This window comes from Falco punctatus, assembly GCF_963210335.1.
Source record: "Falco punctatus genome assembly, chromosome: 13".
In the NCBI taxonomy this organism is placed as follows: domain Eukaryota; kingdom Metazoa; phylum Chordata; class Aves; order Falconiformes; family Falconidae; genus Falco; species Falco punctatus.
This window is the reverse complement of record NC_137593.1, coordinates 21,805,634-21,928,989: the sequence shown is the minus strand read 5'-3', so window position 1 is coordinate 21,928,989 and position 123,356 is coordinate 21,805,634. Positions and strand designations below refer to the sequence as shown.

At 40.8% G+C, this 123,356-nt stretch overlaps 1 protein-coding gene across 10 annotated transcripts; it reads left to right on the top strand.

The window, feature by feature from the left end:
* The first annotated feature begins 49,941 nt into the window (after positions 1–49,941).
* PXYLP1 (2-phosphoxylose phosphatase 1) lies at positions 49,942–114,360 on the top strand. Of its 10 annotated transcripts, none has more exons than XM_080410330.1 (8): positions 49,956–55,604; positions 57,069–57,231; positions 69,819–69,956; positions 72,767–72,898; positions 96,716–96,877; positions 97,764–97,890; positions 109,530–109,669; positions 112,019–114,360. In XM_080410330.1, the coding sequence occupies exons 4-8, from the start codon at positions 72,820–72,822 to the stop codon at positions 112,948–112,950; spliced, it is 1,440 nt and encodes a 479-aa protein (XP_080266456.1). In that variant the 5' UTR covers positions 49,956–55,604; positions 57,069–57,231; positions 69,819–69,956; positions 72,767–72,819; the 3' UTR covers positions 112,951–114,360. The 10 variants fall into 10 exon arrangements, with proteins under 10 accessions (XP_080266459.1, XP_080266456.1, XP_080266455.1 ...); XM_080410328.1 differs by lacking the exon at positions 69,819–69,956 and adding an exon at positions 56,674–56,714 and having other exon boundaries at positions 50,247–55,604; XM_080410329.1 differs by lacking the exon at positions 69,819–69,956 and having other exon boundaries at positions 57,069–57,219.
* Positions 114,361–123,356: the final 8,996 nt, after the last annotated feature.

The window sequence follows — 123,356 nt, the reverse complement described above, 5'->3', positions numbered from 1 at the left end:
CATTGAACTGAGATAAGTAAAAATAGGACAATGATTTTGTTGGTGGTGTTCTGCGCTGCTACTCCATACAGCGTGTAGTTGAAGTTAGTGAGCAAATGAGAGAGAATTGTTCCAAAATAGAAAGACAGGCGAGACTTTCAGAAGCTTGGAGCATATGTACACAAGGCATGTTAAACTCAACATTCAGAAAGTGAGAAAGGATCCTGTGCAGCCTGGCACAGGATGTCACACAGGAAAGAGTAAATATATCCAGGTTAGCTAAGAGATAAACTATTTTGAGAGTACTGAAAAAACAGTGATTTTATTAAATGCTGCATGAAAGATAGTAGTATGCCAAATGCTTAGTTTGAGGTCATGAGTCCAATTTTCTTCCAATTCCTTCAGTAGCTTAAGAGGGAACAGAAGATGGGTTTTCTGCAGGCCATGTGATGCCATCCAGTGAACACATGTCCCGGTAAAGTCAAAAGAAGATTAAATAGCAGACAAAGACTCTGCTTTATTTTGCCTCTGTATAGGTGAACTCCTAATCTGGGAGCTATTAACTTCAGCTGGCACTTTTGGCTTGCGCTGTGACAAATGAAAAAATGTAATGTGGTAATTTTTGTGAATGCTTATTAAACAATAAGAATAGGTAGAGCTGTTGAAACACTTTATTCATGTTATTAGATGCTTTCTAATTAAAATATATGGGTTTTTAAATAGAAATTTAGATATTCCAGTGAAACATTTAAAAGGCGTGAACTAAAATATTTTCAATCTTTATTAGGAGTCTGAAGCACTCTGCAAAATTATTTTGCAGCATTTCTTGGGAGCTGTCTTTAACATTTTCTTCTACTGTCCTTGCTAGGCTGAGCTTTCTGGCTGAACTGCATATCCCATGATGTTTGATGGATATGGATTCTTACAGTGCATTTCCCCTTTCATCCATCAGGAAGAGGTAAGTGGGGAGATGAAATGCCATGTGGGATCATACTTAAGAGCCCAGAACGTAAACAAAAGCATCCAAATTTCATGAGGTCCCATTTTCACAAGATCTTATAAACCCAAGTCTTTGTAACAATCTATTTTTATTCTGTAATTTTATTGCAAGACCTGGGTAACTCTTCTACAGAATCCTCTGTCATTTTTACTTCTTGATTCTTTAGAAATAATAATAATAATAAATGTTCTGTTGTGTTTTGGACTTACTTTTCCTATCTGCTTGGTGTGGCTAAGGTGTGTAATAGGATTTGACAAAGTTGCAATAAGGAGAAAAATGCTTGACAAAAAAAATAACCCTTGTTTCTGTATTTTCTAGCTGTGAATTCTTCTTAGGGATACCATCCACATCGCATGTGCTGCACTTTTCATCTTCTAGTATTTTAACAGAAAACACCTTTTCTTAAATTTCATCAATGGCTTTCTGTGTAAAAAAGGAGCAACAGTAAAACTTTGCTACCTTTCCTCATACAGCTATTTTTTTCCTGCTCTTTTATGGCAGCTAAGATGGGTTAATGTATTTCTCCAATGCATTTTTCCATTAGGTCTCTGAAAATTGTATTTGTCTTTCTACTCAAAGTTACTGTGCTGGATTCTTGCTCTTATTGTTATACTTATAATGACCCTCTATTTTATAATGTTTATATGACCACATTACACAAGTTTAAAATATACAAGAAATGAGATCAAAACTCCACATTTGAAACACACATTTTGGGTAGTGATGGCTTTGTTTACCCTATAGTGTTCTTTAAACAAGCACTTGCTATCTTTTGCCAGTGCCAGGGTTAACCCTTATAAAACAATAGCAAACAACCCCCCTGTGAAATAATACTTGTACTAAGCAACCTATTTTGAAATATTTAACATTCTTAGATGCTCTGTTTATCCAAGTGACACGTCAGGCCTTTCCTGACCAAGCTCACAGAAATATATTTTCAAGAAACGTGAAAACAAGGTTTATTGTTAGATTCTGAACCATTTTAATCCACTTCTTTGTCCTTCTATGAAATTCTCCTGCTGTGGGATTAAATTACTTATTGATATCATGCTGTCATGGATGTATATATTACATGCTCATGCGGAGAGAGGGAAATTTGTATCCCCAGGGGACTCAAAAAATACGTAGGATCCTTCAGTCTGACAAATTCCTCAAGTTGATGTGAATGAAAAAAATCCAACCAAAACCAACACAAAAACCAAAATCCCTTTCATGTTGATGAATGGAGAAATGAGGTTGAGGAACAGAAGACAGTGACACAGAGCTCACCTAAGGCCCCAGCTCAGGGAATATTATGTGAATAAAGCATGCTGTGTATGGCCTGTGGTGCTCCTGGGGTCTGGAGGCAGAAGCCAGCCACACTTTCAAGGCCTCATGAAACACAACATATTTTTTCAACTTGCCAGCCCTTAGAAGCTGAAGAGTGAGATGGGAAAAACTAACTCCCTTGACTGAGGCAATCTACAGAAGTTGCTCAACGGACAGTAAGAGTCATAGTTGTTGTATGCTGCTTTTCTTCTTCCTAGGAACTACCGTTTCTAATCTCCTTATGCCTTCTTCAAATGACCATCCCATCTACCGTGCTCTGTTTCTCTCCAGTCATCAGGAAAAGCTGGAGATGTCTTAAGGCATTCCATTTAAATGCATGTATCCAGGAATGATAAATTAAATTTTATTCTTTATTAAAAAATCAAAAATATAAAGATTAAGAATACTCAGAATTCAGGCCTATGAAGTTAAGGTTTTATTTGCTTCCTTTTGTCTTTCTAATACTTCAAGATCATATAGAAGAATGAATGAATGTAGAGTATTCACAAATTTATCGCCACCAACTTTATGTTCTCGTTTTCAAGTATTTATTTCTAGAAACTCAACCCATATGATCTGAGAACGGTCAGAGCACATTTCTATTTGGTAGAATACAGCATATTTTCTTTAAATTCACAAAGTAATACTTTTTGTAAACGCACTTGGTGTGGGCTGTCCTCAGCATGCATGAGGCTTTCCTTTATTTCTTTCAGAAGGAATAAAGCACAGTGTATGGTGCACTTCATAGGGAGCGAGTTCAGAGTAGAGAAGGAAGTATGCTTGCTGGAAGACACAGTACGCTGAAACCCATAGCTACTCTGTTGCAGAGCCAGGGTTTGTACAGAGTTACAAAGTCTGTATGCCTGAAGAGCTATCACAGACAGTGGGTTTGGGGTTTCCTGGGAATTAAGTATTGGGAAGATATCCCATTAGGGAATCCCAGCATTTGAACTTTCGCCATGTTCCCTTCTCATAAATGTCATTACAGAAGGAAGCTGTGGCTGAAGTTTCCACTGCTTTCAGCAGCAACGTTATTAGGAATGTTATTTCTGATGTGTTTGTTCTTCATCTAAATACCACAGATTTTAATTTGTCCGTCATATATAACATTTCTGGGCCAGGGGTTATTCTCCTTCCTTTCACTATAAAATATATGGTACAGAACAGGCATGTCCAAAAGGTATTCCCTAGCACCTTTCTTAGCTACTTGCCTCCTCTTGACTACTCTTTAAATCAGCTAGGCAAAGTAAAATGCCTGCATCTTGTAGGGTAAGAATATGTACCAGGAGGAACTAAGATGGGCTTGAAGGTTCATGTATGTTCAAGTCACTGCCTGTGGTGAAAATAACAGAGAACTTGTCTTCTTGCACAGACTTTGTTCAAAGTTAAGAACAGATTTTTCCATCTGCTCAGTTTCCAGTGGTCCCTTGAGCTGATGGAGTCCCTCTGTGTTTATCACCTGCATGTTTAACAGTAGCTTTCTGCTGTAGTGTCAGTTCATTTGCAGTGAATAGTAGTCAGCTGTGAAGAATTGCAAAGCACAAGGTAAGAATTACAAGCTAGGTTATTTATAAGAAGATGAAAAATAAGAATTACATCCAAGAGTTTTCCATTGAGTTTTTTTTTTGAGCAGTAGGCATGTTTTCATCAATTTCTACAAAAGATTTACCAATCTTGTATCAAAACTTAAATACTGAGTAGTTCCTTTGTGGAGCAAGGGGACCACCCTAAGCTAATTGTAAATTTGGAGCTGTAGAGTGCCAGAGTCCTAGATCAAGAAGAGGGAGATGTAGGAGATGGTTTAACAGGTGTCAGAGGCTGTAGATGGTTCTGTGTGGTAAAATACTAAACAGCAGAAGTTACTTAAGAGCCTAATGCGGAAACTGGTAGGAGAAACAGAAGTGGGAATGGCTAAAGGTAGCTGGTACTGCAGGGTCAGCTGCAGCTCAGATGAGGCCTTGTTACAAGTATGCTAAGCAAGATAAAGCCCAAGGACTTGGCAGCAACAAAATGTGAGTAGGGTGTTAGTTCAAGGGGGAAAACTGTGAGCTGCTCCCACGAGGAAGTCAGAAATGAGGTTTTAAATTACAGCTTTTGTGCTTTGGAAAAGGAATAGTGGGTGACTATTTTCATATTCTTTTCTATGTTCTACAAAGTGCTTTTTTAAAAGTCATTTGATTCATCATTTGTGAATGGATGAAGTACAGCTTGTTAAACAGCCGGCATTAATTTCCTTGTATGTCTGGCTGAGAAATGAGACTTGACCTAGTGTTTATTAATGACACTGAGAAATTGAACTGTTTCATTGCTGCTAATGAAGACCTGGCAGAAAGGTTAAATTTAGATGTAAAGTAAGCCTTTGGGAAGAAACTGGATGGGTTTCTTTAGTATGTGGTATATGAGATAAAGATAATTTGTTTTGATTTTTTGCTTTTAAATACCATTTGCCTCATGTTTTATCTAGTTTGTTTCCATAAACTGTTCAAAATGGGGGGAGATGATGGTTATGCTTTCACATACAGTGTTCTTTTTCTCGCTGCGAATATTATCAGAGAGCTTTTAAACGAAGGTTTTAAACAAAAGAATGTTAGACATATAAACCCCAAAATCTCAAGACTGCCCTATAAATAATGTGTTTTCTGACTTGTGTGACTCAGGCTTGAGTGATAAATACCATCAGCATAAATGATGAGGTTATGCTTTTTGTTGCCAGGAGTTGACCATGTTGAAAGTTGTGGATCTGGAATCATCGCAAGACATTATAAGGTAGTCTTTTTAGCTCATAAAGTATACTGGAAGTAAATAAAATGAGTGGGGTTTTGCTGCTCTTTTGAAACGGTAGAAATGAATTTGAGTAATGGTGTAAAGTACAATAGTTGGAGGACCTCTACTCCATCCTAGCAAAAGCTGACCACTTAACTCAGAAATTAAAAAAGTGCTGTGATTTTATTAATACTCTTCTATCAATCTGTATATGGATAAATTTTTAACTTTCACAAATAATGAAGCAGAATGAGACAAGTCAGTTGTTTAACTGAAGCCATTAGACAGATCACTGATGGATTTAGAAATAGCCTTTTGACCAATACAGTCAGCAGGGAGACTGTGGTAAACAACTTTCTCTATACTTTGTGTAGGTTGCCTTTTTCTTGAGAATGGAGCGGTCTTTGTACCTTGAGGACACATACATTTTTATGTCTGTTGCTCAGTGGCTTGTTTGTCTGAAGTTTATAGCTTACAAAATCACGTTGGAAATATCCAGAAGGTAAAGCAGAAGACGACAGGGAAAAAGGATAATATGTAGGGAAAGAAGAAGAGAGGAGCTGCTGATCTTCTTTAAAAACAAGGTGGGGAATATCAATAGCATGAAAATGAGGACGGGGAGAGTGGTATAGGTAAGACTGAGAAAAACAGAAGGCAGGATGATTTGCAAACAAAGAGTGAAGGACAGGTCATATCAGTACCTGGAGGTTGTTGGGGAGGGTATAAGCCCTATGTGTTGAAAATGGGATTTTAGAATTGGGAACATCCAGATCTGGAGAGACAAGGAAGCAGTTAATTCTATCGTGTGTGACCCTTGTGAGAGCCGAGGAAAACATTTTGCAGGACTTAGGCTGTCAGTTTTCAAGACAGGTGTATTAAAACGGAATCAGGTGTACAGAAGAGCCATTCAGGTTATCTGGGAAATGGATGGCTTATCACATCAGAGAACACTTAAAAGATTTGGTTTGTTTAGTCTGGGTAAATAAAGGCTAAGACAAGGTATGATTGCTGTCTATAAATACATCAAGGGAATAAACTACAGGGACCAGAAAAAGTAAAACACCGCATAAGCTAAAGGTCAATGTTAGCAGAGTTACCAGAGGTCATGAGTAAATTCAAGTTGAGAAAAAGTGAGTGTCACGTGTTTTTTCACAGCACCTGGAGTCTATAATGGAAGATTTAAAGTACTGTATGCACGTTATGCTCAGATGAGTCTCAAATTGTGAGAATATGGGTAGGTTACTCTACCAAGGCATTCCTCTCTTGAAAGAGGCAAATCCATCATGCGATTGTGTTTCAGCCCATCTCTAAAGCACAGGCTTCTGTCCTTAGCTTGCTTTGAGTGTGGTGCGTAAACAATATCCCATGGATCGGAAATTAGTTTCCTGGTGTGAAAATTTTGAGAGATTTGAGGAATTCAGTCCTAAATAGAATGAAGCAGAACTTCTGCAGTTTTTAATCAAAAGCCAGAAGGAAGAGCAGCTCATTTAGAAAAGGTGCATTGTCCCTGCCTGTGGCAGGGGGGTTGAACTAGATGATCTTTAAGCTCCATTTGAACCCAAACCATTCTATGATTCTATTGTTCTGTGACTGCATAGGTTTTGTACAACTGGAGTAAAAAACAGGGAGCTTAGTAGTAGTGTGGTTAGTAATGGTACCTCACTGTTGTGTTTATTGGAAGAGGCTGGGTGTAAGTGGAGAGGAGGGATCACAGCAGTACATTTGGTCTCTGTGGTCTGTTGGCCTGTAGGGTTTAATGTAAACAGCCTGATTTGGGCAACTGAGCAAATCCAACCATTTTAGATGAGCATGAAGGCTATAGAAGTGTTTTCAGGCCACTAGCAGTTGCCTAGGGAGTCAGCCACTCTGCTGCTTTCACTTGACAAATGTGGCTTAATAATTAATTTCCGTCTAGAGGAGATGTTACTGCTTTAGCTTGTCTAGGCCTGGACAAGGAATTTGCTGACTGAGGTGTAAATTAGGGAGCTAAGCTTCATTATTGTTAATGAACCAATGATGGAAGTATTGCAAGGAGGCTTTGATTTTTCAGGAGATAATGCATCTGAAGCTTTGGTACGTAGCTGTACAATATAGTTTTTATTTCCTGGGTTGCACCCTGGATATCATGCATATGACACACAGCTCTGTTAAAACCTCAATTTTCAAGTGTAGCCACCATAATTAAAATAAAAACTGATCAGCTGCTGCTACAAATGGAGAATGTTAAAGTGTTGTTAATAGGTTGTTTATCTTAACAAGGCAAATGTTGCTTCAAATATTATTTTCAATTTATGAAGTCTTTGTTATTTTTTGTAGGCTATAGAAATGCCTTGTCATGTTTCAGATTGTTCTGGCAGTATCCTCTTTTACTTTCAGAAACTGGGGGGAACGGACAGATGGACGGAAGGATAGGGGACAAAGTTTGTTTTTTTTAAAAAGGGTGTTAGGTTATCAGGTTGTAGTTGATCTTCTGCCCCTGAACAACCTGTGGGAGTGATTCCTTTGCCTAGAAAAGGTACTTATAAGGAATGGAAAGAACCTGCTTGTAGTGTAAGCAATCCCAGTTTAAAAGTTGTTTAACAGTGTCAAAAAGGAAACTTACAAGTTGATCAATTTTATTCAAGATTTTGAGGAATAGAGATTTACTTGACCTTTGAAAACATCTTAACAAGATTATGATGAGCAATTAATGGTAGCTCTGGAAGAGGGCGTCAGATCAAACATGAAATCCTTACTTGTTCGGGAGTTTATATAGCACACGTAGGATCCTTCAAGTTTGGGAGATACATTGCGTCCCTCCCTTTCTCAGAGCTGTTATTTCCTCTAGAGCACAAACTCACTTTTTTAAACCTGTTTTCTAATCAAACACAACCCAATCAAATGAGTTGTATTCCCCTAGTTCTTTGAAGATACTCTGGAAAATTATTTGCACATTTTTTGTAAGTTTAGACAGAATGAACCTCAAGTAGTTGCATTCATATGCTTTAAGTCCCTAAGCCTTGGTGAAATTGCAGCTTCGATGAATTTGGTATTATCAGCCTTGTGGAAATAGCAGTGGGCTTAGCGATGTGTTACCAGTGAGACCCGATGGAGATGGTTTTGACAAATTTATCTTTCAAGCCTTGACTGGGTTGGGAGTTAGGTTGTTAGTAACTGTGGTGGGAAGAAATACATTTTTATCTGTGACAAATTAATGAGGGGATTTTATTGATTGTCTTGATTTCATGATAAAACATATGTCTAACTGGATGTATTTCTTCCCACAATTGAAATGGAAATTCTGTATTACCCAGCATGATTGGTGACCTACATTTCAAAACTCCTGGTTTTAATCATACTGTGAAATTTTACATCTGTCTTTTTAAAAAGACTCTTTTGAATTTTCATTTCTCAGAAGGCAAGAATTTCTGGCTAAGAATATACTCTTTATTCTTTTCCACAGTGTTCTTCCAGTTATATTTGACTCTTATCTTAGTTTTAGTTTGCCATGTGAGCAAAGCAGCAGTCTATTATGTGTCCACAAAGCCCAGTCTGTGTGTGATTATGTAATACACATGTGCTTCAAGTATCTCTAAACAGAATTCAAATGTTCCTAAATCCAGCTGGGTGGTACAGTACTGCCTTTGTTTCCTGTTGCCCTTCAGGTTCTGAGGATAGATCAGTTGAAGTTTGATTCCTTGTCTGTGACACTGTTTTATCCAGACTAGTGCACAAGGTTGAAGTTCTGAGATATTTGGCCACATTTTTACATGAAGTGGAGTCTGATGGGAGGTTTGCTGTCTAACTGGAGGCTTATGTCTGTTTTCCATTAAAGTACATGGTTTGAATTGTATTTTTTAGAATTTACTAATAGTTACTATAAATCAAGCTCTAGTTCCTAACAACCACCTCTCATTGCAAGGAAAGGAAGAGAGAGCCCTACTGCAATAATGGTACAGACTTAATTAAGAGACTGGGTGAGAGGAGCCTCTGTATTGCAACTTTATTTTCTTTGGAGGTGGAAAAGAACATCAGAGAAAAAAGGCTGAATTTTGGGGAACCCACTATGAGTCTGAATTTTCAGCAGTGGGTCCTAGAAGAGATGGCATGGATCCAGCTATGGGGCATACCCACTGCCTACCCAAGGGTCCTAAAGCCTTATCTAACCAGAGACCCGGGCCTTCAACCCTGGCCTAAGCTATATCACAGAGGTTGTACCTGTTCCCAGTTCTGTTCAGGAATTATTGTTTGTATTTCCCAGTTTGACCTTGGGTCTCACTTGTTGCCTTGCTTTTGTCTGATGGTCACTGGACTGTTGAGAGGATCTGTTGTCATCAGTCACCTTGGGTGCTGCGGGACTGTGCCCTGTGGGGGAGCTCGCTGCCCAGCCAGTGTTGTGGCCACCCTTGGCTCCCCTCTAGCCTTCCTTTAGGGAGCACCCTAGCTCTTACTGCTCCACCCCAGTGTCCTTAACAGCCTTTTACTGATTTTTATGGTCTCAATAGTAACGGTACTTAAATGATGAAACTCATAATTCTTGATGTTAGAATCATTCTCAGGGTAATTGGTCCTCCCAGGATGGATGTGGTCCATTCTGATATATAAAGAAGGGTGGATGGGGGAAGCATGCAACTTTTTTCAAGTAACTGTCAAATTTATATGTAGACCCCTGCATCTGTGGGATGGCGGTGGAGATATTAACAGTGGATTCTTATTTTGGCTTTTTCCTGAGATAAATGTTAATAATAGAATGGCAGCTTGTATTTTAGTGAAGTGTGAAGATGTCTTTTGAAGGGCTTTGTCTTCTAGTGTGAATGACAATACTTGGGTAGTTGGCTTCCTCCTTACAAAACTGAATTCGTAGTGTTTAGAGGCAAAAGTTACTGCCCATTCTGTAACAATTATTTCCAGATCAGTAAGCTAATGGTGAGCTGAATCTAAGACTGATATCTGCTGCTTCCTTCAGGTAAACATACCCTTAATTTAAGAATGTACCATTCTCAGAGCTTGGCAAGTAACAAGGATTTATCATGGTAAGAACAGTGATTGCCTGTTTAAATAAACCCTACAAAATAAACCCTCTGGGTTATAATCCAACTCCAGGCTGAGACATAAAAGCATTATTGATGGAATATGTCCAAACTGCCAATGAAATATGTGTGAAAAGCAGTTCAAAGTATACTGGCGAGCACTACAAGAAGAAAGATATGTGGCATTTACAGGAAACAGTCATTCCATATTATGCAAGAGAGTTACTGAAACCAATTGCAGTGATATATTTAATTTGCTTGGGGGGGGGGTGGGGGGAGTGGAGGGCGGAAATCCTGGGATCTCAACATATGTTAAATGTTAGAAGTGAGACTTTCAAACTTAAATTTAGTATGAACAGATGGGATTTTTGTTTCCTAATTCTGTGAGTTGCCTTTAAGAATTCCATCCTAGAGTGGATCTAAGAAACTTCCCCCCCCCCCCCCCCCCCCCCCGATTTAGTCACATATTAGAAAGCACTGGAGATCTGAGGATACACTGATACTTTTATCTTCCTTTAAGAATTTCATAGAACAGCAAATAAATTGTGCTATACATATGCAACTTGCTTCTATAAAAATAATGAAAACCTATAGAAAATAAATCATGAAAACTGTCGGATTGCCAGTGAATGAAGATAATAGACTTACTCTGTTTCTTTTAAAAGACAGCATATAGAGGAACTAACAAAGGCTTGCTGATACATCATGGCAAATATTAACATATGCTTATTGAAAACTGTTCTGCACTTTTTGCATTCTCCTGCTTGTAGTTATTAATGAGATTTTCTAAAAGGAGGAACTGTGTTTTCAAAATCATAGGACAAATATGTCCTGAAACCTTTAAATATGACAAATTTCCCAGCACTGCTAGCTGCCGATGTAATTTCAGAAACTTAGTTTTACTTTTGGTGTCGTAATGGGTTGCTGTGGAAGTTAATATTCAGTCTCAGCCTAGTTCTAGAAAGAAATAGATAAAAGGATAATTTAGAAATATAGATCCAATTTTTTCCATATTTTTGTCACTGTTTAGAAGAAAAATAATTATTGCTTAAGCAGTATGTTGCTCATATATATTTAAACAACACTGATGCTGATGATGTGATAAATGCTGTAAAGGAGCATGTACCATGATGTCAACAATATGCAAGCAGGCAAGCAGTCTGTAAAAAACCCCAACTGAACAGCTACTAGGTGATCAGAAGACAGGCTTATGTTTCACCGGGTCAGATAAGCATATCTGCTATTTTGACTACAGTTCTGAGAATTTCAGTAGCTGGAATTTGGGTTGCAATGTCAATAGAAGCTTGACTTCATTGACTTTAATGATCTTTGGCCCAGCACTAAACACCAAACAGATATTTTTTTTTGGTTATACCAAGTGACTTCTCACAGTGAACTGGAGGTGATGCAACTGTGTGTGAAGTACTTCAGTATGAATAAAACTGAGCAATCCTCAAACAATGTGACACTTCCAGTTCCTCAGACTCTACATAGAACCTAATTCACACTGAATGTAACCAGTTACAGTTCAACATTGGCTAATCTTCAACTGAAATCAATAAATCAGCCTAGACAGGGAGAGATTAGGCAAGTCAGAAACATGTACTGTGATGTTTGCTTTTGTAGTCTTTTTGAGAGGTCAGATAATGGAGACATCAATTAAAAGCAGGATAAATATCAGGTTTCTTCCAGTGCTGTAGCCTTTTCCTTTCTTAAATGGGAGTGTGAATTTAGCTTCAGAACAAGCTGAGAAATTATTGGTTATGTTTATATCCAATATATCACAGATTTGGCCAGTGAAAACTTCAGTGTTCAAGCCTGCTTTACAGAAAGCAGTGGGTTTTTTCAACCTCATTCACTTTGCAGTGTTTGTTCCAATTATATCCGAATGAATTCAACATTCAGAGTGAAAGTTGGTTATGATACATGTGTGTGTGAAGGAAGTACTTCAATTTGAATAAAACTGAGCAAACCTCAAACAATGTGTCCCTTCCAGTTCCTCAGGCTCTAAGTAGAACCTAAGTGTACTATCTCCTAAGTGTCTTTGTCAACAATGATAATTTCTTCTGTGGGGTGAAACTACAATATTTATCCGTTGACTTATCATCCAGGCTTTTTCAAGTAGACATCCTTTTTTCCTCCACTGCCTTGTAATCCAACAGGCTTGGTAAATACCATGGTTTCATCTTCCTCAGATGCGATTTTGTTGTTTGTATCTTTTTTTTCAGGCCAGTCTTGTTTCATAGGCCCTAAACAATGATGCTTTAGAGGTGCCATCACTGAGTTAAAGTATATGGCTGAATCAGAATGTCTGCTGAGAAGTGGTTTGGCAGTGAGCTTGTCCTCAAAGCTAGAAAGTAGGCTGGCTGTTCTGATTTTAAGGGCCAGTAGTCTTGGGCTTGCAGAAGAGAGAGAAGTTCATGAGGGGCTTTATGGAGTTGCGTTCTGCTCCACAACAGATGTAGTCGTTTGTCTGTAGCTCAGAAAATTTACAGGCATCTTATTAGAAAAGCGAGCCAAAATGCAACAGTCTCTGGTAGTTGATGGTGATTTCTTACATTGTTTTTGATACTGCATAGTTATTATGCAAGAAGGCATAGCCAGCTGTGAGACAGATGGAGCCACATATGTTTCCATACCCAAGAGGGAGGTTTGTGTGCAGAGCTACAGTCAGGAATAAGGCTGAGTGAATGATACCAAAGGTTATTTGTGCAGAGATGTCTGGATCTGTAGATAAATTCACTTGGATTGTATGGGTGATTGGTTGTTTTTGTGTTAACTCTGACTATAATAGAATTTTTCTTGCATCAAAGCCTATAAAGTGCTAAATAGTGAAGAGGTACTTGGAGATTATTCTGGTCAGCATTCTGAATTCAAGAATATTGTGTCACTTGTGCATGTGGTCTCTTTCCCAAACTGGGGTGGCTGTGCCACCTTCCTCCTTTTTCCCATAACCAATGGCACCTTACCACCACCACCTAGAAATGTCTAGTGTAAAAAGAGATGTCAGTTTCTTTTCCTCTCTCACTCGATGCAGCACTGAAAAGCTCTGCAAAACAAAATGAGAGTTGCTGCTGTGCTGAGCCTTCAGGATCAGCTGAATGTGAAGATCAAGCTCTTTGTTTATTTGTGGGGTTGTCTTTTCTCTCCTAAATCAATCAGAGCACAGAAGAGTTGCAAAGGCAGGAAAGCAGAGAACAGTCACCAGCCAGGTTTCTGCTTGCTCGCTGTAACTTCAAGTAGAGGGAAGAAAGTTTATTCAACAGTGCTCTGATTCCAGTCAGCAGCGCCCCTGGACACTGGTCACGGCTGTAAGCAGGCAGATCAGGGGGTGCCAGTATTACCCAGGACAGCTAGAGTATGTGCCATCTCATAGCCAACATGTATAAAAGGAGTGCTATCTTTTAGTGTGAGGTAAAGTTGTTAGGTTTTTTTGTTTGTTTGTTTTTTTTGTTTTTTTTTTTTTTACAGTAAGTGTTCAGATTGTTATTCTCTGTTATAACTTCCTTCTTTAATCTTTTGCCTTTTTGGAGACAATGGGGCTGAAAAGATTTGTCCATGTTTCAGCCTTATGAACAGCTTCTTATGCTAACACAAAATTAGAACAGTGCTGTGGAGAACTGAGATCCCAGAGTGCATACAGCTAGGAGCTGTCGAGGGCTGAGCGAATGCACCAAAAATAATTTGCAGATAGGTATCTGGATCTTCCTAACAAATCTCCCTCCCCTGTTACAGTCAGTCTAAGGTACCAGACTGCCATTTCTTCCTTTTGTAAGGAGAAAAAAAATAAATCATTGCTGGGATTAAAGCAAGTACAGAGAATTTCAGATGAGAGAGAAAGCCAAATGTCAGTAATCATAACAGTAAAGCTTCCATTCCTAGGCTATTCAGTGATTTCCAAAATGACTTTAAAAAAAGAATATAACATTTGAGAACAGATGTTTTATATCTTTTGTAATTTATCCCAGAAAAAATCACATACATATGATCTGTAATTTGTTTTTATTTCTCTACTATTTACCACACAAACTTCCTTGAAGAGATGTTAGTCTCTAGAAATACTGAGCATATCTTCAATTCAAGCTGAAATCAGAGAACTGCAGACAACTGGCACTGCTAAAAAGCAGGCTGTGTTGTCTTGACTAAGACTAGTCTGCAAGGGGTAGATTTTAATGCTCTCAACAAAAGTAATTCTTGAAAGCAGGGACCCTACAGGCTGAGGGATTCTTGTAAAACATCTTCAAGAAAACTTCCTGGCCAAATAAGATGTTGAAAATGATTTGAGGTGGGCTGTAAATATTAGCGTACCTAGCCTATTAGTGAGTCAATGCTGAAAAGTGGAGGCACAATTCAGGAAGATGAATTGGGTAATTGTGTGCCCGTTGAGCTAGGCACTTTGAGTCACAGCTCTACTAGAAACAACAACCAATGACCAAATATGAAGCTACAGATTCTGCTATATGTCATTACACACTGGGTGTGTCAGATGATTTGGGTGGTGTAGGGGGTCCTACCTTCTGTTGCAGTGTTGTCCTAGAGAACCAGCCAGCCAGACTATGTTTTTTTCACTCTATCCTGTAACATGATTTATTAAGTGTTTCTGAGGCTAGAAGGCCAGATACAATGCTGCATTCCCCTGTGGTAGATTAGCTCAATTTCTAATAAAGATGTGCTGAGCACTGTTTATATTGCCTAATACTACATAGACATTTTTACTGTAAGTTCTCTAGATATATGAAGTTCTGCCTACTTCAGGAAGAGCTGGTAGAAAGGTACATACCCAAAAGGCATGATTCCCTTTATTCTAGCCTGTAACAGAAAAATAGAGGGCTAAACACCTCATATTTTGGCACCTATCTGTACTCTTGCTTTCTACCATTTTGGCTTCCTTTTTTTTTACTGCTATGGTCCTGCAGTGACAGCAGGAGCTAGAAGAGCTGTCACATTAGTTCTCACTTGGCCTTCCTGGTAGCGGAGCTGAGTAGCTGTTGCACCAGCAGCAAGTCCCCCTGCTTGGAGCCTGCCCAGAAGAATGGCAAAGGCAGAGCTACTAGATAGATGCAGAGTAAGATACATCTTCTAAATACCAAACAGGATATTTCATCCTAAATGTATTGCAATAGTTTTGCCACAATGTCATAGGAATTTTTAATTAAGCTTAAGGATGTAGTTTAATTTAAGCAATTTGGAGATTTGCAGTCAGCAGTTATGTCATCTGCAGTACTCTTCGAACGCTTCAATGGAAATAAGTTTGACTATGAAGGCCATCTAAGGGATCAAACTTGATGGGGCAGTGAGAGAAACTAGCTCTTCGGAACTTACTCTGTCCTCTTTTGTGAGTGTGCAGACACTGGCAGAAGAGACAGACAGTAACACCAGTGTGGCATTGCTCCTGCATTACACCCCTCCATAGACTGGCTGCTCAGTTTGTTGCCTCACAGTTTCCAGTATGTGCACTAACACTTCACATAAAGTGTGAGGTAGGTCTTCAGTTTTTAATCACAGGTAACTAGGGCAAGGCCGAGAACAGAAACAAGCCTTTGCAGTCTCCGTGCTATATGTATGGAGGGAAAGAGGCACTGTGGATAGTTAGTAAGCTCTAGTAGCTGAGTGAACACCACTGTGATTCTTGTTAGAGCTTTTGTTATACCAAACAATGTGCTTCCATCTTGAATGAGCTGAACCTTAGCTGCCTTTCTCCCTGTCCTAACATGCTGGTGAGATGTTAAACCACTTATATTCAGTTAGAAGGACCTACAAGAAGCTGATGTTGACATTGCCACAAAAGTCTTGCTCAGCAGCTTAACCCCAGGGTCTTTAAAAGCAGGAGTTTCGTCAGCCAAGTGTAATGACAGTCACAATTAAAGTCAGTAACACCATTAGGGGTGAAGTATTCAAGGCTGATGAGAGGCTTTACAATCATCACCAGAATGCCCAGTTATTTGTGTTCAGTTACTGAGGGGATGTTCAAGAAACAAGGCCAAAATGGCCTTTTTATAATACTATGGCAGCAGTTCGTTGTGGGCATTGAGGAATGCCTGTGGAGTTAAACTTTGCTTTTCAGTAGCAGTTCTTCAGACGAGCAGGTTGGAATGATATTGCTAATTCCGTCAAATATTTAAGATGAACTTCAGAAGGAAATGAGTGGTAGCCTTTGGAATAATTAAATTATGACCCCAAAAATGCATTTGTCATTTGTATATGAAATACACATTTGGCGAAGTGTGTGAAATACTTACCATGCCATAGTGCAGGTAAGCTGAGCCGTCTACCACAAGACCGGTTCTGCTGGACAAGATTTTTTGTCTGGTATTGCTGAAAACTTCTTCTTCCTACAGAACTACAGTGCAGGAAATTAAAAAGCTATATCTGCTTCAAGACAGACTGCAGTGGCTGCTATAACCATTTTGCATCATTTCCAGAAGGTGTAATGTTAAAAAAAAAACAAAACAAAACATGATACTGACAATTAGATATTGTGCAGGCAGTCCAGCCAGTTAACTTCCAGCTTTGCCATACAGAAGAGCAAAGCTGCTAAATCTTATACAGGAGGAGAAGGACAGCTTTTAGGAGGTTCTAAATTTACAGAAAATTCAGGGAGAAGTGGGACAGCTAAGTTCAGGCCTGACATGCTGCCTGTCCTCTTTCCCTGGCATTTACCCTCAGTTAAAACCAGCTGGATTCCAAAAAGTGGTTCAGTGCTTCCATGACCTGGAACTGGAGCAGTTATAACTGACAACAGTTCCCTTCCTTGTATTTGCCTCAAAAAGCAAAATCCTTTTCCTTTCAATGATGTTTTCAACATACCTAGGTATGTTGCTTTCATCAATATCGGTGGCTGTTTGTCTGCTGGAGCCCTTTGGACTCTGCACCACTCGTATTCACATGATGCTCTCACATTCCTCCTGGAGGCAAAAATGCATGTTCATGCTGCTTGAGAGTGGAAACTCACTGATTGTACAGACGTTGGCAGAAGCTCTTTTTCCAGTCTCCTGACAGGAGCAAAGAGACAGGCTGCATTTTTGCAAGTGCTAAGTTGATAAAAGCCTTCCTATCTCTGCATTGATATTTCTTCTCATCCTGTCTGTCCCTTCCTCCAAACTCATGACAAGTATGCAAAGCAAGAAGGCTTCTTGTTTCTGTTCTATTCAGTGATGGAGGCAGAGTTTGGAGCAAATGGAGTCTCATTGTAATAACATTTGTTAGAGCCCTGCAAGTGGAACTGCCTACAGCAAGTGCGCAGATTATGTTTAATGTCTGACACATCCATTTATATTAACATGTTATAGCAGAAGATGGATGTGTTCCTGTGGATTCCCCAATCGAATTAGCAGTGCAAACTGGCTTTCTAGTGCTTGGAGCTCTGTTCACACTCCTTGTTTTAACTCTATGCTAGCCACAATTAAGACTGTGGAGAAAACTGCAGTGAAATTGTGAAGTGGCTGCTCTCTACTGTTACAGTTCAAAAACTGCATGAACTTTCATTTTTATTGTAATACTAATTAATTTATTGCCTGTAGTGGAAGTAGATACCTGTGTATTTCAAAAGCTGTATCAATGTGTGGCTACATTGGCAGAGAATAGCTCAATGCATAGGATATTTTCCCCATTTTCCTTTTTCAAGCATTCCTGCTAGTAAGCTTATTCCTACTAGTAAGCTTTAAGAAAGTGGTTCAAACACACCTGCTGACCCCGAAGCCATAATTATGCAGATGCTTTTGGGGAAGGCTTGGTGAGTTAGTCCTGAAGGTTCAGAGCAAAGGCAGCCAGTTTCTACTTTCCTTCTATCACTTAATGCCCTTTTTATGCGGTCCTATAAAACATGCATTCCAAATGAGATATACCATAGGCTCTTACATAGTCAGACATGCAGATGGATCAGCATTAAAGGTATGTTTCCAAATGTTCATCAAAATAACCAAGACTAGTTTTCAACTTGGTTGTGATAAATTGTATTTTTGCAGGCGTGCATTTGCATCCAGTATGCCTGAATTTGTGATATACATAATAAACCTAGCAGAACAAAGCCTTAATGATCTGTAAGTGTGATACTAAAAGTGCCAGTCTGATATTTGGAAATTAAAATCTGAAAGCAGATTCTTATTGTAATTCTTACAGGGTAGTAAGGAGTAGTGAAGAGCTAAGTCCAAGTCTCACTAGGTTGTAGTGCAGTACTGAATGTAAATGCACTGTCACTAAACCTCTGATGGATATGAATGCCAAGGGAGAGGCGGATTAGTGCTGCACCATTAGTTATGTTGAGAGGTACTTTGAAGAATTTTGAAAAACTATTTTTGTTATCAGCAAAATCCATAAGCCTTAGGTTCAGTTAAAAGGTTCTGCTTTCCCAAGAAGTATTTAAAACTCTATTAAACACTGGGACCCAGCTTGAGCTTCCAAGAAGATAAGACAGGTGAGCTAAGACTTTTCCCCTCCTTGTCCTTTTGTTGTTCTTGGCTGCTGACTGGCCCTGCAGTGACTCACCAGCTGTTCTGCATGGGGAGCATTTGAGCTGGAAGTGAGCGAAGGACGGGTGAGTGGTTGGAGACTGTCCCCACACTTGTCGGTCAGATAGTTCCTCGCTTTGGGGAAAGAGTGCACAGCAACATGGGAACAACTGTGCTGTGGGACAGGTGGAGTGGTTACAGTTCAGCCCTGTATTAATGCAGAGAAAGAGGGTGCCACAGTTGCTGGGGTTTTCAGCAGGACATTGACAAAAGATTGATTTGTTCTTCCAGGTTTTTTTCCCCACTGTTGCAGCTTTCCCTTCTCCTAGCCGCACTCAGTCATTGGCAGGATGTCACAGCACATTCATGTATTATCTGTGCTGTATCACTTTTCTAAGAGGCGATTTTTCTCTGCAAGTGCTACCTCTCTTAAGAACCCCAAACCTTTATAGTCTGTAGTCATTTCAAAGGGACAGAATTGCCAGAATATGTGACAATGAAGAGGCTAGCTTAGCTAAAGTTTGGTAGCCTCTGGTTATAACCTCTGTAACACAAGCAAGGGGAGAGAAAATGTCAAGTAATGGATGGACAGAAAGTCAGACAGCTTGAATCCCAAGACGCTGTGCTATTGCTCAGGTTTTTTGTTCATGAGCATTGACTACTTTCAGTTTCTTTCAATGGTTTATTGTTTTGTTGGCAAATGATTCTTGTGTTGTTTGCTTTTTATGTAAGAATTATTTTTTTAATGGAAAGAAGTGGGAGAACTTAAAAATTTTAAAACAAAGAACTTGTTTTATGGAGCCACGGCCAATATGAAAGTGCTTTTCTTACCTGAAAATCCTGAGAACAAGAAAAACTCAGTGAAAATGGAGAACTCTTCAATGCAATAAGTGATGAGAGCCCTTGTTTTGGTTAGCTGTTTGATTTCAAGAACAAAAAAGAATTTATGGATAACTGTGATGCTATGGAGACAGTTGTTTGAACTCTGGATTTACTAATACTAACCGCTTGCTGATATCCTTGGGAGGAAAGTCCTTGGTAGCAGTGCAAAAAAACCAAGGCCAGTGCTTTCATCTGCATTGGCAAAAGCTTTACTGAAAATATCACTACTGTGAGTACAAGGAGAAAGACTTGTTGTATGGTCTGCCTAGAAAAATAACAGATGAAGGAAGCAGTCTTCTGAGTCTGATATGGATGGAGTTAAGATTAGGATTGGGCACTTGGATTTGATTGCCTTGTGGTGTGGTGAGTTTCCTTAAGAGTTTGGTTGCATCTTTATGTAAAGCTTGTATTTCATTCTGAAGTTAGATTGTGCATTTCTTAGCAGGAGATATATCTTTGAGCTTATTTAGGAAAAGTGCACAGGGGTTTTGGAGAACAATCAGTTCAAAAAATTGCAAAATGGGAATCCAGAAGTCCTGGTTTAGGCCAGAAAAAATATTAAAGCCATAACACAGGCTTCCCCTCTTTTTAATAGGTAGCAGGACTTGGATTTGGCTGTTAGGTTCTGTCTCCTATCTGACGTGCAACAGCTCTGAAGAAACTTGTTGTGTCGACAACTCATGATAAGGCAAAGCAGAACTTGTACTGGAAATGTTGTCTTTTTTTCAGCCAGTTATCAAAGTCCTTGCAGCTTCCCATCAAACATGTACTGAACATGGTGGTTGATACCCTGAATAACTTAAAAACAAAACAGCATTAAGACACCCACATAATTGCTTTGGCTAATGCTAGCTGTTACTTAATTGTAATGTACATTTCCCACCCTTCACCTGTTTCCCTTTCTAGTCTTCCATCTTGCTTTCAAGTTACTATCTGCCAGGCTTTGAACTGTGCTTACTAATTCCCTTTGAACCCAGCTTCAACTGGGAGCAGGCCCAACCTGTGGTAGAAAGGGTCTAAAACTAATCTATTGTAGCAGAGATGTATTTGACTAGAAGCAGACAAGGATGTGCTGTATTATGTATTAGGGTTTCATGCTGCCTTCCAGCAAGGCAGAGCTGAAAACTGTAGCCCTTTTGAAAGCAGTAATGCAATTATGTGTTTTATAAATGCTTTAAAAATCATCTAGTGAAAAACAGCCAGCTCTGTTGTTAGCAGCAGTGCTGAGGAAGACACAAGACTGTATATTTCAAGGCATCTCAGCAGTGGCATGATTAAAACAACCAGAAACACTACCACCCCTGAAATTGGTGTGTAAGTCACATGTTGGGCAGATAGCTACAAAAGCATTATAACAGTACCTTCTAGACATTATATATGCATTGGGTTAAAAATTAAGTTAAAATTTACTACTACTGTACTATTGCTACCCCTACCATCTCTAAGCAGATCTTATTTTGAGGGCCTAACAAGTGTAGCTTTTGGAAGGTTGTTACATGTTTCTGCTGATGACTAAATGTGTGGATAGGTACAAGCTATTTGACAGCATATTTTAAGAAATCTGAGACATAATGCACAGTATAATATTGAAAAACAGGGTATTCATCTGTATTTCTTCTTTGCCTCAGCAAAGGTCCCTTTGAAAGAGCTTGAAAACTGTGCTCGCCAAAGTTCATCTGGAGTCCATGCAGTCAGCAGGATTGTTTCTGCTGACTTCATGAGCTTTTGATATAACAGTGCGTATGAAATGGAATTTGTATATTTCATAAACGTTAGAGACAGAATTATCTCTACAATGAATCTGAAAAAATACATATTCTCTGTTAGTCTAACAGATTATTTTTTATGTAAAAATGGAAACCGGCATTCTTTTAAATAATACCAAAGTTCATATCTAATATTAGTAACAAATTATATAACCCCTGTTGTGTAAGTCATAAAGAAATCTGGATCAGAGATGTCATTTTCCATATAATGGCTGCTTAGAAATCTTCCATTCATATGCTACCATGTTTTTCCCCAGACTTTGGCTTAAACAGTGTAAACTTAATATCAGAATAATCAGATGTCACACAGAGGTTCAAACATCAAATGGATTGAGTAGTGGCTGGAATGAGATCAACCTTATCTTTTAGCAAGAAAAAAAGGACAAAGGAATGATGTGCAGCTTTATCGATTCTTTTCTGAACCCTAGCGCTTGGATTCCCAGGTGTTGAAGTGCTTCATCTACTCTAGTCCCAACCAGCTATCACACTGTTTGGCTTGTCTTTGCCCTGATAGAGCAGCACGCAGGACAACAGCAGCAGGATGACTGCATTCTAATAACGAGGTGTGTTGGCACAGATGTCTGGGGTAGCTGTCTGTAATACTGTTTGCCAGGGTACCAAGTCCACACACACCCAAGCAGTTGTGGTCACTCACATTCTGTTTAATTAAACCAGTGCTCAGTTTCTCAAGTAGAAGAGTTAAATATGCGCATGACAGCACAGGAAAAAAATAAGCTTGCTGACCAAGCATATTTGAGTCATTAGGAAGGAAAACAAAAAGGCAGTTCATAAGCTAGCGATACTTCAGACAAATATAGATTTTATGCTAGATGTGTACAATGCTTCCTGCTTGCTTGGTTCTTTTTCCTCTACAGGTGAGATGTCTCAAATATCCTCTCATGAGAGGTGATACGCAGGCAGAAGTTGATCAGTAATGCTGGGTGTAACTTCAACAGCTATTCTGATCTCTTCCTTTCTCACCTCATCCCATTTGAAAAGTCTGTAGGATAACTCTGCAGGCAGGGAGGGATTCTGCTTCCTCAGAGAGGTAGGAAAAATGAACAAACCTGTTTGAACGTGAAACATAGCTGAAATGGGCTAGGTCTTGCATTCGGATCCAGTGCAGGTAGTGCTCAGTTGGTCATGAGAGTTTTCCAGTTAGCTGCAGTATTTAAAAGTGCATCTAAAAGTGCTGTCCAAGGGTTATCAGTGTCAAACATTAAGCATTTGCATCAGACATGGAAGTTCATAATTATTTTAAAACAGGATTACACTTGTCATGGAGAACAAAATCATTTTACAGTAGAGTTTGGGATGCGGAAGAGTCTCTAGTCTCTGGAAAGTGTTGACTGAACAAAAATCACACTGCCGGCATTTGGGAGCATGTCAACATTAATTTAGATGTTTGCTGCACCTCAGGAGGAGATAGAATTGAAGTTTATGAGGCTCCATCACCAGAGGGAACTGTGTATAAGTGAAACAGAGAAATATGTGTGCCCACATCCTGGGTAACCTCATAGTGCAGCTTTATGCTACTCTGTGATACTATATCTAAGGAAATCAGCCATGGTCACAGTTAAATGGACCAAGAATACTTTGACAAATGTAATTGGTAAGACTAAGTAGGCTCAACCTATTTATCCTGTCACAGAGGATGAATAAATATTTGCAAGTGTATAAATGGAATTACTTTCAGCTGCTCACAACTTAGCTCTGACCTTCCCCTTTCTGCAAAACAGGGTAGTCTAGAAGAGGCATTTGAAATCAGGCATTCATATTCACAGAGCTACAGTGACCGATTTCAGACTCAAAACACACCTCACAGCACGAGTCTCCAAATGCCTGAAAAAAATAAAGCAAAACTACTTAAATTGTTTGCATTCACTTGGATAAACACCAGCATTTACAAGACAGGTGTTATTGCAGGTGTTTAACTAGAGGCATATGAACTGAGGCAGATGCAACTGCTTACTGAAAGCTTCCCTTGACTCAGTCTGAGATCTGCCTGACTTGCTCAGTCTTGGAATAATTTAATGCCAAGGCAAGGAAAAAGATTCATTTTGGTGATTCAAAGATCAGCAGCTTGTGCTGTTTCCCTTCAGTTCTATGGGGAACAAGCAGAGAAGAACAGGTTGGTAATGTTGATGTATTTCCATGGTGTATATGGTGGTGCTGTTTGACCAAAAAGAGAAGGAAACATAATAGTGTAGCTGGTTCTCAAAGTGTTAACAAAATAAGGTCCGCACCTCACAGATCCCCAAGGGGACACTGAAGTTGCTCTGACAACAGCAGTTCTGCTTTCTGGTATAATCTACTCTCACTGACACCTGGTTTTATTTGTATCACAAAGGTACTTTGCGCACAAAATGTGCTGCTGTGATGTCATTACCTGGCCACCAGGTTGGGAAAGAAAGCAACCTGTGATAGCAAGTAGGTATGGGAAGAAGGTGTTATTTCAGTTACATTTTAAGAGATATTTTTTTTCACTCTAGTTCCCTCCTCTGTTCTCCTACAAGTCAGAAAGTATGTTTAGTTTTGGGACAGATTCTCTTTTCACTTGCTCTGATCAACAAGTCTCATTCCAGAATTTGTACAGTGGCATAAATGGTACAAATGAAAGCAACTGCCAGGTTTTGGACTCTGAAATAAACAAGGTGTGTGTGCAATCCCTGAACCTTCTTAAAGTCCTTTGCAATAGTTTCCAGCGACCCCAGATGTGTGGTTGTGACGTTCAGTTACTGTGTTAGTGAAGTTGGCTTCAGTTTGGAATACCACACCAGGGCAGCCAGTGTGCGTTTAGCACTCTGTGCAGTGATGCTCAAGCACCACGCAGCCGCCTACTCACTTGCCCTTACCCAGGGGGACAGGGAAGAGAATCAGAAAGCAATGTAAAACTCAAAGGTTGAGATAAGAACAATTTAATAGGAAAAGCAAAAGCTGTGTGCACAAGCAAAGCAAACAAGGAATTAATTCACTACTTCCTATGGGCAGGCAGGTGTTCAGCCATCGCCAGGAAAGCCGGGCTCCATCGCACGCAATGGTTACTTTGGAAGACAACCCCCCTATTGTATGTCCCCCATCTTCCTCCTTCTTCTCCCAGTTTATATACTCAGCATGACTTCCCATGGTATGGACTATCCCTTTGGCTAGCTTGGGTCACCTGTCCTGGCTGTGTCCCATCTCAATTTCCTGTGCCCCTCCAGTCCTCTCGCTGGCAGGGCCCAACAAACTAAGTCCTTGACTTAGTATAAACATTACCCAGCAACAACTAAAAACATCAGTGTCCTATCAACATTGTTCTCACAGCAGAGTCAAAACACAGTGCTGTACTAACTACTAAGAAAACTATCTCTATCCCAGCTGAAACCAGGACAAATAAGCAGTTCTTTGTGTTGAAACACTTTCATCTCAGAGTAGGACCAGCGTTGATCCTCCTCCCATGAGGCAGAGAAAGCTAACACATTAGGAAAAAAAACCCAGCACAAACCAAATAAACCCCCCAAATTAAGTTCCTTTTTCAATATGGTTTTATCTATCTTATTACGTTACATTAAATTAATGGAGGACAGTTAGTGAGTCACATTCTTAACTGTTGCAGATCTCTACTAACTTTGGAAATTATACCCAGTTTGTGGTGGTGAACTTGGCCTACTTGTACAACACATAATTGTAGATATGAATTTGGGTACAGTTGAAATGGGGCTTAAAAATGAAGCCATTGCAATTAATCAATCCGGTTAGGAAGATGAATATTCAAAAAGGCAGGATAATTTTATAACTGATGCTATGGGCCCTGCAAGCTCAAGGTAATTCGATTTCATGCTTCACTGCTTGCACCTGAGCTGTTGCCTAAGGGACAGCAGAATTTCCTCCAGTGTTCATAAATCCAGTCCTGGCTGGAGAATCTCTGGACAATTCACTTGACAACTTTCCAGCATTTTGTTTTCTTGCTTCATTGATATAGAACCTACAATGTTACAGATAATTTACTGTAGCCACCACTTTTGGCTTAAGAAAATTGGTTATGTGACCTTCAGAATTAATCAGGCCTACCTTGAATCTCAGAAAAATTCCTGTAATTTTTTTTTTTCGTACAGTAAAATAGATGTGTCTTTAAGAAAGGTTCTGAGTCTGGTAGAACAGTTCCTTTATGTGAGAAACATTCATCAGTGAAGGTTCATGCCAGCTCTGAGGAAAGCCATGCTCTCGGGTACAGTATGGAAGAATGGAAACAGCAGCTGGTAGTGCTGCAAGTGCAAGGCATTGAGAAAATCTTGGAACTCGATCTCATGCTTATCTAGATAGTATCCACATCTGTGCAGGTGAATTTTTGATTTCTTATATCCGGCTTCCTGAAAGTAGGGTCAGATTTCCTGAAATATGTAGAAACATGCAAAATGCTTGTTCTAGAGAAACTGAGAGCAAGTCTATTCAAAATCAAATTGGTGACACTCAGCATCACTTCCACAGGAGTAGCTCTCAGTCCAAGCAGTTGTATTCTTCTGTCCTTTTTTGATCTGAGTCATTAATAGTAAATACTGTAATTTATTTGGAAGTAGAAAAAAAAAGGGAGACTGTTGGTTCAATTTTTGTTCAGGCTCCAAGAATTTTGTTACCCCCCTAGGAAGGTAGATTATATGGATTAGAGCAAAGAATCTAAAACTTCTGTATATTTTACATATTCGGAAGAATTGTGTATAGACAACCTCCATTTATTTTGCTTGGATTTGTCCACAAAGAAACATGGAATGAGTAAAGTTTGAGATGTGTATTCCTCAGCTTCCCCAGAAGAGAAAATATTTTCAGGGAGACTGAATAGGAAGAATTTTAGAAACCCCTGTTCCTTTTAATTGATTCAAGTTAATAAGATGATCTAATTTTCATGAAGAAGCTACACTAGCTTGAATCACTCAGAGGCAGATATTTGTCAGTCACTATTCGTGGAGATAGATATGTTACATTAGGAAAACCGCATAAAAACAAATAGGACAGAGAAAAGGAAGGAATTAGCAAAGGTAAAATATAAAGTCAATCTTATGCTCATGTGAATACTTTGCTTTTATCAAGCAAAGTACTAAACAATCCTCCCTGCCTTATTAAAGAACAGAGGGCTGCAGTACTGGCTGTAAAAACTGCGTGAACAATGTAGCTCTAGGAAATTATGCACATCTAGGAAACAGTACTGCACATCCTTCTGTTTAGTTTCCATTTTGTTTACCTTCTCTTAATTCATCTATGTCTTTGCGATGCAAACACCATAACTGCATGCTGTATGTACTTAGGATGTGGGCAAAGCAAAGATTTATATAGCCACAAAATAATGCTTTCAAAATGTTGGTATTTTTTAAACAAAATATTTTGCACCTTTTTTCTCTTTATAATGCACTCAGAAATCAGAGTGCTAGAAATGTTGTTCACGCAGCTTTATTTGCTCTGAATCAGACATAGGAAGCAAAAAATCATCTAAAGATTTACTCAGATTGAATTAGGCAGCAGTTGTGCCTTGTGTATTGTAGGCCCTTACATGACTAATTGGCAGGAGATGAAACAGCAGCTGCATTGTTGCTGTACTTGAAATGGCTGCCTCCTCGTGAGTGCCAGTGGTGAGACAAATTTTCTATCTCACTCTTTCCCTGCAGAACAGTCCTTTTGATGATGTATCTGGAAGATAATAGATGGGTTTTGTTGAAAGTATCCCACATAAACAAACCTTCTAGGTTTATGGCTGTTTTGTGGTGTTGCAGTAGCATCCGGTACTCTTAGTGTGAAGAACTGGCCCCTGGACAACTAAATCTGCAAGTCATTTCTGTTTGCAGTCTGTCTTGATGGAGCTGTGGATCAGTTATCTCTCTGATCTAGGTATAAATAATACACTAGAAAAGGAGCTTAGTACCAGCAGTTCCTGAGGTATCTGTCAGTGGATTATAAAACTCAGTGTTTAATTAGAAGATTAATGCAATCTCATGGCCAGAGAAGCTCAGAGTAGGCCATCTGAACGAGCAAGAACCTGTTTAGACCGATTTGTTCAGAGCACCACTCACAAAAGCATTGGTAGGGGAATTATTCTAGCAACACAGCTTTGTAAAGGGAAAGAAATCCCAGGGGCCTTGGAAATCAGTGCAGGGCCTGTTTTTAGCAGCTTCTGAAAACTGTTTGACCCTTTCTTGGAATAACATGTATCTTATTGTCACAGATGCATTTTATTTTCTTTTTACCGTTACTACAGGAAAACAACTTAAATGTAAGCTTTACTGAGTTGAGCTTAACAGAACTTCATCTCAATCCAGTTTTCCTCCTACCTGTATTGCCCACACCTAAAACTTCATTCTAAATCATCACTCTAATCACTCTCTTACGCAAGTTGATTGCCCAGGGAGGACATGAGGGAGCAACTGTATCAGTTCCAGGCTGCTTTCCGTTGAGCAGAGATCAATGCATATCTCTGTTAAATGAGGTCTTGCTTCACGTGCTCTTTCTTGATACAAATCTGGAACATCAATCATTGCTTCTCTTCCTGCTTTCCAAAGATACTTGTTCCCTGTGATGACATTAATCATGGCTAACTTAATCTTCCAGGGTTTGAACTACATCTCCACTCTGCCTACACAGATTCCCGTAAGGATTCCACAATTACAGACCAGTGATTTACTGAGAGTTTTCTGCAGCAACATCTCTGGTAGGATATTGGAAGTTTTACTTGAAAAACTGATGTACGGTTTGACTTAAAAACTGGTAGATGTTTCCTTATCTTTGGCCCTAGGATAGTCCTTCCAATGACCATTATATGCAGGTTTTTTTACTGTTATGTATTTACAATTATTCTATCATTTTTTCAGATGCTACACATTTATCTCTGTTAGAAGCCTCCCTGTTGACTTTTTTCTAGTTCTTAGAATGGAGAAAGGTTGCACTTAATCTGCAGCTCTGGATTTACTTTTACATGCTCAAAGCCTATATAGAACTTCACGTATGGACCCAGAGAAACTAAATGTTTAAGAAAGGAAAATCAGACTAACTGAAAATCTCTATTATTTTTACATTGATTATGGAAAAAGAGTGAAGAAACTATTCAATAAGGACTTGAGTGTTAAGATAATGAAAAATATTTTTAGGGAGCACTGGAGGAAAAATTTCCAGGATAGGTGATATGTATTGAGTTACTAATTGTGCCACATATTTCTCACTGCTTCACTTCTACCCATGAGTATTTATTGGCCATTCTTTATATAGGAAGAACTCTTTTTGAGGTGAAAATATAGGTGAATTCACATTTTTACTCAAGTATTTGTTCACCTTTTGATACTGCCAAGATGCCACACATTAAAGCTAATTGCAGTGGAGGCAATTTGTCTCTGGAAAGTTGGATTTGGGGCATGAAGTTTATCCAGGTTTCAACAGCAGCACCAAATTTCCTAAGTCTGATTTTTCAATATTATTCAAAACTGTTATTTTCGTAGTTTCTGTTCCCTCCTTCCTTTTAAAGCAGTAGAAACTCCATGAAAGAATGGACCCTTTAAATATCCCAAGTAAGATATGCACAAGAACACTACTTTTAATTGACACAACAACCTTTTCTCAAAGTAGCTGAGTGCTTACCAAACCCTGAAAAGACCTGCTACCTCACTGCAGTGCTTTTTAAAAACCTGCTTTACAGACTGGTGAACTGGAGCATGACAAATTAAACCAAGGCCAGATTAAACCACAGCCAAAAATAAACCAAGACTAGAAAGCATGTTTAGATTGCATAAATTTTAGAAATCTGGACCCTTAATCCGCCTGTGTGCTTATTTCTGTAATGCACTTCCTTTTACTCCGTTAGGCTCTGTCAATGACAGTATTTGCAGCAGTGATTTGGAGTGGTGTAGAAGTGAGCTCCACAGAGGTCCAGTGCCTCATGGTGAGCTAGTTGACTTCAGCCCACTTCTCACATGGCTTGCGTGCATTTAGAAAACCTGGGACTGGCCTAGAAGGGTCTGTGGCCTTTTGGTATATACTGTGAGAAGAGCTCCTGCTATTCTCTTTCTGTTTTGAGTTACCTAGAAAAGGATTGAGAACATTCTGGCCTTCAGCATGAGATGTTGCCTGAACATTATTCATGCATGTGCCTTTTATAATTTAAAGTTTGCTTTTATATAGGCTGGCTTTTTGCATCTATCTCTTACGAACTATGGAATGTATCTTATATACGCATAGCTGGTGGGTGGTTATAGATGATAGCAACAAGATGTTGGATATTTCCTTCCTCTTGCCATAGGTACTAAACTTCACTGAATGGGTATGTTTCCTCATTGCCAGTGGCGTGTGCATGGGAAGAAGAGCTCTAAAAAAGGGCGATTGATTTTGCAGAGATAGATTATCAGAGGAAACATTTGAAATCACTACTCTGTGTGTTCCCAGTTCCACATGGAATCCCAGGAGCAGATTGGTTTCTTTTCTGTATCAATATATTTTAGTTAGGATAGCCAGATGTTTTAGTTATAAGAAGTTTACAAGATTTTGCCATATCTGCATTTATAAATATGGCTGTGTATTTAAATCTTCTGTTACATGAATTCCAAAGCAAACTTTGAAGAATAGATGGCAGGTTTGCAAGTGTTTCATCTTCTGCCTTCAGGGGTTATTACTGAACAAATAAAATTATCTTTCTTGCTCTACAACATGGTAGGTATCTCTTAAAAATACTTAGGGACCTGGGTGACTTGTGGATGAATTAGAAATCATGAATGCTTTTAGCACCTTGATGGAAGAGAGAGATAAGCAAGCTGATGAGTGGCTGGCTGCGGTATTCTTATGCCTTGTTCCTCATCCAGTTATTACTTATCTTCAGACCATATTGCCAAGCTCTCAGCCCTGTTGTTGATTTCAACAAAATACTGTCACAGGTCACTGAATGGCAAGGCAAGAAAGAACATTCTTTCCACTCCTTGTTGCTATTTCTGTCTTTCCCAGCCATTCCTCTAAGCCAGCGTCTGCTCCCAGTTGCACCATCTATATTAATGGCATAGCTGGTCCTCCACAGAAAGTCTTTGTTTTATTTTTCTACTAGTTACATAAATGAGATAAGGAGCACATATAGATATTTTAGTGCCTTTACTGGGTTCTCAAGCACTTATACAAAACACTGAAGTGGTCCCTTGATCTTACTTGGTTACTAGACAGACTCAGATTATGAACTGTTTGAGGGTGGCACTTCTAGCTGTTGCCATTTATTTTGAATTGTGTTATTTGAAAATACACCCTTAGATCCTTATACTTCACTTCTCAGTCTTCACTCACATTTTCTGCTTCAGAGTTCAGGTTAATGCATGAAAATTGAGGTGAAATACATAAACAAATGGTAGGAACCAGCTGCTTTGCTTTCAGGTAAAGCAGACTTTTACTCTAGCTAGGAAGTGGATTCTCCGCTGAGACTTGTCAGTATTGTTGAGTGTTTCAGATCCGCTGGTCCCGTTGCTGCTCTCAGACTGTGCTCCGTGCTGTGATGCCTAACTCCTGTCATTCTGTGGCAGTCAGTCATTTCTAAGAAATGATTATAAAGTCCTAGAAAGAGAAATATTTTCATTTTAGGTTTATTTTTTAATCAAAAAAACCCTAAAAACTAGTCAGTGCTGGAGGTGATGTGTAAAAATGTCATGTCTCATTCATTTCTTATTATGTTGTAGAAGAGTTGTTCAGTAAGGATTTTACCGTGTGAGCTATGTTTCTTTAGTTTTAAAAGGTTTCTGCAACTTACTACTTTTTGCAGCAACTTTGAGTGCCATCTCATATTTATCTAGAATGTTATAAAAGCAGAGAGAACAGTTTTCCCCAGGAAGTATATGTATGATTAATTCTGGGAATTAATATTAAATTATCTCTCTGAAAGTGAGGTAATGGTCTTAAAACTTTCTGTCTGGGAAGGATCATCAGCGCAGGAGAAAGGCATGACAAATAACAGAATGCATCCCCCAGTGCTAAGCGTGCCTCTTGGCTCCATGTTGCACTTTGGGCCAGAGGGTGCTTTAGACACGTGACACAGTCCTGCTTGCTTTTCCCCTGGGCATCTGCTGGAAGAGTTGTACTTTAACCACAGTTTAAAATGACAATCCACTGGAAAATGTTCAGAGAACAGTTGTTCTCAGATTGCAGTGGTGAGAAAACCCTTGAAGGTGATGCTCAGTGAAAGTCTGGGTTGTCCAAATACTTGGGGTGGGGCGGATCTGGAGGAAGGAAAAATCTTTCTTCATTTATTGTGGCCTTTAAGCAAATACTTAATAAAAGCATGGAAGGGGAATATCCTTCCATCTGTGCCAATCTGATTTAGACTGTTTATGCTGCATTAACAGATAGGAGATTGTGCATAGAAGATCTGTTTATTCATGACCTATTGATATTTCAGGCATTAATTCATTAGCAAAGAACAAAGACCAGTACACTGAAACTATTTTCCTGAAGTTCAGACACAGGCGTACACCCCAGAGGGCTTGTGGTTTATCTGTAGTTATACAAGAATTTTGTTCTAATTTGATAAGTCTACAATAACTGGAAAACATAGACATAGGATCCCAGGCTAAAGGAGAGATGATATGGTTTCTAAAGAGACAGTACTTTTTTTTTTTTTTTCCTTCTCCTTTTTCTTTTTTTTTTTCCTGTACTGCTATTAACTGTTTAGTATTGTCTAAGTTTTGGGACTATATTCTTTTCTTATTTGCGTAATCCTCTTGCTTTCTGGGAAGTTTACGTGCTTTGAAAATTCACGTCGTGTTACACATTTTTGGTCAGGCTTTTGTGGATCAGTTATATGAGAATTTCTTGCCCTCTAGTGGTGATGTTAAGACTGGGCTCAGACGTTGCAAGAGCTGTTAAAAGCAATCTGCAGTATTGAAACACCGAAAATCAGCTGGATAGATCATCATCCTTTGTGAGCTACGCTTCAAGGGTCAGTGGGCCATCGAAAAATTTTTAACTACAAGTGATTATTTATGCAAATAATGAAAATTGTTCTGAAGTGTCCAAGCAAAGTTTTTCAGTATTCATAGTAATAGTCATCGTTAGTTATTATTATTAGTGATAGTGTTCTTTGTAAAACAAAGGCAAAAGCTAATAATAAATGCCCTTTAAACTATTCCAGAAAACAAACAAGTGTACTACTTCAATGTTATAATCAGGCTTTAGCCTGGAAAAAGAGAAGTTTAACCAAGTTCTAGAGATTTATAAAAGCTTCCTTTGAAAAGCCTTAATCTGTGAGATTAATATGTTAATTTAGAATAATTTTAATTATTAGTTGAGCTCAGAGTTCAGCTACTTTACCCTAGAAAGTGTCTTTCTTAGTATTTTTTAACATCTCTTCATAATCGCTCAGGCATTAGAGAAACTCCAGGATTACTGACATGCTCTTTGCCACTGATGATGCTTTTGGCTTCCAGAGCACAGAGAATTCCCTTTTGCTTATTCCAAAATATTTTCAGGCTTAACCAAGTCAGAGAAATGAGTTGCTGAGCTCCTGGCAAGCTGTCCATTAATCAGCTCCTCGGTAGTGCCATGCCAGTGTAGAGACAGGAGCTGTGTCTCAGGAGCTCTTTACAAATCGTGGTGGGTGGGTGCGTGTGTTTCCTGGATGCACAGCTGAGCGCCAGCTAGTGTGTAAAGGAAAGGACGCAGATGGAGCACTGACGACGCATGAAGTGGTTGCAGGGGATCACATATGCGGTCACATAAGTAATTTCCATTTACAGGCCTGGCAGTTTGTTTGCTGTGCTGGGTGCCTGCCTTCTCAAGGGGGTGTACAGGCTGCTAGTTCAGTACAAATTCTCTCTATCCAGCACAGGATCCCGCTAAGCCAGGCCTCCCTAAAGAGAATCTACAAAGAACTCATGGGACATCTGCACAGAACAGAGCAGATGAAACTGCAACCTTTTAAAAAAGCTGGTTGAGCAACCACTGTAGGAGGTTTGGGCTTTGAACCTGGCAGGGGTTCGCAGCACAAATTGTGCTCTTCAGCCCTGTGCTGTGCTATGGAGCGCACTAACCACAGGGAGGCAGGGCAGGCAGTCTTTAGTTATCGCGGAAATTATTCAACGTGTCAAGCGTTTCTGCACTCACCACATCCTAAAATAGCAAAAGGTTGCTCCTGTGTTCCTATTAACGGCATATTTCGCTTGTGCATTTAAGACACAGAAAAGCGATCAGATGTCTGTGAAACGGTGAGAGATGGGGTGGGGTCGCTTCATTTTTCTTAAGCGTAACTGAACTGTAGCTGGTGTGCAAAGGAAATGACACAGATGGAACAATGGTGATGTACACCGTGGTTTTTGGGACACCTCATAAGCAGCCCCATTTAGTAATTTCCATGCCATGACCTTCATTTAAAATTTACATGCAACGATAGGCAATTACAAAGGGAGCTGGAGGCTGGGGGGAGTTCCTCCCCATGTGCTTTTTTTCATTTTTAAAACTCTCTGCTCAGTAGGGTTGAAGCAAGCACCAAGGTTCCCTCTCACGCATCATACAAACAACTGCTTTAGAAGTTACAGTTTACTATAGCTTCCCTTTAGCTAAATTACTTATAGCTCTTGTGTTTCCAGTTTTAAATTGAACATCGGCCAAGATCTGCAACACATTCCTCTCATGACACTAAATCAGATGCCACAAAACTGACAGCTTCTTCTAGAGCAGCTTCCCTCAATCTAGTGTGAAATGACACCCCCATCTGATGTTTCTGAGGACAGCTCTGTGCCAGATTGTGACACGTTATTGTAAAATCAGGACCCAATGAAGTTCAGCAAAGGCAAGTGTGAGGTCCTGAACCTAGGGAGGAACAGCCCCATGCACCAGTACAGGCTGGGGCTGACATGATGGAAGGCAGCTCTGCAGAGAAGGACCTGGGAGTGCTGGTGGACAGCAAGTTGCCCATGGGCCAGCAGTGTGCCCATGTGGCCAAGAAGGCCAGTGGGACCCTGGGGTGCACTGGGAGGACCGTGGCCAGCAGGTGGAGGGAGAGGATCCCCCCTCTGCTCTGCCCTGGTGGGGCCGCATCTGGAGCACGGTGCCCAGTGCTGGGCTGCCCAGGTCAAGAGAGACAGACTACAGAGGGTCCAGCGGAGGGCTACAAAGATGATGAGGGGACAGTAGCATCTCCCTTGTGAGGAAAAGCTGAGGGAGCTGGGCCTGCTTAGCCTGGAGGAGAGAAGACTGAGAGGGGATCTTATGGATGTCTACAAATACCTTAAGGGCAGGTGTCTCGAGGATGGGGCCAGGCTCTTTTCACTGGTGCCCAGTGACAGGACAAGGGGCAACTGGCACAAACTGAAGCACAGGAAGATCCATCTGAATATAAGGAAAAACTTCTTTACTCCGAGGGTGACAGAGCACTCGAGCTGGCTGCCCAGAGAGGTTGTGGAGTCTCCTTCTCTGAAGATATTAGAAACCTGCCTGGGCGTATATCCTATGCAACTTGACCTAGGTGAAGCTGCTTTAGCAGGGGGGTTGAACTAGATGATCTCCAGACGTCCCTTCCACTGTGAAGGGTTTTCAGTTGGAACCAAGGAAGAATTGGACAGAATTTGGAGTGGTCCTCAGCTGCTTCAGTCTCTCCTTTAATTTGTTTGTTGGTCTGAGAATATGTGTTTGGAAGAAGAAAGCTGCTTTTGAGAATTGGTGCTAGTGGTCATGAGAGGTCCTTCTGCCTATGTTATTGCCATTGAAATTTATTGTTTCTTTCTTTCCCAAGCTTGAAATACAACAGGCTGAAGTTATGGCATTTACCCTGCAGAGAGGTCTGAGAATGTGGGCACCCTGAAATGTTTTTAATCATACAAATACACTTTAAATAGCAGCAGTATCCTTAACCATAGCCATAGCTACTCTTAAACTTCATAATGTCCTGTAATTTTATCAGCTTTTTCTAAGCTTTCAAGAACAGGAAAAAGCACCATGTACATAACCTTGTAAACAGACTTCACCTCGTTATGGTGAGACATTCATTACCTGCCTGAAATAATTGCAAGCTATCACTTTGTCTATTCTTTTTCCTTGAAGGAAAAGGACAATTTCACCTTTGTTTTCTTTATAAAAGTACTAGTATGCCCCATCTAATTTATTCTGACATCTCTTTTATACACATGTGATGCGGCTCATTAAAATATCCACAATGCAATAGGGCATTTCTGTATCTGTCTTTCAGAGCAAGTTTCCTTACAATGATTCTGATCCCTCTTTCATCTAGTCTTGAAAAAGAATAACTGTTACTTACATTCCCATCTTCCTGAAAAATGTTTTTCTTGGCTGAAACACAGCAGAGTGGCTTCCACTTTTGGGGAAAGATGATCAGACTAACTTACCACTTCAAAAGTTTAAAGTACTAGCAAAGAAGCTGGCAGTGTAGGGTGGTGGGAGATTGTCTCTTGTACCCGTACTGAGGGAGACTGGGATTAGCACAAACAGACAGACAGTCCTTGCCCCTGCTGAGGGAGAGGGTACCTTGGGAAATAGGCAAGTATCTTCCTCCTAGCCCCACTTCTTTCTCAGCTTACAGAGCAAGCCCCAGCTCCTCTCAGGGCATTGCTGGTGGAGGAGCAGTTGTTCCTTGCAAAACTGGCAATGAAGAGCAAGGAGCTGGACCTCCAGGAAGAGCAGTTATCTTACTCAAGTCTTCCAAAGCCTTCTACAAAGCCCCCAAAGCTTGCTGATGTGAGAGCTCTTGTCTGAAACCTTACTGACTGACTCTGCATTTCACAGCTGTCCTCAGGCTTACCCTGAGTTCCCAAATGACTCCTTGTCATTTTCCCCTTCCTCCTAAACCCTACTGACTATTTCTGTTCCGCAAGATGCCATTGGCCTTGTCTCACTGCCACCCCAAACCTGCTTTATTACAGCACTGTAGTTTTGCTGCTCAAAGGTTTTTGGACCGGCAAAATTCAGTCTGATCTGTTCTTCTGGGGAGCTTTGAACCTGCTCTGAGCTGTAAAAACCAGAGTGATACGGTACCACATTGTCTCTTGGAATAACCCAGCTCTGCCTAGAAAGCTATTCAGCCTGTTAAACAAAACAGGGGTCATTGGCTGTTGAAATACCATTTGCAGTTATATATAGTAGCATGTTTCATGCAGACTTCCTATATGTTTTTCCCCATACTCTACTCCTTGCTTAGCTTGGCATTACTATGGAGGAAGCTATGGCTCATGTTTTTCCCCATCAGTAGTGTAGCAGGTAAGTAGAACTCTATGTGATCCATCCACCTCTGTAGATTACTAGAAATGTGTCATATTCACAGGGCCCCTACTCTCTCAAAGAAAGAAAAATACAGTATACAAGGAAAGGAACTTCACAGGGGTTTTTTTCTGCTTCACTTTCCATCCCCCTACTCTCAGAGCAGCTCTGCTTTAGAAGAACACTTTGCTTAAATTCTGAGTTCCTGTTTTCTGCTCTGTTGGCCCTCTGAGGGGCCACGACATAACAGAACTGTCATTTATCCTCATTTCCTGCTGATGGTACCTAGAATCTTTCAGGTTCAATATTCACATTTGCCTAAAGTCATTACTGTATCTGCTAAGTAGTGAATAATGAGGTTGCCAATACAGCAGTACTTTATTCATTTCATGAGGAAACTCTGCACTGACACTTAGCTAGGAGTCTCTTGAATTTTTCTGACTATTGATCTACCTTCTGAAGTGCACCTCAGACCTTCTGTCTCTTGACCTGATCATAATTTTTAGTCCTTCATTTACCATGAATTAAAGAAGCATTTCCAGTAAACCCAAGTATACCCCTGGAATGTTGCCTAATTTATTGGAAAGTACTGTAACTGCTGTTTTCAGAAAGACATATAGACTTGCATCCTTAAAAAAAAGAGGCTTAGGGCCAACTACTGACTTCATTTGTACTGCAGTAACTATAAAGTAATTATTCTGCTTGTAGTGGAACCCTTCTGTCTTGTAATTTTCTCCCTGTTTGGAATTTGCAGAATATTTGTCTGGAATAGTAACAGTTTCCCATGAAAACATCACCAGGAAATGGTCAGTGAGTGACAGATCTCACATGATTTCCCTAGACTGGTCAGTGAAAAGACAGATAGATCAAGCAAGTTATTGCTTGGCCTCTAGTATCCGATGTCTCAAGATCTGTGCTGTATAGCATTTCTCAGAAACTAGGGAAAGATCTGGTGCCTACTTAACTCCACTTTTAGCAGAAAGGCTCTTTCCTCATCCTCATTAGATTTTTATTTCCAAGCAAGAAACTGTCTGCTCAGAGAATGGGAGGAAAAGGGAGAACTGCAGATATATGCTCACGATATTACAAAACACCGCACCTCAGCTGAACTGTGATGACTTAGCGTAGATCCTGAGCTGTATTATCAAATATGAGGTAAATGACATTGACGGTAAAGGGAAAAAGGGTGCCAGTGCAGAGGGCACTGGGATGTCAATGCACACATTAGAATTCAAAGCACTCCTGTGTGTTTTCGGTCCCCTGAGACCAGGCCACAGATGGCTTGCAAGATGTACCTCAGCCTTTTGAATATGAACTTACAGCTGCCAGCTGATGCCCCGTTTCCCACTGCTGGTTGCAGTCTGGCTGGTGAAGATCAGACAATATTACATTGAGTTGACTGATATGCCTCCACCACATGCTTGCTCTTTAAAAAATACCCTCAAAAGCTCTGATGTAAAAGCATCACCACATAATTTGTTATGCTAAATCATTGTAGTTAGTGAGTGTGGGTAAGGGAGACCAACTTCTAGGGTTTGGCTTTCCCTGTCACAAACACCATTTTAATTACATCTCCTGTGGCCAAACAGCACCTAGAATACTGAGTTTAAACAAACATGTCAAATGGGGGTTTAGAATTAGTGCTTGTAGTTTCATTTTGGCTCACTTTCTAGCTTTTAAATGTAGGATTTACTCTGATAATGTTACCAAGTTTTGCTCTAAATCCGTGAAAGCTTTAAAAATTTAGAAATGCATCATCTAGCTCTAGAAAATCTGGAGGCCCCTGGAACAAGGAGATCAGCAGCTTAAGTTCACATCACTGCCCATGGATGAAATAGTCATAATCTTTTAGAAAAATACAGCTTGCAGAATCAGACACAGAAATTTAGTCTACCTGATAACAGGAAGAAGAAATTGGGTTGAAAGTGAAAGAAATCGGGTGGCAAGAATAAAACAAAGGGAAAATGCTATTTACATATGACATGAGTAGTGGGCTAAGGGAAAGGACTTGCTTTAGGAAGGGGAGCTATGCAGAAGGGGAAAGAAGCACCCAGAGGGGCAGAAGAGCTTTCATTGTGCTCATCCATCATAGGAACCAACGTAGCCAAAACCCATTCTGTCTTCCGTAGTCCTAGCAACAGCATAGAGGTAGAAGGGTAAAGCTGCCTTAAATATAATTCTGTTATAGCTTACCCCAACTTGGAATAGGAGTGAAACTGGTTAGTTGTAAACTCTGCATGTACACAGACAAAGCAGGCTGCCAGGTGAGCGGATTTATGAGTTGAAAAGCATTTTGAACAACACTAACAGAAAGTGGCAGAAAAATCCTTGTTCTCATGCCATAGGCAATAAAATGGGCCACACAAAACCTCTTGCTTCCTCTGCATGCCTTGCACCAGCCCTGAGCTGCATCAGTCTGCACCAGAGGCCTGGCTGTGCCTGCTCACTGCCCAAATAATGTCAGTCTAAAAACCCCAGAGTGCCTCACGGGGAGTCCTACCTACTGTCTGCTCACTTGGTAGGGATGGAAAGTTGTAACCTGTCCAAAACAAATTAATTATCTAGGTTTGAGTCAAGCTTAATAGGAATTTTTGATAATTTGTAAAAACTGTTCAGCTGGAGTTGTGTAAGGGAGGAGGCTATGGCAAGAGAGTACAAAGCAGCTGAATTTCAGTATTTGCTTGTATCAGACAAAGTGACTGGGAGAGAGGCATCTAAAAATCCTAAACCAACAAACTGATCTTTGTGCTTTGTTTGTTAGAAAATTCTGATAATTTTCAGATCTGCTGCTTTAAGAGCGGCTCTGTGTGTAGATCCGTGTACAAATGCCTGTCTTTTCAATCCTGGTTATCTAAAGCCTCTGTTCTGTACAATCACAGCTCTTGCACTTGCTTGCTTTGTTGTTTTCTCTCTCCACGATCCCCATCTCACCCCCTGCCCCCAAAATGCACGCAGAATGACAGCTGAATTGAAGAATAATAGAGGTAGGAGTAACTTCTAGTTGAGCTGTTACAATCTTTTGGTGTGGAATCCAAGAGGATTAAGATGCTGCTGCTACAGCCTATACTTGCTGAAGATAGCAAAGTTTAAACCAAATTAGACAGGCAGTCTGAATGGACTGAGGCACAAAAACACAATGTGTCCTTACTTTTCTAGAGAAAGTAAAATCAAGGCAATTTTAGGATACAGAACTAAATAGTTGCATTTGGCAATTAGGAGAATTAGAAGAATGGCAGAGGGGCCAAAAGAAAGCCAGTTTGATGGTCATATTCTTTACTGCTTTCATTATGTTGCTGTTATGGAGATGGGAGCACAGTTGTGCTTAGTGCTTGTTTACCAACTCAGATCCAGCTGGGAAAGTGCAATCAGTGCTTCCATGAATGAGAGGTAAAGCTTCTGGTTTTGATACATGTCCTGTCTGCAAAGTGCTGAAACTCTAGAATTCCACCTCTCGGAGGTATTTCTGCTTTTCAGGTAAATTACACTGAAGAGTTCTGACATCCTTTTGAAGGCTTCCTGCAGGAAAGATGACATTTCAAACCTATATGTTACCTGAACCTTGATCACATCTTGTCTGCTATTGAAATATATGACCCAAAAGTGTTTTCTTATGAATTAGGCACTCATCATGCATTTTAACCTCCTTGGAGAAAATTATGCAGGCCTCTGAGTTGCCTGCATGCATTATCTTTTATTCATTAGAATCCTAAATGTTATTGAAATGCATTCTTAATTATTCCCTGCTGAAAACAGTAGTGTTCTTGAACAAGTATTTTGCATTTGTTATGTCCTGCTGCTAGCATAGTTAATAATGTATATAATAATAAAATAAGAAACTATCAGAGCAGAATAAGAGAACTTATTAATACGATTCAATTTAAGAAAATTGTTACTTCTGCCTTTCACAGCCTATGAACAACATTGTCTGAATACTTCAAGCATGCATAATCTTTGCTATAGATCTAGCATAGAAATAAAAACATTGCCAAAAGAGAAGCTGGTAAGATATCACCTGCTATCTCTGCATTCATATCCTCTAAAATCACTTAGCATAGTAATACTTTACTTAGTGGAACTGATGTTGCCAAAAGCTTTCAAAAGCAGTCTTTGGCTGTATTTCTGGAATGGCTCTTTATTCAAACAGAAAATCACAACCCCTAAAAAATACATTTTTCCTTCAGTTTTTCCCCTGTCTTTTCTCCTTTTCCATTGTTCTCCCTCTGTGTACACATGCATACTTGTCGTTTGCTGTTCGCTGTATGAGAAGCTAAAAGGTTTCTAAAAATTCAGAAGCTGGTTCTGAAAAACTACACTATTCAGGGTTGCTCTCTGGTAGGAAATCTAGAAGCATCAACAAAGTCAGTGAAAATTACAGCCTTTTGTTCAGTTCCATTTCTTGAGCAGCTGCATCGTACCCCTTTGACTCACCACACAGAGTGTGAATGATTTGCCAGCATGTCCAGATCTTTCTCCTTAGTCATTTGCAGCTGCCTGCAATTCCTTAAATACATGGCTTTGCATGCTGTGCAATTAAACATCATCCAGTTCCTATACTGACATCCCCAAGATCTTTCTTTTCATTCTGTAGGTCATTTCAGTCCTTTCTGATACTGATAACATGGCCCACCTTTGACATTGACAGATATTGCCTCCTGCATCTTTTTAATGGCAATGACACAAATAAATATTAAAGAGAGAGGTAATCCCAATTTCAGACCTTGAAAAGACCAGCTATGAATCCATTTTCAGCCTCCTCTTTTGGGCACAAATTATCAGTTCCTTAGTTTAATCAGATCCCTTGCTGGTTTATACTTATTGCACTAAATGTTTTTCTCAGACTGAAAAACTTAACCTATTTAAACACAGCAGGCCTAAACTACTTGGGATTTCTTATCAAAGAAGATACTAGGATGATTTGAAGGATGTGCTGCTGGTAATCTGATATGGGATATTATCTCATTGTCCATTCATCACTTCGTCTTCAGTATTTCTTGCCTGTAAAATAAATCCTAAAGTCTGACAACCCATAAGAGAGACCAACAGTCTTGTAGTTGCTTAGATTGCTTTTCTTGCTGTTGCTTTCCAGCCATGTGCAGTTTAGCTGTCAACACCTCCCTGTAGTATTTCTTTCTATTTCTAGGAATCATAGCATCATAGAATAATTTGGGTTTGATGGGACCTGCAGAGGTCGTCTAGTCCAATTCCCCCGCTCAAAGCAGGTCAAACGAGATCAGGTTGTGCTGGCACATGTCCAGTTGAGTCTTAAACACTTACATGGAGGGAGGGAGATTTCACAACCTGCTGCATTAACCTCCACCAGCATTTGACCACTTTCATAGTAAAAGTATTTTCTTTATATCTAATTGCTTTCCCCTGTTCCAGCTTGTGTCTGTTGCCTATCATCCTACCATTGTGCACCTCCAAGAAGAATCTGGCTCTCTTTTCTCTGTACCCTCTTGTATTCTGTCACTTCTTTGACAAAGAAGCAAAAGAAATTATAGAGCTGAAACATATTTGCCATCACTTGTGTTTGAAAACCCTTCAAGTTAAAAGCCTGTAGGGCACCAGACTGGCTAGTGGGTTACAAGATGTTTGAAATGTACAGGAGTAAAGACTGAGTTCAGTTCTTTTCTTATAATACTCTTTAACTTCAAGAAGTAGTCAAACTAATCCACATTTGACATTAAGTAATATTTCTGCTCTTCATCCATTCACAAATTACCTGAATATAAAATTCTGCAAGATGACATAGGTATGGGGAGTTTGCTGACCCTGTAGGATTCTGGGTTGTTAAAATAATTTCTCAGCTATACCTGTAACCTGCATCAGAAGAGAGAAACATACAAAGAGAAACTGAAATAATTAGAGGTGAAGCTGAGATACCATGTGCAGTCTTTTGTTACACTGCCTTTTCAGAAAGTAAACTTGTAGAGCAGCTGTTTCAGAGGCACTACCTGGGATCATATAAGATAAAAAAGATAACCTTGTGGGCAAACCTGACTGACCTGATCATTTTCAGATTTTTACAGCAGATGGGCAATGAAGTTGTGTCTTCCTCTTCAGGCAAAAAATTCCTCAATATACCACTGGTTCACATTCAAGTCTGAAGTTTCATCTGTTTTATCAGGGTGCTTACAAATGAATGCCTTTGTGCCTATGTTCTGTTGACTTTCAGGGTGAGAACAGTACATAATCACATGTGACATAATGGGCTGCAACTCCAACAGGAGTTTGTCTTGTAACAGCAATGACATGCTGAGGAAAGACAGAGGCATCATAATTCAGACTCTTTATATTTTGTGGGTTGAAGTCTGATCCTTCTTCCATTTCTCTTAGGATTTTTTTTGGGGGGGTTGCTGATTTACACTGAATTGTGCAACTTTAAACCCACTTTGCCAGACTGCTATTCTAATACTTATGTGCTGCTGCCAACTGACACATAGCAAAGTCTTTCAGGGGATGAGATTAAACACACCATGAGTCTCCATTTCTAATGAAAGCTCCATGGGAACACCATTGGGATCCCTGCTACTTCGCCGCAGTCAAAGTTGTGTGAGCCCATGTGCCATCCCTTTGTGCATTAGGGAGACAGCAGTATCATAGATACAATGCAGCGTATTCTGCTTTCACACTTTAGGGCATTCATGGCAAAGAGTAGCAATGTTTTCCTCCTGTCCTCAAAGCCACTTGTTTACCTACCTCCTTTGTTCAGAACTGAAGTGTTTAGCTTTAAAACCAGAGAGGAAAACTGCCATTTTTATTTATCAGTGGTAGGAAAGCCACATAAAATCAGTCTCTATTAATAAGCCTATTTGTTTAAGCATCCAGGGTGTTAAATTAGCTTTCTCATCTATATGTGGTTTAATACCCCACCCATCTATTGGCTGAGAACAAAAATGGCCTTAACACAGTATTGCCAGCTGTGACAAGTGCTGTGATGAATTAGATCTTAAAAGATCGTATTATGAGAGCCAGTATCAGAAGGGCGTAAAGTCTATCGAACTTTATACTGACTGGACTATGAACTGCACGTTTGTTATAAAAGTAATTATGTACATGAGAGAGGAAGGAAAATGTGCCCAAGACTGCTGGTGCTAGATTTTTTGGGAAAAGATATATCTTTTACCCGTTCTGCTGCTGACTTAACATTTTCAGTGAGAAAGCTGTTAAGAAGCTGAAGACTACTACATTTAATCAACAAATTATTCAGTGTAAGAGTTTAAAGGCTTACTAAGAGTCTACAGTTAAATATTTTCCCCTCTGCAAAGGATTTCTAATCTGCCAGATTAGAAAAATCCGAAAGAAAACATACTTTCAATGCATTGTAAATAGGGGCCTCTAAATGTTAGACTAGCCTTAAAGAAACACAGGTGGTTATATAATCGGTTAAGAAACAAGTATTTGCTTCCCATGTGCAAGACCTGAAATAAACACATACAAACAGTACAATCTCACTTTACTTACAGAATGTTTAACCCACAAACCTGACTGAGACTTATACGGTGGTTTTACTTTTTTTAAGTACAGGCAACCAGCAAAAGACATTTAAGGTTCATAGCACATCCTGTGTAGGCCCGGTTTTAGATGTCCTTCTTCCCAACTGCACATGGTTCCCCCTAAAGGGCCATAAAGCCTTGAAAGTATTTACCTGAGTTACCTGGCATAGCTGGCCTGGCTGCTTTAGATTGTTCCCTTGAAACACCCCTCAGCTCATCTTCATGATTCCCATCTGGCTTGGTTTTCCTTCTCATGCAGGGAGATGAAGTAAATCTGACACCAGGGTAGCTGACAGCAGAATGTAAGAGACAGTTTATGTTGTATCTGTGCCAATTTAAAGGAAATTTAGGGGTTTTTAATTGCCTGCAAACCTGTACGTAATATTAGCAGCAGTTCAGTGGAACTCAGATATGTATTAAATGTTAGAATGCTTTCCTCATTTGGAACTTGCACTTGACTGTGGACAAGAGGCATTCGTTGCTATCTGACTTCTAAAAAGGGCAAATTCTCTTCCTCTCAGTCATGCTGATGTAACCCTGAAATAACCCCACTGAGGTCATTGGGGAGATGGCAGAATCCTTTTTGTGCATCTGAAATCAGCCTACAAAATAAACACAACCAACACTTTAAAAGCTACTTTAAAAGCTCTAAGAATCTAAGACTGCCATTGCATACAGGGAAAAAAATAACTTAAATGCTGTTTCAATTTCAAATACAATCTTAGAACATCGAGCTTTGAGAAAAAAAATGACAAATTTCAGTGGCTAATATTATTTTCAAGCTTCTGGAAAGGAATATCAAACTATTGGAAGTGGGGAAGGGTAATGAAAGCCTCAAAATAAAAAACTTTTCATTTGAAGGATGTCAGGAAAATAGCCCCCTGGTTTCCTGCAGCTGTGAAAGCAGCAAGAGCTCTTTAATGACTGACAGGGAGAAGCAAGTTGCTCTATTTTCTTCGTAATTGTGCTACAGCTCAGAATGTGTATAGGCGTTTGGTGCTGGCATGCAGATTAGTACACCAGTACTCCCATAGCACAGCCATAGAGAGGACATTCCAAACTGGGAGATATTCGTAGACCTTTGAACAAGTAACAGACTGAGAATATTCATGCTCTGCCTGTCTGTCTGGTTGGTAAAGTCCATGGCATGTATTCCTTACCACACTATATGTAAATAAGTAGTTTGGTAGGACCTCTGATCCCTCAAGTATGATCCTTAACTCATATTTAAGGGGGTCTGCAGTTTTTCTGGGTAGCAAAAGTAAAATTCTTGTCTCTCCTATATCTGAAAATGAAGCTTTTAAGACTGCTGCAGCTGAGTCACTCCGTTTGGGACTGTGAGATTAATCGGTTTCTTACTGACAGCTCCATTCATATGAACATGTTTGTTTTCAGGCACGTACTTGCGCTAATAAGCATTTGGGCTGTTGCTTGATTCTTTTCATTATGGGCAATACGATGCTCATCCATACAATCTGTGTTATTTAGCTATTCTTTGCGGTAACTATTATCAAATGTTTGGGTTTTTTTTATCATCACACAGTGCACAACTCATTTGTCTCTCTCACATTCCTGACTCAATACCCTCCCATCTTTTTTTGATCTTGTCCTGCCCTTGGAACATGCCAGTTAGTTGTATGCAAAAATTAAGAAGACAAAGAAGTTGCAGTTTTTCTGGCAAAAAAACCCAACCCAATCATGAGTTCTCAGAGTGATAATGAGAAATTATTTATACTGGCAGGCACTCTTCTTGAACCATGAATGCTGATAGTCTGTATTCATGCTGGGTAGCGATGACCTCTAGGGCCATCTTCTGGCCTGTTGTTTGTTCATTTAACAAAAAAACCCCTATGCTGTCTTTACCATACTAAAAATAAAAGTATTACATTCCCCTTATGACATGTGCAATATAGGGTAACCTCCAACTAGTCTTTTTAGCATCTATCATTTTACAGAGCACTTCAAAAGTTACAGTTTTTTTCAAGCGATCATCAGACCTGTTGAAGTAGATTTTGTTGCTGTCCCGTTGCACGTATTGGATCTTCAGCCGTGGGAAGGCATCGTTCTCTTAACCTGCTATCACGTATTAGCTTAGTATCATGGCCCTTTGCCTCTTTAGTTTGTGTTTGCCGCCCTTCACACATATCTAAGCTGTTAGTGGAAATCCTGTAAGAGCTGATTGTTGAAAGCCAGTGATGCCATTTGTAGAATATTAAAAGAACTGCTTAATACACAACACAGTTCACTGAGGAAGGTGTCCCTGGGCATGGCTGTAAACAAGAAACATTGCCAGAGGTTCATATGCGAAGGAAATAATGTGTTATGGCCCTGAGGGCACTAACGGGCCTTAATAGTCCTGACCTGCCCCACCTGGTGCCCCCATCCAAACCCCTGTCTGTGGGCCCAGGAGCCCATTTAAGCTCTGTCTGGGACCTGTAGTCCTGGTGTGAGCTATGCTGTTGGGGTGCTGGTCTCTGGTTCAGCTACAGCTCTGCCTCATCATGGACTGCATTGATCTGGAGCCTGGCTTGCCTTTGGGCTTGGCTTGTCACTGTGGACCTGCTTGCAAATCACTTGGCTTGATTCTGACTGGTGGATTTGCTTCCTGGCTTGACCTGGGACCTGATTCCTCACCAGGATCTCACCTGAGGATCTGGGCTCTTGCTTGAACCTGGCCCCCACCCCCGGGTCTGCCCTGCTTCCCTTGCCCGGGCCCTGTGGGGCTGGCCCCAGGTGGCGATGCCCCTGCCTGCTGCGATTACTGTGCTCTGCCCCGCTGGGAGCAGCTGGCCCTTTCCCTGCCCAGCGTGCAGCTGCAGTGCAGGAGCAACGGGAATGGGGCACGCACCGTATGCGGTCATCAAAGGTGCTTGACTCTAAGATAAATTGGCAATAATTCTACTAAAGGCAGTGGAACTATCCCCCTATGTAAGAAGTGCTACTAAACTGTATTTTCAGAGGAAAGAAGGAGAGCCTTAAAAAAGGAGTACAGAGACACCTTTAGGAAAAAGCCCTAGAGTTCAGGAAAGTAAGGACACTTAGGACCTATGAGGCTGTAGTAATGCACATTAACATTAACAAAAACATTGTGAGTTTGTTAACAAAACTTGAATAGCCAGAAACATTAAATGCCGTTTGAAATTTTAGACCTGCTGATTCTGCTTCCTGTTCTAGCAAAAATAAAGGTCTGTCTAGGGCTTTACTAGCCAGGATTGGACCTAATATGCTTTTTCTTTTTCTGCTAGGAAAAAAAGATGTTAGAAATGAGATTAGGAATTGACACCTGGGAGAGTGATAGTTTCTCAGCTGTTCTGAACTGCCTAAGCAGTGCAGAACACTCTGACCCATTACCTCAGTATTTAAGTAAGCTTATTACGATCTAGAAAATCTTCCCTAAAAGTCCATGCATCTGTGTGCACGTTTATCTTCAGCTGCTCTTTATTTCCTGGTTTCTGTTCTGTTTCAGTTATATTGTCGAAACCTAATTCTGATGAAGCCCTGGCTTTGATCCCTGAAGCTTCAGCTGTGCAGTATCTGAAAACTGTAACTGGAAAAGTATTCTAGTCCCTTAAAAAAAGCAAGGGAAGCATTAGGAATTAACTGGCTAAAGAATCCATAGTTAAAGAGTAAAATGGGGTTGTTTTTTTTTCTCCTCAGACTGTACTAGGCAAAATTTATAAGAATAGAAGCTTAAATGACCTGAAAGGAATCAGGCAGTGCTACAGTTGCGGTTTTCTTATCTAGATCTTCTCAGAATACTGCCACTTGCCTGCTCATCACTGGTGTTCACAGTGGGCTTATCCAGGTTGAATCAAATATTAAAATATGGCTTTTTCTCTTCCTTGTCTGAAAGCAAGTTCTCTTAGGGTTGCAGCTACTCTTAAGGCTACTGGATTTGTTTATTTGACAAACCTTAAAGTAGTGAGCAGGAAATGAATACTTGAAACACTCACTCTATGTGGGTGTAGAAACCGAGAAGCCTGGCTTAGCCACACTGACTGCTTTTCCTCTGTCATTCTGAGAAAACACTACACAACTCATTCACTCTCTACATTCTACCCACTTTCTTATTTACTCCTACAACACTGGGGAAGTGCCTTATGTATGTTAATGCAGAAGAATTGAGCCCTAAAACTGAGGTGTATTCCTGACATGAATATTAAATACAGCTAGAAAGAAACTATATTGAAGTGTCTGGCTTTATATCTGCTTAGTACATTACTATTCCTGCCTTGGAGCAATGTATGTGTTCACACTGATACAGCAGTATGTGCATGTACAGGTGTAGAAGTCGTCTTCTGCTGATTCACAATATATCAGTCAGCATTAATTTTAAGCAGTAAGGATTAAAAGTTTGGGTAGATGGGTGTTGCAGTACTATTTACTTAAAATAGGACATGGATCCAGACTATATGTCTTGCATTCCCAGCCAACAGATTTGTTTACAGAAATAGGAAGCTAGGACAATCAGATACTTAAATTGATTGGTAATATTCATATTTCAAGTAGCAATGACTTAATATTCTAATTTGAATGTTGTTCCTGCTACACCCACCCATGTTCTCTGTATTCATGTATACATTCTCTCCTGATGGAACATCAGGTCAGTATACCAAATGCAGCTGTACCCGCTGGCTTTAATGCAAACCAGCATTACTGACTGACTATAGGCTAAGGAGACTGACATACCCTGTTCTGTATGGATTTTTTGCCTCTCTGATGACAAAGGATACAGCATGAAAAATATTTATATGTCAACGTAAGCTTCTGTGTGTCTTTTCTGTATTCCAAGGCTTTTCCCATCTTCAGATCTTGGACAGCAGTGTGGGACATAGATCTGCTGTATGGGTGCCCTTGGTATTGGTTTTAATAGAAGGACAATGACTAAGGAGGAACAGCCATCCCTTTTTGTGTCTGGCTGGGGTCCCTCCTGAGCAGGTTCGAAGCATATCAGAGAACGAGGTAATAAGGAAGCTGGCAGTAATAATGTCAGTGCCAAGGACTTTTTGTCTAGGTAGGTATCCCTAATTAGACTTTTGAAGTTGGCAGTTTCCCTGAGAATTAAATACAACAGGGAAATAATATAACGTGCTTAAAATTCACCTAGCTTCATGGACAACTTTTTAGTCCCACCCACCAGAAGGGTCACAAATCTTCCCCAGCGAGGTACCTGGGTGTTCCTCAGGCACCAGGAAGCATCCAGACACTCTAAAGCCAGTTTTGCTGGCATCTAACCATCTGGTACCAGCTCACCCGGCAACAGAAGGGCTAAAAGCTGTCACTCGGAATAACTTAACTGCCTACCACTTTGGCAAGTTGAGTCTGAATTTAACAAAAATCACAGCTTGCAGCAAGAATATTTATGAACTAGGAAACCCTCCTGTGAGCATATAAGGGCAATTATATACATACATATATTTCCACACCCCCTCCCCTTCTTCCTATCTCCATGTAAGCAGCACAGTGATGCGGCCACCCTGGTTGCCTAGGAAGCTGATTGCTGCTCCTAAAGGATCTGTTTAAAATTCCAATCCAGATTCTAGTCAGGTTTGTGAGACCCTGGGAATGGAGCTCTTGAAGTGGTGGGTACTTTCCATTTTTTCCCCTCCTCAGCTCCTCTGGACTGAGGGAAGGCAGCTGTGCTTCTTTGCTAGACAGAGCAGCTGGACTTGGTTACCCCTAGAACCAATTAAGTGCTGTAAGAATGGCTTGCCTTATTCCGGGGAAACAGAAGGAGCTGTTTGGGATCATAAGTAACACTGGAGAGTAGTTGTGTATGTATGCAGTTATTTTAAGAGTTGTTTTTGAGGCTTTTTCTAAGCACCTGCTGCCTTTTTGGGCATTTGTACTTTCATCTGAGTTGTTTGAAATGCAAATAAAAGCAATGATACATATTCAGTCGCTTGGAGACCTGTGTTTCAGAGGACTATGCTAAAGCCTTTGTGGAGTTTCTTTTCAGAATTTAATCCTAGTAGAAAATTACCAATTGGAGCTTTAAATAGGTAAAATAATAGGCTAGCCAAATAGTGCACCTATGGAGTGGCAAAGGTGGGGTGCTCTCTTTAAGCTGGTTTCCATCTCAAAGCCCTACTCTGCTGACTACTATTTGGAGAGGCAAAGCGGGGTGAATTAAAAGCAGAGTTCCTTAAGATTTAATTTTAGTTTAAGGCTGTTGCTTAAGAAGTCTGTCACATCTCAATATATGTGTAATTCAAAATAGGTGTTCAGAATAACACCTGGATAAAAATCTATGAGTAGAATAACTGATTATCTATGTAACACACATCTTAGATGGCAACAAAAGCTACAGTTTGAGTCGCTTGTTTGTGCTTTTAAATGAGTGTAGGATCTTATTTAAAACTGCTTTGAAGTGTGAACTATGAACAGGAGCCCTTTGATCAGAACTGACGTATGATGTGTCATAAGACATTATGCCAAAAAAAAAAAAAAAAAAAAAAAAAGTCGCTTAAACTTCCTTTCCAGTGGCACTGAGTGAAATGGGAGCTATGGTTCCCATACTGTGTCTTATGCTAGCATGTCCACGCTGAAGAAATTTGGCTACAAATACCACTGCCAAACCTCTGCAAAGTGGAAACAGGTGTTGGGTTTTCTGTTGGGGAGCAATCAGCAATGCATGATATAGGTATTTTCTTAGCATACTTATAAAGTCTATTTATATTGCACATATTCCTCCATGACTGTGGTCCCACACAGGCTTCCTCTTTCAAAAACTTCAGCGCCAAATTTAGTTTGTGGTTTCTGCTGCTTGCAGAAATTTCTCCATAAAGAAGTGACAACAAGCTCTTTTCTTCAAAATATCACACCGTGTTTGCACATTTAGAAAAAGCACAATGGGAAAGTGATGTGCAATATTGCCATTTGGTGATAACTATCCCATGAATACTATAACTACCTTTGTAGACAGCTGTGTTGTTGTTGAATGACTCGATTAACTGGTCTTTGTTATTCTGACATGCACTGACAATCCTCTGGTGACCATGTAGGGTCCTGCCAGGATAAAATGTCAGCCTGCTGGAATGACATGCCTGTATTTTAATCCCATGGCTGATATACATCCAGCTGCATGACAGTGGGCCTTGGAAATGGAAGGAGGAGGAAGTAATAGGTCAAACTAACTATTCAGGTTACATTTGTTCAGAGGTCATAATTTCTTTTTGATAATCCTGCAATTAACTCAGATGATTTTCCAAATGAAGGAGTGTTATCACAAAATCACAGAATGGTCAGGGTTGGAAGGGACCTCTGAAGATCTAGTCCAACCCCCTGCTAAAGCAGGTTCACCTGCAGCAGGTTGCACAGAATCGCGTCCAGTCAGGTTTTGAATGTCTCCAGAGAAGGAGACTCCACAACTTCTCTGGGCAGCCTGTCCCTCTCTGAGCATACCTGTTTGTACTCTAGGTCACAGTTGTGTGCAAGCAGCAGTCTTCAGTACACTCTGAAAAAGAAACAGGGCTTTCTGTGATGCTATCCAGAAGAAAGGGGAATATTGGCAAGTACAGCCAGATAAGGCATTTTCTGCTGTCTGTTTCTATCTAGAAACAATGTAGAATTTGTAATTATTATTTGGGGTTTAATCAACCTGTGAAAGAGTAGAGGAAAATAATGAAATATGTGGTAATATTTCAAGTTTGTTATTTACTTGCTGATTGCTTGATTACAGCTGAAACTGATGAGGTCGAGTGTGATGATATTATCAGGAAGTTAAGCCTGAGAGCAAGAGATGGAAACGTAATATTTAACATGAACATGATACACTGCAAAATAGCATGTTTGAGGGTTGAATGGAGTGACTCCCTGCAGAGATAATTTATATGCTGTAAAGTCATATATGTAGAAATGCTGACGAATGAGATAATAGACAGCCTCTGAAGAAAACAGAAGCTGCTGTAATGCAATAGAAGAGTTACAGAAAATTGGGGCAAGTGGCTGCAGCACCATATTCAAACCAATGGTTATAATATTGTTGAAAGATTCCAAAAGATCCATTGAAACTCAGATTGAGGTAATTTAGTGGGTAACAATACTGGCATCCCAGGAAATTACAGGAATATAGTGTTGAAATATACATGAGTCATCAAGGCACTCAAAGCTATAAAACCAGGGCTAACTTTGTCAGGCGTTGGACAGATACGCCACATAACACTTGGAATGACACAGGAACATGCACAAAGCAACTGAAAGGTGACATCAGGCTCCAGGTACATGGTGGCAAAAAGCAGACATAAATAACTGTTTTCAAAGGGGTTTCCTTCCAGAACTGTCAGCAGTTTCTTTAAATACTTAAAAGCGGTAGGACTGAGACATAAAGCATCTCAGTCAGTAATGAGCAAACTGAAAACAGTGCTTGCTAAGAATGGGGTATTGTCAGAAGCGACCTTTTGCTAGATGGAGAGTAAGGACTCTCTAAAGCATTCAGGCGTGTAGCTGAGAAATCCAGCCAAAGTCGAACAATGGAACTGAAAGAATGATTCAGACCGCTGAAACTCTTGTGTTCTTAAAAGAAAATAAAAAAAACCCAACCCCCAAAAAACAACCAACCCACAAACGTATAGGGTCCGAAACTGTTAGAATGAAGAAGTAACCTAGAACTGAAATACCTTATTCAACTATTACTTCATATGAAATACTGTCACACAGTTCAAATGTACAATAGTTCAGAAGTGCCTGAACCACTCCTTTATGAGCAAAACTGACTGTAAAGTTGTCTGTAGAGCAGTGACTTGCCTTTCTCTCTTCCTACTCACTTTTGCTTATGTATTATACTCCATTGCTTCATAGCTTTTGGGAGCAGTAACTGGGATCTAGCTGGTATTTTGGGTAAAGTCTTTGGGCTTCCTGATTCTTACTTTTTGCAGAAGTATTAGCTGTTGGATTAAACAGAAAAATGCAATTATTTTATGCTGTGAAACCTAACTGATGGTGTACTATGTATGTTAGGATTTGTCTGCAGGACAGCCCTGAACCAACCTGTACCTTCTCCCAAGAATCTCCTATTCAAAAACTCTGGCAAACAGAAGGATGTGTAGTTGCTCTAACTTGATGACTAGAAATGAAGTAGAGGGAGAAAACTCCTCACCTAACAGTTGCAATATACATAACTCTTAAAAAAAAATAAAATGTAGGCTTAGGACCAGGCGCTCAGAAATCCAAAGAAACCATATAATTAGAACTGTCCTCCCTGGATGATGGGACTGCGTTTCACTGTGACCTATCCTTTCTAATTCAGGTTGTCAGTTTACCTCTTGGGGTTGACGCCAGAGAGAGGAATGCTACAGGGTTTGGCCACATATGATCGTGGATTGTCTCAGTAGCAATTGGTGGTTGTTGCTGAGCGAGCTTGCAGTTTTAGCATCCATACGCGGTCACAGCTACTGTCTGGTTAATGAAACAACACTTCTGTTTGTCACAGCTAATTCACTCGGCTGTAAGGACATCTTTACAATACTTCCTGGAAGAGCAAATTCTGATGATATGAAGTAGCATTTGCGCTATGAGAAGATAATTGGATGCATAATGGTATGTGTATGAGAAAGTAGATCCAATTAACAATAAAATCAAGTGAGGTGATGTGGTGGGACTGTGCATAACTCCAAGTCTGCTCCAAGGACAACAGTCGCACATGCTCTGCCCTGCAAGTATTCATTTTGTCTCCTCTGATTGGATCTTTCAAATCCAAGTGTGCTTGGAAAAGAGAATTTTTCAGAATATTAACAGCTTTTGAGTACATAGTCAATTGTATTATAAATATCATAATGACTCTCTCTAATGAATTTTATTTCTTTTATGTGTATAGACAACTGTATTTTATTCTCCAAAGCAAAAACATTCTGTGAAGAAAATTAAAACCTTTCATTACATGGAGAACAGATTGACGGTTCCTGAATCCCAAATCCTTTGTGAATCACACTTTATTCTGGATGGAGGTGGAAATGTAACTGCCCTGGCAAACATTTGCTATCATGGTAAGTTATTGCTTCCGTAGGGAGCTGATTTTTCCTTTACAGTCCGCATTCTGCTTTCTGGGTAGGGAAAGGTCAGATTTCGCTGTGCTGATGTCAAGCATTATACAATCCTAACATGCCCTGAAGGGATCTAGTGAAGGCAGGCGGAAGTCTCAGCGTTCCACACCTAGGGCCCCATAGTTTGTCTTCCACTCTCCTGCAAACTTCTTTTTCAGATGGTCAGCACTGGTTTTCTAAAAAAATAAGAGCACCTTTGTGGTCAATCTGATGTGATATGATGCTGGTAGCAGGGAAGAACAGCAATGTCTGTGTGTTAGATGTGCAGCAGTTAGTTGGCAGGCCAGCCACCACACTGCTGAGCATCTCTGGGTATGGTTTTTAAAGAACAGCAGCTGGCAAAGGCTCCAGTCCTCTGACCTGCAGCTGGGCGACCCCTTGGCACACCGCTGTGCAGTCTGTTGGTTAAAACTAGAATAATTCCTACTTCTTACCCCAAATGGAAAGATGGAGAACCTCAGCATATTTCCAGGTGAAATCATACCAGTCAGGCCAAAGTACTAATCTACCTAGAAAAACAAGCTCAATCTTTTTGCCACATACGTTGGCTCTGTGGATGTGCAGTATCAAAGAGAGAAAATTTGGCTCCAAGCTGCTGTTTGTGGGGCAGCGACCACCAGTCACCATGACCCAAGAGTAGAGGCCATGCAGATAAGTAGCTTGGCTGGCAGAGCAGCATGACAATGCAGCTGGAAACTGGCAGAAGTATCCAGGATTGCAAGTGGAACCGTAGGAATATGTGAACATATGCTCTTTGAGGCGACTCTTGACTGCCACAAGACCAACCTTACAGCCATTTGCCATAAACACTGCTGCCAAATGTTTACCATCAGCAGGTCTGCTTTGATTGCCCAGTATTTGCATAGGTTCTGCACAGACATGTCGAAGTAGGTGTGTAAAGGGATTTAAGGCATTCCCCAAACCTGCAGAATTGGTTTTAGTATCTACTTTGGGAATACATGAAAAATTGGTGTCATCCGGAAGATGATCAGCTTGTGGGATCAAAGAAGTGCTCCTGCTGGTAGAGCAGAATCGGCTCCTGCGAGGGGAAATGCTGATTAACTGGGAGCTGCTGTGCTGGCAATAAAACTAGTGAGTACTTTGTGAGTTACGAAATGACTTCACTTGCATCAGCTATATACGGGATTATGTTTTATCTTTTGATCCACATTCGTGGACTTCTGCTTTGACCAGAACTTGAAACTGGCATTTCTTACAAAGGGCCGCGTCAACTCCAGCTGTACGTCTCGGTTAGTGCAGTATGGGAGGGATTTGCCAGACGAGTCCTCGGCAGCGACCCTTTCCCTGCGCGGCGCCCGCTGTTTGTGCTGGCTTCCCAGGGAGCCGCCGGCCGGTTGCTCAGGCGCTGGAGGCTGCACCAAGTTGAAAGCCGGGGCTCCGGTGCAGCCGCGGCCCCGAAAGGGGCGCTCGGTGGGCGGGGACCGGCCCGGGGACCGCCACGGGCGCCCCGTTCCCTCCCCACGCCCGGCCGTGCCGCCGTGCCAGCTGTGCCACCGTGCCAGCTGTGCCGGGAGGCGGCAGGCGGGGACCCCCGCTGCGGGGCGGTGGGCGGCAGGGGGCGCTGGCGGGCGGCGCGGGGGCGGCGCTCGCAGGGGCCGGGGCGCTCGGCGGGCTGCCGTGCCGGAGCCGTGGCGTGGCGGCGGGCAGCGGCTCCAGCTCCAGCCCCGGCCCCGGCCCCGGGAGGAGGCGCTGAGCGCGGCGGGGCAGGTATGGGGCGCGGCGGGCGGGGGCAGGTGGGACGGTGCCCTGGGAGCGCTGCCGGGGAGCGCTGGGGCTGGCGCCCCTCTACGAGCCGGCTGTATCCGCGGGGCTGCTCTCCCCCCGTTAAACACCCGGCGGCTCCGGCCGGCCGGGGCGGAGTGGGGGCGCGGCGGGGAGCGGGGGCAGCAGGAGTGCCTCGGCCGGGCTGGCCGGAGCGGCCCGGCGGGCGCAGGGAGGGGGGCAGCTCGGCCGGCGGCGGGCGGTGCCCCCGCACGGAGCCCGGCCGCCTCCGCCAGGCCTCGGCGGGCACAAACTTTGCCCCGGGACGGTGCCCGCGGGCGGGCTGCCGTGTTGCCGGTCTGCCGGCGGGGCTCCCGGTCTGCCGGCGGGGCCGCCCCGTGCCGGGCGGGAGCCTGCAGCGCGCTGGCCGCCCCCGTCCCGCCTCCCCCGGCCGGTGTGCCCCGGCCCCGGGCGGCAGCGCTGGGGAAGCAGCGCCGTGGCAGGGTGCGGGGCGTCCCCTGGAACCCCGTCCTCTGCTGTTGGCTGATCTGCTGTGGCTGGAGTGGAGGAACTTACTTGAATTTACTATTTTTTTGGATGCCCGTTGACTTCAGTGTATCTGATAGCGGCCCGTGTCATTACGTGCACTTTAACCTAAATATTTTTAAAGCCTTGAACAGGCTGCTGTCTGTTTCTTCTGCGTATTTCTGCGCTGCAGGTTCCTGAAGGATTATCCTGAACCTTTTGACAAACACTGAGTCTTCATCGGAAGCATGTTCTGACCTGGTGACTGTCTTGGCCTTCATGCAGAAAGTTGCACTAAAAAAATTTAATTATATATATAAAAAAATCAGTGAAAGTATTTTTTAAAATGCTGGGAAGTAAGGGGTTAAGCAATGTGTTTGTAAATACTGAAACCAGAATTTCTGGACAAATCACTTTACACAAAGGCAGAGACAGTGGAAATGACAGGGTGGGAGGAGTGTGCGTGAGGACCTTATAAGCCTTTTATTTTGTCTGGCATTATAGTCTGAGCTAAGCATCTAATTCAGACCTTAAATTTTCTCTTTTACAGATTTTACGAGGATAGTTTCACGTGGATGAAAAAACTACAGAGTAAGTGGCTCTATCCTTGACTAACTGCAAAAGCTGTCGCATATAATAAGTTATTGTGCCAGTATTACAATGGTAATGGGATATTAAACCAACACATTTTGGCAGTAAGTAGCTGTAATACTTACGCCCTATTTTGACGTCTGTAGAAGGAGGATTAGCTCAGACAGAATTTGTAGTGGGAGGGTGTGAGTGGGATGAAAAGCAAAAGCTGCTTTATTTTAATCTTCTCAAAAAGGTAACTAAAAGTAGTGTGCATGGTTAAAACACAGACGCTCATCTCTCTAATGGCTTTTATTTGTAGTCTCTTAAATATTTTATGTAAACTCAGTAGTGGCAAAACATTAATTTTTGCAGGATTCGACACATACTGAATGAGCTCCCCGTTCTGCAGAAAAGGAGGTGTTGGGGAACAGCAAGGTCTGATGTGAAGGTCTGACCACAACAGAGCCGTAAACCCAGGTTGCTGTAACTAAACCGACGCGTGTCCCCACGTCCCTGCACAGAGGTGTGCCGTCGGGTAGGCTTCAGGCACTTGGTTACACTCTTTCAGTTTCATAATTGTGAATTTGCTTGTGTCTAACTGCCTTCATTTGTCTTTTGGGCTTTTTTTTTCTTTTTTTGTTTAAAAAGCAGGCCTTGTGGAATGAATGCACACAAAAAGCAATGTTGCAGGCTTAGCAAAACTACTATCTCATGTGAAGTTTGCTTTCTCCAGTGGTTGCACAATGAGATGTATATTTTTACATGTTTATCTTCTCTCACGAACTCCTTAGATGAAAGAAACCTTGACTGTCATGTGAGGTTTCTTATGTAGGTCTTTGTTCGTTTTCATAATCTCATAGGAGACCTTTAAAACTAGACTTCGGCTGAATTTTTCTGGGTCCTTTTTCTGCTGAAGTTGCAGATTATTTTTTTAGTTTTTATTTTAGTTTAATTTTGCTTAGTTAAAAAAGGCTTGTATCTTAAGTGTACCTGCATATTATTGCCTGAAAGAGGAATGATGAATTCATGTGGTCCTAATTGTGGCTTTTATCTGGATTTATGGTCAGTTCTAGTTGTATATTCTCTTCCTCTCCCAAAGGTTTTTATTCTCTTTTAACTAATAGAAAATATTGGCAATTAATATGCAAAAAACCACCATTGAGATGCGTGCTGCTCGCAAACATACATCAAGTGAATGTAGGAATTAAATGTTAAGCCACCTACTAACATATGCTTTATGATTTAGATATGATTAGATTTGTGGTTTATGATGGATACTACAAAGGAGATGGTGGTACCTTAATAGCTTGAGAGCGTGGAGTCTTCACATCTGTGTCTACCAAAATGATGAAGGTGCCCTTTCAAGGAGCATTGGGAAGCACACGGAAGACATACAGCTATTGCTTTAGGTGTTAAAGAAATCATTTGGTGAAGGAAGTATGAGAAGATTAAAGAACATGAAGTTTGTTACAGGTAATACAGGAAGGTTTTGGGCGTTACTGGTAGATGCACAAGGTAGTTAATGGTAAGATGCATGCAAAGACAGCATGGCAGCTCAGCTGTGTCGGCAGCTACTTACCAGCACACATAAATACTGCTAGACAGCAGCCTCAAGGGTGAGGAAAGAATTGCCTAAAAAGAGCCTTGATGGTCCAGATGTTGTCCAAACAGTGTGATTTGGGTCAAAACCACTGTTCAAGCGGTGCGTCACATTTGGGAAGAGTTCAAAGGTAGCCTTTAATCTTGACTCACTGGGGGAGGAAGTCAATAAGCGAGCTGTGCGTTGATTCACATTCAGAAGGTTGTATTTAAAAATACTCTAGCTCGGGTGGTAAATTATATATAAAAATGAAAACTTAAATTGTATAGCAAAAAGGGAAGAAATGCCAAATGCCTGGGAGGAGGCTTTTAATGTAGATTTCATGCAAGATTTTTACTTGCATGGGTTTTAGTGTCGTGGTAATTTTACTGGAATTGTACTAAAACATTGCAGTACCGATCAAAAGATTGTGCTTTAAAATACATCTTTTTTTTTTTTTTTTTCCTCCTTTGAAACGCTTTCCAGAATGCTTTCCATAATGATTGCGTGCTGATGTATGGTATAAATTACACAGAAATTGAATTGGAAACAGTTGATCATAAAGCTTACATACAGGATGATGATGACTGATGGTTTATGTAGCAGCTTTCCAGAAAGATAGTAGAAGTGTCATGCAGACCATGACATGCTTCATGTTCTGTTAAAATCAGGCTGCACTTTGGTGAAACCCAAATGGAATCCCCTTAAGCTAGTATTTGGCTTTGCAAACCATTTATGGCAGAAAGTTTTGGAAATTTTATTGTCAAAAAATGGTAGTGGAGGACACATGAGTCTTGACTTATGTCTGCACAGGGGCACGTGAGCTTTGCCCACATGACTTGCTTTGTGGCATTGGGTTTAGGTTAGAATTCAAAAGTAATGTTTGTGTTGGTCATGAAATTACTAGATGGTCTCTTGATTACAGCTGGGTGACATGTTCTTGCTCAGTGAAGAAATAGAGTGGGAAAGTGTGCTGTGACAATCAGTGTTTATGATTCCTTTTAAAAAATCAGTAATGTCATTTTCCAGGGTTTAGGTAATGCCTGATTCATAAATGTAATTATTTCTTCTAAGCAGCAAACGAGCATTTTTTTTATTGTGAAAGGTGATAATAGGAACATTTGCCAGGAGGGCTACAAAGGTGGATGGTAAACGTGTGCTTATGCGCTGAGTGGTTCTGATGACAGGCTAAGGATTCAGAGCAAGATTGACAGGTTCTTTCGTATTGATTAGAGAGGTAAACTGGACATTGAAAAGACAGATGTCTTACAAGTAACTGATTTTTTAAAGCTGAAATAATTAGACTTAATTTGTGCCACGTGGTAAAGACGTTGTTCAGAAATGCTGTTTGGAAATACTAGCCAGTGACTCCTTTCCAGACATTTGATCCAGTTCCTACAGCCACCTTAAATTATTTCATGTACCAGGAATGAAGTCCCATTCCCCTGGAAAGTTGTCACGTGATTCATGGCTTCCTTTGTGAGTAAAAAAAATAGACATCATAACTTTGACTGATTGCTATGATAAATTCCACAATTACTTACACAGTGGAAGATACCGTATAGTGTTTTCCTAATGCTGATAGTTTCTGGCGATAAAAAGGGAGGCCGTGTGAATACCTGGTACACCCTGTTGTTAATGATTATTTCAAAAGGACAAAGCAATGCTGACACTGGATCTTGTACATTGCCATATTTTTTGTGCTTTGTTCATCTTCGTCACATCTGTGGCTATGCTGTTGGGTTACCAGCTGCCTCTGAAGTAGAAGCCTGAACACAGGCTTACATTTCTGTCCATGAGGACTTCATAGATACCTTCATGAGGAACTTCTTTGGGCCAGTAAACCGTGAACACAACTTTGTGGAACTAAGCAACACAAATGTGGGCAAAGAGCCTTTCAAATTACATCATGTTTAATGCTAGCTCCATTTACTTAAATGTATTTTTATTTTTCCCCTTAAAGAAATAAGTTGTCTGCTCGTACCTTTGTGTTCAAGCCGCCTTTAACTGTAAGGTGGCGTATTTCTAGAGGTTAGCTTGTGGTGCTGCCATGAGGATCAAGGAAAAAAGCAGGCATGCCCTTTCACTAGCATCAGGGCAGTTTTCCCAGTGTGTTGCCTGTGTTATTCCCCATTCAGCTTTCCAGCAGCCAGGCAAGTTGGCAGTTGTACGAAGTGTTGCAGGGAAGAAAGGGCAGCGGAAAATGCTGACTGTCTGCTAATGCATCTGTGTAATCACCGTTCTGGGGTTAGATTGCAGGAAGATGGCAAAAGTGCTGAATAAAGTCTGTTCAGTCTTTTATTTTCCTTTTTTTTTTCCTCCCCCCCCCCCCCCCCCCCCCCCCGTCCTCTCCAGTATGAGCGGCCAGCTGTTGGTGTTGCAGCGGGTAATGGTATCGCCTGTGGAGAGAAACACAAGTTTTCCATTTGGAAGACAGGAAACAGAAGCGTGTATCAACCCTGTAATTGTGAATCCTTGTGACTGCGTAGAGGTGGTTGAATATGGAAGTGTTGGGTGACCTGGCATATGATGATAGGATGGAACAGATCTCATAGCAGGGCCACAGTCAGGAGAAAAAATATTTTGAGATGAGGGCCAAAATGTGGCTTGATCACAAGGTTAGAATAGAAATGTAGTCAGTAAGGAAATAAATGTCAGCCCTTCCATGGCTCTTGCACAAACGCTTCTAATATCAGGTTGTTGCACTGCCATTTTTCACGTGTATAATTTAGATAATTTAGTACAATTGTGTTTTACTTCATGGAAAGCTTTCAATAATGGCCACATCACCAGATGTAAAACACAATGGCTTTAGATAAGCCAAAGGCATGACTAGTTATTGGTTACAGGTGAAGCCATGGGTGAGTTGCCAGGGGAACTTGGTGGGTTCAGATTTTACCAGTTTTCCAGAGGGTGAGGGATAAAGAACCAGTTGAAGAGGGGATCATGATGGGATGGCGAGTAGGCTGAAGAGCTTGGAGTAATTAAATCAGCAAGCTCTTGTGACTTAACTAGAATCTCCCCAAACCCATTCGATATACATACTGCGAGAAAACCAACTTGTGTGAAGCCCTGAGAACTGTGGGCGTGCAGCCTTTCAGTGTTAGAATCTATACGTGTGCAGACAGTTTATAAACAGACCCAGTGTAAGATCATCTGGAATTAAAAGAATAAGAGCAGATTTGGGAGCTCAGGTGTTATTCTCAAATCAGTCTAACCTGAGTGGAAGGGCAGAGATGCAGAGGAAAATATTGTCCTTCATACTAACGTAATCTCGAATGCTGGATGGGATAAATTTGACCTGCTGTGGGAAAAGAAACATTTTCCTACGTTTATGAGCTTTTTTCATTGATCCATATAGTCAGCTGGACTTCACTGGTTGATCACTGGTTTTGAGTGCATCCCTGCAATGTCTCCTTTCATAGCTGGTGCCAGAAGAAGGTATCTGCAGCAGAATACACCCCTGACCCGGGCAGGGGGAAGCCGGTTCTTGTTCAGAGATGTGTTCAAAGGGCTGTATTGGAAATGCATGCGGGGGGGGTGGGAGGGAAGAGGGTTTTAGAGTAGGAGAGAGAGGAGTTCTAACAATTTATACTGTATAACTAAAAAAAGAAAAAAAAAGTGAAACTATTCAAATATGTTAACTGCTTTGCCTTTGCATGCTTTTTGGAACTGTGATGTTATCTGATCAGCCACTGGCTGTGATCTGTGTGCGATTAGGATCTATGCTTATACAATTACGAGCATATGGTACACTGTTTTAAAATTGTAAGTTTAAAATAATTACATTCTGGTGCTGTTTTTTAAGAATTATTTAATTGTATGTTCTGAAATGATTTTGCTGCCAATTAAGATTCAGTTCTGGCCTGGAGCCATCAAATTCATAAGGTTTCTTTCAAGTTTCATAGTAATGTTTAAAAAGGGTTGCTCAGTTTCCTTTAAGGAAGTAAAAGCACTTCCTTTGTTGGTTTTTTTTTTTTACTTTCCCTGCAGTTCAGAGACATGTATGACCTACTATTGCATAGGAAAATGAGGAGGAATATCCTGAAGTGGATGACGAAAGAGTTGGGCTTGTGACAGATTTTCCTGGAGAGTAAAATTTTGTTTCCACAGGGCCTTCAAAGTGATGTGCTGGACTGGTGGGTTGTTACTGACTTTGACTTTTCTCAGATTTCTAGAGAGTAATGTATATAGTTGTAGGACACTGACCTTATGTCCGACCAAAAAGAGGTGGTCAAGGCCAGATCAAAGCGCTGACTGAGAAGCTGGTCTGAATGGAAGGATCTCTTGAACTAAGGGTTTAAATGGGCCAAAAGAAACTGAGGCTAAGGACACCTACTCCTTGAAATACTTCGTGCTCTCATACATTTGCTGTTCAAACAAGTAAACCAAATGAGACCTATAAAATCACCATAGTTGGAAAACCAAAGCCCAAAGCGTGGGAACTTTCAAAAATTCCTAGAAGGAATGTGAAAATGAGAGAGGAGGTATTCAGCAAGCAAAGGAATCGCAGTAGTCTTCATAGTACTTATGATTTGGGAATGCCATGAAGTCTGACTTTTTAAAAAGGGGAACAGTTTGTGTTCCAAAGTTATGTAAAGACTTTTTAGATCTTTATAATTGGACAGATTTTATTATAGACTGGATTTTATTGATAGGCTTAACACAGCAGTGAAGCTTCTCGGTGGTTTGACAAGAAGTAGCACATGCTATAGCATTTTCTCTTCAAAATGCAGCTTCAAATTCAAAACCACATCCATCTTCAGAGGATCTGCTGCGCTTGGAGAGACCTTACAGCAGTGGTAGAACTGCGGGTTTCTTCCTGTTGAATGAAGTGGTCTTTCTCAGTCTTCATTTTGCTAATCTAAAATGTGTAAGTGTAAGTTCCTTAGGGCTGGGGACTTTTTTTTTTTTATTATTTTTTATTTTTTTTTAGCTTTTCGATTCATTTGAGCAGGTTGGTAGCAGGTGTAGCATAAAATGAGTAGTCCTGATAGGCAGAGATGAGGGAAAGGAGGTTTGGGAAGGCAACGGCAAGAGAAACTCTGAAGTGTAACAAAAATGCACGTGGCAGAAGCATGTGCTTGTTTTTGATGCTGTTAGTAGTAGAACTTTCATGGGGCTTTTTTTTCTTATTTTAGTGAGGTGCAAGGACACATTCTAAAATCTTTTGTCTATATCAGAGAATCAATCTGCAGCAAATATGTTTCTGTATAAACCCTGTCCTCAAAGCAGTGGTCAAGGGCAGACTAGTGTGTGACCTAGAAACTACTGTAAAGTTTTGTATTTACATGCAGGTTCTCTGTATTGTCAGACAGAAAACAAAAATATTTGTTCAAAATACTCAGATTTGTTTCCAATTTGTTTTTACTTCCTACAGGAGGAGATGCTGCTAATGAACTTTCAGTGATGCTTTTTTCCTGTTACTCGTAGGCTTTTTACCTAGTAGGAGTTCAACACATCTTAATTACGTATTCATCATTAGGAAAACTGAAAGATACTGCATATTGACTTCAGATTTTTGTTTCTATTAAAATGTAGAGGTGTGAAACCCAAGGATGTGTGAAGGCCTGTAATTTGCTCTGATGTTTGTAGAAATTGATTATATGTCCATTGCAACTTAAAAAACAACTGCAGCGGTGTAAGTTGACTGTAACAAGCTGTAGTGGGGGCGTATTTGGGTTTAGCACCTGATCTCTGTAAACTCTGAAGCAGGAAAAGCCAATGGAAATCTGTGCTTGTGTGGTTTTGTCCCTATGTTTTGATGGCTTGCTCGGCAGCATGCTGCTTTAGAGGCAAGCCCAGCAAGGTAACCCAGATACATTGTGTGGCATCGTAGCATCTGTCACCAGGTCTTTCCTGGATGCATCCTACAAATGCAGTCCTATGCGTCCTATGCTGGATGCAACCAACAATGGCAAAATTAAAGCTTGGGTCATATTTAGTATTTGCAGGCAGTGACATAAATACAGACTTAAATAAAAAAAAATGCTGACCAAAAGAGATTAAGATTTCTTTCCAACTTGTACACTTACAGCAATTTTGGTGAATAACCAAGGAAAGAGAAATACTGTGTGTTATATGTACCTTTGGCATAGGTACATGTTGTATGTAGGTTTTGTTGTTGTGTTTTTTTGGTGTGGGTTTGATGTTTTCTTTTAATATATAGGTACTGACAGAATTGAGATTATCCAAAACCTACTAGGAAGGGTGAAGAGACAGTAATCAGTTGGGGACTTGAAAATATGTGGAGGTACAGACTGTAAAAGGGACCAGGTTAAAGGGTGGAGATGGTTTGCAGTGATAGATGACAGAGTTAGCAAGGAGGGGAAGAACCGTGTGGCACTTACTAAAGTAAAGGAATACTTCTCTACAGCTGGTGGAAAGCAGGATCCGCATACCTGTCATGTGGAACCCCGAGGTCAGTAGTCAGTCATCACCAGTGTAGGTCTCTGCTGAAGGGCTGGAGTTCACAGGTTCCTGGGAGTACAGTGTGGAGCTTTACCTGCCTGTTCCCCTTGACGTGAAGCAGAATTCAGCAGAAGGGGTGCTTGTCTCAGCTCTGAGCCCCCTGGGGTGAAGTGATACAGCAGCGCATCAGTGACTAACGAGGATGACTAAAAGCACTAATCAAAAGAGAGAGAATGCATGAGCTGGCAAGCATGAATTTTGATCCTGACCATCCTGTTGTCCTCTGATCTGAGCAGATCTCGAAATCTGGCACAAAGTAGAACATCAGGGAGATTACAGACAGGTTGCAATGAATGGTCCGTAATTGTTTCTATGTGCAATCCTACTTTTCCTCTTTGTTTACAGTCAGAGCTAATTTAGACTCTTGTAAGTTCCTCCAGGCAGGGAAATGTCATCTCTGTGTCCTGGCTGATGGGAACACTTCATGTTCTTTATAAACAAACTAGGGAAGCTGGTAGGAGGAAAAATGCCTTTGCTGTCAGAATGCTGCCAGAGCCTGGGCACGAAGGCAGTAAACTGTCTCCAGGTTGAATCTCTAAAGGTTAAGTGTTCTGCGAAGAGGGGGAGACTAAATTTAAAATGTTTCTAGTTATTTATTTGTTTTTATGGGAAGGATGTGCAGGACGTAGAAATTATATTTGAATTGCAGCTGTATACTGATAATTTTAGGAATAGCAGAGAGGCTGGAGAAGCAAAATAGGGGTCTAAGGCAATGGCATTATCACAAAGGAGTCATGTATTTATAGTACTTTATATTTTGTCTCTATAGTTTTTTCTCTGTTGGTTCATGCATTTACTTTTTTTTTTTCCTTATTAATTGGCCTAGAAACTATTGATTATGTAGAAAGAACTGCAGTACTGATGCCCTTTAGTGACTACACCCCAAAAATTACTGTGCTTAGTCTTAAAAAAAATAGCTTTGGTGTTCAAGTGTATTTAAGTGTGATTTTGAAATGTTTCTGTACAAAAAGGCTGTTTACAGGTCACAATTATGGTATTTCTTCCAAAAATTCTTGTTTGAATTGTCAGAAGCATTTGCTTTTAGAAGTGATTCCTTGCAAGGTGGTTAGCGGTCGTAGTACAGGGGAGGTAAGCTGGTGCACCTAAACGGTGCTTTGCAGAAGTGTGAAAAGATAAAAGAATCAAACACTTCATGAGCTTTTCATGCTTTTTAACAGTCCCGTCCCCTCCCCCAGTTATCTTTGTTCAAGAAACCATGGGCATAATTTCATCATAAAATTGATATGTCGAAGGAGACTCCAGAAACCGGGAGATCTCTGTCTGAAAAATAAGTCGACTTCTAATGCTGGGAAACCCATAAAGTGTAGTTGTAATGTTATAAAGTTACATTACATTAACTACAACATTAATGTACTAAACACAACTTGAATATTTATGTCTCTGCATGACTGTGTTTATTGCCCAGTGTAAAGAGATTCATAGACTTGTAGGTTCTAATTTAAATAAAAGAATTCTATTTTAAAGACTTGGACTGACAAAAATCAAATGCAAACCTAAACTATGTAAAAACTTGGTCTGCTTGTGTCTTTTAGCTGCCGATCTCTGAAAGAAGGCAACTCATAACGGCGATTTGAGTAGGACTTGAAAAGCTGGAAAACGTCCCTTGAAGGATGTAGGCTGAAGTTGTAAGCTGAAGGCTGCTGTCCCAGAATTTCCAGCGTAAAACTGTATGGCAGTCCTGCTCAAACCTGAGAGCTGGTTAGGAGAAAGTTGCTCAGAATGTTCACTATGTTATCTGCCTGCACACCTTGAGATTTAAAAGCTAAGAGAGGCAAGCAGACCATTTATTTTGAGAAGAGTGGGTTATCTTCAAGGTGTGGTCAAATTTTGGTATGGCTAATGGTCCCTTCATCACTTCTGAACGCCAAGCAACTCTTCCCCTTACTAAAGCCAGTGGTAGGTTTGCTGCACAGTGAAAATAGAGTGCTGTAGAGAGGGACAAAATTGTTTGAGCAAGAGCTCTGTTTCATCCCTTAGCTTTATGAAGTGAGAGCTTGTGTTGGTTGCTTTGACAGACAATACAGCTGTGCCATTTTCAATAGCTTTTGCACATCTCCAGACCAGATGTGCTAGTATGAGGATTTTAGAACTGCCTAGATAAGGAAGAAACTTGGAACAGGAGAAAAAAAGAAATGAAGCTGTAACTATTTTAATGTTCTAAATACTAAAAGTATTTTTTTAATTGGATGCTTGCTGCTAAAATTTTAAGTACTTTGAAAATAAAATTTTAAGTAGCTGTTAGTTTTTACATACCAACATGTAGATATGCTCTATTGGATAGGTGTTGCTTCCTGCTGTTCCTTCATGAGGTGGTACATGTCAACTTCTGTTACCATGTCTTTCCTTCTCTTTTTTTTTTTTTTTTTTGTTTTGTTTTGTTAAATGAGGCTGCTGACCTGTTTGTACTGTCAGTTAAGTTCCGTGTTTCCTGTGGTTGCTAACTTCCAGTTTAAGTCTTGGGGTGGGTTAACATAAGTTACAGTACTGAGCAGGTTTTATTTAATTTTTTCAATGATGAGCTGATTTTACTTCTTTCAAAAATGCAGTTTTTTATGCCAAGTGACCTATTTTTCATAAATGCTTTTTTAAAAAAGGGGAATGTTTGTTTCTTTCTGATAGAAAAATGAAGAATTATGATTAACAATATTGCAGAGGCTAGCTTCTTACTTTCTGATGCTATGCAAAATGCAACTTCTGTGTTGCAGAAATCATATGTCCAGTTCAAATTGCTGACATTTCAGCCATCTGCAGGGGTTTTGTGAGAGTTTCCTTAATGTGATGATTACAAGCATGAGTAACTAAGCAGGTCGTGCTGACTGGAGAATTGGTTCTGCCGAGTTTTTCTGTCTCCTCTCTGTTCTGGTGCTTGCCATAGATCACTGTAGCACTGGTCAGTTTGTTCCAAACCACAAAATCCTAGCCACTATTTTTCATTTCTGCAGGAAAAAAAGCAAATTCTTTGAAACACCAAAGAAAAGGTTTGGCTTGTGTCACTTGCTGACACAACTATTTTCTGCAATTTCCAATTCAAGAGTATGAAGTGCTTCAGCATCCAGACATTCTCAGACGGCTGGACTTGTGGGTTTTAGCAGATTAAAAATGTACTGCCCAGTAGTCTGCTGCCAGATGTCTGGGAAATAATTGATAGAGCATCATGAGTTAAAGTGAAAGTAAAGGCAGAAGTCTTCATTGTAATTGTATCAGGAGCTGTCACCTTCATTTCAGATGTCTTCAGATTTTGTCAGAAAATAAGCTTGCAGATGTAGATGAAAGAAAAAGATGCATCAAACAGCAATTACAATTAAAAACTGTCTTCTGCAATCTAGAGACCTCAGACTAGTAAGTGGGTCCCCGTGTTCTTACGTGACTTTTTCTAAAATTATCTGTGAATGTTACTCCAAACCAAACCTTATGTTGTCTGTAGGCTTTTTGCGCTCCCTCCTAGGGTCTGTAAACTTGCTAGAAAATATACCTCTGTCTGCCTTTGGCATATAGTTAGGTACAGACTTAATGCTACCTTCCTTTTTGGGCAAAGTCACCATTTCTCTTTCCTGTTCCTTTGCAACCACTTTTTCTTGCTTGTGTTTTCAGTAGACAATGTCATTTTGATGTACCACATCAGATAAATACAGTAATTTTATTGAGGCAGACTTTGAAGAGTACTATTGATTATTTATGGAGACATGCTATTTTAATCAAGTAAATTCATTTAAGCTGTCATGGTGAGTCAGTGTAATAATGTGCTTACGCTTCATGCTAGACAGTAGGTTTGTATTCTAGATGGATGCGGGTGATTTGGAGGATGGAACAGTATCAGTCAGTTGGCGCAGAAGTTTGGCAGTGGTGGTTTAGTGTCATGTCTAACGTCACAAGTGCTTTGGAAGCATCGATGTCAATTTATTTGCAGGACCTGACTTAAAATAGTCGGAAGAAACAGCTTAGCTAGCCAGCCCTGCAAAAAACATCATCTTTGTATTTTACACAGGCGGAGGGCTTGCTGGGGGCAGGGTCCCTGGGGAGCACTAGCTAGCAATACCCAGCTAGCTGGGCAAGAAGTAGGTTAGTCGTGGCAGCTGGGCTGCTGGGAGCGGGGTGCCTAGCCTGGGCTCTTAGCAGACGTGTCCCAGCATTTCCAGGTAGCTACTAACTCTTCCAGTGAAATGGCCTAAAACGGAGAATGTGACTTGACCAAATTTTTCCAAGAGCCTAGAGCTTGGCTGCCTTCCTGATTCCCTGGCTTGGCCTTCAGTTGTAAGGCTGTGGTTACCCTTGCGTGAGCTGCAATAGCCTAGCAGCTCACCCTAGCACGTGTCGGCACTGTCTTGTGAGATCAGGTAGGAGCTGAAGGTGCTCTAAATGCTGTGAGTCATTCTGGCATGTTTTGATGAATTGAGACTTTTGGATCAGGTTTAAAAGAAAAAGATAAATTCTGTGCGTAGGTAGGTATGCTGCAATAGGTAGCTCAGAAGTAGCCTTTTGTTTATCTGCATTTTATATATAGGATACTTTATTAATAACTGTCCTTCAGGATGTCTGGACTGCTTGTGTGTGCCACGCTTATAATTAGTGTTACCAAAATAATTTTGGGGTTCTGTAGATGGTCTTTATCAAAGTCCTGCATTCATAGAAACATAGATTCATAGAATCATTTAGGCTGGAAAAGACCTTGAAGATTGAGTCCAACCATCAACCTAGTGCTGCCAAGTCCATCACCAAGCCATGTCCCTAAGCACCACATCTATGTGTTTTTTCAACACCTCCAGGGATGGTGACTCCATCACCTGGGCAGCCTGTTCCAATGCTCAACAACCCTGTCAGTGAAGAAATTTTTCCTAATATCCAATCTAAACCTCTCCTGGCACAACTTGAGGCTGTTTTGGTCTTAAGCAGAAGACCTGTTCTCAGGGATGAGTATAAATCACTTTCCTTTTGACAGGCGTCAGATTCTGCTGCCAGAACACTGCTGCTCCCAGGGCTGAGTTGCTCCTCTTCTGCAGTGGTTCGGTGCTTACTCACCTTTAAAAGCAATAACTACATATTTCTCTCTGAAGCAAAGCGCCGAGGCCCATCTCTGGAGACGAGTGAGGCGGCGTTGTCAGTAGTTGATAGAACTGATCTCTGAGGACCGAGAGCTTACGGCACGGAGCTGGCGAGGCTGGGGCACCGCCTGCGCCTGGCCCCTGCGCAGAGTAAGTGGGTGAAGATCGATGTGCTCTAAATGCCACGTTAGCGGCAGATGCTCTGCAGCCTCTTGCTAGGTGGTAGTACATTCTGGAGACCCCGTATGCATTTTGTGGTGTGTTGTTTTTTTTTTTGTTCCGTCTGCATGTAAAAATAGCTTTGCGGGGAGATAAGGTTGGTTAGCTTTTTATCCACACTTCCCCTGGCTCAATTTTATCTTTTTCAGCTTACAAGTGCTCACTTCAGTGAGTGCTTACAATGCTTATTGTACTGCCTTCACTTAATACGTGCTGGCTAAGTGCTGTTTTTCCCTGGGAGAACCTTGTGTGCCAGCGCTGAGGAGCAGAGGCTTCAGTGCTTGGTCTTACGTACGTTCACCTGATTCCCAGCAGTTTGGCATCAAGTCGGAGCTGATGACAAACTATCAACAGGCTTTTCTTTAACAGCTGCTCCACGGGAGCTGTTCCTATTCCTCGAAACTTCTAACACAGCAACTCTGAATTTGTTAACAGGCCAAAGTATATTTAAAAGAAAAATATTTCCACCTGGTTTAGAATTTCTTGAGTGTTGCATTTAAAACTGAATGTTTTAAAGCTTCTGATCTTGCAAATAGGGCTGGAAGCCGATTTAAGTTTTTTCTTTAAAGTGTTTTGCTAATATGAGGTGTGTATGATCTCTCTTTTTCCAGTCTTGTAAATTTTCCTTTTCTGTGGCAACTTTTTTTTAATGCAACAAAAGTATTAATGAATGTAGACTGTGCACAAGACCTCTTGTTCCTGAGAGCTTTTTAATAGATTTTACCTTCTCCTCCCTGCTAAGTCTAACTTTGCTTTTTCCTGTGGTTCCCCTTCTGTTCTGCCATCTGTTTGTTTTAACTGCTTTATTCTCTCCTGGTGTTTTATATACATTAATCCTTATACCTTCTCCCCTTTGCAGCTTTGTTTAATTTCAGTTTAGTTTCAGCATACTTTCACGAAGATGTTCCAGGATGAGCTATGATTTTGTGAAACTGAGACTGTTAAAATAGTTCCTTCTCTCTCTCTCTCTCTCTCTTTTTAAAACTTTATGACTGCTTGCACATGCCATTTATGGTGCTGTTGGCATTTTGGAAAAATACTGTAATAGCTCTGGTTTCTTGCTTCCCAGAATCTCTAGTTCTTTCCATTTTTCCACAAATTCCAAAAGTTGTAAAGGTAGTTCTCCAAGTAAAATGAAATGGAACGACCTCAATCCTGCAAAATGGCCATGCATAATACTTTTCACTTACGGCAAGTCCCACTGCCTTTATTTCTGGACGATCACCACTTATGCTCTGGGTCCCATTGCTTCTTAATATACAAGTCACCTGGGGACAACTTGTAGATCCCAGAACTTTTCTTAAGACTAACCACAATAGGTAAAATAAGCTCAGTGATTCATGAGACATTTTCAAATACCAATGAGAAAATTAATGGCTGGGAAAAAAATCTGAATTTTGAGATTGTGCTTTTACATGGTTTATCAGTGGTCAGAGACAGAGGTTAAAATCTTGCTAAGATAATTTTTGATAAACTAACAAAGAAGAGTTTTGATAAGCAAGTATGTATTTATTACATGTATATGTAAGCCTTTCATTCTCAAAAGCAGGAAAGAAGCCTGAGGGATCTCTTTCTGTAAGCAAATAAGTGCTGGGGCAAAAAGAAACAGTGGTAGGGAAAAAAAGTTATTTTCTGTCAAAATGTTTGAATGTGCTGGCATAAACAGAGCTCAGTTCAAAGGATCTGGGAATCTCAGATTTCTTTCAAGACTAACTAATTTCCTGCAATGTGCTGTCAGTGCTAGGAAAAGGCATCTTTTGCACCCAAGAGCAGCTGGTTGTTTAAAAAAAAACAAATAGTAGTGTGTAGTGGTAAAGAACACACATACACTCACCTCCCCCCCCCCCCCCCCCCCCCCATTATATAGGGCCACTTTCCAATGGAGAAAGGACATCTGTAAAAACAGGGCACTCAGCAAATTCTGTGCACTTCGGGATGTCATTTTGCAAGGAAAAGTGTGTTTTCTCCTAACGGTGCTTGCTTCTTGTTTGGGTATTTTCAGGAGAGCGCTGGGGTTTTTTTATCCTTTTTTAACTTTTGTAATGAGATTTGAGTTCTGAAGTTTTATTAAATACTCTTGATTTGAAATGTATTATCCTGATTCTTCTCAAAACAGTTGTTTAAAAATAATTACACAGAATTATTCCAGGTGTTAATCCTAAATCAATATACTTTTCCATTTTCTCTGTAGTGGTATTGGTAGTTTTTCTTACTCTTTATTCTCTTGAGTAAGAATTACGAACTTCATGTCAGTAAAAGAGCTCCCAGTTAGAGAAACTATTTTTTAACTTATATTTAAAAGCGTGTGTGTGTGTACCTTTTTAACATGTTATGGGATTATTTTGTTTCTGGGGATGATTTACCACATTGCTCCTGAGAGCCCTTAAGTAATAATATTCTTGTGATTTGTTTTGCATAGGGGCAAGAGACTTTTGTTAAAGAACTACTGACAATGTTGTGACATAAGCATTTAACCCTGTGTCATCAGGAGAAAATGTTATGGGAAATGGTGATATTTTTTTTTTTTTAATTTACTTGACAGTTCTATCTTGTGGAAATATAGTTATTCTCGTAACTGGGGTGAAGATAACTTATTGATACTGTTGTTGCCAATTTGAATTGCCTCATGTGCTTTCCTTTAAGAAATAACTTGACACTGTCAGAAGGGTATTTGAATTTTCTTTGCTGTAGCTGATGCTTCCACAGCTGAAATACATATGCCAATGTTTTGTTGTTTGCAGGAACCGTTGATATATGAAGATGAAACCATGAAGAGAAAGCAGAACGAATAATAATGCTTTTCCGAAATCGTTTTCTGTTCTTGCTGGCTTTGGCAGCCTTACTAGCCTTTTTGAGCCTCAGTCTACAATTCTGTAAGTGTCCTTCCCTATTGTTTTATATATATAGTAGTCTATAGGTGTGTGGACTGTGCGTACATATTGTTTAAACATTCTTTCTGGATTTAAATATTTGTTGGATTTGTTTTTTGTTTTTTTTTCTTCCTCAAAAAGTAGGAAAATGAATGTAAGAACAATAGTTGAGTGTGCCATATAGGGATCTATACAATCTAGACACTTTTCAAATCAGGTTATCTCAGAAAAAAAAATCTTGATTTTGTAGTGCAATTAAGTAATTGAATGTGATTGAATCCTTCCATGAGAGTAGCCAAAACACACTTGGTATGGGTAAAAGCTGCTGCAATTCCTATTTTACATTGCATCAGACCAGCTGGGATTGAGAAAACTGCTGTGAGGGTTGAGTGTTGGAACTTCTTATTTATACCCTCACTTTAGGAAACTGTGAACAGTTGAATTGGCTCATCACAAGTGGCCGGTTTGCTTAAGAAAAGATAAATTATTTTGTACTTCAGATCAAGTAATTGCAGGTCAGTCCAGAGGGCCCTCACTTAGTGATGACTAAGCAGGAAGGTGATGCTGAATGCAACGAGCATTGTGCCACATGACTGCTTATCACCTAGCTCAGGAATGGTAATGTTTGCTAGGTAAAGAGATGTTTTGTGTAAATCTAATACATACTAATACACACCGATGGAATTAATTGCTCTTAGAAGGCAAGGAAAAATGCATATCCATAATGCATATCCATAGTATAGGATAACATTCTGTGTTGTTCTTGTCTTGCATCATGTTTTAATGTAAGAGTGTGGTCCCTCTCATCTGTTTTTGCATAGTGTTAAAAAAATCCCCAAGCCAGAGGATTTAGAATATGTCTTTTGCATATGATGGACAACAACAACAACAACAAAAAAAAAGAGGGGAGTGAAGCGGAAAGAAACTTTGTGGTTTTATGTTATTGTTTTGTGTGTGTTTGAACTCATTGTGTAATACTGGGACCTGTGGCTCTGAACTGCTTTCCCAGCCTGCTGTGGGTACATGCCAGTGGGTCTGATTGCAGCTGGTTTTGCCCTTTAGGCAAAGAACCCGTTAGGCTCTTTGTGGCTCTGCCCTTGATGTTATAGGGTTGGTTGTGGATTGTCTATAGGGTGAAGGTTGTAGAGGAACTTCAGCTGAAATACGAAACTGAGTTGTTAAAAAAAATGAGCTTTATTTGGAGATGAGGAGGTAGGCATATAGGAGTAAGTCGCATTTCATCAAAAGAGGAAGTATTTTCCACTTAATTAAGAGATAACATTTGTGCAAGAGGAATTCCAGGAGATAAAGATATTTGAGGGGTGCTTTAAAAAGCACTTAAGCTACAGCAAGCAGCCATCGTGATGCTTAGTGCCAATACCAAAATGCATATAGATATTTTTACATAATATGAACTGCAATACAGTGTAGCACAAACCAAGTAGTTCAAGACATACAGGTAGCCCGATATTTTAATTTCTACCAGCCTCAGCTTGTAGAGCAATTAGTTCAAAACTTGGAAGACCATCTCCAAGACAGAGACAAAACTCTCTTCTTCTGTCATCGTATAAAACAATTATGGAAACCAGCTGGAGTCTGGAGAATTTAAAAACTGAAGTCTTAAAGCCAAAACCAATTTTTACTCTCCAACTGCAAAACAATCCACCACCTGCGAAATTATATTAGCATCTACAAGTGCTTGATGAGCTGCTTTCAAATTAAACTAGCTGTAAATTTTTAGTCTTCTCCAAATTATAGTTCCTGACTAGTTTAACATTAAATAAGAAAACATTTGATTCTGAACTTGAGCTTTTAATGCAATGGGCATGCAAATATTTAAGGGAATACTTGCAATGTGATGTTAATGGAAGCGTAGTTTTAGTACTGTCTTAGAGCAGAGTGTTTAGTCAATGTCCATGATAATATAAATACATAAAAAAGCTGTTTTGGTAAAAGTGGGCCAAGGACTAGCACATGGTGACCCACAAGCTGACTCAATAAGGCATTAACCCCCGCCTTCTGAAATTTCAGAACACCTTTCAGAAAACATCTGTCAGCCTCTCTGATACTGCATGATACAGAGCACTTTACTGCAATAGAGCATTGAAGGACAGAAAATTTGAGTGTCCAGCTCCATGGGACATAGACATTACGTACTTAGCAGATCTGTATTTACAGTTTGTTTCCTATTGCCATGTTGAAGGTCCTTCCTTGCAGTGAATCTGTTCCTCTTAACACGTGACAGTTCAGAGGCATGCACCCCTTGCAATTTGATTTTCACTGTTGCACTGTAGTCTTGTTTTATGTATAAAGCTTTTTCCTGAGAGCAGGATGCTGCTTTTCTTTTTCTTCAGACTGTAAAATTTGGTTTCCAAATTTTGATCCCTTCTGATATGCCTGGAGAAAAAAGTTTGGTTATGCTGCTTTACAATAATGAAATACTGTCCTGAGTTTTGGGCCCCTCACTACAAGAAAGATGCTGAGGTGCTGGAGTGTGTCTGGAGATGGGCAATGGAGCTGGTGGAGGGTCTGGAGAACAAGTGTCGTGAGGAACATCTGAGGGAACTGGGGCTGCTTATCCTGGAGAAAAGGATGCTCGGGGGAGGACCTTATTGCTCTCTGCAGCTCCCTGACAGGAGACTGTAGGCATGGGGGGCTCAGTCTCTTCTCCCAAGTAACAAGTGATGGGACAAGAGGAAATGGCCTTAGGTTGCAGCGGGGCAGGTTTTAGATTGGATATTGGGAAAAATTTCTTCACCAAGAGCATTGTTGAGCTTTGGTTGGGGTTGGAGCAGGCCGCCCAGGGAAGCGGTGCAGTCACCATGCCTGGAGGTGTTTAAAAGACGTGTAGACACGGTGCTTAGGGACAGGGTTTAGTGGTGGGCTTGGCAGTGCTGGGGTAACGGTTGGACTTGATGGTCTTCAAGGTCTTTTCCAACTTAAATGATTCTATGATTCTATAATACCTATCAGATCATGGAATGATAATGAGAGTTTATACATTTAGACTTGGGCAAAACGCCCAAGCCACTGATGTTTGTTTTTGGTTTGGTTTTGTTTTCTGTTCTGTTTTGTTGGAAAGGGGTTACCTCCTGAAGCATTTGGAATAAAGTGGGTGTTTTACGCTGTTGTGAGATTGTGATTCCCAGTTAGCAAGCAGTGCACAGCTTTGTGGAGGAGGGCTAGTAATTCTAAACTGCTTTTCTGAGCAGTGAATGTTGAAAATGTCTCTTCCTTTCTGTGCTAAATTTGTTTAGAAAAGTGAAACTGTAACATTAAATGCATAATTATCCATATGTATAATGGTACGTATCTTCCTTTTTTTAACGCCTGTTTGAGGGCAGAGCATCACTCCTGTAAATGCCTGATATTTAATCCCCGCTTGTCCAATGGAACTGTGGTGATTTGAAGCCAGACGTGTGAGCTGTAGCTGACTCTGAGGCAAAGGGAGTAGTGAAGGCCAAGTTCAGCTGGTTTTCCATAGGCTCTGACTCAGTATTACAAACAGCCCACACTGGGGTGGCTGACCAGATCAGTCTGTCCCAGGCTTGAGCTGTGAGGTTTCAGGAATTGCTTGCAGCAGTTTGCTGCTTAGTCAGGCAGAAATCGATGCTGGTTTACTTTAACAGACTGTGCTGTGAAGAGTCTGGAACTGCTTTATGAGCAGTGATTGCTGCAGCCACGGCGAAGTGGAGGTGGTGGGTGTCGTGTCAGCAGTCCTAATGTAAGTCTGTCCTTCCATTAAGACAAACTGCCAAGGCAGTTGTTTCAGAGCTAGCAGTTGTCACATCGTGGGTTTAGACATAAGGAGAGAAATGCTGTGGGAAACCACCACTGTTGAACTTCAGAGTCTTCGGTGTTGGTAGGCTGGGGATGGACTCAGGATCGACAGAAAACTGTGTCCTGTTTTGATGTTTGTTCTTGGTCCCTTTCTCTTCTGTTGTGGTTCATGAGTTCCAGTCTGCTTTTCTGTGTTGTTTTCTGCCCCAAGGCTGGTGCTTTACATGGATACTAGCACTCTTTAACTTACAGGGTAAATCATTGAGAAAGTTTCCCCCCCAGTCTCTCTTTGACAGCAAATAACAGCTCCGAATGCTAAAAATATTCTGTCCCACCAGCAGTTGCAGTGGACGGACGTGGACCAGTTGGCAAGGATCGCTTATACCAGAGCAGAAGCTACCCTCTGCCTTGCATTTGCAGTGCCACGGTACCAGAGGTGCAGGAGGCAGCTCTGTGGAGCAGTCGGTTCACATTTTGTCAAACATTGTGTGCTGGACTGGCTTTCTGGATCAAATGCCAGCTGAATCTTCTTCATTTCCTTATCCTGAGAAGAGGGAGACATAAGCAGACTGCATTTTGCCAAACAGTTGGAGAAAGGACTTTTTTTTTTTTAAACTGTAATAGTCATTCTTCAAAGATGATGCAGTTGCTGTGGATCCCATATGATACTTTCCTTCCTGCTGCTTTCCTTCCTACCTCCTGTCACATAGGTTTTGGGCAATGGGGGACTCGACCAGTTCTGCTCTTTGTGCCCTTGCACAGGGGCAGGGGGCACGGGGTCTGAGCGTGGTCTTTTCGTACGCTGCTTCCCACTGCCAGGCTTGTCCGCCTGAGGTCCTAGCTGGCTCCCTGGGTATTTCACTTGGAGCAGTAGGGTAAGGGAACATTCTTCAGGAAGTCCTACTGTTTTCAAGCTGTGGGCATTTATTTACATAAATAATGCCTCACATTTTATTTCTGAACATATCTGGTGGATGGCAGGAGAATGAGACTTGAAACAAGTTTGAAAACTTTTTGGAATATCTCAAAACATATTCATAGTTTTGCCAGGGTTCTTTACCTTTTCTAGTAGGCACATAGAACACTTCTTATAAAAAGTTTAAGCTAGATGAAAACATACAAGTCTTAAAGGTTTTAGGCATCCTTTATATAATTGTGTGGCCTGGACTTTGAAGCAAAAAACTGGGAGCTGGGTGTGTTCTCGAATTCAGTTTGGCTATTAATTAATTGTACAGTATGAAACATGGACTGGATCAGCAACAGAGGGAAGCTTTCTTTGAGTGGCAAATGCCCCTGAATTTCGTAAGTTTTAATTTTCAAATAGTATAGAAAAATGACAGTGTAAAAAGCTAAAACTCCTAAACTTTTCCACTGCTTGCTGAAAGCATGCTGTGATGTCTCCATTGGATAATTTATAGCGGTGAGAGTTTTTGTTTGGGAAACCCATTGGGTAGGGCGACTGGTTGACTTCCAAACCAAATATGACTGGCAGCTTAAAGTTTTATTGGGGCTAGTCATTGTTTCCCTCTTGTTTTATGTTTGAGGTCAGATGGAAAGGAGTGGTGATGTATTTTCCTTATAGTATTTATCACTCCATACATGTTTTTATTTTTCCCCTCTTTGTTTATGTAAATGGTCATGGTTCTAAAACAATTTAAAACTTCAGTACTAGAGACAAAAGGGAGAACTTGTTTTAATAGACTTTTCAGTTAAACTGTTCTAAAATGGAAGTACATTGTTCTTCTTTTAAAGGACTTCAGAGTTTTGCTTTGTCAAAAAAAAATAATAATATGCAGAATGGAAAAATAACCTGCGCTAGATTGTGGGCTGTGTTTTTGTCTCTGTCGGTATTATCTGTAATGCTGTTGACAAACTGGGCAGTTTGCTTCTGTGCAGAGTGAATGCATGTTGAGGTACTTTTTTCTTTTTTGCCAGAGGAAAGGGTTGCAGTGGTTGAGGTCTTTCTTCTTCCTGTGTGCTGTATAAAATGCTCAGAGCGGTGCAGAGGGACTGTAAGTGCGGTGGTTGGGAGAGCCGCTGTAGTACAGATGGCGGATGGCAGTGCAGCTGGATTCAAGTGTGGTGTAAGGGATGTGTCAGATTCCAGCTGTGGCCCTGCAGCCTCACACTGAGGGAAAAAGGCATAATTCAGGACCCGGTCAATGTTAATTACATTGGTTAGCCCATAGGTCAGCTCAGGAGCAGGAGGTTGCAAGTATGCCTGAAGAGCTGCTTTCTTTTTTCCTTGGAAGACTGGTGTAGTGCATGAGAACTCAGTCCTCGGGCAAGCACAGACCTTCCAAGCTATTAGAACAGCTGTGACTGACAGTGTGGAAGCCTGAGGGTGGGTCCTTTTAGGATGTTTCAACTATTTATCTTTGAATTACCTTGAATAAACCAAACCGAAAGGAAATGTAAAAGCTAGCTGTTAAGGTGACATATGTAATCACTGTAAAGTTTACTTGGCAGTGACTGTGGATTTTAATTTTTTAATTGAATGCGTTTTGGTTTCTGCCACTACTTTTTAGGATGTCATCTGCAGCCCTGGCAGGGTGCTGGTTCCTGTGTGAAGTGTGGGGAGTTTTTTTTTCTTTTAAATACTTTCTCTGCCTTGATGGCTCGGGCTTGGGTGTTTGGTGTTTCAGCATGTCTGGAGATGACATTTTACTTTTCGAGTAATAATTTCCCTCTGCTATCTGTCATCTGGTTTTGCACTGGAGGTTTTGGGTTTATAGATGAGTCATAGGAAACAGAAATCAGGATTCTCCACAAGGCATAGCAGTAGAGTTTTATTTTATCGACTTGAGTGCTGCGGGCTGCTCTTATTTTATGAGGACTCTGTGGGCACCGTATGCAGCCCCCCTGGGTGTTGCCTTTAGGAGGGAATTGCTGTGTTGCTGCACAGGTCCTTTTGGAAGCCTGTTTATTTTTAAATTCCAGCCCCCCTGGTGTGGTTGCTGCTGTTTGCACCCCTGCTTGGTGGCCCAGCACAGCTGTACAAGAGCAACGCTGAGGCGTTTGGGGCTTTGCTCCATATCCTCCCAGCTGTTTGCTTGAGCTACTGCTGCAGGAGAAGCTGCGGGACAGTGGGTGCTGGGGGGGTCTGGGGGTCTGGATCTGGGGTCCCGGGGAGCGTGAGCCTGTGCTGGACGCTCAGCCGGGGCTTGCAGGTGGGAACAGAGGTGGAAGCCGAGGGGGTGTTGCATCCCTGTTCAGCCTTGCCATTTGCAAAGCAGGATGGGCTTCCTCAACGTGGGATGCTGTGGCTGTGGCACTGCAGAGCTGCCACCACCTCCTGATCTTCACCCCGACCCAGAATGGGGGTGTGAGCTGCACCCACAGCCCCTTGCCCAGAGACTGCCTGTGGGGCACTGGGAGGAGCTGGGATATGCGAAGTCTGTGGAAAAAGAGTAGGTGAGCAGGGTTTTTCCAGAACTTAATTTCTGAAGGAGAAGTGGGGAGAAACCCCCAGGGTATTAAATAAAAAGGGAATTTAAGCTTCTGGCTGTTTCTGGACAGAATACATATCATCTCTCTCAGGTGAATTCTGTACCATCTCTTTAACAGTTCTTTGCCAACAAACAGTAACTCCTCATGGTTTGGATTTTAAGAATATCGTTTCTTCAGTGAAAGAAAAAAAATATTAAACTATTGCATTTTGCTTGATTTATACAACTAACTACATTTGAAAAGCCACAACTGTAGAATTTTTGGTGCAGAGAACTTGTTTTTGTCATGTGTTACCAGCATAGGAGATTAAAAGCAGACCAGATATCTCCCTTCCTGAATTTTGCCTTCAAGCTCACAAGCATGGCAGATTTTCCACTAGTGAGAAGTCTCTCTGGGTTTTGTGAAAGTACTAATTTAATCTGAATTTAAGATTAAAGGGAAAAACAACCCACAAATAATACATCCAAGGCTGTGTACATTTGAGTAGTGAATGAAGAAAAGTAATGGTAAATATACAGATTTTTGTTAAAGATGCTTGCTCTGTTGTAACTGGAGATTTAAATATATTTTTTTTTATTATTCTTGAAACTGGTAGTGCAATGTACCAGTCCAGAAATTAAGCCTTGAAGGGGGACACATGAAGAATACTTGAGAACTATATTATGGGACATTCTTATTTTCTCCCACAAAAATAGAGCAATCTTTTTAAAATATTTGCTTTAAATGTAGGTCAGGTTAAGTTGCTTCGGACAGGATTTGACCAGTAGAAGTTACTTGACAGGCTACTGAACTTCATAAATTGCCTTTAAATATGCAATTCGGCTTCATCCATAATGGTTAGGTGAACTGCATTTAAGCAGAGATTAATATGAGCTGTTAAAACACATGGTTGAAGGCTACTGTAAAAAAAGCCCAATACTTCAGAAAAACTAACAGCGAGTTATTAGTTAGGTGTCTGCAAATCCTTACCACAGTATTGAGTTAAATCTTAGAGGGAATGAAGCAAGACTGGGACATAATAAGCATTTTAACATAATTTCTCTCAAAATCCATCACACATCTTGGTCCTCAAACCTGCAAGGAAGTTTGAAAGTGTTGAAGTTTGTGCTCCAGTCCTTTAATAATAACAGTGATACATGCTGCAATTATTTTAAACTTATGAAAAGGTCATCGACTTGTTATAGGGGCAGTCTTGTAGGTACGTACCTGTCCTTAATTGTTTGAGTTTTGAATGGATAGTAAACAACAAAGGAAAATGCATAGTCCTAGTAGGAGAAAATGTTATGCTTACAGTTATTAATATTTCTCTCAGTCTTTACCGAGACCAATGCATTGATTTTAATTCCCGCTCTGTATATTTAACCTGGGAGTGAGCTCAGTTTTGTTGCTAATGGTTGATACCTTTGGCATACCTGTGCTGTAGTTAAATCCTTCCTGTTCCTGCTTCCAGCCACACTGGACTCTTGCACTGATTGCAGATATCGATACAAATAGGTTCCACCGAAAGATGACTTGTATGTTATATGTAGTTGTATGTTATTTAAGTGAATTTGACCTACCTTTCTTTCAAGGAGGTGGGTAATACCTCTGTCATTCTACTTATTATGGAGTTGTGCTGTCTTGAGATACATGGGTTTATCACCAGAATGGGGTTGTAAAAGTAAACGAGGGTGAAATATGAAATGAGGAAGGATATAAATTGTGTTCATTGTGACTGTGAGAGAGACCTGTTGGTTTCTTCTGTGAAGGTGTGAGTCAGGCCTTTGCTTCTCCTAAAGCTCCTCTTCAGGCCGTGGCCCTCTTGTGTCTTGTTCTTGTGGAGGCCCATAAGGTGGAATTATCTCTAGACCAGGTGGTTCCTCGAGGAGTGGGTTATTCCTTAGTGACCTGCACTGCTCAGGTTCTTGCAAATCAATGATGTGCTGGTGTAACTGCCAGGAGCTCCAGTGCCGTTGAACCCTTGCAGCCATGTGCGCGGCCAGTTTCCTTGCATGAAGGTCTGTGGGCGTGTGATAGACTTTTGGGGGAGCTGATAGAAGATGATGGCACAGTGTTTTCTTCTGGTGACTCACAGGGGGTTTTTTATAGTTTTTTTCCTACCTCTTCAGATACTGCGTTCATCTGACAGTCCTGTGAGTTTGTTTATGTTGTGTTATTCTATTACAAATTCAATAGGGTTTTTTTTTTTGGAACCGTTGCTTGGGACTGTCTGGCATTGCACTTGCAGAGAATTTGAGATATACTGCATAGAATAAGTAGCCCAGATTTTCTGTAGAGCTTTAAAAGAGTGCTGCTTTTTTTTTTTTTTTTTTTTTTTTTCATAGGGAGTATGCCTTTTGATCCTGTTCCACTTTTTCTCCCTCCTTTTTGTCCTTCTGTGAGCCAGTAGTTGCTTGCCTCTTTATGTCAATTGAGTATCTTGTACTTCAGCGTGTATCAGCTTGGTGATGGCCAATTTCAGCTTGTCATTAAGGACAGTGAAGAAATTTGGACTTCTATTTATTTTTTTCTTTTAAGAGTTGCTTAGTCATACCCAAGCTTTAGTCTGTCTACTATCATTCTAAGCTGTAGATGGTTTTAACCAACGTGTGTGACTTTCAAACCATTTATAATTGACTGAACAATGCCTTGAGCAACCTGATTTGAGTTAGACCTGCTTTGAGGCTGGGCTGGAGCAGATGACCTGCAGAGGTCCCTTCCAAGCCTAAATGATTATTTTATTGTGTGGCAGAAGATCAGGTGTCTTCTTTTTATTATTAATATTATTAGCAAATTCTTTTTTTGTTTTTTGGTATTTCAGGAGTGTTACTCTTAACAGCTCAACAGGACCTCGTTAATCCAGTTCTCTGCTGTTCCTTTTTCATAGCTCTGTCATGCTGAGTCAGGCTGCCTTACAGGTAGCTGCAGATGTGTTTTGGATTGGCATGCCTGTCTTTTAAAGCTCAAAAAACTTATTCTTAGGATTTTTCCACAGGTTAGTTGTATATGGACCCGAACCCTATTTTAACACTTCTAACATTGCTTTTTAAACCCTGAAATTCACCTTATTTTGTTTGTTGAAATGGTAAAGAGGGTTAGTTTTGTTTCTAACATGCAGCTGTTACGTTCTTCAGAAATGTTGAATTTGGTTTGGTGATCGAGGGTTAGTTGCAGCAGGTGGAGTCTGCACAACGTAAGCCCTCGGTTCTCCCAGGAATACAGCCCCCCTGCGTGGGGTTCACATTCTAGCTCATGCTTGGGATTTTTGGGGTGACAAGTTGCAGCACTGCGGTGGCAGCTGTGCGGATCCAGCCCTCGCAGCTGCCAGGGAGACGTGCTCTGGGGAGCTTTGGGCTCTGCTGGCCTGTGGGCGAGGGCAGGGATTGCCTGGGTCTGACTTTGTGGCTCCCTTTGGTTCTCCCTGCCAAGCTGTCCAGGTCCAGCTGGCTGGGCAGTGGGAAGTGCTTCTCATCCCTGAAGGTTTTTTCTTTCCCATGTGCAATTTCTCAGCTGCTCCTTTCCTTGCTGTGGGCTGCCTTCCTTTGGTTTTTTTCATGTTTTGTTACAGAGATGATGGCATCAAAACAAAACCTGGGTGTCTTAAACTAAGAAGAAGGTACAGCCAGCCTTGTCACCCTGCTTTGTTTTAGTACAAGCCCTTTGTTAATCCTTTGCTGACTACTCTGATGTCAGACCTGTTTTCTGAGAATTCGCTATCAATTCATGCTGTATGAGCTTTATCCCTCTTTTATCGGGGCTTTTAGGACAATGCTATCTGTTAATTGCAGATGGATTCCTCCTATGTTAATTGTTGCCCTTTGTTTGAGATTTGTGTTCTGCATCTGCATCAGAGGAGTGTTCTGACCCAAATCTGCCTCCTCTCCTGCTTCAGACTGCAGACGCAGTCTCAACTGGAGAGTGCCAGGAAAACCATCTTAACGTCAGTGGGTACAATGCAGTCCTGTTCCCCCTGTTTATAGGCCATGTGCAGTCTTCAGAAAAGCAGGAATGACTACTTAAACTTTAGATTTGATGATAGGGTTGTTCTTTTGCACGGTGCTTTGTGCCTGCCTTAATCACCACTGTGCTGCTGCAAATTTGGGTGGAAGACCATAGGTTTTATGGATGTGCTAGTTCTCCTGTATGTATTTATTTCTGAAATACCTAATATTCTTTGAATAGTTATTGTTCATGTTTCTTCCTAGTCCTCTTAATTTTCCTCTTACAATTTATCTTCTGGGCAGTTTTTTTCTTTTATCTGTGCTTTTACTGGGCTTTTATGGCTGAAACGATACAGTGACTTGCTCAATCCAAAGTGTCTTGTCACTTCACTGTAAAGATTTCTGAAAAAAATTATTACGTGTTCTTGGGCTTGTGTATTTTCTGTGATCAATAAGGTTTCTTATGCTGTACTGATTTCAAAGATTTTAAAGCCTGCAAGCAATTTTTTATTGCTTTTTTAAAAATAAGGTTGATCTCTGTTCCAGAAGTTACTTCCCTTTTAGATTTTCAAAGCTCGCTCACTGAGGCAAAAGCAGTGCTTGCACATACTAAATGGTATTGTGGTTTATCTGTTAATGAGGTAGGGTCTAAGTACTTTTTATTTAAGAGACTGAGGCTTTTGTGGACTTACTGCAGTGAAATATGAAGTCTTCGGAAGCCCTTTATGATTTTTGTGAGATGGTTGGATTAAAAGAGCTGGAATCCCAAGGTATGTGGTGTAATTTTGGGTTTACTAACTGCATATAAATACTGAAATCAAGAAATAAGACTCGCCTTCTTCCTCGAAGATGGTTTAAGGCAAGTGACCTAAAGATATAAATAATTCTCTGATCTAGAGAACACTGTTCTGCATTTCTGAGATTAATGACTACGTCTGTCATTACAGGCTTCCCCAGCACAAAAATCTGTCAGGCTGTACTGTATTAAATAAGTTGTTGTGGGGTTTGCTGCTAGCAAATCCGTGGCAGCTTTCTGTGCCCTGGTGTTGACAAGGACAAACAAGCGAGCTGGCTTGGCTTGGGTAAGCAGTGGCATATGGTGTTGAGATCACTTCCCCGAGCAGGTCAGTTTGTGGACAGAAAACAGTTGGGATTAGATGTGAAACAGAAAGGTGCTAATTCAATGCAGTAGTTAAAATATTGATTTGAATTTGTAAGGCTTTTTATCTTGGAAGGACACTGATGTAGAGAAGTGCCAGATGTCTGTGGATTGTATTTGGCTGATGGCATTAACATATTAAAGAGTTTGTGTCTTGCGCCTTTGCAGAGGCTACTGGTGAACTGTGGACACGGTGGGTTTTCCTGCCTTTTGGGTGGCAGCCCTTTGAGAGGAAGAGGGATTACTCTGTCAGGCCCAGGTGTGCAGACACAGATACTGCTGAGAAGTGCAGAAAGCGGCTTTGTTGGTGTTGAGAGGTGACAGAAAGATGATGTTACCAGTGAGCAGATGTACAGAATTTGTTGCAGCCCGAAAAGCTGCTGACTTGGTGTCATGACACCAGCGGGGCAACACTTGTAAAGGTCTAGTGGGCAGAGTGCGAAGGTGTGTGTTTAAGTTGTTTTGTTTCTTTAGTTTTACTTATGTATTTTGTGATTTCTGTTTCAATAGCCTGATGTTCTGGTACACACTCTAATAAAAGTTGACTTGAATCTAAAAAGCCATTCAGAGTATTTTGGGATGCTCTCTAAGGAGAGGCCTAAGGAGAAGAGGCAATGACATGCCCTTGAAGCTCTAGATGACTATATGCTCCTATCGTCCAGTCTTTTAAAGGGGGGGACACACCCGTTTTATCTAGGATGATAGAAGACAGTTGTGCACACTTGCTCTTTATATCCACTTGAGGAGCAAGAGCTTAGGAGCAGGAGTTAGTGAATTCGTTAAAGAATACGTGCAGGGGAGCACGAATGTTTCAGCAGCAGAGAGCCCGTGTCAAAGACTTGAAGTGTTAGCGACAGCTTGCTAGATAACAGAACAGGAGTGACTGTTGAACTATCTTGAACTCTACTATATGGAACATATTTTTGTATCATTCTCAGCTGCTGTAGATGAAAACATCACTGAAGCCAGAGGATTTGCAGTCCACGTTCCTGAGAAAATACTTTTTGCTGTGTTTTCTTCTGCTGTGTTGAACACTCGGTGTAGCCAGCCTCTATGTTTGTGTTTGGTTCACATGTGAAATCTGCCAAGCGCCTTTCTTTCAGTCATGATGTGATCACTGCTGTACAGCTTCCCACTCTAGTATTTATCACATCCAAAAAATATACAGGATAAAAAGAAATTAACAAAGGTCACCACCCACAGGCAAACTGTGGCAGTGGCATTCAGTATATTGTGTCCTGCAGCTACCTTTTTATGTTGACCTTCATTTTGAGACAGTACTATGGAAATAGGAAGAGTTGCCAACAGTTCCTGAACGCAGCTGATAAAAGCTGTTTTGAAAATCTGTTCCAGGACAATTCAGCTGGATTAGTTCATTTACCAGTTGCTGAGTTCTGTAGGACTGAGCCTTAAAAAAAAAAAAAAAAAAAAAAAAGCCTGAGAAGCAGGACGGAGCCTTAAAATCTTACTGTAGTGCTCATGAATCTTGTTAGATAAGTAACAATGGCTGGATCTACTGTATTTTTTAAAAGCATGCTTTCAGGCCATAAAAAACCTCCTACTTAGTCTTTGTATACTTAAGCCTTGTTTGGTGGCCCTCAGGACACTGATTTGAGATAGTCAAAGCCATCTCGCAGACAGATGAGATGTGGCAGCTATTGCAGGTACGTCTATAGGAATGGCTTCATTTATAGCATTGCGGTGCAGTTGATGTAACACATCTCATTTGTGAATCCTGATGAGCCCGTGGGAGGCAAGGGATCAACATAACTGCTTCACCATAAGCAGTGGTGGGGCTTTTGGTTTTTTTTTTTTGTATCTTGTAAATGAGCTGGAGCACAAGTGATACCTGACTTAGTGTGTTCATAGAGCAGGAGATCTGTCTGCTTGTTTGGGTGCTTAGTAGGAACCTCCCCCATCCCTGTCAAATCGACTGGAGAGCCAGGCAGTAAGGTAATTAGTACGAAGCTGGCAACGGAAAGCTTTATTATGGCACTTTTTTTTTTTTTTTTTTAAAGAAAGGAGTGCATTTAATTGATGGAAATATACATCTTTTCCATGTTAAACAATGTAGTGTTTCAGTGTAGTAGGAAAACAGAATAATATACAGAGAGTAATTTTTCACTTTGGGAAGTGGAAAATAACTGTCTTCTCCAGAACTTGAAAAGGCTCGAATTTGCAGTCAGCATTGCTGTGTTATTGCTGTCAGGCTGAAAATCCTGGAAGCTATTTAAGCAGTGCCATATGCCCTTCTGAATTGTCAATTGAAAAACAATTGGGGAAGGGGGGGGGGGGAAAACCCTAATACTATAAAGCTCTTTTCAGAGCCACATCTGGACTCAATAAATGCAAGCGCCCATTGTATAATTTAACGTGTCTGATTAAATTTGGTCTCAAATACATAACACGACAAGGCCTGCCACGTTGTGCTTTGGTGCAAGAAAGATTTTTCTTAACATATTTGTTTTCCTTGTGTAAGTCAGATTGGGACCCTGTAAAAAAAATAAATCACAAAGCACGCAGCTAATACAGCTGGAAATAAGAAACGTGTTCTGTGGAACCCTGGCGCGAGCCGTTTAAAGCTGGTAGGGCTACCATGCATGGTGGTTGTGTGTAGTTGTTCTATTTCTTTTTGAACTGGAACACACAGCCAAGGTGATCTGGCCTTTGTGCCTGAGCCTGGTCAGCTGTGGGAGGCTGCCCGGGGCAATCACCCCAAGGTGAGGAAAAGCTTTACAGAAGTTCCCAACTTGTGATCCACAAAATAGGCAAATAGGCCTTGACCCACTCCTGGAAAGGGGTCGGGAATTTGGCTATTTCTGTCCAAGGCTGTGAGAAACAGCTAAGAAAAGCAGCCAGTTCATCGTAGATCTCAGTTGTCCGTAAGGGGATTTGCATCTCCAGTGGGAAACTTTAGGGATCTGAAAACCCAGAAGGCTGAAAACTCAGCTAACGTTAGACCAAATAATAAGCTTGTGGTTGCATTTCATGCAGTAAAATTATGTCAATGTTGATTGGTGAAGTTAGGATGCACTTACAAGTTGCAGCTGCAATCGTTCTGATTGTTCTGGGGGGAAAGAAGGGGCTGTGTTGTGAAAGCTCATACTGGGGAGTGCATGGAGAGAGTTCCATTCTGGTCAACTAAAATTTAGCTTATCTTGTATTTGAGCTTGTGCATGGCAGGAGACCATTGTGAAGTCTCTCTTTGCCCCCCCCCCCCCCCCCCCCGCCCCAGCCTAGTATAAGTTAGTTTTTCTTAAAAACACACACATTAAAAATCCAAACACTTTAGTCCTCATACTCATTCCCCTGCAATCAGATCTGACTTGCAGTAGATCAGCTGAGGTGCATCTGCAGCCTCCTAGCCTTCCGGAGTTTCCATTTTCTGCCAGTAAACCTGTGACATACAGGGTGGTTCTAAAAACTTATTTTTCCTACCTTTTAAACTGAGAAACAGGATTTTTATTTACTTTAATTAAAAGTGGCTCAGACTGCTAAGGAGAACATTGCCCTGTAGTACAGAAAAGTTACTGAAAAAAAGAAAAGAAAAAAATAAATCTTGAGGAACTAGAAAAAAAATTAATGGAAAATAGAAAACTTTAGGTAGCTTTTCTTTAGTCTTTTTTTTTTATTATTTATTCCGGTGGAAAGAACAGGTGATTTTCCTCGGGTTACAAATGAAAACGTAGCAGGCAAGCCAAAAAGAGCATTTGTTTTATTTTCAGTGAGCTGAATAATAGCAAGTTGCTATAGCTGCAGGTCTTGTTGCAATTTTTCCTCAATGATATTTTTGACAGTCTTTAATAGATAGCTGAAGTGCCTTTACTTTGAAGTATTTATTAACAGCAAATGTGGCTTGGGCTGGTGTTTTCTAGTGGTCAACTTGATGATGGTAACTTAATACTGATGTTGAGTAACATTGGCACAGTAAGGATGCGCTTGCTCCGGTGGGCAGCGTGGAGCTGTGCAAGCTGCTGTCTAGGTTTTCCCATTCCCAGGGTGCGTAGGGTGAAAAAACAATACCTGTTTCTGCTAAACCTTAATTCAAATTTCCCGTTGAGTATCTTTCCAGTGGAAAGCGACTGGTTCCTCATGTCGCCTGCCCTGCTCCCATCCCCCTGTGTTTGGCGATGAAGGGTGAGTTCTGCAGGTGGAGGGAAGGTAGTGAAGGAACTGAAATCTTCAGGCTTTGTGATGTCTGGGTCTGCAAGAGGAAAAGAAAAGAGTAATTACCATTACCAAGCAGTAATTTGGGGAGGAAATGGGACTGCAACTTCTCTGTTGTCACTTTGAAACAGAAGATGTAGTTTAAAGAACATGAGGAAATACAAGCTCGGCACCAAGGAACAAACATTAAAGCAGTGCTTTTCTAATATTGACCCACATAATGCAGAGATTTACCCTACAAGGATCAGTGCGTCAAAATGGAACTTTCCCCCAACTTTGTGAATTTAGCCAGTTTCTCTTGGCAGGTTAATGGTTACATGTAAGAATTCAAAATACATTGTTCTGTTCCAGAAGTCTGTTGCAGCATGCCTCGTCTTCACAAGTAATTCATATTATTGCTGTTGGAGGAGAGATGTCTCTGTTTACCTGATAGGATCAAAAGAACTATTCTAGTGGGCTTTATCTTCTGGTGTCAGAATATGCTGTAAAGAAGCATACTGCCAAAATCTGCAGTTCTGGAGTGTGAAATGCACGTATTCAAGGCTGCCATAGCAAGCATTTTTCAGGGCTTTTGATTAGAAGCCTGGCTTGAAAAGAATGTTTTTTTTCAGCAATATCTGCTACTTGGTTACTACACTGATAAATACTTCTCGTGAGTGTATTTTAAAGTCTGTCTTAGAACTTGAAACATAGGGTGCTGGCAATAGGATTGTGCTGTAAGTCAACAGACTCCTTGAAGATTACCGTGATCTCTCTTACAGCAGGGAGAACTGTAGCAGCAATCCAGAAACTGAATGTATGTGAAATAGGTGTAAGTGTCTGGGCACATCTCGGTCCGTAACTTGGCACTATTGCTGAATGTTTGCAAATTCTTGGAAACTCAGAGGAAGGGATCTGTAGTCTCTGTTCACTCCCGTTTGACTGCTCAGTGAATACCGTGAGGCTGGAAATTCCTGCTCAATTCTGCAGTGAGGCTGTGGCGAATTTGTACTTTGGGTGGTTCATTTTTGGACCTTTGGGTTGGTAACATTTTGAAGTGTCTGAGAAGGGAAGTGCTTACCTCTGTTGCCCAGCTACAGTTGCAATCTGAAAGCTGTACCTATGTGACCTGGAAGGGTGTACTATTGCTAGGTTGAAGTACAGAGGAATCTTCTTTAGCTTGCCAGGGATGTGTCAAGGTGGAGCATTTTGTTGTTGCTATTCTAGATTAAATTCCAGTGTGTCCCCTCCGGCCCCACGCTGTTCTTTCTGTTACCCACCTCCCCATAGCTCCGTTTGCTCTTTTTGACTTCGGAGTGGTGCTCAGAGAAGCTGGCAGGGCTCTGGGAAGAAAACCTTGATGCTTGGAGCCTGCTCTGCAGAGGAAAGGGCAGCCGTGGCAGAGGGAGCTGTCTGTGGAGAGCACAGCGGTGCTTTGGGGAGCCCTGCTCTGCTTGCTCCTGGACAGGCAGAAGGCACAGCAGAAGCAGAGAAAGTGGAAGGGCACGTGCCAGGGAAAGCAAGTACGTGGTGAAAGAGGTAGGTTCAGATGGAGGTGGTTAAGGAACAGAGACTGCAGAGATACTGAGGGCTGTCACTTCTTCATAAATTCTCTGAGGACAGATTTTACATATAAATATGAAATTTGTCATTGGGTTCTGTAGAGCAAGCGGTTTGATTTAGAATAAAAGTGACTAAGGGTTTTAGTTTTTTTATTAGATGGGCCAATCTTAATAAATGAAAAGACAGTGAAAATTTAAGACAAGCTTACGTAAACATTTAGTAGCCCCATTTATTTTTTTATATAAATGTGATATCTGAAGCTTAGAAGTTTATGTTCACAGGCTTAGAAAGCCTTTTTAAAGGTTTTCATGTTTTTTTTTCTTAATAGTATTTGATAGTTTGACCAGTGTGAGGCTAATAAGCCTTTTTTTTTGTGTGATTACTCAGCATTGAAATGCAGCATATGAGTGATTGTGGCATTGTGCATTATGGGTGAAGGCCCCCACTGTTAATACAGATCTTACCTCCGAGACTTGCGAAGCCTTTATTTAGCTGTACAAAAGAATAAAATGAGACGGGTGGATTGTGTGTGGCACAGGCGTATTTGAACTGCATTGATGTCCAAATATGCATTTATAAGCCAAAGCAGAGCTCTGGAAGCGACCCCGGGGATGCACTGCCCAGGCGTGTGCCCAGGCTGCCTTGCCTCTGCACCAGTGGTGGGTACCCCAGCACGGCACTACGTGCCCTTCAGCCCACGTGCGCCTGGTCTTGTACCAGGTGGTTTTTCTTGCTGCAGACATCTTCCCATCTTCACCTTCCCCCCTTCTCCCCATCTCAGTTCTTTTGAAGCATTCCTGCCTTTTTCTGGTGGTTCTTCCCTACGCTTCTCCTTTCTGGATTCCGTTCTTTTCAGAGAGAGCTCAGCTGGGGGAGAAGTCTCTATTCACCATGAGAATTTCAGCATCCTGAGTGTTCCTCTGTGCTGGGCAGCCGTGTTAGTGCCCTCTTAGTTGCAGAAAGGGGGGTGGGGGAAGGGAGAAGGTGGAAGAAGTATAAATAACTTTTTTGTGCTCTCTGACATGCGCATTTGCTTCTCTTAATCCATTAGCATAAGGTTACCTACAGTGGGTTTGGTTTGGTGGTTTGTTTTTTTGGTGGTTAGGTGGATTTTTTGGGTTTTGCTTCCATTTCTGCTGTGTGGCTTCATTTCCATGTGACTGTTTAAAATAGTATGTTTGCATGGGGCTGAAAGAGCCTTCTGTTTTAGGAAAGATGAAAATTTCAGGTCTCTTTAGTCAGAAAATTGAGACCAACGTGGCTACTTGTGCAGCAGCTTCTCAGGCTGGTTGGAGCTACAAGAGAAAACAGAACTGGAAAATGGTTTTATTGCCTGTCTTTCTGGTTTTAGGTAAATGTTAGTGCTTTTTTTCATGGATAAATCTTTTTTTCTCCTTGGTAAACAGTGGTGATACCTTTTATTTTTCAAGCTGAAACTAGGACTGCAGGAGGGAGGGAAACTGGTAATGGAGTGATTAACATCTAATTTGGTGTTTCTTCTACATGAACTGCACTTTGCTTTGTGTTTGTTTTTCTGCTGTACTGAATTCTGTCAAATTCATGTCAGTTTTGTAGCGCTAATTCAGATCAGCCTGGCTCCCTGCTTGGGCTTCTGAGTACAATAGTTGATTTGATAAACTTGACATTCTTCCAGAGGGGATTAGTTGCTATGTAGTAAATGTTACAATACTGAAAGCACTTCTCAATGATTGTCTCTCCTGCTTAGAAACTACTTGTCTAATATTTGTCTTTTTTGGTAGACTTTGTGGCGTTCAGGAACCGGGGGGTATGGAAGTCAGACAAATTAACTTCTTGGTCTTTAAATAGGTCACATTTAGTGTACCTTGAGAATAAAATCACACGTCATAATATTTCAGATGCCATTGGTTTTGTTCATAAAGACATTTCATAGTCACACAGTTAATTTTAAAATTTGGTCTTCAGGTTTTGTGGTTTGACTTAAAAATTACTGGAGTTTTTTTGTTTAATGAAACTTAGTATCAGAGTTCAGATTTTATTTTCTCTGAATTTTGTCGTCTTAAAAAGAAAATCATCTCTCAGTTTGGAGCTGCAAAAAAGGAATGATTCTACAGCAGTTTTAACTGTTCTCCTGTGTGACCAGTGCCCAGCTGGCTCTCGCAGGACAGCACTTGCTGTTTGCTGTTGGGCCAGGTCTTTCTTGTGTCTGGTACCAGCCTGTGTGTTTAGTTTTACTTCATGTTTTAAACAATTTAACTTGGTAGGACACTGAGCACAGTTGTATTGAGGTCTCTCTCATTTTATTGTTTCTGTAAGCCTTCTACTTTTTTTCCTAGGTATAACTTTCTCAAAACAAATGTTTCAAAGTAGTTTCTACGTAGCTTCTTTGGTTTTAAAAATAGGTTTATGAATATTGGGAAATAATACTTATTTTCTTTTCCCTTTTTGTTGTCAAACTACCTCTATAATAATATGTATATTCTTTATAGTTTCAGTGTTTGCAAAGTTTCCAGTTAGATCACCAAATATGTTCCAGATATATTTTATTAACTGCCCTGGCTGTAGGAAATGCACATCAAAATCATCTGTTTCGTTTCTGTTTTACATTGTCGTATTCCTGTCATAGTAAAACATGAGCTTTGAAGGGCACAGCAGTGTAAAAATCCTGTTCAAAAACGCCCTTAATCAAAGATTTAAATATGACTATATACACATTGGCAGACTTCTGTTTTGGGCAAGTGCATGTTACTGTGAACTAGTACAGCAAGTCATATAAAATAGTGCTAAGCTATAAAAAGTCATGTGAAAACTACATAATAGAATTCTGGACTTCTAATGATTTACAGCTGAAAGAGCAGAACAGAGTTTGGAAAAAAGATTAATTTCAGCTCCCTATGAGGGACTTTCTTCTTTTCCTTTTTGTTTGTGTTTCTTTTTGTTTGTGTGTGTTTCATCTTTTTGTTTGTCTCTGAGTTGTGTTGTGTCCATCACTATTTGTAGCTCTGCTGGTTGCATATGGACCAGAGAACCCACTTGGGAGACAGAGGTGGGATTGTCAGTGCAGAGGAGGACATTCAGTAATGAAACACTGGGATACAGAGGGACAGTCAGCCCTTCAAAGGGCTTTAAATAACTGCTCTGTGTGGTATAAGGGTTACCAAAATGGAGAAACAAATTGACCTGTCTGTGCAATAGAAAGCTGGAGTGGATGAGGAGTGCAAAGGAGGACATGACAGCTAGGAAGCGGGATAAATGAAGACAGGGAGTGAAGCCCAAACGCTTGAAAAGAAAAGGGAGGGAGAAAGGAGAAAACAAATATGTGATGCACTAACAACGTCTGGGGAATGGCAGAAGATGAGAAAACAGTTGAAATGCCACTGAGACATTGGTTGCCGCTATGGAAAAGCCCTCTGTCGTGGTTTGGACCAGGCAGAAGTACGAAGAGGGGCTGCGTCACTTGGGGTCTTCATCCCAGAGCACTGAAACTGCAGGGCTGGTGAGGAGCTGTAACAAGGGGAGGGGAGGACCAGTCTCGCTGGGTGGGCTCTTCAGGGTCACCATGCGGAGAAGGATGAGCAAACAGAAGACAGCTTTCCAACTGGAATTCGCCTGTCCTTGGTCCTGTGTCGTGTCTTCACACACACACACCCTCCCCCCCCCCTCCCCCCCAAATACTTGCAATGTGTATACATTCTGTGGAAATTTCCAGTACGCTGCCTAGACTGGTGCCGAGATCACACAGGTTTTTTTTCTTTTTCTATGTAACACAGTTAAATAGAAGACCCAGGTATTTGCATTGTTAGTTTCGTTGATTTGGGGTTTGACGTTTGCCCCCTCCCCACCCAATATGTGTTATTTCAAGTGTGCTAAAAGTAAATACTACTTGTTGTGACAGTGCTTACTGAGGTGACTGGAGTTTTTTGACCTTGGTAATTTTTGTTCAGCCTAAAACCAATTTGAATCATTTCAGTCGAATCATAGAATAATTTGTGTTGGAAGGGACCTTTTAAAGATCATCTAGTCCAATTCCCCTGCCATGGCAGGGACCTTTTTTCACCAGATCAGGTTGCTCAAATATGTTCAGAGATCCAGAGACACAGTTATGTCCCAGGTGGGTTCCAAGTTAGAACATCTTTTAGCCCAGTCTCTATCTGAGATACTTGGACCATGGACAGGGTGGTAGTAGTTTAGTAATGCTGTTTATTTGGAGGGTCCAGCAACTGTTGTAAAAAATTCTTGGGTTTGGGGTATATACCCCAAATACAAATTTGTACAAGCCCCCTTCAAGCCAGAGTTACCAGCCTCTGATAGAAATTGCCGAGGCTTTGTGTCACTGCAAGAGTTTCTTGGTCAGTGGTTTGCAATGTCTCATAATAATGTGAGTCTTAGCCTCAAAACGAACTTAAAAATGACTGATAAATTTAAGTGCTGGAATGGCAGCTGAGCTCTTCAGTTTAAGTGGCCGAAATCAAAATTACAGTTTAATATTTTCACTCTGCACAAGCCTGTGGGCAGTCATGCAAAATCTGAAACGGTTTAAGGAAAAGTTTAAATTCACTGCACTTCGTGGGTATGACCCATGTCAACAGCACTAGCAAGGGTGTGGAGAATGCTTGAATTCTGGTTTTGGCAGGCAAAGAGAAACCACATAAAAATATTTAAAGTGTAGTGTATTGTAGTTTAAAAATGAAGAGCCTGTGTTACATTAACGGCTACATGCTCTTAAAATCTGTGTTTCACTTCAGTTTGCTGTCTTCATTTGTTTTCTTTGTCCGCACAACTCTGTATTGTGGAACAAATTCACTGCTAAAGTCAGGACTGGGAGTCAAGATGCAACCAAGGAACTGAGCCAGCAGAATTAATAAAATTCTACTTCGAAATTTGTTCTCTTGTCTTTTCTTTCTTTTTTTCTTCTCACCACAGAAGACTAATAGGGGTAAAAATATGAACACTTTTCTTCCTCATTTTCATCTCTAAATCCTCTGGTCCAAATACCAGAAAATACTAATAGGAAAAAAAAATGTGCATTTGTTATGGAAGTGTAGTCTTGTAAGGCTTATAAATTAACTAGTGCTTTCACATCAAGACAAGGTAAAGAGACGTTGTCAATACAACCCTGGCCTTAAAATCAGATATACTTCAGCATGTTTCTATATGTCAGAAGATGTAGTAGTGGTATTTCTGTTGATTTCCCAGCTGTGGGTAAGCATTAACTGCATTTCTTTGCATTTGACCTTTTTTGTGGTGGTCTCAGTTACATTTCAACGAATATATTTTGTGTGCTTTTTTTATTGGGTAAGTCAGACTATTGAAGGCTGGCAAGGTAGCCATGGAAGGGTGGGGATTAGTAAGGAAAACGATGGACAATCAAGCCCTTTTAATCTGAACTACTTTGTGTTTCCTGTGGTATGTAGTACTATCATCGTAACTGTGCTCTGTCTTTGGCTGATGTGTTTCAACATCAGTTTTTAAATTAAAATGATGAGAGACAGCTGTGCCTCTTATGGCCCTTTTCTTGCTGCTCACACTCTTAGAGCTTCATGAGAGGCTGACAGACAAAGCAGCTTCAGGAAGAGTGCAAAAGACAGAATTGTTCTACATCCAGATGTATTTCTGGAGTCTTAGCCAAGCATCGACTTTGCTAAAGAGCTCTCTGGCTTTGCCTTCTTGACTATGTAAATCATGAAAAATTCACAACAGAGATCTATACTGTAGAGTGGCATCCTTTCATCAAAAACATAGTCTTTGTGCACAATTAAAAAAAAATAATTAAAACCCCACCATAATTCTAAAGGTATATGGTATATGTTTTGTATCTTTCAGTGCATTTAATCCCAGTGAACCCCGTCAGGGAAGATGGGTTGAACCCGAAGAGCCGAAAGAGAATAATGCCTGATTTGCTGACTGAGCCTCCTGTAATAGATCCTGTTTATGAAGCTCGTGTTTACTGCAATATTCCCACCATTGCTGAACGCAGCATGGAAGGTAAGTTCTGTGAATGCAAATGACAGTTTAGTTGCTTGTTGGAAACAGTAACTGTGCGTTGTCAGTTCTTTGGTGCTTGGAGGACATACAGCAAACACCAACTGGTTGCTGAATAATGTTAAATCATTCAAAATATGCTATTCTTTGTTTCCTTGCTGTTGTCTGAGTTTTGGAAGCGGTTCTGTTTCTAGTCAGTGGTCAACTGGAGGCCTATTTGAAAGGGATGGGGGAGAGAGAGAGTTTGAATGGTAATTCTTATTACAAGTGAGCTGCATTGCAAAGGGTTGACTTGGAATTCTGATAAAAACCTCAGAAGTAATTAATTTTGGGACTCCAAACCATTAGATGTAGTCAGCTAGAAGGTGCATTTGCATTCTTCACCCTGTAGTGGATACAGCAGCAAGTTAGTCTGAATGAATGTCCTTATTAGCATATCCCACTAATGCATATAAAATGAATTACCAAGTAGTATATCAAAAACCTCCACATTAGGCATGCTTCAAAATCTGCCGTTATGATAGGGGTCCGGAAGAAAGGCACCATAAAAGTAGGGTAACCTTATTGTGTTGGCAGAGTTCAGTGCTTGAGTAATGGCTTGTATGCTTGTTGGACTTTAGATGTAACATGGAGAATGTGCTAAGAACCCGAGTCTTTGTATAGGTTGTCTTGGAATGTAAAGTAAAATCTTTCTTAAGATGGTAAGTTACCATTTCTTATGGTTTCTGATTTTTTTTTTTCCTAGCAATACCAAAGCTATCAAGCTAATTATACCTGCTTTTTTTTCTTAAAGAAAACATGTGCAGGGGAAGGATTAGGTAAAATTTACTTAAATTTTTACTTTTTTTTTTTCCTTTTTTTTATTGTTTTCTTTCTTTCTTCACTTTAGGTCATGCACCTCATTATTTTAAGCTAGTGTCAGTTCAAGTGTTGATTCGACATGGTGATAGGTATCCACTATATGCCATTCCCAAGACAAAGAGACCTGACATTGACTGTATGTTGTTGCCTAGCAGGTAAGATTCTTTGCTTTTATCATTATTAAGCCTGTGTTTTGCTTGATAATTATTTTTTTCCTCTTCAGGAAATAATTTGTGTTGCTTGAAGTACATTGTGACTTCCGATCTTTGTGTGGTGTCGTGGATTAAGAAAAAAAAAAATAAATCAGTGGTGTACAGTATTTCCTTTTGAAACAGGAACTACTACCCGTTACCAGTTCAGACCAGAAGAAATTCTTGGTATTTCTTGAAAAAGCAGAAGCTGTTTAATCAATGTTTAGATTACTGTTCCTCTTGTCTAAATTTCTACACGTTTTCAAAATGTAAGCGTGCTACCTTTTTGTGTGAATGCAGAAAAGTCCCCGTTCATCATTACCATAGGAAAATTGGTATTTGTGTGTTATGTTACTGTTGTTTTTCTTTGACTTTTCAGAAATATAGGTTATCAGGTTCCCTTTAATGATTTGGTTCAAAGTTGGGAGAAAAAATGGGGGTTGCACATTTAACTATTAAATTACAAGTTAAACAGAAAGTGTGCTGTTTGCTACTTGAAAACTACCATTTTCCTGTAGCTACCACTCGCCGTTCAAAACTCCCACAGAAGTTACTCCTGTCTGACTGCCATTAAAGCATCATTGACCTTTCTGTTTCAGTATAGCGGTCTTCTGCCTGACATCATGACTTTGGAGCTTGCTGATGCTTGTCTTCATACCTGAGCCAGTTTGAGCTGTAGACATGATGGGAATTGCTGCTTTTCCTTGTGGAAGAGCCTTTCTTTCTTGTTTAGAGTTTACTCATCGCTGAAGGTGAATTATGGTGTAGAGCTAACACAGAGCACCAGAAATGATCGATGATGATGTAAATCACTAGCCTTTACCCTAGCTTGCTTGATTACACGTGTTTTTTCTCTTGTTAAGTAGGATTTGTGGTATTACTTATTTTTTTTCTTTCCAACTGAGTACTTCCCAGTGAACTTACTGAATACTTACAGTTAAAATTTTCTCTTTATATTTTCTATCAGGTGTGTTAACAAATCCTCTAGAAAAATCTACGCCTTAATGCTGCTGCCCACTCTGCAGTGTCAGATGTGGCGATTTCAGGGACTGGGGGCTGTGTCTGCTTTGTGTGCCTGCACGTTAATTACTTGGGAAAAGAGGCATAGTACGTCTTCTGATCTACTGGTATATAAAACAGGGTAGATACACCAATAAATACCTTTTTCCAGAACAGTGTGGAATTTCCTCAGTCTTTAAAGAAGTAATGTTCTTGCATTTCTGCTGTAGAATTATTCAGAATTGGCTTTTTACTCGTTACGCTGAAAGTGCTAACAGCACGCTGAAAGTATATTTCTGACTTGGGTATATCAAATGCACATTTCTTGTTTTGATGGATTCATGGGCTGTGTTCCTTACATTTTTTTGTAGCTTTCTGTCATCAGTAGCATTTATGATTTTATCTTTTAAATCTGAAATTCTCTGTGCTTTCAGCTTTTCTTCAGTGGGCTTGACTCAAAATAATGTCTCTGAAGGAGAAGATGGGTTATGGTATGGTTTTTAGGTTTGTTGCTAGCTAGTCTGTGGCAGTTGCATTTAAAAACCGAACCAGTTTTCATATCTGGTCCTGTGTCAGTTTTTTCAGTTTCTGGCTCAAGTATATTAAAACGCAAACACAGTAGGAATGTTGCTAAAATACGCTGAAATGACATGAAAGAACACCTGAAACTAGTTAAGTGTAGCTTCATCTCATACTTGTAAAGGTGATGGGAAGCTTGATTAAAGAGGCTTGCTAACTAGATAGATATGGTAGTGGACACAAAAGCTGGCAGAAAATGATCAGCAAATTGGATCTTTCTTTGAAGAAAACTGAAATAGGTTGCTTTTATTTTCAGATATCTGGCTGCATAAAAGAAATTGCCCTTGTTATTAGTAGGAGTCCTGAAACTTGCAAGTCGTGCAATGGTGTCTTCAGTTGTAGTCAGTGTTGTAATGCTGTTTGGCATGAGTAATTGAAAAGTAAATGTTATGGCTGAATCAAGCTACTGTTGTGGTGGTGGGAGTAATCCTATGAAAGTTTGAAACCATCATCAGTTGTAGCCCATCCATGTGTCTGCCTGTTCGTAGGAAACAGGCTTAGGAGCTCCTAAGTTATATTCAGGCTGCCCTATCTATCTGCCTACATTTTGTATGAATATCTAAACGGAGGAAAATTTATAATATTTTTCCCCTCTAAACAGAGGAAAAAGTACAGTATTCCATGTAGGTACACTTTTGTCTACAACATACAGAAGTATACGTACCAAAACCTATGTATACATTTTCGAGAGGAAAATGGGAAGACTAGATACGAGGAATCTGCTTTTTATAGCTAAAGCCATTGGAATGTAGAAGATGCAAATAACTTCAAATTTCACTGGTTTTAGAGTGTATATATGTACCCACACCTTTCTTAGCTGCTTGGTACAAGTATCAAAATCCAAAACTGAGCAAAACCATATCCTCCTTTTTTTGAAAGGAGACCACTCTTTTGGAATGCCTCTGTGAGTACAAACTGAAATACCCGCTTTTCTGACTGTACTGAGTAAGTTTTACAAGTGATAGTGATCTGGCAACTTCTAAATAGTCCGATTTATTTATTTTTTTTTGTTTCCTCTGCTATCCTGTGGGCTGCTTCTTTTCTGTAGTCATAATTCAACTTCCACCAAAATGCTGGTTTGTTAAGAAGTGGCGTTCAGTGGTCTTACCTGACATCCTCCACGAGAAGTGAGATTTCTTTGAGAGGTGCCCAAGCCCAGCAGCGTGCTGTGCCCGCTGTAAGCTGACGGGCTTTCTGAGGTTAGATATGCAGGCAGGAGACCAAACTCCAGTTCTTTCTACCATAGAACTGAGTGGGCAATTAATTTCTCTAACAACATGAAAAATGAATCATTTGCTAATGGCTCTGATAACATTTATGATGACCTGCCTTCAAGGGGTGAGAGTATATTCAGCATGAAATACTAAGTAAAATATGATCCAGATTCCTTTTGGAGTTCTTAAAGGCTCTGATCTTCTTGATCTTGCTCAATATCTGTCACGTTAGAATGAATGTGAGAAAACTTTATTGCAAAGACGTTAACTGCAAGTGGCAATGTTGGATGAGTAGCAGTATTTCTCAGTGTTGCAGTACCACATGAGGCCTCAGTTTTCTGTTTGTCTGAGAAGGTTTTATAGCTATTTCCACTTCAGTTTCAGGCAAGGAATATGACGTGAAGGCCCTGGAGTCACAAAAACTGTCGGTAAAAGGCAAGAGAGTAGTGCAGCTTTTTGCCACTGCCAACAGAAGGACCAAGTGAAGCAGTTAAGAGGGCAGTGTCGGGACGCGAGGAGGCCAGCAGTGTCAATACCCTTGCCTATTACTGGTTTATGAAGTGTTAGAGCATCAATGTATAGCTGATACGTCCCTTACAGTTCACAGCCACTAACAATGAGTGGAGATCCAAAAAGACATTCTGTCCTTGAGAACAAAGGTTATGTAAAATAGAATCTCCTGGCTGACTTAAAGGGCAGCAGGAAGATGAGAGGAGCTGGCTCTGTACCATTCTGTCCAGATGTGTTAATGCTGACCTTTCTAAATAAACCTAGAATTGCTACTGTGTGTGCCATAGCTTGGAATGGAACATTTATTACTTTAGCATCAGGAAGCTATTTGCTGCATTTGTCTGTCAGGCTTATATTCCTCTGTGATATAAATTTGGTGCTGGACTGTAAATGTCTACATTGAGAGTATTACAAGGTATATAATTGCTACCTTTGGACTGAAGGTTTCTTGATGCTATATAATGAAGTTGAGATGTCTGATTGAAACTCTGGCTTGTTTAAGCTTTCTGGACTTGAGTTTCAGATAAGTATGCTGCTCATATTCAGTCTGTTCTTTATTTGATTTGGCATTCAGCTGATGGAGTTCATTAATTAAGCAGATTATGCTACAGCCCCATGGACTTCTAATGGGTATGCAGAATAGCCTTGTGGTCACGCTTCGGTTTTGTGAATTATGGATTGTGACATATAAGTGTGGAATGAATATAAACAAATGGATTAAATGCTTTGGAGATTTCTTCCATCTAAAACTTCAATTAATGTTATTATTATTATTTTCATTGTTCTGGATGCAAATTTCCAAAGGGAACTGAATACTATGTACTTTTTTCCTCAAGAAAATTAATTGGATGATGTTATGGAAATCCTTTCATTGTAGTGTTTGCTTATGGGGGGGAATAATTTATCTCCCACTTCTTTTTCCCCTTTGTATCTTACATGTATAGTGTAAAAAGTTTTTGGTTTTTTTAAAAAAAAGAAACAGCATTGTTTCTTCATTGAATTTGTATGCGAGAGAGAGAAGAAATGCTTTTTGTAAGATGCTAAAATGATTTCAGGAGACTGCTATAATGTGATAGTATGCTAAATTAATTAGCATATGCTTTAAGGCATTTTGAGAGGTGTTGATGTTAATCATAAGCAGCTTACTAACAAATACTTGAATTTTAGGTTCAATATGCACATGTCTTGAAACTGCCAGGAAAATGAGAGAGAAGAGTGTGGGGGAAGCAAGTGTCATACTGTGAGCTGAAGGAGGTGTGGGTTTGACTTGGAGCGAGGTCAAAGCATTATCCAGACAAGAATTAGGTGAAGAATCATTCATATTAAACACTATATGGAATGTTATTTTAAAGTCACATTTAAGCTAGATGTATACAGTTCCACATATTACGTAATTTGACATCACCCAATATTGTAGAAAAATCTGAGATCTTTACTATATGCACAGATTTGGGTGTTGACTTATGTCTCATCAGCTAAATAATAGCTAGTAAAATGACTTGGAAATGCAAAAGTTTTAGGGACAAAACAGGAAGAACAGACTCTCAATTAACTGTCATGACTTCAAAAATATTTTTATACAATTTGTGAACTGAAAATGCAGTTCCAAGTGAATTAGGCCTCCTGAGGCCTCTTCTGACTTCTGTAAAGACTCAGAAGAGCAGTGAGGTAGACTGGATAACTAGAGAGTTTGTTATAAAAATGTAAGAGCTTTGTGAATGTAATGTGAGTGTAAGACCTTTATGAATAAATAAGCCCCAACAGTACTAATGCTGTCTTGGGGATCTCTTTTGTAGGCTACAATAATCTCTTGTTGTTTTTAGTAGCTCTTCCCATTCATCTGCCTTCTAAAAAAGAAACAGTATAGTTCTTTGAGCAGAGACTTTTTTGGTCTATTTGAACTTCACAGAAAACACGTTATTTTTGCTTGAAGTAATAAAATAGTCATTTGCATTTTAAATAAAGAGAAAAGGGACTTGCTTTTAGGCGCAGTTAGCAGACAGAATCTGGTATTGTTACAAAAAGGTAATGTGAATTTGTCAGAAGCTTGGTGTGTGCCTGGCATGGTCACGTTTACTCACCGAGTGACACTGAAGGTTCTGCAGCTCCTTGTGAGAAGTCTGGTCCTTTTGGCTTTTGCAAGTTCTGCATTCACTAACATAAGCGACATTTGCATAGGTAAATCCCATTTGTAAAGGGAAAAAATAAATCAGTATCTCATTTGTATCATTATCTACCTCCACAAGCTCTTTCCTGAAGTATATAGATCTCCTGCAGAACTGTACGGTGCTGTGAGAGGACAGCACTGTGCAGCAGCATAGGTAAGATGAATAAAAAATATACCTGTCCTTAATTCTGTGATGCATCCGTAAGCTGCTGTTAGTTTTCTACTTGATTAACTATTCGGCTTTAGCTTTTAAATAAATGATTCTCAGTAATTGATCTCAGCAACTAAAGTATTTCTTCTATAGCAGTCCCTCTTTTAATCATAACCTTGACCAACATATTTTTGTGTCTGTAGAATTTTATGTGGTGATGAAGGTATATTATTGATGCCACTCTTGAATTTTTAGGAACATGTAAGTTACTAAATGTAACTAGTTGCATGTAGTCTTGTCAAGATAATGTCTTTCCACATCTGTTTCTTAAATTCTGTATTTCATCTTAATTAGATAAACTTCGCAATTTTTGTAGATATGTACTGTCAGATTTGTGGCTGGTTCAAAAAAGTATCCTGTGTAGTGAGTCGGAGGACAGATTGAACGCTGTGGTTTGCTGACCATCAGGTTTGTCGAAGACACAAGGCTTATGCTGTACTTCATTTTACGGTATACGTAGTACAAATAAGACAATAGTCCGATAGTTTCGATAGGAAAGAATGTTAAAGGAATCTCAACCTGTTCCTATCTAGGAATTAATTTTGATTAAAAGTAGTCCTAAAATTAATAAATGTAAGGATTCGAGGGGTGGGGAATCTTTATTGTTGGGTCTGATTTGCAACTTAGAGCTTTGTTCCTCTTTTAGACCTGCTCTAGATCTGATTTCTATTTATGTTTTAATTCTTTTAATAAAAACAGTTTCTGCTCTTAAGGATCACTAGGGAAGAAAATATTTCAGAAATAGAAAACAAAAATCAATAGCAATATTTTCCTGGATGGTCCTGAGAGAAGTGGCCCTGCAAAGCAAGGGTAATTTGCTTCTTGCTCTGTGAATTAACTATCGGGTCTAGCAATGGTCTCCATGCTGTGGTGGTGTTGATGATGATGATGGCTATTATTATTAATTTTATGTTTTTTAAACAAAGGCAATTAGCTCAAAGAGTAACTTATTGCCAAAAAAAGCTTCCATGCACTCAAACCTCCTAAGCATCACTTTTTCCAGAGGCAGAAAGCCCCACTGTCTCTCATAGCAGTTCCTAAATACTGACCTCAACATCTTGAATTCAGTTAGTCTAATGAGGGCGGGGTGTAAAGATGTCCGATATCAAAGTTGCTCTGCTGCAATGCAAGATTTGAAGTGTTGCTATATAATACCCTTGAACTTAACATTGAGCTTCATGAGTTATATTTCGTACCTTTGGACACATATAATAGATGCAATAAATGTATTTTCATGCATGTTTCTGACACAGTATTTTGTGCCATTACAGCTAAGCCATCCAAAATCTATCAGCATATTTTCTGAGGTGTCATGTGCATATGCTCACTCTGGTACTGTATTTCTCATTTTGCTGTGCTAATTCAGAACAATCAGCAAGTTAATGTTGGCTTCTCATAAAAAAAAAAAAAAAGGAAAACAAACAAAAACAACCCCCCCAAAAAACAAAACCCAAATCTACCTCCAGAAAAAAACCCAACCAAAAAAACCCAACAGCAAACCAACCAACCCAACCCAACCCAACCTCTACGTTTTTGTATCTAAACTCCTCAAGGAAAAAGGAAAATTTTATCAAAGAGTGTCATAGAACGGTTTGGGTTGGCAGGGACCTTCAAGATCATCCATTCCCAGCCCCCCTGCCATGGGCAGGGACACCTTCCACCAGACCAGGTTGCTCCCAGCCCCATCCAGCCTGGCCTTGGGCACTGCCAGGGATGGGGCACCCACAGCTGCTCTGGGCAGCCTGGGCCAGTGTCTCACCACCCTCACAGGGAAGAATTTCTCCCTAATATCTGACCTAAATCTGCCCTCTTCCAGCCTCCAGCCATTCCCCCTGTCCCGTCACTCCATGCCCTTGTCAGAAGTCCCTCCCCAGCTTTCCTGCGGGCCCCTTTAGGCACTGGGAGGCTGCCATAAGGTCTCCCCGGAGCCTTCTCTTCTCCAGGCTGAACAGCCCCGACTCTCTCAGCCTGTCTTCCTAGGAGAGGTGCTCCAGCCTCTGGTCATCTTCGTGACCTCCTCTGGACTTGCTCCAACGGGCCCATGTCCTTGTTACGTTGGGGGCCCCAGAGCTGAAGGCAGCACTGCAGGGGGGTCTCACGAGAGCGGAGTAGAGGGGGAGAATCCCCTCCCTCGACCTGATCCTTGCCCAGGATACAGTTGGCTTTCTGGGCAGTGAATGCCCATTGCCAGGTCATGCTGAGCTTCTCGTCAGCCAACACCCCCAAGTCCTTGTCCTCAGGGCTGCTCCCAGTCCATTCTCTGCCCAGCCTGTGTCTGTGCTTGGGATTGCCCCGACCCGTGTGCAGGACCTTGCACTGAACCTCATGAGGTTTGCACAAGCCCACCTCTCCAGCCTGTCAGGCTCCCTCTGGATGGCAGCCCAGCTGCTGGCAGAAATACACATGCTGTTCAAGTAATTGCACAGTACGATTTCTTTTGTGTGCACTTATTACAGTGTAGCAATGAAGAGATGACATTTCGGTATTAAAGCTTTTTAAGATCTTTACAAACAAGATATTTAAATGTTGAATAAGGATTTAAATGTTGGTCCGTTTTAATGCTAGTGCATGAAAACTACAGTATTAGATCTAGGATCTATTATCCCAGTGTTTAGTTTGTAAATAACAAAAAGATAAGCTGAATTCATTATTTGAGGGAAAAGAAGCATCCTCAGTTTTGTTACAGATAACATTTATTTTACAAAAATAAAACCATTAAAAGGCAAATTAACAGACAGTAACATGGGAAATGAATGTTCAAAATTAGGAAAAAGTGTGGCTATTACTAGTGGTGTTGGATGAAAAGACATTCCACGTTCTGGCAAAATTTGAAATATTTATTATAGTAATACATTTCCCAGATGTGGTAGTTTACCCTCATAATGTGCAGCAAATTACAGAAGGGTATCTCTTTAGCCCATTTTTATTTTCTTGGTTACTTTTATAGAAATAAAATTTTAAGGATATTTCCATCTTTTCAACTATACAACTGAGTAATTTTCTTTGCTTCCTGCTCAAACAGTCCCAGCAGTCTTAGCTGTGTTGCCTAGATACTCCATCTCCTGCGGCATCTGTAAATTGGCCAATTCAACAGGGGGATTCATATTCTAAATAAAAGACAGATCTTGGGGCAGGGAGGGGGAATCAGTTGTTTTCCAGTAGCTTGAGCAGTGCTGTAAATTTTGCTGTTGAGAAAAAGAAGTTTTCATTTGCTCAGTTGTACGGGGCTAATCAGGAGAATTGCTGGTATGTTCAGAATTTGGTTACATATGTGAGGATTACATTCAGGATAAAAGCATATTGCAGCTGAAGATGTCTGTCCCCTCCAGGCAGAATGGCCCTTACTTCTATTGTTTGATCTTCACTTTTTTTCTTGCAGTATATTCCTACAATGTATTTAACGAGAAGTAAGCTTTGAATTCAGCATTATGTCTGACAGTCATATTTCATAGTTCACTTCTGCAAGCATGTGCTGAACTTGTGCTCATTTAAAAAGTAATATAATCCAAAGTTAAGTAACTTGGACCTGTGTGTGTATATTAATACATTGGAATATAACTTTATCCACCGTCATGCATTTTTATTATTTCGTCTTGGATATTAGTTTATCTTGCTTGCCACTTTGTGGATAAATCTTTTTGCAAAACCTGATATTTTTCTTTCTTCTTTCCTTTCTTCCTTCTCACAAGTGATTGCTGACAGTTTTATCAGTATAGGTTTGATTCCATTAGTATTCAGGTTTTTGTAAGCAAAGCAGCAAAAGAAACAGAGCGGAGTTCTTGTCGTTTTCCTGCACGTGTATTTGTAGAACTTGCTATAATTAAGTAAAAAGGATTTAAGGAAAATTGTGATTGACAGTTTATTCATATTTAGAGTTTCTTAAAGTGCAAAGGTTAGAAAATTGGTAGTTCAGCCTGCTACATCTGTAATAAGCTTAAAAAGCTATTTGCTAGTGGCTTCAATTTGATTTTCTCAACTTGATGATTGCATTTATAGATTGCACTGCTGGACTGTGAAAATAATGAAACGTACAAAAAGTTCTGTTTGAAATCCACATCTGGAGCTGGATGAAGTTTTCTAATGTATGCTTAGTGCAACAGGGAGGCTTCACTGCTTCAGGAAGGAACAAAGCCTTTTTGATGTGCCTCTGCTTCTCAAATATTAATCTCCATTTGCGTTGTTAAAATTATAAGGTACAGAAGCAGCTGTGGATTTAGACTGTTGTAAATTGGCTGGCTTTCCTTTCAGTGTGAAGTAAAAATGAAAAATTCTTTTTATATTTTAACCTCCTTTTGCTTTTTGTCTCATTTGGCATTTTTTCTCACTGGCAGTTGTACCATAATTTACTGTAACATTTTCCTCCAAAGATTTCCTCCTCCCCACACACACACCCTGGTAAATAATATACTGGAAAATTCAAATTTTAGCAAATGACAGGACAATGAGCTTACCTTTCTAATGACAGAGGCAGTGATTTTCACGAGCTCCCTGTATGCGTGCTGTGAGCACAGCTCTGCAAGGGGTGCTTTCTCATTTAAGAGAGTTTCTTAGTTGGCTCTTCTATGTGAGCCTGAATGTCTTTGTCCTGGTAAACTTTGATTCCAAACACTTATTGATACTTTAGTAGTGTTATTGCTCCCTCTTGTGGTTCCTGCAACTCTGGAAGATTATTATTATTTTTTTTTTAGACGTGATGTGTTTGTATCAAAAGTAGGTTATCATTCTAGCAAAGTGTAAATATGAACAATAAACACAACCCCCGGGCTTCAGTAAAAGTTCTCTGACAAAATCTGTCTGTCTTCTTTTTTGTGTTTGGGTTTGAGGGTTTTTTGGGGTTTTTTTTTTGGTGAGCAATACACAATATTTACCATATTCAGGCTGAAAGTCCTATTAAAATGAGAACTACCTGAGGCAGAGTTGGGTTGCCAAACAGTTTCAGATTTAATTCTGCACTGAAGTAGAGAGATGACTGTATGACATTTAATGAAGAAATCCCTACTTTAGAAGTGTGATCATAGATTTATTTATTTTTTTTTAAGGTTTTAATACCTTTCGATTACATTGTTTGTGGACTTCTTGTATATGTAGTTTTCAGCACAAGTCTATAGTGAATTTGAAATTTGCAGGACATTTTAAGAGATCTAAGCATTTTTTCACTGACTTGAATTCTGTTTCAGTGAGTTAACTCAGACATTTTTGGGTATATCTCTTCTCCAGTTGTATTCCATTACTTGCATTGTGGGGGTATCTGATCCATTTAAGTGCTGGACTCTTTCTTCCTGGGTACAATAGTACAATAGCCAAAACAATGACTTACAATTTTAATGGGGCCACTGGATACTACTTTCCAGGTACCACTTAATTGAGGTTACATGTGCTATTTGATTTGAAGCCTGGAGTAATTAAAAGTAAAGGCTGAGATTGTAATCAGCATTCTACATTACAAAACTTGAGAATCCCTTCAAGATCATCTACTTAAAATACTGGTTAATTGAACCCCTTTAGATTGTTCGTGCCTTTGGCTGTGGTGTTAAAGTGCAATGGTACTTCAGAAACTGGAGACAGTGTATTTTTGGTAAGGAATTTATTTGGTTTTTTAAAAAAATTCACAACAGTATCAGTGACTGCATTAAAAAAAAAACCAAAACAACCCAACAAAAAATCTTTCCAGATTACTTATGGAAAGGTATCGTAATTTTAATGTAACGAGACATCGGTTGCCCTACAGCTCTTTGGTAGTTAGTAAGTAGTTAGATTTCTTTTGCATACTTGCAAAAGCCCTGAGTAAGAGCAGATGTTGTCTCAGTGGGAAATAACCTCAGAGCATGAAATTTCAGAGCTGACATACTTAGAATACTTGACTCTCTTGAGCTGTTTTCCCACATGCTTTTGGAAGTTTTCACATTTTGGTTTATCTCTCTAGGAAACCTTCTCATCCTGAGCTTGAAGCTTTCATTAAACACATGTCCCGAGGGTCTGCAGCCCAAATGGATGGTTCCCTGAGCAGCCTGCCTCGCTACCCGAGTCATTCTTTGTGCGAAATGGGAGAGCTTACACAGACAGGTAAGTTTCTGTAGCAGCTCCGTCTTTACTTCTGCAGTGTTAAATACAGTCTGCTTGAAAAGGGATCTTCTGGTTTTGTTTATATTGAAACAAATGCTTTTTTATGGGAAACGTATAATGTTGGTCATAGCCTAGGTTATGAAGCTGGGATATGAAGAAAGTATTAGACTTTCTACTGTGAAAGTGCTAACAGTTCTAGAAACCATGCTTTATCCTATAGCTTGCCAGTTCTGTTACAGATTGATCATGCTTGGCATCTCTTTTGTCTTTTATTTGTAACAAGTCCGAGCCCATCTCCTTGGTGTTCCCCACCACAAAATTGCTTTGGCACCCCTGTCAACAGCAGCATCGCTCAGTCTCTCCTGAGGAAGTTCTGGTCCTCTGTTCCTGATGGGTTTGTAATTTGGAGTGGCCCTGGAACTGAAGAACAATGGCTTAGCTGCCAGTTTTTACCTGCAATGTAACTACTGTGTGCCCTGCAAGAGATTCAGATGTTACAGACAAATTTGTTGCTCGTATCATGGAAATAGAAAAACTTTATATGTCTGGTGCTTTTCTCCTTCTCCCCCCACCCTGCTCCAAACTTTATAATGAAGTTCCAGGAGCATGTTTTCTGGCGTATTTATTTGTGTATAATTTCACCGCAGGAAAATGAAACTTATTTTTTATGTCATCTATCAGTTCTGCTGAGCTAGTTTTTGGGAGAAAAGGTAGAAATAGCAGCAATTAAATTCCAGCCAACTTTTTTAAAAAGTTAAGTTTTGACACTTTATTAATGCTACCACTGAGAGAAAGACTGCTGAACTCAGGTAGTGAATGTATTATTTGGTTTATGTGTACCAAGAGGGTAGGGGAGATGGGAGGTAACTGGAAGTGTTGCAGTCAGGGATTTGACTATGTAGAAGAAAGTACGTGGAGAGCTGGGAGTATCGTGGTGCTGGGGGCATTGCAAATGTTAGAAGGAGGTAAAGGGTTTGGGATTGTAGAGAGGAACTGGAGGTACTGCTGGATCAGAGCAGTGGTAAAAGGGCCATTTGGAAAACGTCTGGGACTGATGTCAGCAGGCAATAGAAAATAAGAGGGGAACAAAAGGTAAGAAGACAGAAGTATAGAAACAAGTTGCCCCTTTGTAAGAAACAGATTTTCACAGGTTCCGCAGCTCTTGGAATTGTGTTCTGCCGGAATAGCCAGGTGAACTGGCCAAGTCCCCATGTGTGTTTGCTGCACTTAATTCATGACAGTGCCTCAAAAATGAACATACAGAAGCGCTTTCCCACAAAGGTGGAATCATAGTGTTGCACAACTGGCTAGAAACACGATTGTGAAAAGGGTTAGTCACATGTGGATTTTTCTCTTCAACATTCATTACTTTAATTTGAAAATTCACATTAGTAATACTTTTCCGTTCTCCTGTGTCTTTTCGAATTTAAGCATTGATCTGTTCCATTTTATTCCCAAACCATGCTTTTAACTGTGTTGCTCTTTCTATCTTAAATACCAATGACTGAAAAAGCGTATCATAGTGGAACTCCTCCCAGTGCAGCACATTGCGTGTGAAACTGTGTTCATCGGTGCACACAGCTTGTAACCGAGTTGGTACCTGAGGCTCCTGTTGCCTGTAGCAAGTTACAGAGATGTTCTAGTGCTTAAACGGTTTGTGCCTGTTGCTTTGCTGCTGTGGGAGGATAACACAGGCGGGGTGGATTCCGGAGTAAAGGCTTTGGTGTGTGAGCAGGATGCACACCCTCTTGCTTCCCAGCTAGGTAAAGGCAGAATGTTAGGGTAAGAATTAACAAGCTGTTTGAGTACTGCCTGAAGGAAGATGGAGAAGGAAGTTCGATGCGATTGCCACACCTCACCACTCTGTTCTGTGAGTTTACACACTAGTTTACACTCTGTGTATTCATGTCCTGACTGCTGGTAGTTTTACTGGCTACTATAAATTTGCAAATTCGTAGCCTGTCTGGAAACCTGACTTGGGTGCAGCCTGGATCCATCTTCATAACCATCTTACTTTTATAGTCATGTGAGACCCATTCAGTCTGTGTCCCTAGTCCAAAGAAAAAACATTAAACCACTAAGGTTTTAAACAAATGTTGTGGAACTAGCTCTTTCTATCGGTATCTCAGTTTAGCTCCTAGAATCTGAGAGGTACTGAAGAATAGCAGGTATCTCATATTTCATACAATTTTTCTAAGAGTCAAGCATAAGTGAAGTTCTGTTTTGGTGTTAATAACAATTTTAACTAATTGTTCATTTATTAGTAAGACTGCCAGCTGTATTTTTTTTTCTGCAGAACTAAGAAGATTCTAATCATGTGTTGTAATTTCTTAAAAAATTCTATTTCAGGGGTTGTGCAACACTTGCGAAATGGACAACTATTACGAGAAATTTATATAAACAAACATAAACTGCTTCTGAGTGACTGGACAGCAAAACAGCTCTACTTGGAGACAACAGGAAAAAGTCGAACCCTGCAGAGTGCACTGGCACTGCTCTATACTTTTTTGCCAGATTTTGACTGGAAGAAAATTAACATGAGGCATCAGTGGAGCACCATTTTTTGCTCCGGAAGCTGCGACTGTCCTATGCGAAACCACTACCTAGAAGAGGAGCAGCGCAGACAGTACAGTTTACGGGTGAAAAACAATGATTTGGAGAAAATATATGTGGATATGGCAAAGATTATAGGCATTCCCACCAGGCAGCTGAGAGCTTCTAACCCAATAGATTCTCTCTTGTGCTATTTTTGCCACAATGTCAGTTTTCCGTGTACCAAAACTGGCTGCATTGGTATGGAACATTTCAAAGTAATCAAAAGACATCAGCTGGAGGATGAAAGAGAAAGACAGGAGAAGAAACTGTATTTCTTGTATGCACTATTGGCTACTCATCCTCTCCTCAACCAGACTGTTAATCGGCTGCAGCGTATTGCAGAAGGCAAGAAAGAAGAAGTATTTGTTCTTTACTCGGCACATGATGTCACGTTGTCACCTGTTCTTAGTGCCTTGGGCATTACAGAGGCCAGATTTCCTAGATTTGCCGCCAGATTAGTTTTTGAGCTGTGGCAGGATGGGAAGAGACCCAAAGAACACTTTATCCGTATCCTCTATAATGGCGCTGATGTCACATTCCAGACCTCATTTTGCAAGGATTATTATAAACGTTCCAACAAGCCAATGTGCCCACTAGAAAAATTTGTCAACTTTGTTAAGAGGGATATGTTCTTAATTTTTAATAGCACTAGTTATTATGATGCATGTCGCAGAAGACCGCTGTAGGGAAGGGAAATGAAATGGAAGCAATAGTAACTTGCGTATCGGTGAAAGTCTGTATTCTGGTTGAGGCGTGGTTCAGTTTTGTTATTTCTTGTATTGATACGTGTAAGTACAAAAGGATATTACTTGAAACGGTCTTCAAATAATTATATTTTCATTCAGACTGCAGATGGTCTCCAATAGAAGAACAAATACTGTGGAAGCATTTTGTGTATGTGTATGCTCACATATGCTCTGTTAACTATAATGATAAATCACGTGGGCTACTGTCACCTGGACGTCACTTGATAACAAGTGAGAGAGCATAGACTTTGTTTCTCTGTATTCCAGAGCAATACTTGGAGAAGTTTAAAACCAAAACCATTCTTTTTTTCGCCACCATCTCACAGTCATTTTAAGCGGTTTGTATCAAGGTCTTTAGGAGTTCCAGGCATCTGCATCATAAACCATTTGTAAGGAGTTCTTGAAGCTCCCTACTGAAGGACAAGCCTTTTAATGTTTAGAGGCACGTCTTTAAAGCAAAGCGCATGTGTGTATCTGTACATACTTACCTGAGCATGTACAAATGAGCGTGTGCCTTTTTGACCTCACAGACCTATAAATACCTTGCTGTTGTTGCCAGTGCCAGAGCAGGGTGTACTGGAAAATGGATACAAAACTCTATTATTTGATCGCACTTTCAGCACTTTGAATAGTTCAAACACAGTCTAGAAATATGTAAAGGTCTTGTGACATTAAAATAGATAGCAAACGCTAACATTACCACTAGACCTGAGTGGGAAATTAGGATTAGAAATCAGTTTTACGGTGAAGTGTTGGGCTCTTTCCCATTGTGAACATGTTCAAACTGCTGTGCTGTGGAACAAATCAGTGTTTTAGGAATTTGATATAGTGACTGCTTGAGTCTAACACTAAGAAAATTTTGTAGTTGAGTTAGTATTTTTATGGACTAGGAAGATCTTATTTTGTAAGATCAGACTTGTACATATTGTACTGTGTGTATTTATAACACAGTAGATGTTTCTTACTTGTTTAGTTTGTAAAGACTTGTGAAATTCACTTTTAAACATTTTTTCCCCTTGATCAGGACGTTTAGACTTAAGAATAAACTGTCTTTTATGGATAACTTGAACAATGAGTAGATATGAAAACTTGTACTTCAAACTGTTTTCATCTCTAGGAGTAGTAAATTTAGAACCAATTTTTAATAGAACTGATAGAAATTTTGTAATGGTGGAGGGTTTTTATACCTCTAGAAATAATTTAGCCTGTGACTTGTGATTCAATGGTGCTAGTTTATCAAAGAAAGCATAAATCAGCATAAGTTCTTTGACTATTGGCATTCCACTCTCTCTGCTTTCAATGCTGCATTTGGACATGTTTCTTTAAATAAAATTGTGGGGACTCTTTGTATACTTGTGTGTTACGTTTATTCTGATTTCCTTAGCTGTTTGCAGTAACAAGTCAAGTATTGTGGTGTTAAGCAGCTTGTTGCATTAGTAACTTCTGCTCTTAATATGTTCTGGTTCCCAGTCTAAGAAGGAGCGGGTAAACATTTTGGGAGTACTGAAGCAGAAATAATGATAGAAAATCCGGGGCTGTTGTACCACATTCTAATGTGTAACTTCTGCAAACGTTTCCTTTTTAAGGGACTAGCTCTGTTCGTCATCGTACATGTTTGTGTGCTGGAGGGCAAACAGGAAGAGAGAATCTGAAAGCTGAGCTCACTTGGTATAAATGATGTGACTGGACTGTTTGTCCATTAAAGTACCAGATACTCCAGAGAGCTGTCGAACTATCAGCAGAAGGCAGCTATAGCTCTTCGGCGTGTTACCTGTTGGGGCTTCGATGCTGTTTGGTGACCATTTGCAGGAATGATGCTGAAGTGCAGAAAACATTATTGCGGGCATATCATTGATGTTTCAAGTGTGTTATTTAGAAACTTTGAACCCTTAACAGCTTCTGCAAATGCCAGTCTTCTGTCTTCAAAAGCCTGTGCTAAGAATATCATCTAACCTTGCATTTTGTCCTGAAGACAGACCACAGAAGTGTTTTCATTTCCTTGTCCATTGATCTGAGATCGTGCAAGATCTTTGTCTGTTATAGGCGTTCTGAAATGTAGCCATGAATTGGAGAATATGTGAATTTGGATGGATTTCTCATTTATTTGGCTCAAAGAAGCATTGAGGTCCCAGATATTAATGGATATTGCAGCTGTTTTCCAAACTTCTAGCTTAAGTATTTCGTAGAGCAGCAAAAATGCACTGATTGTATAGACCTTTGGTTGCTGGTCAACTAATAAGCATTCTGCTTGAAGTCTGAAGTAGACCATGGGGTTAATCCCCCTAGGTAACTCAGTTAAGTTGGATGCCAGAAAATATGTTCATCTGTATTGTCATACATCAAGAAGGAAGTGAGACAGATGCAGAAACATCAGGTTCTATTAATAGCTGCAGTTCCTCAGATTGCTGCAGAATGTCAAGTGTTTGTCTTTTCTGGCTGTCTAATCTAAATCAATGCTGCTGTGTTGAAGGATGTCCCTAATAACAGTGGTAATGGTGAAAATGAATTGTTGCTATTGTCTAGCCAGAGTTCTCCTTATGCTTAGAGAGGTATGGGAATGGATAATTCCTCATTTATGTTAACTCTTCCTCAGCCTTCACGAAAGTCAGCGTGGTTCTGTATGACTTACTGTCATGTTAAGAAGGGGGTTTTCCTCAAACCCTTTATATTTGATCGGCCTGTCAGTCTCCCAAGACAGATGAGACCCTTGTGTCAGACCAGCCCGTCCGCTACCTGCGTTTTGGCAGCCCGCTGGATCGGAGGGTGACTTGACTGACCTGTTCAGGGACCTCCGCTGACAGTGTCACAGAGTCATGTCCCTTCTATCAGCTACTGGGATCTCTGGCAACTTATACAAAATGAGCTTCAGCTGAAGATCTTTGTGATGCAAAATGCAAGTTTGTGACAGAATAAGGTTCAGAGATTGCCGGTGCTAATACAGACTGCAAAGCAAGCTTGAAGCAATACACCTGGTAACAGCTGGCATGGTTGCAATAGAACAAAGTTCTTGCCCAGCAGCAGGAGTCCCTGTAGGGGAGAAGACGGGTTCAGCCCGTCGACTGATCCCAGAAGTGAGGATGGAGTCTCCCCTGCCTTCTTCCCTCCTTTCCTTACTTTTTACACTTCATGGTACGTTACGTATTCATCACCACGCACAGGATTGGTGACAAGTTTCTCGCTTCTAGCGCAAACCAGTGCACATCCTCAGACTGCTCTGCTGATTTTTTTTGCTTGCTGCACAGGCTCTTCGAGCAGGGTTTTCCCTCCATGGGGGGCCGGCGTGTGTGTGTGCCGTTTGAGTTGGAGGTTGCAGTCTCCCACCACCACATTGCCTTTGTCCTACTTCCACCTTAGCAGCTTGGCCAGAACTTTCTCACGTGGAGGCTTCTTTCTGCATAATTTAGATAAACGGTGGTTTTTTCCCCATCTGCTTTCCCAAGGTTGACTCCCTTGGGATCAGAAGCCCTTTCAGTCATCACTTTTTGATGACTTTAGAGGCTGGATCAGCTTGACCTAAACTATGTGCACAGAAATGTTTAGTACATAGTTAAACACTAAATCAGAGTTTGGTAATTTGGGAGTGTAGACAGCAATTCCCCCCTTTTGGAGTTATTTTGGCCCAAGAGCAGTTACATTTAGGTGGAGCTTTAGTGATCAGTCATACATATCTTTGTTGCGGATTGGTATTGCGTGCCCAGTGAGGTGCGGTGGTACCTTGGAGGCAGGTAACTTTGGGATGGAGGCGTGTGTTAGCGTTACAATGAGATCATCTCATCCACGGAAAGCAGTTTCACCACGCTTGGTAGCTCAGTAGCAGGCACCTTCTCATCTTCCCAGCTGTGGTACCAGCAAGTTGCCGTTCCTGCAGGGAGTACAGCAGAGCCTGGCTGCGGTGTCTCCATTCCACCCTCCCTTATTCCTATCGGCCTGTGCCAAGCTGGCAGAGTGTGTCACGTAACGAGCTGTGGTAAAGGAGTTTTCGTGCGTGCCAGCCATCCTGAAAACATCCTGGATTTTACCCTAAAACAGCTCTGTAATATTACGCTTCTGTTAGGTCCCGGTTTTCTCTAATCCCTCCCTCCCAAGTAATTTTCCCGCACTTAGAACAAACCAGTATACAGTATATAAATGGAAGAGCAATGGCTGAATGAAACCCTTTTTCATAGAGAAAAGTATAAGAAAAGAGGTGTGTGGCCATAACAGACTGTAACAAGGTGAAAGGAGGAGTGCACTTAATAGGGGTTGATGTTTTGTCTTTGTCAGTTTCCCTGGTAGCATCCAGGCTGTAGAAGTTTGTACTGCATGCCTGCAGGGTAGTGAAAAGGCACCCGAGTTATTTTGACTGTTTGCAGTTGTTGATCTTCCTGCGTGCTTTGGTCCCTTCTTTGAAGAAGAAACAAGGTTACATGAAAATTAACAGGTAAGTAACTTTTCTTGTTCCTATGGGAAATGCAGAGCATTTTGGTGTATTCTTATGGTTAGCTTACTTTAAACATATATATGCATTTTTGTTAATTAAACTCCTCCAGAACTCCCACAAGAATTAATACCTTTATCATATTACAGTATGTCTGCTGTCCAGCCAGCTTTTGAATATCTCCAAGGATAGAGATCCCACAACCTCCCTTGGCAACCTGTGTCAGTACTTGGTCACCCTCAGAGTAAAAAGGGGAAAAAAAAAGTTTCCTTTATGTTCAGGTGGAACCTCCTCTGTTTCAGTTTGTGCCCGCAGCCTCTTGCCCTGTCACTGGGCACCACTGACTGAAAAGATTCCCTTTATTAAGATCCTCCCTTTAGATACGTGCATTGATGAGATTCTCCCTGAGCCTCCTCTTCCCTGGGAGAAGCAGTCCCAGCTCTCGCAGCCTACCTTCACGTAAGAGATGCTCCAGTTCCTTAATCATGATGGCCCTTCAGCGGGGACTCTCCAGTAGCTCCATCTCTCTTGTTCTGGGCACGATAAAGAGTACGGAAGCTGTTTCAGCCGAAGTGGTCTTCCACTTTTGGCCAGGGCAGTGGTAAACAACCTGGAGTGGGGACTCTTAAGGAGTATCTGGAGCAAAATTTGGAAAGGTACAGAAGGGTCGGATTCTTCATATCGTTTAGATGGCTGAAGATGCAGATCAGTTACAGCAAAAGGAATCTTTTCCTGTCTTTTAATATTTTTGTGCTAACATAAGTAATTTTCCTTTTTTCCTGCAGCAGCCGGTGTGAACAAGAACTAACTTGCCATGTTGCTCGGACTTGCTTGCTTGTATGTCTGAGGGTCAGTGGGACAGGCATTACCAAATCTCTAAGGTAAAAAAACCCAAAACCCAAAAAGCTAATTATTCTTCTGTATATGTATAGTCCATTAAGATATGCTTGTCTCTTCTAAGCCGTATACTCTGAGGATACGAAATGCTTCATACTTCTCCAGTGCCACTGAAAGAGCTAAAAGAGCGAGCTGCGGGGCTGAGATCCTTCTCACAAACTTCTGACTTGGCTATGGAGACAAAATACACAAACTGCATTATCAAACTTCATTAATTATTGAGTTTTAAAGTTTGACCTAATTTTTGATTCAGTTTGCAGTTGTGAGTGGCTTTATATTTGGACTAAGGTAATACATTTAACTGCCTCAACAATGGAAAGAGGAATTGGTGGGAATTTACTTATCCTGGAATTGATGAATACTCTTTCTATAAGGATACATTGATGAATTAGACCTACTGTCTGGGAAACGTTGACATGTGCAGTTGCACAGTTTAATCAAATGACAGAGCAGAAATAAAAGCTGCAGCTTTAAGGAATGCTGCTTGAGATCTTGTTCTTGCCTTGAAACTGATGTAGGAGTGGGATGCTTTGTTTGTGTGCGAACTGCAGTACTTGGAAACTGATGTTTGAACATGTTGAGTATTTGTAGTGTGAGTGAAATGTGTGTAGTGTTTCCTCACAAAATTCAGCTTATTTTTCAGTGCAGTGCTGACGTGCAGTCTCTTTCCCCCACTGCCATTTGTTTCAGTTCTGATAGATAGAATAGCGTTAGTTTCAAAGGCTCCTTGAACATTAAGAATGCCAAATGTCTTAGTTTGAGCTGTCGTAGCCCATTTTTGTATTTGGGAGCGTCTGAGAAGGCATCTAAATGCAAAATGCTCAGGTGTGAAGTAATACAGAAAGAAGGTTCTCTTGAAAATGCTGAGAGTAAGAGATGTGAAGAAAAAAAATAGAATGCCCTCTCGTGGCGGATTTCTGTTGTACGAAAATGGATTTGTGGGAATTAAACTGGAGAAGACTATGCACTTGCTCTGAAACTGCAACACTGTGGAAAAGTAGAATTAAACCCAGGTAAGCTGTAGGTGAATTTTATCTTGCAGTCTGAAAAAGAGGCCTCCTTCTCCATGGTTCAAACGAACGGTTGGCTGTTTATAGAAGATGCCTAAAATCTTGTGGGGTGAAGTAGGAATAATGATGACACCTGTGATGGTTAGTTTGAAATAATTCACATTGCTAAACACAGGTGTGTTCTCCAGGTCGTTATGGCTTTGCTGTCCTATGTACCAAATTCAGTCCTGCTCTTTCCAGCAGAGCAATTTTTGAGGTTAGCAAAGCCTATAATATATGGCGTTATAAAGCAGATAATTTATTTCCCTGTCAGTTTGCTGGTTTGGTCTCAGATAGTTTGCTTGTCTTGTGGTTTGGCTTCCCCTCTTCTACATGAAAGGAGCGATGTCACAAGTGTGTACTATGTCGTTATTCAAGTAGATGAGCTATGGCAGGCTCTGAACTTTGCAAAGTTCCTTCAAACAGAAAACAAATACCATTAAGCCCTTTGTTTCCGAAAGCCCTGGACAGCCATTTTCAAAAGTGATTTCTAACTACTCTTAAGCTATTCCTTTAGGATCCCCTGACAAAAGTCATCCTTATAAGTTTTTTTTTTCTATTAAAAGTAAAAAAGAAGGGTGAAAAAAGAGCAATAGCATTGGAAATGTAAAGCAGTCCAGATCTTGCTCTAAGAATAGTTTTTATGGTATTTAAGATGCCATTGAAAAATTGTCATTGGATAATGTGGGGAGAAAAAGTTTATGAGCTGAAGTTGTTGCTGTTTAAGGCTACAAAAGATAAAAGAAGAAAAATAGGTAACCCAAATAGAAAATGTGGCTTCTGTTGCAAATTCTTGCATGTATCTGCCCTGGAGCAGGTACAAACAGGCAGCTGTTTTAAGCATACTGGCCAGGAGACTGAGGATCCAGGCCCAGCTATGGGATGCAGTGAATGCCCCAGGCCAGTTACAGGGGCATCTATAGTGCGTACGCGGGAGTGCTGGCGTGTGCACATAGTGTGTGAGGTAACTGGAAGACCGAAGGGTCCAGGACCACCTACTGGGTAGGTGCGGTGCTGTCTGGCTGCCAGCTGGGCTGGGTAGGCAGAGCAGCAGCAGCAGCCTTGCTTCTGTAGGGCTGCTGGGTTGGGCAGCTCCAAACATTTTGTTATCGGAAACAGAGCCATCTAAAAGGGGATTCTGCAGATGGAAATGATGGGAGGGATGACTGTAATACTGATAAAGCTGTGTTTCTTCCTGAAAAAAAGTCTGTCCACCCCAAAAGCAGTGAGCAACAGAGAGGGAACCAAGCCTAGTTTCTGACAAACTGATATTGGCCCACTGGTTGCTAATTTCATTCTCCTCCTTGAACTGGTCACATACTTAATGCTATGCTTGGACAATGCTAGTTATAACAGGCTTTGACCAATTCAGTACCTCTTTCATTAAAAAAAAAAAAAACAACAAAAAACCAAAAAAACAAACCAAACAAAACCTTTGCAAGCAGCAGGCTACAGTGCTTTTCTGCTACATTTATACATGCACAGTTCAGGTATCAGAAGGATAATTAGTGGCTACTGACATTGCTAGCTGTCAAGCGGGCAACAATAATGTCTTGAGTGTGTTCTTATTCCTATCTCAAGTGCCAGAGAGGTATCTTTTTGCTTAAACCTCTTCCATAGGGGTTTAAATGATGTCCATTATTATGTAATAGAGCTAGTGTAAGAGGGCATTTGTCAGCAATTATTGTGCTTTCAGCTGTGTTCCTAACCCTTCAGACGTGAACCCACAGTTAAGTAGGTTTATTGAAAGTTTTACCTCTTAATAATTAACTTCTCCTTCAGTCTGCAGTGTGGTAATTGGATTTTTGGTAAGAAAGAATGCTGAAATGCATCAGACTGTAGAAGAGCGATAAAAATATTTTTTCTTTTAATAGGGTACCGGAGCCAGCCAGCCATGCTCTGAAGTGGTGGTTTTAAGGAGGAAGGCAGCCGGTTTAAACACAGGGGTAGGCAGGATCTCGTTAACCTTAAGGGCTTGTTAAGTGTCTGTGCTGCTTCCGACAGTACTCATTCGGGCTGCCATGGAATAGGAGTTAATTGTCACAGCAGTATCCGTGTGTCCTGCTAGCCACGAGAAACTGCAGGATTTGACCAAATCTTGCCATTTCATGAAGGACTGACTGATTACTCTCCTTAATTTTTGTAAAGCAGCCCGTTGGGATGCAGACCTTCACCTCTGCCTGTTGGGCCAGCAGCCCGCTAGATGGAAAAAATGCTGCAAATCCTGGAAGCATGTGGCAGGAGGGAAAACTGGCATTTCTCTGCCCTCCATGGCTCCCGGGCTGGGTGGCTTTCCCTGCCACAGGGCTGGCCCTCTGCCAGCCATCGGAGTGGTGATGTGCAGCGGTGGCTGGGACCTCGCCCTGTGTCTTCACCAGCTGCGCCACTGGGTTCCTGCTGCCAGGGTTAAAACCCGGCTTATTTGCTCCAGCTTTTCCTGTGGTTGTCCTCCTTTTCATTCCTGTCGTCATCTGATGTCTGCGTGGGCACTTGGGAAGTGCTAGATATGGACCTCGTCCCTGCTGCCACCTTCCACGTGGCTTTCCGTGCCAGGCCAGGCAGCTGCAGGGCTGTTGGTGACGGGGCTCCACGCTGTGCCCCGCCACTGCCAGGGACAGGGCTCGGTGCCACCTCACCAGCAGCGCCGTGAGGGGACGGCTGGCGCAGGGCAGGGCACAGGCCCTTGGCGGGCAGGGACCTCATGGCGCCCACCCAGCCCCGCCATTGCCGCCACTCCCGCCGGTGCCTCTGGCCCTTGCGGGTTCCAGCTGGAAAGTGCTGAGGTGAGGCTGGAGGGGAGGGAGGTGGGAGGTGGCACCCCACTCCTCAGGCACCTGAGGCGCCTTGGCCAGTGGCCGGGAAGCTCACCCGTGGGCAGGCGGCCATCACCTCATGTGGAGAACGTGTAGGGAAAGTAAATATGAGAATAAAACGTAGTCCCTGCTGCTGCTGCGGCTGTGGGATGTGCAATAATAGGGTGATGGTCTCACAAAAGGTGAAGCCACGGGGAGCATGGCACATTGTTGCTGAACTGTGAGAGTTAAGCGGGAGCTGGGCCCGGGCAGACCTGTGAGGGCTCACAGTTCTGCCAGCCGCCATGGGCGAAGGTGGGCTGGGGGACCCCTGGTCAGCTCCCACCTCTCCTCCAGGGCTCTGAGCATCACCCAGGCCTGCTTTAACCTCCGGGACTGGCACAGGACTTGGAGTACCACTGCAGAGACTGACACAGCTTTGCCAAAAAGCACAACAGCAACAAAGCTAAGGTCAACAAGGGTTTAATTTTTAGGTATAAAAATCATAGTAATGTCTTAATGGAGCATGTTAAAAAGTTGCTGGCATTTAAGATGTGACAGTAAAGAAACTGTGGAATGTGATTGTGTGGGTGAATGATGGACTAAGGTGCATGCTCCTTGCAGTTGTATTTGCAGTCCTGAGTATTTATGTTTACTCACTGTGCAGGGAAATCTTGGCAGCCATAATTTGTGATGCAATGTACAAGCCAGTGGGTTCTCTAGAAAGAGAAGATCTCATCTCCCTAACCACAAATCCTCAGAAGGTATTTCCAAATAACTTGAATGCTACCCCAATCAACCTTTTGCTTCATCCAAAAAATCTGGGTATAGGTTGAATTTGTGTCCTGTGCTGATGTTGTACCCTGCTTCAAATGATGTTTTTTTATTGCTTGAGGGTATTTATGCTGTATCCATAAAGGGAGTAAACCAGCACTGGCATGTTTTGACAGAAAGTCATCAGCTCTTGTACAAATGTGTATTTCCTTATAAATATGGGTATGGATTTTATCCAGCTCTGTCCATTATCAAGGTATTTCGGTAGTTGTATGGAGGACTTGGAACCTTCTGATCAGGGAACAGAAATACCAATAGCATGTGAATGAGATGAGAAAGCTACAGAATGTCAAATATTAAGTACTGGAAACAGCAGGTGCAGGGAACAGTTGGCATGAAAGCTCAGAACTGAAATAT

Excerpts from the sequence above, each read along its gene's own strand:
- PXYLP1 (XM_080410324.1), top strand. The coding sequence starts at position 92,096 with ATGGGGCTGAAAGAGCCTTCTGTTTTAGGAAAGATGAAAATTTCAGGT. Across the intron at positions 92,265-96,715 it reads GCCTGTCTTTCTGGTTTTAG|TGCATTTAATCCCAGTGAAC; the intron begins GTAAATGTTAGT and ends TGTATCTTTCAG. Across the intron at positions 109,670-112,018 it reads GGGAGAGCTTACACAGACAG|GGGTTGTGCAACACTTGCGA; the intron begins GTAAGTTTCTGT and ends ATTCTATTTCAG.